This window comes from Dama dama, chromosome 19, assembly GCF_033118175.1.
Source record: "Dama dama isolate Ldn47 chromosome 19, ASM3311817v1, whole genome shotgun sequence".
Lineage (NCBI taxonomy): Eukaryota > Metazoa > Chordata > Mammalia > Artiodactyla > Cervidae > Dama > Dama dama.
In genome coordinates this window covers 66,853,745-66,997,923 of record NC_083699.1, presented here as the reverse complement: position 1 = coordinate 66,997,923, position 144,179 = coordinate 66,853,745, and the positions used below count along the sequence as shown (strand labels likewise).

At 44.1% G+C, this 144,179-nt stretch overlaps 1 protein-coding gene, 2 long non-coding RNA genes and 1 other non-coding gene across 7 annotated transcripts; 1 reads left to right on the top strand and 3 right to left on the bottom strand.

Annotated features, from left to right (window-relative positions):
• Positions 1 to 3,684: 3,684 nt before the first annotated feature.
• On the bottom strand, positions 3,685 to 14,052 carry LOC133073602 (uncharacterized). The gene is made up of 3 exons (XR_009697012.1): positions 13,955 to 14,052; positions 4,437 to 4,646; positions 3,685 to 4,344 (listed from the first exon to the last, which is right to left on the bottom strand). It is a non-coding gene; the product is annotated as an uncharacterized LOC133073602 (long non-coding RNA).
• A 16,306-nt stretch (positions 14,053 to 30,358) lies between these two features.
• LOC133073601 (uncharacterized) lies at positions 30,359 to 36,996 on the bottom strand. Its single transcript, XR_009697011.1, has 3 exons — positions 36,496 to 36,996; positions 34,493 to 34,988; positions 30,359 to 32,832 (listed from the first exon to the last, which is right to left on the bottom strand). It is a non-coding gene; the product is annotated as an uncharacterized LOC133073601 (long non-coding RNA).
• Positions 36,997 to 55,939: 18,943 nt separating this feature from the next.
• PIK3R4 (phosphoinositide-3-kinase regulatory subunit 4) lies at positions 55,940 to 140,797 on the top strand. Of its 4 annotated transcripts, none has more exons than XM_061167298.1 (20): positions 55,941 to 56,387; positions 57,361 to 58,145; positions 67,277 to 67,410; positions 68,560 to 69,142; positions 73,466 to 73,600; positions 76,316 to 76,537; positions 86,699 to 86,872; positions 95,454 to 95,599; positions 97,520 to 97,723; positions 105,225 to 105,426; positions 107,324 to 107,511; positions 108,249 to 108,459; positions 115,169 to 115,334; positions 128,755 to 128,919; positions 132,652 to 132,863; positions 134,434 to 134,565; positions 138,048 to 138,148; positions 138,731 to 138,819; positions 139,235 to 139,343; positions 140,231 to 140,797. In XM_061167298.1, the coding sequence occupies exons 2-20, from the start codon at positions 57,413 to 57,415 to the stop codon at positions 140,399 to 140,401; spliced, it is 4,077 nt and encodes a 1,358-aa protein (XP_061023281.1). In that variant the 5' UTR covers positions 55,941 to 56,387; positions 57,361 to 57,412; the 3' UTR covers positions 140,402 to 140,797. The 4 variants fall into 4 exon arrangements, with proteins under 4 accessions (XP_061023283.1, XP_061023281.1, XP_061023282.1 ...); XM_061167299.1 differs by having other exon boundaries at positions 55,941 to 56,393; XM_061167297.1 differs by having other exon boundaries at positions 55,941 to 56,486.
• On the bottom strand, positions 109,100 to 109,172 carry TRNAW-CCA (transfer RNA tryptophan (anticodon CCA)). The gene has a single exon. It is a non-coding gene; the product is annotated as a tRNA-Trp (tRNA).
• Positions 140,798 to 144,179: the final 3,382 nt, after the last annotated feature.

Here is a 144,179-nt window from a genome sequence, read left to right as displayed (position 1 = left end):
ATTCACAAAAAACAAGCCCCGGGCAGCAGACCAGATGCAGCCCTCAGACTAGAGTGTGCCAACCTCGGCTCTAGGACGAACACAGAAGGATGTAGCCTCATGCAAGCGCTCCATCCCGTGGAGGATGGACCTCCTCCAGCCAGGACAGGACAGGATAGGTCAGAACGCACATTTCACACATATGGGCATGAGAACAATGACATCTTCAGTGCTGGTGAGGATGCCAAGGGAAGTGGACTTCACTCATGGCAGGAGGGACTCGAGGAGCTTCCCTGGTGGTCCAGGGGTTGAGACTCTGCAGGGGCCATGGGTTCCATCCCTGGTGGGGGAACTAAGATCCTGCATGCTCCATGGTGTGGCCAAAAAAAGAGAATGGGCTTGAGACAGCACCTTAAGAACTTCCCGATTATGAAGCATCTGAAGTCCCCAACGTGAGCAGCTGAGTTGAGCTTGAGGAAAGGTGGCCACCCTCTGGCTGGGCTGGTTGTGAAGATGAAGGGCTGATGAATTCACTGACAAATCCCTCAATTCGCCCTGTTCTGAGATTCATCAGGGCAGAAAGGGGGCAGCCAAGCTCAGAAACTCACTCATCCAACAAGCATTTATTGAGCACTTACTGTATACAGGCACCACGCTACATCTTGGGTATCCCACGCATTCCAGGAGGTCTTCTGGGAAATCTGGACACTTCCGGTTGTGGGGAGCTCACGACCCACACAGGACATCCTGCCCCATGGCTGGACAGTGCTTTGCCTCCTCAGAAATACCTAAACCTCCCCAGTATGACTCCACACCCGCCTCGTTTTTGTTCAGGCTCTTAGTCGTGTCCAACTCTTTGTGACCCCATGGACTGCAGCACGCCAGGCCTCCCTGTCCTTCACCATCTCCTGGAGTTTGCTTAAACTCATGTTCATTGAGTCATTGATGCCATCCAACCATCTCATCCTCTGTCGTCCCCTTCTCTGCCTGCCCTCAATCTTTCCCAGCATCAGGGAACAATGAGTCAGCTCTTCCCATCACATGGTCAAACTATTGGAGTTTCAGCTTCAACATCAGTCCCTCCAATGAACACCTGGGACTGATCTTCTTTAGGATGGACTGGTTGGATCTCCTTGCAGTCCAAGGGAGTCTCAAGAGTCTTCTCCAACATCACAGTTCAAAAGCATCCTCCCACGAGTCAAATACCAACAGGCACCCCCACCACATACAGATACGAAGAGAACAGGCAAGGAACCCAGGAAACAGCAGGTAAACAAAGGATCACCGACTGATGACAGCCTTTGTCACTCCTGGTGTTTTTCAAGGCAAAATCACTTTCACATTCTATGACTTAATGGAAAGCTCATGAACTCAGGCAGAGTTGACAGTCGAGTTCTAAGGAGCCGATCCCCAGGAAGCAGAGGGCATCCTTGCTCCAAGGACATTGTCAGAGCTCTTCCCTTAAACCACAGTTTCCAAAAAAAGGCAAGGAAGAGTCTGGAGAGAGCAGAGATGAAAACCGCAGGCCTGGGAGCCGGGCAGGTCTGGGCTGGCGAGAAACCCTTTACCCTACTTAGAGCAGAACCTGGAGACGGGGCGAGTCAGAGAGCTGCAGGGGGGCAGGGTTTCCTGCTCTGAAAACCTGGGCGATGATCCAGCAACTTCACAGAGATGCCTCGATGAGCCACCCCGTCTGCCGTGACCCTGACCCTGAGGCTAGGCACTGACAGCCAGTGAGGTCTTCCCCACTGGTCTCTCACAACTGGCTAGGGCAGGCCTGGGTGGAGGGGACCCCACAGAGACCAAGCAGCCTTGGGGGCGAAGGGTTAAGATGATGGCCTGAGCTTTAATTAAAGAAAATCTCACCCTAAAAATTGAGCTAGCCCTTTCATTATGTATGCAGTTAAGTTACCTTAACTAACGTTATAAGCTGACCCAGCAAAAATATCTTCGGACTTTAAATAAAGGCCTTCTGGGGGAAACATGCCTTCCTCTGTGTCTTTGAGATGTAAATGTTCTGTCTGGTTTTCCTAATGGATGTCCTATGCTTGCAAGTTTTGTTTGTTTGTATTGTCTTGAAAAATTTTGCTTTTGCCAATACTAGTTTTGAGAGTAATCTCTCCGAATTTAGATTATATTTTCCTACTCTCTCCTATGCATCTTAGGTGGCTCAGTGGTAAAGAGTCCTCTTGCCAATGCAGGAGATGTAGGAGACACAGGTTCAATCCCTGGGTCAGGAAGATCCCCTGGAGAAGGGCATGGCAACCCACTCCAGTATTCTTGCCTGGAGACTCCCATGGACAGAGGAGCCTGAAGGGCTACAGTCCATGGGGTTGCAAGGAGTTGTACACGACTTAGCCGGCACACACTGAGGTTTAAAGAAAAAAGATGAGTCTGTTGCAAACAAAGGGAGGCAGAGGTCGAGGCCAGGAGGAAAGGGGAGGGGCCCAAATGCAGAAACCACCAGAAGCAGCCCACCCCACCCGACCCCAGGAATTCCTTCGCTGGTTCATAGGCCTCGGGGCACCCTACCCACACCTGTAGGATCTGTTTTCCAGCAGCAATCTGTCCAGGATCTCAACCACCAGTAAGTCCTAAAATCAACTGAGACGTCACAGCCAGCAAACGATAAAAACAAAATAAGAACGGAATAGAATACGATAGATTAGAATGAGTAGCCTACGTAGGGTGAGTGTATCATGTTACACTGTTTCAGCCACAAGTACATGTGCATACATGTGTATGCTATAAAAACATGGGTGCAGGCATACTCACATAGCCTCGAATTGAAAGTGTCAGCAAGGGAGTATATGTCCTGGGTAAGAAGTGCTTGCAGAAAAGTGAAAAGGTGTGAGTTGCTCAGTTGTGTCTGACTCTTTGTGACCCCATGGACTGTAGCCCACAAGGCTCCTCTGTCCTTGGAATTCTCCAAGCAAGAATGCTGGAGTGGGTAGTCATTTCCTACTCCAGGGGATCTTCCTGACCCAGGGATCGAACCTGGGTCTCCTGCATTGTAGGCAGATTCCTTACCAAGTGAACTATGAGGGAAGCCTCACCGATTGTTCAGAGAAACCTCTCTAATTACACACACACACGTATATGTGTGCATATATTTTGCTAAACTTCTCTTGGTTACAGTCAGGAAGAACTGGAAGCCTCTGGCTAAAGCATCCTGCAGGACTTTTTGGAGTCAGTGAGGAAAAACAGCTGTGGTTCCATTTCATGGCCCCCCTCATGCTCTCTGGGGAGGTGAACAGGACAGCAGAAGCAGATGGTAGAGCCAATCAACAAGTATTTCATGGGGACTTCCTGGTGGTCCAGGGCTAAGACTCCGCACTCCTAATGCAGAGGGCCCAGGTTCGATCCCTGGTCAGGGAACTAGAGCCTGCATGCCACAGCTAAGACCTGGCACAGCCCAAGAAATAAATAAATATAAATATTTTAAAAAGATAGAGCTTACGTTGTTTTTTCTTTTTTCTTTTTATTTTTTGAAATTTTTAACAGTTTTATTAAGATATGATTGACATACAACAAACTGCATATATTTAAAATGTACACTTTGTTAAGTTGAATAAGTATACACCCATAGAACCATAACCAAAATCAAATAATAAACACATCCATCACTCCCAAGAGTTTCCTCATGCCCTTTGTAATCTGTTTTTCCCACCCTTTCCCCTTCCCAACTCTCCCTTCCACAGGCAGTTCACTGATCTGGTCTCTGTCACTATAGAGAAGTTTGCATTTTCTCAATGTACACTTTTTTTATGTACAGCGAGAGTGAGGTATTCATTTATTTACCAAGGAGAGAGGTGCACAAAATTAATTCTAAAGGCAACAATGAAATTCTGCAATCAACTGAAAAAAAATGGAAAAGGCCCCTAAAGTTACCAGCCAGTGTTGCTTGCATCTTTCCCAGTTCCTTACATACAAGGTATAAGCCAAGCGTGTACCCGAGAGAGATCTGCATTTCCATGAGCTCAGTGTTCACATGCTCAGGAAGCACAGATTAGAATATTGACTTTTCGAGCTTTCAGCACCTGGAGAAGGAAATGGCAACCCACTCCAGTGCTCTTGCCTGGACAATCCCACGGATGGAGGAGCCTGGTAGGCTGCAGTCCATGGGGTTGCTAAGAGTTGGACACAACTGAGCAGCTTCACTTTCACTTTTCACTTTCCTGCATTGGAGAAGGAATGGCAACCCACTCCAGTGTTCTTGCCTGGAGAATCCCAGGGACGGGGGAGCCTGGTGGGCTGCCGTCTATGGGGTCGCACAGAGTCGGACACGACTGAAGCGATTTAGCAGCAGCAGCAGCAGCTTTCAGCACCTGGCAGGTGCTCCAACAAATCCACTGAAATATCAGCCTTGAAAATAGAATCCTGCTGTTACAGCACTTACAGCCTCAAAGAGATCCCCAAAACTGTGGGTTTGTGGAAAAAAAAGCAGTTTCACTCACCAGTCAGCCTGTTGTTACAGCAAAATATCCAAGCTCCAGAACCACAGGCAGGTGCTGCCAGCTTCGGAGGCCCCTGGTGAATTGGGGTCCTTGTGAGTGGTGCCTGGGTCTCCCTCTCAACCTCTCCATTTGTCATGCTGAGGCTTGGACTTTATGCCTTCTGTTTTCGGTGGCATTCAATTTTAAATCAGGTCACAAAGAGTGGGCATCCTTTGAAGATAATTGAAAAGAAGATCAAAATCCTACAAGGCTGCCTCTCCTTGAAGGTCAGACTAGCAACCTCCCACCCTTCACATCACTTCCCTTTCTTCCTGCACCATGGCAACGCCACCCAAGAGGGTGATGGTAACGTTTTCTGAGCTCTCGTCAGGTGACCAACTCATTCCCCTTTGCCTGGGTCCATTGAAGTCTTTAATATTGGAAGCCACCAGTATTCAGAGAACCTCAGTGCCTTTAGGAAGCGCCAGGAAAATGAGACAACTGGTCACCTTGGCTGTGTGCCGAATGTTCTAAGCACGCCCAATGTATCAGTTCATTCGACCCAGACCACCCATGGGGCAGCTCCTGCTCTCCTAGCCTCTTAACAGGTGTGGAACTGACAGGTCAGGAGGGACTGGAAGACATGATAATTATGGGATGTGATAGAACTTTTAGCTAATGCTACAGTGGCAATCACACTGTAACATAAACGTATCAGCGCTATATGTTGTACACCTCAAGCTTACACAATATGTCAATGATTGACATATCTTAAGTTTCTAATTTTTTAATCAGAGGATATTCGCTTTACAATGCTGCCTTAGTTTCTGCCATACAACCTCATGGATCAGCGATATGTATACATGTACCCCTCGCTTTTGAGCTTCCCTGGCATGCACCCCATCTCACCCGTCTAGGTGGTTGAGCTCCCTGGGTCACACGGCAGCTCCCCACTAGCCACCTATTTTCACGCGACGGTGTATAGACATCAATGCTACTCTCTCAACCTGTCCCATCTTTTCCTTCCCCCACCGTGCTCATAGGTCCATCATATATGTCTTCGTCTTCATGCGTGCCCTGAAAATAGGTTCATCAGTACCATTTTTCTGGATTCCCTATACATGCATCAATATACGATATTTGTTTTTCTCTGTCTTACTTCACACTGTAAATGAAAAATAAATAAATAAAAAGGTGTCTAGGTCACACAGGTGGTGAGCCTGGAACTTAGATTCACACCCCGAGCTCCACTGCAGGTGTGCCATCCGGCCGCCTCCAGTCCTGGCCAGCTGGGACCACAGCCCAACTGCGGAGCTCCACGTGGACAGCAAGGACCTTGGCGGAGCGCTTTCTTTAAACCATCACCATACACAGCCCTGGGCTCATAACACGACCTTGCCTCATGCCTACAATTGAAGGAATTCATTCCTTCCAGAAATGTTTTTTAAGAGCTTTCTCATATGAGGCTGGGAAAATAGTGGGGAAGGAAGGAAAAGGGGGAGGAGTGGAGGGAGGTAAAGAAATGCACAGCACGGTTGCAGGAAGCCAGTCAGACATTCCTGGTAAATGAGCTCTAGTTCGAGGGGGTCCTAGTCAGGAGTGTCCATGGAAGGAATTTAGGGAGTCTTTGAAACTGCATAGGAAAATAATGACATTCATATTTTCATTAATCTCCAACTGAAAATTAGCATTTCTTTCCATCATGAATGGATGCAACACACAGCACGGACCGATTCTGGGACCTAATCATAGATTAGAAACAGCAGATATTTTGACCTAACATTACACTTGATGTGCAAATCTCAGAATAACCTCCCACCACTCTCAAATTAGAGTGGTTATCAGAATCACTGGTAGGTCTTATTACAAAACACATTTAAATAAGAGCACATTTTTTTTAACTTGATAACTGTATTCTTCCTCCTTGTTAGTTATGTCTGACCCTTTACGACTCCATGGACCATAGCCTGCCAGGTTCCCCTTTCCATGGGATCCTCTAGACAAGAATACTGGAGTAGGTTGCCTTTCCCTTCTCCAGGGGATCTTCCCAACCCAGGGACCAAACCCGGATCTCCTGCATTGAAGGCAGATTCTTTACCAGCTGAGCCACCAGGGAAGATAAACTAATTGCTTTCCTTTGCCATCCAGAGTGTTTTATTTTATACATTTAAAAACATTATGCTAATAAGGAGCCAACAGGCTTCCTCAAAGGCGTCACAGCACCAGGAGAAGGCAGAACCCCTGCCCTAGTCAAGAGTCAAGCTCAGAGCACCGGGGACACATCCCAGGGCCTGGGACGGAGGCTGCCCCACAACCCTTGAGCCAATGAGCAGCTGAGACTCCAGGGATGCTCCCTGGGCTTCCATCAGCATTTTCGCCACCTTCACACTTTACAGGGACTAAACCAACTCCGAGCTTTTCTGCAGGGCAGAGACAGCTGGTTCTATAAATGCTTCATTCTCACTGAACAGTTTTACAGACGCTGGGCAAGCCATGGCCCCAGAACCCTGTAACTGCAGGGCTAACACATTGGAGATCTTTTCATTTTTAAAATAAAGAAACCGAAGCAAAGAAATACATGTGTTCCTGCCCAGCATTGCTCAGCCCACGTGTCCTGCAGACCTGAGCCCAGATCCTGGCTACCTCTGCCCTCTGCCCTCTGCCCTGAGCCTTCCCACTGGCCTGCGCTGTGCAAATGCTCTGTGTGGCCGCCTCCGAGCACACCTGTCTCTGTGTCGCCCTCTGTCTGAACTTGGGAGGGTGGGACACCACGTGACAAGGATCGTTAGGACAGATGCGTGCCTGTTTATTGGCCTGGGGGTCCCCATGCTTTCTCAAAGTATGGCGCTATCTCCCCATCTTCTGTCCAGGTGACCTTGAGGATGCCAGGTCAGCCAGGAAAGGACAAATACCATCAGTGAAAATGGCAAACAGGGAGGGGCCACTTCCTCCAGGATAGTCTTAAAAATGCACATAAAAGGTCAGGAAGCATTTTCATTTCCTGATGCACCGCTGCCCTTACGGTCCTCGGGCCTCTCCAGATGGATTCCCCACTAATATCTGACACCCAAGGTGAGTGGGGGTGGGAGAGGGGGCCTCCTCCCAGCTACTGCTACCAGGGAGGGCCCTGCTAGCAGCCTAGTGATGGCAAACCTCCCGGGAAGCCAGCTTCAAACACTGCATCCTCCCAGGTCTCCCTCGACAGGGAGCCCGAGAGACACTCCCCTCCCATTTCACAGATGCAGAAGCTGAGGGATTCCACTCATGTGGGGGTGGGGGAAGCCAGGCTGGGGCTTGCTCCCCTTCCCGAACTCTCGTCTTACCCTCACTGCTTGCTTCTGCCTACTAGGGGGAGAGAGCACAGGCTTCCACTTTATGGGTGGGTCTGGGTTGAAAGTGAAAGCGTTACTCGCTCAGTCGTGTCTGACCTTTTGTGACCTCATGGATGGTAGTCTGCCAGGCTCCTCTGTCCATAGGATTTCCCAGCCAAGAATCCTGGAGTGGGTTGCCATGCCCTCCTCCAAGGGATCTTCCCAACCCAGGGACTGAACCCAGGTATCCAGCACTGCAGGTGGATTTGTTTACCATCTTAGCCACCAAGGCTGAGTTTCCCTTCCTCTATGTTCTACAGTCATGACTGCACCAAAATAGAGCCTCACAGCAGTAAAAATCTGCCCTTTGCCCTCTTCTCCCCTGCCCTCTGCCCTCTGAAATCTCCCTTCAGTCTCTAGGACGTCCTTGAAGGAATCTCCCCAAAGTAGTAGTCACAGAATTGCATGGGGTGGAGCTGGAACATTTTGCTTAGGAAACCAGATCCTGTTTAAACGGCACAGTTTTGCAAGTGCTCATATTTAGCGTCCTCCAATCTCCTCGATGCTGGGGTAGGGTAGGGGGTTGGGGAGGTTGCATCAGCCTTGTACAGGAAAAGATGAGCAAGAATCCCGGAGCACGTGCTTGCGTGAGCATCGGCAGGCATGTCCTTAGCTGTATTGGATAGCATCTCTGTTTTCTTGTGGTTGGAGGTAAGGACTAAAAGTGCTGCAAGCAGTCACTCCTATGAAACAGTGGACAGCAGCTGAGGCTGGAGTAGGGGAAGTGGAGCGGGGGGCAGGGGACATTGGGAGGTGTGGGACCCAGCCCCGATGAGCTTCAGCAAGGTCAAAATTTTCCTCACACTGCTGGGCATTTCCATGGTTGAGAATACCGAAGGGTATGGGCAACTCACTGCCTGCCAAGCAAAATACAGTGGACAATGGGCACTTCCCGAATCCATGCCAGTGGCTGCAGTGCTGCCGTGGAAGGGGAGAGCTGGCAAAATGAGGTGGGAGACACCCAGGGCTTAACAAAGGAAAAACAGATGCTTCCTCCCTCGGGAAGCAGGAGCCCCAACTCCCACTCTCTCTCCCCCACCAGCATTGTCTGGCCCACGGTAAGCGTCAGAGGGCCGCTTGTTAAAGATGCAGGTTTGAATCCCTTCCCCAGAGCTCGGGAATCCAGCCCTCTAGGGGCAGGAACCTGGGGAGCTGCAGCAACAAGCACGCCCCTCTGTACACCAGAGATTCACAAACTCCAGAGTCCCCAGCGACATCATCAAAATGCATGCATCTGCCCCTTTACAGGGCTTTCCTGGTAGCTGGCACTTCCCTTATAGCTCAGTTGGTAAAGAATCTGCCTGCAATGCAGGAGACCCTAGTTTGATTCCTGGTTTGGGAAGATCCGCTGGAAAAAGGATAGGCTACCCACTCCAGTATTCTTGGGATTCCCTTGTGGATCAGCCAGTAAGGGATCTGCCTACAATGTGGGAGACCTGGGTTCAATCCCTAGGTTGGGAAGATCCCCTGGAGAAGGGAAAGTTTACCCACTCCAGTATTCTGGCCTGGAGAATTCCATGGACTGCGTAGTCCATGGGGCTGCAAAGAGTCGGACACAACTGAGTGGCTTTCACTTTGACCCCGATATATGACAGACTTATCAAAATCTCCATGCGGACTTCCGTGATGGTCCAGTGGTTGGGAATCTACCTGCCGGCACAGGGGACACAGGTTCGATTCCTGGTCAGGGAAGATTCCACATGCTGCAGGACAACTAAGCCCATGGGCTGCAACTACTGAAGCCCACTCACCCTAGAGCCCGTGCTCTGCAACGACAGGCCACTGCAATGAGAGGCCCACACACGACAACTAGAGTGTAGCCCTGCTCACTGCAACTAGAGAAAGCCCGTGCATAGCAATGAAGACCCGGCACGGCCAAAAATAAGAAATAAATAAGTATTTTTTGAAAAACCTCCAGAAACTACACCCAGATGATTCTCAGGCATCCAAAATTTGGGACCCCCATCTTAGATGAAAAAGTGCAGTTGATCAGTCATGTCCGACTCTTTGTGATGCTATCAACTGTGTGTAGCTGCCAGGCTCCCCTGTCCATGGGATTCTCCAGGCAAGAATACTGGAGTGGGTTGCCATTTCCTTCTCCAGGGAATCTTCCGGACCCAGGGATCGAACTCACGCCTCCCGCACTGAGGGCAGGCTGTTTACCGTCTGAGCCACGAGGGAATCCCTTAGATGAGTGGTTCTCAAAATGTGGTCCCCAGACAAGCAGCATCAGCACCACCTCAGAGTTTGTCAGATTCATGCAGATGCTCAGGCCCCGCCCAGACCTGCTGGATCAGAGACACCAAGGGGTGGAGTCCCGCCCTCAGGCAACTCTGAAGCAGCTAAAGTGAGCAAACCTCAGGGGAGCCCGAGCTTCCCAGGGGCATGGACGTACGTGTCCAGGTCTCACTATTCCAGAGGGAGCCTGTCTACGCCTGCCTGCTCACTGGGGACAGAGTGCAGCTCCCAGGACAGGCGTGTCTGCAGGGAAGGCTGCGGGGAGTGGAGACAGCCGCCTGCCCACTGCTGTGCCAACCTCTCCAAGGTTCTGGTTTGGTCTGTCTTGTGCCAAAATAGCCCCCCAAACCTGACCAGATCCTTATGCATTTCAACTCAGAGTCCCAGGACTCCAAAGCCCAGTGTGGCGTGTGCTTTCTCTACTAGCTTGAAGCACAGATCAAATACCCCCAGACTCACAAAGGCACCTGCAGGGCTGGTACTAATGATGGCTCTGAATGAAATAGGGAGTCCTTCGGGGTCCCCACTGAGCTGACTTGGACTTCGCATTCCTGCTGCAATTCCGCTCATCTCCTGGGGATCATGAGACACGCTGAGCCTTCCAGCCTCTGCCGCCACCCCTCCGACCCCGCACCCACCTGCCCCTCACCCTCCGAAGCTCCAGCTCCCCTCACCTAAGAACCAATCTTCTCTGGCACTTTCCATCCCGCTCTCCACTCACGGACACACGTTGCCCTCAGCATTTAGCACTTCCAGGGCTCTTGAATTTCTGTTTATTTTCCAACTGAAAATGCAGGTCTTAAAGAGCAGTTTCCCTTGAACTGCTCAGCACACAAGAAAATCATTACCAGGGTGCTCAGTGAAGATCTACTCATGACAGTAAAAGCTTTGCCACAAGAAGCAAGAATTCTTACGTCACTCCTGCTGCACGAACAATTTCTGGATTTATAGGCACAGCCTTCGGAATGAGTCAGATCAACCGGGCATTTGTCCTGAGGGCTGGGGGTGAGCTTTGGGTCCTTTACAAAGACAGGAAGGCGGCATCACCCCCTGAAAACCCTGCCCCATGGTCAACCTGGCTTGGGGTCAAAAGGCCCCCAATAAGGGTCTTTGCAGATGTCTTTAAGGGACTTCACACAAGCCTTCTGCACCTGCTCCTATTGATGAAATGGCAAGGGCTGGGGCATCAGCAGGGGTGGGTTCAAATTCCAGTCTTATTTCTTATTAATAATATTAGCGTAACTATCAACGTGGGTCGGGAAGATCCCCTGGAGAAGGGATAGACCACCCCCTCCAGTATTCTTGGGCTTCTCCGGTGGCTCAGACAGTGAAGAATCCACCTGCAATGCAGGAGACCTGGGTTCGATCCCTGGGTTGGGAAGATCCCCTGGAGGAGGGCATGGCAACCCACTCCAGTACTCTTGCCTGGAGAATCCCCATGGACAGAGGAGCCTGGCGGGCTACCCTCCATGGGGTCACAAAGAGTTGGACACAACTGAGCGACGTAGCACAATTGACCTGGCAAGAGCTGGTTCACTCTGGAAGAATCTGGCTTCATTGACCCAGTGTCCTCCCTCCCCCCACCTTCCTACACCTGCCCAGGTGGGTGTCCTGCTTTGGGAGGCATTTGAGTCTGAAGATCAAGAAACTGGAAACCGGACTTTCCTGGTGGTTCAGTGGCGAAGACTCCACACTCCCAATGTAGGGGGCCCAGGTTTGATCCCTGGTCAGGGAACTGGATCTCGCATGCTGCAACAAAGATACGGTGCAGCCAGACAAATAAATAAATATAAATTAAAAGAAAAGAAATTGGGAAGGAATTCCAAAGAAGAGCCTCAGGCATGGAAAGGCATCCAGGGAAGAAAGTGGCAGTGTCCAGGAGAAGGAGAAGTGAGCTGGGCTGCTGGGCATGATTGACTGGAGCCCTTTCATGTCTTTGCAGGCCACGGATAAAGAATGGTATTTCCTTATGTGATCTCTGATGACCAAGCTGTGCCCTCCAACACGATGAGCCTCAGGCAGAGTTATGGCTCCAACAAGGCCCCAGCGATGACTGCGAGCATTTATCACGCAATGGGAGCCAAGGGCCACACGCGGTCACCTGCGGTCATAACCACGTTCCAGGGCATCCAAGAAGCAGAGAGAGGTTAAGAAGTTGCTCCAGGTCCCTCAGCGAAGTGGGGCTGTGAACCCACATGGGTCCCAAGGGCTGTGCCCTGGGCCAGAAGAGACTTGGATCCCATGAGCCAGCCCTCTGCACGCAGGGCCTTCCCCGAGGTCTCATCTCCTTTCCCTAGAAGTGAGCGAGGTCCAGGATCAAAAGCCTATGGCCGCCCGGCATGGAAGCTGGTCCCCGAGTTGGCAACCGAGGCTCCTGTTTGCTCTGATTCTGCCCCGTGAGGAGCCAGCTGGGGTCTGAGCGGAGGCCGCGGGCACAGAGCCTCCGGGGGCCTGGTGGAGCGGGTGCAGCCTCGGGGTGGGGTGGAAACCAGATGGGGCTCTCAGCCCCGCAGGGCCCGCCGGCCAAGGGCCTGCGATTAATTAAGGCTGAGGCGAGCCCTGAATGGCCCTTTTGTGGATCAAAAGCCCTTGGCTGGAAATCCAGCTGACAGACCCAAGAACACCGGCTTCATGGTCTCTTACGAGAAAACCATTCAGACGTCGTCGAGGAGTGAAGCAAACCTTTGTTCAAGCCTTCGCGTGACCACCAGAGACTCGAATTACAAAGTGGCCGGTGCTGCCCAGTGACAACAAACATCGCCTTGCAAAGCCAAGGCTGCCCAGGTGCAGAAAGCCAGAAATAACACAGGACAGCTGATGCCAGAGCTCCGGCACCCATGCTGCCCCTGCATGACGGTTCATTTACTGAAAAAAGAAGCACACGTTCACACACACAGCCCACAATTATGGACTTGGAGACTAGACATTGCATGTACCCCCTCCACCAGGGGTATCCCCACTGAGCCTGTCTCAGTTCAGATTTTTCAATATAAAAGGCACCTGAGAACACACGTCTCTCTCGGGTTTTGCCATCAAGGCTGCAGGTTGGAATCACCAAGAGCTTTGAAGACTCCCAGGTCTGTGTCCAGGCCCCAGGTCTGGTGTAACTGACATGCAGTGAGCCTGGACAGCAGGACATATAAAACCCTCCAGGGGTCGTGGGCTGAGCGGTGCTGCTCACTGGAATATACATCCCCAGAACCTCAGAGAGCAACCTGATTAGGAATAAGGGCCTTTGCAGATGTCTTTAAGGTAAAGCTCTCTAGACGAAGTGATCCTGGATTAGGGTAGACGTTAAACCCAATGACTAGGGTCCTTTTGGAGCTTCCCAGGTGGCACTTGAGGTAAAGAATCTGCCTGCCAATGCAGGAAACATAAGAGATGCAGGTTTGATCCCTGGGTCGGGAAGATCCCCTGGAGAAGGAAGTAGCTACCCACTCCATCACCCACTCGATGGACGTGAATTTTGAGTAAACTCCAGGAGTTGGTGATGGACAGGAAGGCCTGGCGTGCTGCCATCCATGGGGTCACAAAGAGTCGGATATGACTGAGCAACTGAGCTGAACTGACCTGAACCCGCTCCAGTACTCTTGCCTGGGAAATCCCATGGACAGAGGAGCCTGGCGGGCTACAGTCCGTGGGGTCACAAAGACTCAGACATGACTGTGTGACTGAGCACACAAAGGGTCCTTATGAGAGGCAGAAAAGAAGACATACAGAGACAGGACCAGGTTTGTATGAAGACAGAGGTGGAGATCCAAGTGATGCATCCACAAGCCAAGGGATGCAAGGACTGCGGGAGACACCAGCAGCTGGGGGAGCCTCAGGGAACCAGAAGGAACCAGTCCTGCCAGCACCTTGATTTCGGCCTCCTGAACCATGAGAAGACACGTTTCTTCCCCACCAGTCTGTGGTACTTTTGTTACTCACAGTAGCCCCAGGACAGGACTCCGTGGTGACCGTCAAGTGCAGCAGAGTTTGGCTGGCAGGTCAGGACTGAAGGTGGAGCCTGGAGAGGCTGGGTGGGATGGGAGGGCGGCCAGGTCATTGGCTGATCCAGAACACTCTGCCCACATCCCCTGGACCGGTGGCCCCTAAGGCAGGCTGCGTGCCAGAATCCACTTGGTAAATTCCTGCTGTCCGACCCCCCTGGAGATTCTGAAGACATTCGTCTGTGCCGGGCTCTGTTAGGGGCACATTTTTTTTTTTTTTTTTTTTTTTTAGTTGGAGGCTAATTACTTCACAACATTTCAGTGGGTTTTGTCATACATTGATATGAATCAGCCATAGATTTACACGTATTCCCCATCCCGATCCCCCTTCCCACCTCCCTCTCCACCCGATTCCTCTGGGTCTTCCCAGTGCACCAGGCCCGAGCACTTGTCTCAAAGGCCCAGAGGTGATGCTATTTCCAGCCAGGGTCGGGAGCAGCTGCCAAAAACCCAAGGCTGGAATTTTTGAAAGCAAAGCTTGAAGGAGAGCTTTGAAAGCAAAGCTTGGCTGTGTCCACGTGGCGGACAGCAGGGATCAGGCCTTTAATCAGCACAGTTCTCACAGAGCCATTTCCCACCCTTCCTTCTCCGAATTCCCCACAGTTTTTGCTGAGTAGAGCTGCCTTTGCAGCTGGAAGGAAAGCCTCCCCCTGGGCACTTCCCCTGGTGGGAGCTGACCCCAGAAGGTGTCCAATTGTCACTTCTTCCCTTTCTGCTGTTGTTGTTTGGTTGGGTGGTTTCTGTGGGCTTTTTCCTTTGGTCTCTGAGATGCTCCGGAGGAGCAGAGCCTGCAAGCAAATCAGAAATGCCGAAAGATCAAAGCCAATCCAGTTTCCCAGGAGGTCAAGGCAGCTGGGTGCTCGGCCACCAAAGTCCCACTGGCCGAGGGGTTAACAGAAGGTCACTGCCTCGGGCTCTGGAGGCCGAAAGCCCCAGAGCCTGAGGCAGTGGTAAAGAATCTGCCTGCCAATGCAGGAAACGTAAGGGATGTAGGTTTGAGCCCTGGTTACGGAAGATCCCCTGGAGAAGGAAATGGCTACCCATTCCAGTGTTCTTACCTGGGAAATCCCATGGACAAAGGAGCCCCCGAGGGCTGTGAAGGGGGATGTGGGCCAGACCCCTCCCAGTTTCCGATGTTTTGCTGATCATCTTGGCTTGAGCAGCATCACCCCGATCTCTTCCTCCCTCCTCATTGGCTTCCTCTCCTCCGTTCAGTTCAGTCGCTCAGTTGTGTCCGACTCTTTGTGACCCCATGAACCACAGCACACCAGGCCTCCCTGTCCATCACCAACTCCCAGAGTCCACCCAGATCCATGTCCATTGAGTCAGTGATGCCATCCAGTCATCTCATCCTCTGTCATCCCTTTCTCCTCCTGCCCTCAATCCCTCCCAGCATCAGGGTCTTTTCAAATGAGTCAACTCTTCTCATCAGGTGGCCAAAGTACTGGAGTTTCAGCTTCAGCATCAGTCCTTCCAATAAACACCCAGGACTGATCTCCTTCAGGATGGACTGGTTGGATCTCCTTGCAGTCCAAGGGACTCTCAAGAGTCTTCTCCAATACCACAGTTCAAAAGCATCAATTCTTTGGCGCTCAGCTTTCTTTACAATCCAACTGTCACATCCATACATGACTACTGGAAAAACCATGGCCTTGACTAGACGGACCTTTGTTGACAAAGTAATGTCTTCGCTTTTTAATATGCTGTCTAGGTTGGTCATAACTTTCCTTCCAAGGAGCAAGTGTCTTAATTTCAAGGCTGCAGTCACCATCTGCAGTGATTTTGGAGCCCCAAAAAATAAAGTCAGCCACTGTTTCCACTGTTTCCCCATCTATTTGCCATGAAGTGATGGGACCGGATGCCATGATCTTAGTTCCCTGTGCTTGCCTGGGTCCAAATTTCCTCTTGGATTTGTTGTTGTTCAGTTGCTCAGTTGTGTCCAACTCTTTGTGACCCCATGGACTTCAGCCTACCAAGCCTCTCTCTCCTTGGGATTCTCCAGGAAAGAATACTGGAGCGGGTTGCCATGTCCTCCACCAGGGGATCTTCCTGATCCAGGGATCGAACCCTTATCTCCTGCATTGCAGGTGAAGTCCTTACCATTGAGCCACCAGAGAAGCCCTCCTACTGCATTGGGGCCACCTTGATGACCTCACTGTAACTTGATCACCTTTGTGAAAACTGTATCCACATCAAATCTCCTTTGAGATACTGGGGATTAGGATTCCAACATTTGGGAGACACAGGCACCCCTAACAGGCCCCAAGCTCACGCTCATGCCCAGACCCCACAGCCTGGCACTGGTCCTTTCAGGGTAGAGGAGACCAGGGCCCAGGAGGACTTTCGGGAGGCCTGAAGTCCCCCAGGCTCTGGCTGGCTCCTGAGCTGCGGGAATGAGCAGATTTGCTCAGGCTGGTCTCCTGGGACCCCTGACTCCTGGCTTTGGTCCCGTGCTAAGGGTGAGTGAAAGAGGGGGTACCCTGAGGTCATAATGGAGGTGACTCAGATCCTCAGCAGGTGTTGGGGGTCAAGGACACCTCCAGAAGGGGCTTCTACCTGTGGCAACTGGGAGGATGATGCTCTGTGTTTATTAAGAAAAGCCACATTATACATTAATCTAAAATTAATTTACTGGGACTTCCCTGGCAGTCCATTGGTTAAAACTGATGCTTCCCATGCAGGGGACATGGGTTTGATCCCTGGTCAGGGAACTAAGATCCCACACGCCACTGGTGTAGCCAATAAACAAATTACTTTATTGTTCAAAATGATTTTTTTTTACAAAAGGTACATTCACTTACAACAGAGACTAGATTTGGGCTCCTTTACTGAAATAAGCTGTTCTTAAGCACCCTTACCAAAAGTATCTATTTTGAGCCTTAAAAGAGGCCAGACACAAGAAAAATAAATAAAAAGTGGGTGCTCAGCTAAAGGCCACAAATGGTAATATTAAGCTCAGAGTCCGGTGCCGATTGGAGACAAAGCCAGGCCTCGGTCCTCTGGGTTCTAGAACTTTCTGTACTCAGCCCACCACTCACTGTGTCCCACCTTTTAAGGTAGTCAGTTCATGACTTGGACAACACGCTCTTCCTTAATTTGGTCCCTCACAGACCCAGCCCCTGAACGCTGACCACCTCCCACCCTGCTATACCCCCGTCTCCACTTCCACCCTGCATAGAATTGGGGGACGGGTGGGATGACTTCGGGAGAGGTAGGGCCAGCAGAGGGCAGCTCCCCTGGCTGGTTCCTGGGCCACCAGAGAGAGTTCCTGGGGTTTGGGCTGAAATTGTTCATGAATGGGCAACCAGCTAACTCCAGCTGGTTACCTGAAGGGTTCAATCTTTATTTTAATTCCTATGTCTCATAGCATTGCCAGAAAGAAAGAAAAGCCTCCTTTGTAGACTGTGACCCCCCAAAAGCAAAGCTTCTCTTGAGCTAAACAAATTCTGATTCATGGACACAAGATGGGCATCACTTATAACAGTAAAAAAAATAATCAGTGTGCTAACCCCAGGAAGTTGAACAAATACACTGAGGATAACAATTTAATTCCATACACTGACGAAGTAAGTCGTATGGAAGGAATTGTAACATAGCAAAACATTTCACCGTGGGAAGATATTCACAATACACCACTAAGCAAGAGGGAAAGTGCGTGACAAGCAGTGTGGATACCAGGCTGCCTTCCAGGATGGAAAGATTGACCCTACATCCTTGACAGCCTATCAGGGTGGCAGAAAGCAGTGTGGATGTTTTTCCTTTTATGTGATCTATTTTCTACAGTGAGCAAACATTGATACTTTCACAACAAAATAGTTCTTTTTAAACAAAGTTAAAGGGGGGAAAAAAGCTTCCATTCGTCTCACTGACCACCTTGGTTCTCCAGGGACCTCTCCGTGGAGGAGGGTGTTTAGAAACCCAACACTAGTCAAAAGACCAGCCAGTCGGAGGGGTCTGAGTTCCAAGTGCAGCCTTTGAGAGGAAACCAAAGAAAAACCATGGTCCAAGATTAGACTTTGATCTGCTCCCTGGGTGCCTGGCCCCCACGCTTCCTGAGCCTCTGACCCTTCCCACTGGAGGGGCCCTGCCGTCCTGGCCTGGAAGGCACCACACCCCCCAACTTGATGCCGATTCCCTGTGAGGCATCAGATGAAGTTTCAGCTGAAGCAGCATGTGTTCCTGGGAGAAGTGCGGAGCATTGGGTGCTGAGGCCAAAGGGAGGAGAAGCCCTCTGTATCCAAGGCTCCCACAACGGCAGCCGTGGGGTGGGGAGCAGGGAGCCGTTGGATGTTCTCAAATATGTAAAAGAAATCACAAACGGTTACAGCAGAAGCCAGTGATTCTGAAACACAGTCTGGTCAAAACCATTCTTACATCTCTGGTAGAAAACCAGATGTGTCCCTTTAACTCAAGTCTAACATGCCCGCCATACATTTTGAAGGGGTGAAGGGTGAACCCGATTTCTACATCTCTGTAGCAACTGTATGGCAATAGGAAGTTCCCTGGGGTTCCTATGGGGATAACTGAACTGGATCTGTGGTTAAAAAGGGCATATACCTGCAAAAAACTATAATTCAAAAAGATCCATGCACCCCAGTGTTCCCTGAAGCACTGTTTATGACAGCCAGGACGAGGAAGCAGCCTAAATGTCCATCAACAGACGGATGGGTAAAGAAGATGTGGTACATATATACAATGGAATATTACTCAGCCATAAAAAATGAAATAGTGCCATTTACAGACACGTGGACAGACCTGGAGACCGTCCAACAGAGTGAAGCAGATGAGAGAGAGAAAAACAAATGTCATCTATCAAGGTTGATATGTGGAATCTAGAAAAAATGGTACAGGTGAACTTATTTGCCGAGCAGAAACAGAGGCACAGACATAGGGAACAAATGTGTGGATACCAAGGGGGAGAGCGGGATGGATTGGGAGATTGGATTTGACATGTACACACTGCTGTGTGTGAAGCAGACAACTAATGAGAACCGACCGTGTAGCTAGGGAGCTCCACTCAGCGCTCTGCGGAGACCTAAATGGGGAGGAAATCCAAAAAAGGGGGGATGTATGTATTTGTAGAGTTGATCAGCTTTGCTTTACAGCAGAGAAGTAACATAACCTTGTAAAGCAGCTCTACTCCAATAAACATTAATTTTTTAAAAAAAAAGAGAAGAGCTCAACTGGAAGGAGGGCGAGGGGCCCCCATGGACTCCATGGCCCCACTTCTGCCTCCCTAGCATCCATCCTTCATGTCTGAGTCTCCTCCACCAGCCTGGCCAGACTCTCCCACACCCACGGGCCTCCACTAAGCCCTGCCTGCAACCGTGAGACCCTGGCGATGACCCAGCAGTGGCCCCAGGTGGATAGCGTTTTTCACAGTTTTCCGCAATCTGTGCCCATACAGCCAACTCCAGCCCCCAGTGAGATGGGACGGCCAACAGGTACAGCTTCTCCCCAGCTGACCTGCCGCTGTGACAATGGATGAAATGCCCGCCTGAGTAGTAACCCCAAGCAAAGACCCAGGAGTTGTCAATGGAGGAAGAAAGTACCTAAGAGACACCTCTCCTTGCTCCCTTCTTATTTCCCATCCATCGGAGCCCGTGGGCAGAAACCAGCCAATACACTCTTAGGAAACACCTGTCTCCCCAGGTGAGGCAGGGCCTGTCCAGGTGAAGGGGAAGGGCGACCCATTCTGGAAGGAGCTGAGAACAACAGAAGTGGCAGGTTGCAGGGGCTTCCTGGACTGTCTAGTGGTCAAGACTCTGCACTTCCAGTGCAGAGGGTTCGTGTTCAAGCCCTAGCCGGGAGCTAAGATCATGCATGCAAGAAAGAAAAAAAGGAAGACGAAATGGCAGGTTGAGAGTGCTGAATTAAATTGAATAAGAAAAGTCACACATCATTCAAAGGCACAAACAAGGCACAGGGCGCTTAAGTAGACTTTCCTTGGCTTCTTTTTAACACCAGTGGCCCGTGGGCAGGTTTCCAACCGTGGACCCTGGCTCTTGGTTTGGCAGAAGGTCGTCTTCAGACACAACCACCAAGGCAAGCCCTGCGCCCAAGGAGCCCAGGATGACGACTCATTTCCTCCTTCCATTCTTAAAAAGCCTTCCCAGAATCTGTGCTGAGCACCATTCTTATTTTAGACGCCTGGTTAGCTGAAGGCACAAGTCGTATTTCTATAAGCAGTTTGGGGTTTTTTGTTTTTTTTTTTTTATTCTTGAATGGAATTGTTTTGCTTGTTTCTTTCACTTCCTCTTTGGGGATACCAGGGAACATGAGTTCCGCTTTTCCTGGTATTCAAAGTACGTCAGTTCTAGTCTGATTAAATGAAAAGTGGAGAATAAGAGGGTGGCTGCATTGTCTGACAAAACGCATCTGCTGTGAGGTTTGGAAACTTGCGGTTTGTCACTGTTTCCTTTTGTTTTCCATTTTCCCAAAGGGCCCTCGGAATGTGAGTGGGTCTCTGCCGGGATATAAGCACCTGGTGATGCATGGCTTCGGTGGCAGGATGGGGGTCCCAGGGCCTGTCTGCCCGCCAAGTCCCACCCCCCGCCCCACCGAATTCGCTACGGCAAAGTTGTACTGAACAGCAGACTCTGGGAGAGCTCAGCTCAACCATCAGCCTCCGAGGTTTCTCTGCCCCTTTGAGACCTTGGATGTGCTGAAAGCTTTGCTGCAACAAATGAGTTGTGCGCTTGAAGAGAAAGGATCCTGATCTATTCGTTTATAACATCTCAGCACGATTGCAAAATGAACAGTGGGCCTTCCCTGGTGGTCCAGTGGTTAAAAATCCACCTGCCAACCCAGGGGACTTGGGTTTGATCCCTGGTCAGGGAACTAAGATCCCACATGCCCTGGGGCAACTAAGCCTGAGCAGCACAGCTGGAGAGACGGCCCCAGGTTGCAAGGAAAGATCCCGCCTGCCACAACTAGGACTCAACACAGCCAAATAAAGAAATATCAAAAAAGTAGAGCAGCTAAAACATTCCACCCCCAAACTCCACGTCATCCAATGTGAATGGCACCACGGATTTCTTCCCTAGCCCAGGCCAGAGAAACAAAAGAGCTTGGAAGGGCTGGGCACACAGGCCCAGGGTGACGCAGATAGAACATAATGTCACAGGGAGGTTCAGCAGATGAGATTCGTAAACTCCAGCATCACTTTACACAGAGCCTGACAGAGTCCTTGGGGGCGTCAATGACCTTTTCTTTGAAGAATGAGGCCACATTCTAAACCTCCTTCACCGAGTCCTCATGAGCTTAAAAAAATGAGTGTTAGTCGCTCACTCAGGTGAGACTCTTTGTGACCCTGTGGACTGTAACATACCAGGCTCCTCTGGCCACAGGATTCTCCAGGCAAGAACAATGGAGTGGGTTGCCATTCCCTTCTCCAGGGGATCTTCCCAACCCAGGGATCAAACCTGGGTCTCCTCCTGCATTGCAGGCAGATTCTTTACCATCTGAGCCTCCAGGGAATCCCCCACATGAGCTTAAAATATCAATAATGTCATTTTTAAAAATAAGTCCCCTTTGAACATTTTTCCAAGCCCCCCTCCCCCTGGAAGAGGCTGTTTCGTGTCGACCCCTGCCTGCTGCCCACGTTCAGAGACTTGGAGCTGCCATGTGAGCCACGGAGCTGCTCCGACAGGCGATTTTCTTCTATGTATTCTCTGGGTATTTGTGCTGCTTGCTCAGTCGTGTCTGGCTCTTTGCGACCCCAGGGACTGTAGCCCGCCAGGCTCCTCTGTCCATGGGATTCTCCAGGCAAGAACACTGGAGTGGGTCGCCATGCCCTCCTCCCGGGGATCTTCCCAACCCAGGGATCAAACCCCCATCTCTTGCATCTCCGGCAATGGCAGGCCTATTTACCACGGCACCACCTGGGAAGCCCACCTAAGAAAGTTCAGCAAAGCTGGTAGAATAGGAGCTCAGGACTCAAGAGCCCCTTGTGCTCTGCGGCTGAGGGAGGTTCCGGAAAGCACACGCACCGAGGTGGGGCGTGAAGATTCGGGAGATGACAGACACGGCAGGCCCAGCTCTTACCTTCCTGTGTGACCGTGGGTAATTCCTTCGTTTCCTCTGAGGAAGGGAGGTGACTCTTCCCAGCCTGAGTCAGGACTCAGTAACATCGAGGTGTGCCCAGCACTGCATACTAACATTAAGCATGTGCTGTGAGAAGTCACTGAGTCATGTTCGACTCTTTGTGACCCCGTGGACTGTAGCCTACCAGGCTCCTCTGTCCACGGGCTTCTTCAGGCAAGAATACTGGAGTGGGCTGGCATGCCCTTCTCCAGGGGATCTTCCCCACCCAGGGATGCAACCCAGGTCTCTTATGTCTCCTGTATTGGCAGGCAGGTTCTTTACCGCTTGAGCCACTTGGAAAGCCCGCCTGCCCAGGAAAGCCCGTCAAGGGGCCGGGTCCTCCCCAGGCCTGGTCAGCACGAGAGACCCCAGAGCATCCCCAGGGCAAGCTTGCGATTGCAGGGGCGGTTGGGGGGCATCCTGCTGTCCTGACAGAGCCACCCCCAGAGCTCTCATTGGCCAGCTGGGAGAGGACGGTCCTGGGTTTTGAGCCGGTGCCAGAAAAGCCGCTGCCTTTTCCAAGAAGTGGAGCCACATACAAACGCCCTCAGAGGGAACGTGTTTCTTGATCCTTCAGAATCTCTCTGCACAGAGGCTGCCAACAAAAACGCTTCCCATCGCATTACAGTATGAATTTCAGAAGTGAAGCGGGGAGGGGGGTTGGGGTGGGAGAGGCTAATTTCATGCACAGGACCACCAGCGAGGGAACGGCAGCAGAAAAATGAGTTCAGAGACACGCGGTGAAAAGCGCCCGTGGGGATACTATGACATCGGATATTAGATTGCAAAGGATTCGAAGCTCAGACAAACACCATGAGCTACCATCAGCCAAGAAAAGTGTGGTTTGCGTGATGGAAACAGGCATGCTCACATTAATGCTTGCCAACGGTCCTTGTGATGATGTCTCCCAGAGGAAGAACCTCGAGAGTAGGTTCTTCACTGCTGCCACAGGTGAGAGGATGCTCCTTCAAGTGACTGACTTGAAGTCTTTGGGCTCCTCGCCAGGCTCCCAGCAGGGGGCCCAGAGGGGCCCAGCAGCAAAGCCCACCCACGTTTACTTTGGTTGGAAATAGAAGCATTGGGGGAAAAATTAAAAGAATATGCACATCAGTTCAGTTCAGTTCAGTCCCTTAGTTGTCTCCAACTCTTTGCGACCCCATGGACCGCAGTGCACCAGGCCTCCCAGTCCATCACCAACTCCTGGAGCTTACTCAAACTCAAGTCCATCGAGTCGGTGATTCCATTCAACCATCTCATCCTCTGTCGTCCCCTTTTCCTCTTGCCCTCAATCTTTCCCAGCATCAGGGTCTTTTCAAATGAGTCAGCTCTTCTCATCAGGGGCCAAAGTACTGGAGTTTCAGCTTCAACATCAGTCCTTCCAATGAACACCCAGGACTGATCTCCTTTAGGATGGACTGGTTGGATCTCCTTGCAGTCCAAGGGACTCTCAAGAGTCTTCTCCAACACCACAGTTCAAAAGCAGCAATTCTTCAGTGCTCAGATTTCTTTATAGTCCAACTCTCACATCCATACATGACCACTGGAAAAACCATAGCTCTGACTAGACAGACATATACATATATATGTGTTCTTGGGGCTTCCCCCGGGGCTCAGCAGTAAAGAATCTGCCTGCAATGCAGGAGCTGCAGGTTCGATCCCTGGGTCAGGACGATCCTGGAGGAGGGCATGGCAACCCACTCCAGTATTCCTGATGGGAGAATCCCATGGACAGAGGAGCCTGGCGGACTACAGTCCACAGGGTCACAAAGAGTCAGACGCGACTGATGTGACTGAGCACGCATGCACACACACGTATGTGCTTATATGTACATGTCTGTGTATTTATGTTTCATTTTATGTACTTATTTTATATAACAAACACATTCTTCTTTTAATCACAGGAAGACAGTACATCAGAACAGTTTTCCGAGCTTTCTGAGACGTTCTTCCAGGGTCATAACCCTTAAATTTGGCTCAAATGAAAATTTCCAATTCTTTCTTTAAAAAAAAAAAAAAGAACGAATGAAAGGGGACTTCCTTGGTGGTCCAATGGGTAAGAATCCACCTTGCCATGCAGAAGACACAGGTTCGATCCCTTGTTGGGAAGCTAAGATCCTACATGCCACACAAGCCTCAACTAAAGAGTCCGTTCATCGCAACGAAGGATCCCACATGATGCAACAAAGATCCGATGCATCCAAATAATAGATAGATACATATATTTTAAAGACAGTACCTCTTTTCCTGCTATATGGAGCAAACTCTACTGAAATGATTCAAGTGGCCCAAAGGAAGGAAGGAGAACGTGCTAGAAATTTCTGGAACAGCATTCTGCTCAATGCGAATGAGCTCATTAGGCAAGACAGGAAATGCACAGAGGTGTAATGAAGGGGACAAATCCCCCCTCCCCCAACACTCAAGCTGCTTTTCACCAGCATCCGTGTCCTTCCAGACTCGTTCATTGAATAAATCTATTTCAAATGCTGTATACACTTTTTCATGTAACCTTCTATGACACCATATTCCCTATTATTGCCAGCCCTTGGCAGGCATCATTTTCAAGGCTATGTAACATTTCATCAAGGGATGTATCTAGTAGACATGTATCCATTCCCCTACTTTCAAGCATTTTTTTGAATAGTCTCCTAATAATAATCACATAGCTATAAAAATCTCTGAGAAAAAAAAAATCTCAATGCTTCTCAAGCCTAGAGGCTTGTCTGATTTGTTTTCATATTCTTTTTTTTTTTTTTAAGAGTTGCAAGTTTAAGTTTTATTGGGGGCAAAATGAGGACTGCAGCCTGGGAGACAGCACCTCAGATAGCTCTGAGAGACTGCACCCTGTTTTCATATTCTTATCAGGAATGGGGGAAAGTGAAAGGAGATCAATACATGAATAAAGGGATGGATGGACGGTTGGATGGATAGGTGGGTAAAGGGATGGATGGTTGGATGGATAGATAAATAGATGAATGGGTAAATGGATGGATGGATGGATGGATAGATGGATAAACGGATGGATGGGCAGAAATTTTTACTCTTAGGCTTCTTTAGACTCATAATTGTCAAACAAATCATCATCTCTTCCAAAGGCTAGGGGTCACTTGCTATTTCTGATATGACAGCCAGACCTCCTGGGTATTTCTTTGGGGACACAGCCTCCCCATGCTGTTTCTTGATGGTGAACTCTCTTCTGGTTCCTAGAAAATCTGGAATAAATGATCCCACCACATAAGCCGTGTGTTCCTCCAGCTGACAAACACCCGTTGTTTGTACTTGCTCAGACCGAGTACCAAGTGGTTAAATTGAGATGAAAACCGAGCTGGTCCCTGAACAACTGGGCAGCACCTGGACAGCAGGTCAAGGCTAGCTTGAAAGTGCTCTTTTGGAGGAGGGTGGACCATGCTCACTCTGGCGGCTAGGGAACTGAGCTAGGGTCCCAAGGAGGGGTGTCACAGAACTGCCCTTTGGATGGTGCTGATGTGTGTGGATGGCAGTGCTGGGTGTGGAGGCTCATGAGGGCGTCGGGACATGGTGGAAGCCGGCTGTAGAGACCAGGGGTGTCCAGAACACACCAGGCGCCCTGACAGGTGGAGTCAGAAGACGGGCAGTGGGATTCCGCCGAGTTTTGGAGCATGCTTAGGCACTCTGGGGCCGCTCCCACGCTCCCCGTGGAGGCCTTGGGCTGTGAAAGGGAGGTGCTTAAAAGTCAGGTCGAAACTTGGCCCCTGACACGACCATGCCCCCCCCCCAAAAAAGAAGACCCGCCATCGCAGGTCAGCTGGTCCCGTGTCTGCAGCAGTAAGACGCGGCAGGACCTGGCTCCCTAACCGGCCTCCGTCTTGGTAAACATTGGGGCGATTGGCCTCGCCCTGGTTTCTGCCTCGCTCCCCGCTCCCCTCCCTGTGGCCTTCCTGCCTCTTTAGGCCCCTGTGTACGTGTTCCTCTGCCGGGATCTTTCAGCTCAAAAGTTCACCAAGTAAGTGTGTTTCTCCATCGAGGCCAGGAAGTCTGACGCCTCTAAAAGTCAAATGTGCTTCTTCCAAAGATGACCTTAGGCAAGAAACAATGTGTTCTTTTTCCTGCGGTTTTAACAAGATATTGGGGAAGTGAGAGAAACAGGCAGGCCAGAAGTGGAAGTAAACTTTGTGGGGGCTCAGACAAGCCTTACCAGGCTCCAGTTGAAGCAAGAAACATGAGTGTGCAGTTTCCCTTTCTTGCCCAAGGGGCCTGGGCCTGCCTGCCTGCGGGCTGGACACCCTTCAGTCTGGAAAGACATGTCCCCGATGGCGTCCAGGTTGACACAGGACCTGCGTCACAAAGTCCCGAAACCCTCATTCCAAAAGCAAAAGCATCCTCTGATTCTGCCAGCCTGTCCCCTCCCTCCGAGTAACAAAGTGTCAAACATGCAAAAATCGCGGGTGTGATTCCTTGAACAAGCGGCTGCAGGCCAGTGTCAGCATTTCAAAGTGCTGATGAAAGAGGCTTCATTCAAAGACAGGAGACAGACAGAGCCCACGCTCCCCCCATCCCGTGCTCTGCGCAGGGCCTCCCCTCCCCCCTCCACCATTAACCAGCTTTCCTGTAATTACACGGATCCCCTTCGCATCTGGTTTCCATCAGTAGCAGAAGTGCCAGCTCTCTTACACTAGGGCCCGCCGGTCATTACGCCTGGGAGCAGGTCTGTCAGTGACACCCAGCAATCTCCGCCTGTGATGGCAGCGGCCGTGGCTGACCGCTTAGGGGACGCCCCACCCCCACTCCCCACGTACCTGGGGTGAAAAACCTCACAGAGAACCATCTGGAGACTTTCTCCACACACCTAAGCCAGGGCTGGGGAATTTGTCTCTGACATTAAGCTGCCGCTGAATCTCCCACACATCTATTTGATGAGTGAACACGATCCTTGGTACAAAACCGGGCTCCATCTGAAACCTGCAAGGGAGTTCAAAAGAAACAGGGATGGCAGACTGGGGTTTCAGCTCAATCGTACGTATGAAGAGAGAGCCTCGCGGGGACGCGGCACAGAGCAGAGCGTGGATTCTAACTTGTAATCCACCGTTCGGTGTGCAGATTCTCAAAAGTCAGATTCTAGCCTGCACAATTGCATGACCTAGGGTAGGTCTCAGAAATCAGGCAAATCCCCGTGCGTGGGGTGGCGGGGGCTGGCGAGCACCAGAGTTATTGACTAGAGGCCATCATGGCCCATGACGTCCCCAAATTAGCCTTGGGTTTTCCGGCAGCAAAGCCCTGCTTAATTATTCCTGGTGTGAGCTGACCCAGCATGACACAGGGAGGTATTGTATGTCAGGGACCCCGAGGAAAAGGACAGGTCAAAAGTCATCCCGAGAGGAAATCTGGCCCCCGCACCCGAGGCCTCCCATCCCTGTCTCCAGGAAACTGACATCAAACAAATCAGATATTAGTGCTGTGAACCCTGAGAGGGATGCAAGATCTGAACTCACTCAGCAACACCAGCAAACACTTGGAGTCATTTACTCCTCCGTCGTCTAAAGGCATTCCCAGAAGACAGTGAGTGAGACAAGCAACCACGACGCAGGATCTTGGTGGGCATTTAAGGTCGTTTTTACTCGATGTTGGCGCCTTTACCCCCTCCAAAGACACTCACTATAGCAACAGATGGTTTTGCCTTTAGCTGTTCAATAAAGAAAAAGGCTGCTTTAAAAATTTTTGTAAAAATCTCTCTTAAATCCTTTAAATCTCTTTCAGGCTTCATCTCAATTATCTCAGGGGGCAAAAAAAGTCTCAATTGCATTAACCAGGTCTTTTACAAAAGATGAATTGGCTGTCGCAAAGTTTCTAAGTGACACTCCAAATCACAAAATAGTAATCCCAGCCAGAGCAAATGATGGCTTTCTGAAAAAGCCTTATGTCCCCAGAAGCCTCAGGGAATTTGTGTTGCATTATTTCATTTCACAGAGGGGAGAGCAATAGCCTTCTACTGCCCAGAAAGAGCTATTTTCCTTGGTAAACTTAAGACAGACGCACCTGATGAAGAGGGGCTTCCCAGGTGGCACCAGTGTTAAAGAATTTGCCTGCCAATTCAGGGGAGGTAAGAGACACCAGTTCTATCCCTAGGTCAGGGAAGTTCTGGAGAAGGGCATAACAACCCTCTCCAGTATTCTCGTCTGGATAATCCCATGGATAGAGGAGCCTGGCAAACTACAGTCTGTAGGGTCACAAAGATTCGGACATGACTGAAGTGACTTAACACACACCTGATGAAGAGGTCATCCAACCCTGCAGGAAGCATCCTCTGATGAATTCATCAGAACAAAATGCTGCTTTCCCAGAAGACTTAGAATTCTTCCACATGCCTACAGCATCCGCCAGGTCTTCACTCATTCATTTTTTCATTCATTCTTGCATCCAGCATCCACCAAGTCTTCACTCATTCATTCTTTTCTCTTGCATCTAGCAATATTTATTGGGGCTGATTCTGGGCCAGGAACTGTACCAAGTGCTAAGTATATTCAATACAGGAGAGAACAAGGCAAGGTCCCGCTTCTATGGGCTATCATTCTCATGACAGGGACAAAATAATACATAAATATACACATAATAATGCCTCGGATAGTGAAGAAAAATAACACCACGGGAGTAGACAGAGAACTATGGGCCAGGAGCCAAGGGATTTTTAGGAGGTGATGTTTGAGCCAAGATCTGAGTGATGAGGGGGAAGAAGCCAAAACAAATATCCAAGAACTTTCTATGCAGAGGGAACAGAAGTTCTGACTTGGGAATAAGCTTGTTCCCAAGTCAGGGACCAGCCAGTCCAGAAGGCTGGAGTGACCTCACATCTGCTAGGATGGCAGTCATTAATGAGACAAGGGAAGATGGATACTAGTGAGCATGTGGGGAAGAGGGAACCCTTGTGGCTGTTGGTGGGACTATGAATTGGTCCAACTACAGTGGAAAACAACATGGCAGTTTCTTGAAAAATTAAAAATACAGTGATCATATGATCCGGCTATCCCACTTCTGGGTATTTATCTAGAGGGAAACCAAATCACTGCCTCAAAAAGATATTATCATCCTGTGTTCAGTGCAGCATCATTTATACTAGCCAAGAGATGGATACAACCTGAGCATCCCTTGGTGGATAAACGAATACATGGAATTCTGCTCAATGTTATGTGGCAGCCTGGGTGTGGGGGGAGTTTGGGAGAGAATGGGTACATGAATGTGTATGACTGAGTCCCTTCGCTATTCACCTGAAACTATGACAATATTGTTTGTTAATCGACTATACCCCCAAAACAAAGTAAGTTTTTTTTTTAAAAAGAATATGTGAGATACATACATACATACCCACACACACACACACACACACACACACACACTAGAATATTATTCAGACATAAAAAAGAAGGAAATCTTGCCCTTTGTAACATCATGGATGGGTGGGCCTTGAGGACATTATGCTAAATGAAATAAACCAGAGAGACAAATACTGTATGAATTCATTTATATGCAGAATCTTAAAAAAAAAATCTCATGGATATAGCAAACAGGTCTGTGGTGGCCAGAGGTACAGGGTGGGTGAAATGGGCGAAGAGGGTCAAAGGGCACACATTTCCAGTTGTAAGATGAATAAGTTGTGGGATGTAACATACAGCAAGGTGACTGTAGTTAACCAATACTGCTTTATATATTTGAAAGTTTCTAAGAGAAGAAATCTTAAAAGTTATCATCACAAGAGGAAGAAATGTGTAACCACACGAGGTGGTGAATGTTAACTAAACTTATGGTGGTGATTATTAAGCAATATATACATACATCAGATTATTATGCTGTATGCCTTGGATGAATACAATGCTGCATGTCAACTATAACTCAATGAAACTGGAGGACAAAAGGCTAGAGTGTTGGTTTCTGCTCTACAACAACACAAATCAGCCATAATTATACATATCTCCCCTCCCTGTTGAGCCACCCTCCCCTCCCACCCCTCACAGATCTTCACAGACTGTCAGGCTGGGCTCCCTGTATTATATAGCAGCTTCCCACCAGCCATCTATTTTACACGTAATAGTGTATGCATGTCAATGCTACTGTCTCCATTTATCCCACTTCTCCTTCCCCCACTGTGTCCAGAAGTCTATTCTCCACATCTGCGTCTCCTTTGCGTCCCTGCCACACTATAAAGCAATTTTCCTTCAATTAAAAAAAATAAAGGAACCAGTGAGTTGCAACATGTATAATCAGCCACACACAAAGAAGTAACTGACCTTGATTTAATTTACCTATTTTTATTGTAACAAATTGGTGTCATGATAATCAAATGTGAAACACACCAAAAAAAAGGCTTGCTGTTGTTCAGTCACTAAGTTGTGTCCAACTCTTTGCGACCCCACAGACTGCACCCCGCCAGGCTTCCCTGTCCTTCACCATCTCCCGGAGCTTGCTCAAACCCATGTCCATCGTGGCAGTGATGCCATCCAACCATTTCATCCTCTGTCACTCCCCTCTCCTCTTGCTCTCAATCTTTCCCAGCATCAGGGTCGTTTCCAGTGAGTCAGCTTTTCACATCAGGTGGGCAAAGTACTGGGGCTTCAGCTTCAGCATCAGTCCTTCCAATGAGTATTCAGGACTGATTTCCTTTAGGATGGACTGGTTGGATCTCCTTGCAGTCCAAGGGACTCTCGAGTGTTTTCTCCAACACCACAGTTTGAAATCCTCAGTTTTGTGGTGTAAGCAAGGTGCCGGTGTTAAGAGATGAAACTGAACAGATGGACCGGGTCATATAACGTGTGTTGGCTGTTGTAGGAAATGTGGATTTGATTCTTCTGAGGTTTCCCTTTGTCTTTGGTGGCCAACACTTTCACTCTGATGCACTGAGATGTGGTTGTCTTCATCTTTATCTTGCTTAGGGCTCAGAGTCCTTATGGAACATGTGATCTGATAGCTATTTTGGAACTTCTTCCTGCCGTTATCTCTTCAAATGTTATTCTGCCTCATTTTCTCCCCTCTCTCCTGCTGGGACTTCAGATCCATGCATGTTTGACCTTTCTCTGCATCCTTCTGTCTCTGACTCTTTTCTGCTTTCTTCCCTTTGCGCTTCCTTCTACCTGTTTTTTCTTGTTCCAGTTCATTAATTTTCTCCTCCGCTGTGTCAAACCTGTGAATGGAAACTTAGGGTCTTGAAACTTCCCTGGTGGTCTAGTGGTCAGGCTCTGTGCTTCTACTGAAGGGTTTGGTCACTGCTTAGGGAACTGAGATTACATATGCCTCCTGATGCAGCCAAAAATCTTAAAAAAGAAAGAAAACTTAGATTTTCCATTTGCAAGACTTTCTTTCGATTCTCCCTTATAGTTTCTATTTCTCCACCAAAATGCTCATTTCGTATTCATTTCCTTGAAGATATCAAGCATAGTTTTTTTCAAGCCCACTAATTTGGATTTCTGGTAGGTATGTTTCCTTTACTTCTCAATTCTCTTTCTCGCTGTTTTTTTTTTTTTAGTACCATTGTTTTGTCTCCTTGTACACAGGTTGTTTTGATTTGATGCCAGACATTGTGTGTCGAAAACATAGAGATCTTGGAGGATGTTTTCTTGGTCAAGAGAGAAATTGCATCTACTTACAGGAGGCAGCTGTGTGTATAAGCTCCTTGACCCAAACTGGAATTGAAACAATTCAAAGCTGGACTTCAGTTACTGAAGTGAATCTTTCACCCCTTACTCCTAGACAGGAGTTCTGTGTGGTTTTTCCAGACCAAATGCTCTGGTGTCCAAAGCTTTCAGCTCCTCATGAGCCCCAAATACCCACGTCCTTCTATCCACACTGTCTATCAACAGCTCTGTCAGCTTCTTATTCTCTTGACTTCTTTCTTCTTCTGGGGAAAAAAAAAAAGGACACCTGGGGAAAAGGGGTCACAAATGCTGGCTCACTTTTCTGTATTTTATTCCTCTCCCAGATCTTGGTCCTAAAATTTTTCACTGCTCTGTTAACTCTCCAAGGCCTTCAAATATTTGTCCTGTTGTCTTCATTTCTAGCTGTTCTCAGGAGAAGGGTTGCATTTTACTTCATGTGTGTGATAGATTGCATGCAAAAATAACCTAGATTCTCCACTCCTCCCTCCATACACACACACAGTTTATAAATTTTAAGCATGCTCTGCTTTAGTCATACATTATGTACATTAGAAAATGAACACTGTGTATATTTTTAAATAGAAGGATAGGAAATGAGAAAATATAGATAAAAGATTTAATGGCTTCCTCTCCTCCCCACTCTGGGGATCACTGGTCTAGGAGTATTTGAGGGATGGGGCGTTAACTATTACGGGTCAGGTGCGTGAGGGCGAAGTTGGTGAGAAGCGGCTGGATTCTTCATGTGTTTTGAAGGCAGAATTGAAAAGTCTTGCTGATGAATTGTACACGGAATGTACAGAAAAGAGAGGGGTCTTGAACAAATCCGGTTTTCGGTTCAAGCAGCTGGATAAATACAGTTGCTATTGACCGAGGTGGGGAGGCCCAGGCTGGGGCGGGTGGGAAGGTGGTGGGTAGGGGGTGAAGAAGAGTCTGCTGTGTACTGTGGACATGCACTTTCCCCCGGAGAATCTCTCCGTCTGAAGGTGAGCTCGAGAAAGCTGTGGGAGGTGGCCCACCCCGTCTCTAGAGTGTGCTTCTCCCAGAGCCTCTCACCTTTCGAGACAGACCTCATTGTGTCTGTGGGATGTGTATCTTTCTAAATAAATCCACTTCTTACCTATTTAAAAGAAAAGAAAAGAGTTGTTCAGACTTAAATTCCAACTTTTCTGAAAATCCTCCTTGGACTCTTCCCACCGCTTCCAAACTGTGCTGTGAAAAGCTTCAGGACCTCTGGGCCAACATTTCACAATCTGGGTTCTTCAGAATACCAGTTCTACAAGGAGTTGATACATATTGTGTGGTGACGGAGGAGGAGGAGGAGGAGGATCCTAATGACCAAGTGCGGGAAATGGTGCACTAACTGAACAGCAGGAAAATGTTGCTTACACAGGTTGTTTCACTGCAGGACTTCTCAGAGCCTTTATTATGCTAACTGGAACTATAATGATGAGACTTCAGTTTTTAAAAATAGTCTATTTTCAATTACATAATATGAAAAAGGGAGAAGAAATGTGTGTGTATTATATATGTACATAAGTAATGTACACATGTATGTATTGATTTATACATACATGAAATATACATACATATATTTATGTGAGGGCTTCCCTGATGGCTTAGTGGTAAAGAATCTGCCTGCCAATGCAGGAGACACAGGTTTCATCCCTGGGTCAGGAAGATCCCCTGGAGAAGGAAATGGCAACCCACTCCAGTATTTTTGCCTGGGAAATCCCATGGACAGAGGAGCCTGATGGGCTACAGTCTAGGGGCTTGCGAAAGAGTCAGACACGACTGAGCGACTAAACAACCGTAATAATACCTGTGCTGTGCTTGCTTAGTTGCTCAGTCATGTCCGACTCTCTGCAACCCCTGGGACTGTAGCCTGCCAGGCTCCTCTGTTCATAGCGATTCTCCAGGCAAGAATACTAGAGTGGGTTGCCATGCCCTTTTCCAGAGGATGCTCCCAATAGGGGGATCAAACTCAGGTCTCCCACATTGCAGGCAGATTCGTTACCATCCGAGTCACAAGGGAAGCCCAAGAATACTGGAGTGGGTAGCCTATCCCTTCTCCAGGGGATCTTCCCAACCCAGAAATCAAACTGGGGCCTTCTGTATTGCAGGCAGATTCTTTACCAACTGAGCTACCAGAGAAGCCCCAATAATACTTACATATATGTGTATATATATATATATATATATATAAAATAAGTATAAAATATACATACATAAAATATCATTGGAAGGAATGAGTAAGTTTGATTGCCTATGGAGATGACATCTGGGTGACTGGAGGATTCATGTCAAGGGAAGAGTCATCTGTGGCTTATTAACTTTGAGTCACGTGAATATATTCAGTTCAGTTCAGTGCAGTGCTTAGTCATGTCCAACTCTTTGCAACCCCATGAACCACAGTCCACCCAAACTCATGTCCATTGAGTTGGTGATGCCATCCTACCATCTCATCCTCTGTTGTCTCCTTCTTCTCCTGCCCTCAATCTTTCCCAGCATCAGGGTCTTTTCCAGTGAGTCAGCTCTTTGAATCAGGTGGCCAAAGTATTGGAGTTTCAGCTTTAACATCAGTCCTTCCAATGAACACCCAGGGTACCTACTCAATTGTTTTAATAAAATTGTTGAGAAGTAAACTTTTTAAAAGCACGTGCTCTCTCATTCTGCATTTCTTCCTTATCTCTACTCACTACTCTGGGAGCAGGAGCCGCGTCCTACAGCTTTCCATCTGTGGCTGAACCTGGCCCAGCCCTGAACACAAACATCCTTACCTCGATTTGCTTGCCAAGCGTCCAGTATTTGTTAGGAGGTGGCATTTCCTGGGGCAGCCAGGTGGCAGTGGAGAACGGCAGAGGCTAGAGTGGATCCATCGTAGAAGGCAGTAGCGCCCCACTCCAGTACTCTTGCCTGGAAAATCTCGTGGACAGAGGAGCCTGGTGGGCTGCAGTCCGTGGAGTGGCTAAGAGTTGGACACGACTAAGTGACTTCACTTTCACTTTTCAATTTCATGCATTGGAAAAGGAAATGGCAACGCACTCCAGTGTTCTTGCCTGGAGAATCCCAGGGGTGGGGGAGCCTGGTGGGCTGCCGTCTACGGGGTTGCACAGAGTCGGACACGACTGAAGTGACTTAGCAGCAGCAGCAGCAGGGTGGATCCATTAGGGTGACAAAGGGGCTGTGTTCCTCAGCACTCGGGTCTGCCGTGGGCAAGGGTTTCCAGCACCAGGCGGACATCAGCCCCGTGTGTGCAGCACCTGGATCATTTTTCTTCCAGGAAAGAAAATTTAAACGACACCCATGGAATTACGTGCTGTGTTAGCTTCAGAGTGCTAGATGCTGTCAAATGGGATCACGGTAATACCCCAGTCTGCGCTTGCTTTGAAAGTTAACGGGAGCGATTGAACGAGATAACATAAATTACAATCTCCTCGTCGACAGTTAAGACACTATAGGGGCAACTCAGGAACGCCATTCCCAGTGGGAATGGGGGTGGGGGGGTGGGGATGGGGGGCCCAGGGTAAGAATATAAATGGAGGCCTACAAACCACAACAACTAAATATTTTAAAGCGATAAATCAAGTGGAAAAAGGGTTCACTTGAGTCCTAGCTTCCACCTTTTTGCCCGTTTATACAGTTCATGGAGTTCTCACAGCGGGTATACTGGGGCAGGTTGCCATTCCCTCCTCCAGTGGACCACGTTTTGTCAGAACTCTCCACCGTGACCCGTCCATCCGGGGTGGCCCTGCACGGCATGGCTCATCGTTTCATTGAGTTACGCAAGCCCCTTCGCCACGACAAGGCTGTGACCCCCCGAAAGGGGTGGTGACGGACAGGGAAGGTGTCCATCTTCTGGGAGACGGTGCAGGAAAGGAAGCCTAGCCAGCTGCAGTCCATGGGGTCATGAAGAGTCGGACACAACTCGGGACTGAACAACAACACAACTTGATAGGCAGACCTTACGTGCGGTGCTAAGTCGCTTCAGTCATGTCCGACTCTTTGTGACCCTAAGGACTGTGGCCCGCCAGGCTCCTCTGTCCATGGGATTCTCCAGGCAAGAAAACTGGAGTGGGTTGCCATGCCCTCCTCCAGGGGATCTTCCCAAGCCAGGGATCAAACCCGCATCTCTTTAGGTCTCCTGCGGGCTCTTTACCACGAGTGCCACCTGGAAAGCCCAGACAGACCTTATAACAAACCTGGAAGGCTGCACTTGAATCTGCAGGGCTCCCTGTCCTGGAAGTTCTGGAATCCCATGGTGGGGCAGGGAGGAGCTGGACCCTGCCCACCCCCCAGGGCGACCCCCTCATTCTCCCCTCCTCTCATCCCCCAACCAGCTCCATCTGCTCCTAAGAAATCTCACGGGCACTGTGGTTGCCCCTCATTTGTCTTACAAACAGCCATTCCACAGCCTCCTCCCTGGGCCTAAAGGGGACAACACCCTGCCACCTGTTCACCCTTGGCGGGGGTGGTAGACAGACCTTGGGGAGAAGCAGACTTGGGATCCCAGGGGTGGGAATTCCAGGGTCCCCAGCATGTGGAGCAGGATCTGGGGCAGGGGGGTATCATGGGCTCAGCCCCACAGACTCCTGGCCCCATGGGGAAACCAAGGTGGGCGCTTCTCGTCTGGACCTGGGGATAGGGCAGATGGTGACCTGAATGAAGCTCAGTGATCGTCACTCATTAAAAATCATAACACCAGCAAGTGCTTCCTGCTGAGGGCTCCCTACCTGCCAAGGAATCTATGTGCTACACACAAATTGAGTGTCAAATGGCTTACCTGTCTGCGTTTCAGCAAGCCTGTCCCTTGGGAAGCCCGCTCTCACTGAGGAGGAGGATTTTCTAAGTTCAGATTATCAAGACGCTTCTCTTGTTGTGACCACGCCACAGTGAAGAGATTATGAAGTTGAAAGTGTCGTTCAGGGAACTCCCTGGTGGTCCAGAGGTTGAGACTCAGGGCTTTCACTGCAGTAAGCCCAGGTTCAACCCCTGGCGAAGGAACTAAGATCTTGAAAGCCGCCAAGGTGCGGCTGAAAATAAATAAGTTAAAAAAAAAAAAAAAAAAGATAGTCTCAGAAACTCAGCTCCTGCCTCATGTAATCAAGAGGTCGGGGACAGGAGGAAAAAGAGCAGGAGGAAGTGAGAAATCTGACCTCTTGGGGACTGAAAATCTGACCTTGATGGTTGGGACTCAGAGCCTTTAGAAAAATCCAGAAAGATATCTGGAAGGCTTAGAATACCCAAGGCACAGAGGAAGGATGTCTTCAAGCCCCTGTGGAGAACGCCAACCCTCAGCTCAAATCAGAACCTAGATGACACTGAGAAATGTACCCCCCCACACCCCACCCCCGCACCGGTCCCTGAACAGCATCCAGGGGACCAAGTCCCCGAGTGAGGGGTCAAGGATTGGCTGATCCTGCGGGTGAGCAGGAAGGAACCTGGGGAGCAGCCGAGGTATTCAGAAAACTTTTCCTCCTCGGTAAGATCATATGAAGAGACACACTTGTCTGCCTCTAAAACAGGCTGAGTGTTGACGTGATGGCTGGAGCAGCAGCGCCATCTTTTGACCAGAGGAGGACAAAGCTAAGAAGCGTCAGTCCAAAGAGGGAAGGAATGCTGGTCTTTGATGACACCCCTGAGCCACTCAACTCCAGAAGTGCTGCCTCCGGGCTTTACAACACAGTTGTTTTCATATTTAAGCCATTTTTCACTAGGATTCTCCAGGGCTCACAGCCCAAAACTTCCTGATGACAATACAGCCTTTCCTGCTCATACAGGGAAAGTTTGTTTTTTTTTTTCCCTTTTTTCCCTCCCTGCAAAGGGAGTTAACATCTTCAATATTCCTGGAGAAAGGAAAAGGAAGGCACGCAGATCACCAGCAACCCCCAATGTATGTTGTGGGAAGAAATTGTCTAAGCTGAGACTGAGCCTGTGAGAGAAAAACACCTGAAAGTATTTAATGGAACAAAGGCCATCTGGTTAAACAGCAGTTTTGACAGAGCCACCCAGAATGAGAGGTGAGGAAAAGAGGAAGATGAAGTGCACTGCGGCGTGGGAGACGTCATGCTTCCCTCAGATCCTTGGCCCCTAGAGGCCAAGAGAGGCTGAGCAAGCCCAGACTCTCATCAACACACACGGTGACACGCATAAGGGGAGATGGTTAAAACAAGTCCGAGTGCAAACATGGACTGACTACTCATGCTAGGGCTGTTCCCAAGTGCTTATAAACTTATTTTAAAAAGGAATCAAACTCCACAGTCTTTGGTTGTTGATGTAAAACAAGTCACTCTCCAGTGGGTTCTGCTTCTATCTTTGCCACGAAGACGGCAGGAATCTTGGGTGTGGTGAGGAACTGCAGTGTTCAAGCTGAATATTTCTCTTACAATCCCCCAGTTATAAATTCTATGTGGACTCAGAAGTCATTACTTTAGAAAATATCCATGATTGATACAGAGGCCGAAAATAGAGCCTGGGCGGTACCTGGCAAGCGGATGGCACTCAAGGAAAAAGTCGTGTCTCCTGCAGTTTACAGCTCGTGTTACCAGGGACCAACGACGTGCCTAGAGGCAGGGAAAGTGAAAGTGAGTCGCTCAGTCGTGTCCCACTCTTTGCGACCCCATGGACAGCAGTGGGCCAGGCTCCTCTGTCCGTGGAATTCTCCAGGCAAGAATACTGGAGTGGGTAGCCATTCCTTTCTGCAAGGGATCTTCCTAACCCAGGGGTCAAACCCAGGCCTCCCGCATTGCAGCCGGATTCTTTATCAGCTGAGCCACCAGAGAAGCCCAGGGGCACAGAGTGCCTGTGAAATTTAAAAATAAGTAAATAAATGAAGCTAGTACATGAATACTGTCCACTGATATTGTCCTGATATTATCCTTCTCAGCTATTCAAGGAAGACAAACATAGTGGGGGCAGAAACAGCAAAGCTATCTTATCATGTTGCTGTTCAGTAGCTCAGTCTTGTTTGACTCTTTGTGACCCCGTGGACTGCAGCACACCAGGCTTCCCTGTCCTTCATTATCTCCCGGAGTTTGCTCAAACTCATGTCCATTGAGTTTAAGATGCCATCCCACCATCTCCTCCTCTGCTGCCTCCTTCTCCTCCTGCCTTCAATCTTTCCCAGCATCAGGGTCTTTTCCAACGAGTCGGCTCTTTGCATCAAGTGGCCAAAGGATTGGCGCTTCAGATTGAGCATCAGTCCTTTCACTGAATATTCAGAGTTGACTTCCTTCAGGATTGACTGGTTTGATTCCCTGTAGTCCAGGAGATTCTCAAGAGTCTTCTACAGCACCACAGTTCGAAGGCATCAATTCTTTGGTACTCAGCCTTCTTTATCTCGGGCCTCTCAATTTTTTTTAAAGGAAATCCATTAAAACATTTATTTATTTATTGACTGAATCAGGTCTTAGTTGTGGCACACAGGCTTCTCCCTAGTTTCAGAATAAAGGCTTAGCTGCCTTGGGGCAGGTGGGCTCTAAGTTCCCCAACCAGGGATTGAACTCGAGTACCTTGCGTTGAAGCTGGATTCTGAGCCACTGGACCACGATGGAAGCTTCCAGGTCTCTAACACTATTCCTATAATACATTTTGCACTTGCCAGCCATTCAAGAAAGCCTGAAAAGGGAAGGGGAAATAGGAACAGCCTTGGATAAAACTTCAGCCTCCAAGTCGAGAGGCTAGTCCATATGCTTATATTTTGTGTGGGTTGAAATCTTTTTTCTTTGGGTTCGATGGATAATTATAGCACCCAAAGTTTTCCCAAAAACGTCAGACAAGTTTACCACAGCAATTAAGCTGTCTGCCATCTGCAAGAGACTTGGCTTAAGGTTTACTGAAGTTAAATATATTTTGAAAAAGAAAAAGAATTAAGTCTTTCAGTGTCTCGCGTATCTGTCAGACTCAGCTGCGTGAGGCCTTAGCGATTCTCAAGAGCCAGTGGTTCTCTCTGAAGAGATGGTTTAGTGTTGGCACGCTGAAATTTCAGAACCCAAGAAACACTCTGAAAATGAGTTATGCCTTAAGAAACAACTTCGTCTGGTCTTGGGATTGGCAAAGTTAAAACTTTACTAGGAAATTCAGCCAAGCCATTGAGATCAACACTCTTTATCATCTTCTCAAATGGCATGTTGTTTTCAGAAAACCAGACTTTGTGATATTAGCTGAATCTCACATTCCCTCCCTACTGTTTCTTTAAAGTAAACAAGTGTCTAAAATGATGACAGTAAAACCTGCGGTTTAACATTCTGAGCATCTGTAAAGACTTATGTTCTCTCAGCAAAAGTTCCTGGCTGAACCAAAACGTGCATGAGAAAGGGTTGGGGAGAGGTTGTTTACATTTCCACAGCACATGTGCCTGGGAATATTATGAGTATTTTCAGTTGCCCATCTTTAACCCAGATATTGAGAAAAGAAGCATATTCCAGAAAGCAAATAAAGCATGCTGCTGCTGCTAAGTTGCTTCAGTCGTGTCCAACTCTGTACGACCTCATAGATGGCAGCCCACAAAGCTCCCCCATCCCTGGGATTCTCCAGGCAAGAACACTGGAGTGGGTTGCCATTTCCTTCTCCAATGCATGAAAGTGAAAAGTGAAAGTGAAGTCGTTCGGTCGTGTCCGACTCTTAGCGACCCCATAGACTGCAGCCTACCAGGCTCCTCCGTCCATGAGATTTTCCAGGCAAGAGTACTGGGGTTGCCATTGCCTGCTATGAAATAAAGCATAGTTGAATTTTATCCGCTGAGCAAATGACGTAGGGTTGGGGGTCCCATGAGTCTTCCTCATTTGTCTCCAGGAATAAATGACAGGAGGTTTTTCTCATCTTTAAGAAGTCATGTGCTGGCAAACCGTCTTTATGTATTTACCTTTGACTGCTCCGCGTCTGTTTTGCTGTGTGTAGCCTTTCTCTAGCTTTGGTGAGCAGGGGCACATTTCACTGTGGTGCACTGGCTTCTCACTGCTGGTGGCTTCTCTTGTTGTGGAGCGTGGGCTCCACGCACCAGAGCTTCGGGAGTTTTGGCTCTCAGGCTCCAGAGCCCGGGCTCAGTAGTTGGGGTGCACGGGCTTAATTGCCCTTCAGCACGTGGGAGCTTCAGGGATCGAACCCACGTCCCCTGCACTGGCAGGCGGATTCTTACCCACTGCGCCACCAGGGAAACCCATAAACCATTTCTTTGAGAGGAAACTCAAAATCCTGATTTGCAGCCTTTGCCACTTTCCATGGTGTAAATATTCCCACCATGGCCGATGTCAAGGCATCAGAAGTTTAATAACCAGATCCCCTAAATTCTTGGATATTTATTGGTTGTTTCTCAGAAGAGGGCTTCCCCGCCGCTCAGTGCTAAGGAACCCGCCTGCCAAGCAGGAGATGAGGGTTTTGTCCTTGGGTCTCAGGAGAAGGCAGAAGCCAGCTTCAGCCCACTGCCTCGAAGATAATTTGTATTACTGTTGATGCCATGTATCACTCATCTCAAATATGTAGCTAACCTCACAGGGCACTGGTAAAACCCCAATAGGAAAGATAGAATTTGTAAACAGTTTCTGCAGTTAAGAACCTTACCATGCAATGAGAAAGAAAAGACACGCAATAAAGGGCTTGGAAAACGCAGCTGATAGTGCCCTCTTTTCAGGCTACATAGTTTGAAATGGTCTCTCCCCTTCTGGATACAATTTATAAAGACAGTCATGGTGGAACTTCCTTGGCGGTCCAGTGGCTAAGACTCCAAGCTCCCAATGCAGAGGGCCGGGGTTCAATCCTGGGTCAGGGAACTAGAACCCACTTGTCCCAACTAAGGGTTCACATGGCACAATTAAAGATCCTGCATGCTGCAACTAAGATGTGACACAGGCAAATAAACAAATAATGAAAAGAATCTTGGGGCTTCCCAGGGGGTGCAAGTGGGAAAGAATCTCTCTGCCAAAGCAGGAAACGCAGGTTTGCTCCTTGGGTCGGGAAGATTCCCCTGGAGAAGGAAATGGCTACTCACTCCAGTATTCTTGCCTGGAGAATTCCATGGACAGAGGAGCCTGGCGGGCTACAGTTCATGGGGTCACAAGAGTTTGACACGACAGGGCATGCATACACTAGACGCTAGAGAAAGACTCGCTTAGGACCAGGGAATCCAGTCTACGGAAGGACACAGCGCTGTTCAAGCAGCCTGAGTGGGAAGCAAGTCAACAATGAGAGCTGCTGCTGGAGGTCCAAGGTCACCTTGGACATATTCCTGCAGGCACAGGGATGCGTCCGCCGGGAATGACTCGGAACAAACTTATCCCACTCCTGGGGACATTGTACGGTAAATATTCTATCCATTGAGCTGCAATCTACCCATTGGAAGCATTGCTCATTCAAAGATCACAGAACATGATTCTGAGGAGGACAATGGTTTCTTCTCTGGGGGTCGTTAAGGGTTGTCACAGATCCAAGAAGTTTCCAGAACAAGTAATGCATTCCTCTCTCTGCCTTGGTCCAGCCACAGCCCACCAGCCACCTGCGTCCCAAGCCCCGCACTTGCCCTGGGGCCCAGACCATGAGATCAGAGGCTCCTGACACTGGCGTCCCTCTCATCGATAACTCTCACTTGGCAGATAGAGAATGCAACCCACAAACTTGTTAAAAAACGCCGCAGGAGGGAAAAAGCCGCCTCTAAGGACCGTTGGTGAAGGCCTTTATTGAGTGGTCGCTCTCGGGCAGAACTCCCGGGGGCGGGTGAGTGAGGAGACAAAGGGAGTCTGCGAGGTATGAGGGGTGGGGAGGGGTTTTATAGCCAGGGCCGGCATTTAAGCCAGGTCTTTTCATATAAGGAAGAAAGCGCGGGCTACAGCGGCGGTTAGTGTCCGAGGGCTCTGTGTTGGTACATGATTGGACCAGGCTGCAGGGGGTCGGTTCCCGGAAGTTTAGCCAGCCTCCGGAATTTGCCTTGTGGCACTTTTCCAGGGCATGTCTCAACATACCCGACCTTTCAAAACTGATCTGCAGACCTCAGAATAAGACCTGGGGACCTCTCAGGTGGCGTTTCCAGACAGAGGCGCCCCTGGTGGGGGTGATCATGCGGGTGTGGGATGCGCCTCTGGGTTGACAGTGAACTTAGGATGTACCAGGCCAGCTTAGCTAGCGCAGTGCTCATCTCCACAGGCCCCCCAGCCCTCCCTCGGGGGAGCTGACCCCTGGCAGCCAAGCTCACCTCTGGTGACCCCTCCAAACGCCAGGCCTCAGGGCCCCCTGGTGGGGCTCACCCTGGCCAGTACCCCCATGCTGTGTGAGGTCGTGTCTCCACTGTAAGTGTGCAGAGAGGGTCTTGTCCTCTCAGAGATGACCTCAGGCTACAGCTTGAGGAGCCCCGGGCCATTTCAGACAACAGGGAGGGCGAGTGGAAATGGAAACCTCGCGGGGAAGGCACTGAACGGTCCACAATAACACAGTGGGAAGAGACACAGAAAACTAGACGGTTTCTACACTCCACTGTTGCAGCCACGTGTTCCGGGAAACAAACTCACTCAGCAGGACAATGCAGATAGTGGAGTGCAGTTTATTCTACCGGCGGGCCCAAGGCAGAGTCTCCTCTTAGCCAAGGACCGGAACCAGTTTTTATGAAAACTTTATATACCCTAAGTGTACGTGCCCAAACCCACCTCCCCAAATTCCCTGAAACTAGTCTGAACAAAGGAAAAGAAAGATACAATCAAAGTTAACCCGTGATTCATATGCCTTAAGCCCGGGTAGTTAACAGCGGACAATTATCACTAGGCCTGTGGTCATACCCCAATAAGCATAATAGAATTTATGATTCTATTCGGTTACACAGACAATTAGGGTATTCTTTTGGGGGATGGAGAGTCTAGGTAGGAGCCCTGGGGCTCTTCCTTTCGGGGGCCTGGTTTTCCAATTGGTATGTCGTTTCCATACATACTGGGCATAGAGCTCAAAGTCCACAGTCCAGCCCAAGATAGAGTCCTGCTTTCAAGACGGAGCCTGTTCTGTCTATTTCCTCCTTCACTACAAGTGCTTCTAGGGGGGAGTAAGCCTGCAGCACACGTTGCCCCCAAACAGAGTTTCTCTCCTCTGGATCTGGGCGTCTGGAGACGGTCCCCTTGGTGACTTGCCTGGGATGACGGGGGAGCAGGGATGAGCGCCATCCGCTCCCCCGGACCCTGGCTCAGGCTGATGCCCTATCGGACCATCCATGTCCTAGCCCCCCTCCCCAGCCCACCAGGAGGGCTGCCTTCCAGCCCCGCGCAAGGCAGGAGAGCTGTCGGAACATTGAAGGCAGCCTTCCACCAGCTTCGCCTGGACTGTCTCCAGCCGGAATGCACTGTCCGTGTCCCCAGAGAGGGTGACAGTGCTTCTCGGGCAAGAGGCTGGAGGCTCCAGCTCAGAACTCTGGAACCTCAGCCCCTTAGTCTCGAGACTCCAGTGAGAGGGTAACAGGCAGGAACGCCAGGGGTCTCCAAACATAGGAAATAGGCTGCAAGTGTCAGATATACTGTATCTTTCTCTTAAGCAGCAGGAGGAAACAAACTACTGTTATATTTTTCCCCTTCACTATACAAATTTAAAAAGAGATTTCTCTTAAATTCTGTGTTGCCATAATGACACCTGGTTTCACCTGAACTTAACTTTTCTCAAACCTTGAGCTAACCAATGCACTTTTCTTATAGAAATGTTTGTCTTAAGCTATGTTAGTGTGCTATGCATTTACCCTAGACTCTATCTTCAAGTCTGTTCTGCCTAAAGGCTCAGATTTAGGCTCAGAACCTACTTGACAAACCAGTATGTTATAGTCATACATTGTTCTCCTAATCCATGTTAATAAAACTATATATTTGTATGGAAAATCTACCCTTCTTCAAGATTCATGTCAATCATTTTATGGCCTGGGATGACTCACCTGGTGCCCTTCTCTGAGTTTTGAGACATTTCCTTTCTTTAATTAGCAGACTGCTGGTAGCGCCCGGCTGCAACGGACCGCTCAGAAGCGTGGCCTGAGCAGCTACCCCTCGCCCAAGGTCAGGGGCAGCAATGGAGGGCGCCAGGCTGCGACAGCGCAGGAGCGGCGGAGAGGAGCCACCCCAGGCCCAAGGTTAGGGGCAGGGCCGAGAGGAGCAACCCCTACCCCCTGCCCCCCGCCCCCGCCCGTCCAAGGAGCAGCACGTGCGCGGTTGACGGAGGGCCGAGAGGAGCTACTCCACATTCAAAGTCAGGAGGGGCAGCCGTGAGGACATACCCCTCGTCTAAGGTAAGGAGCAGTGGCTGCGCTTTGCTGGAGCAGCCGTGAAGAGATACCCCAAGTCCAAGGTAAGAGAAATCCAAGTAAGACGGTAGGTGTTGCGAGAGGGCATCAGAGGGCAGACACACTAAAACCATAATCACAGAAAACTAGCCAATCTGATCACATGGACCACAGTCCTGTCTAACTCAATGAAACTAAGCCATGCCGTGTGGGGCCACCCAGGACGGCCGGGTCATGGTGGAGAGGTCGGACAGAATGTGGTCCACCGGAGAAGGGAATGGCAAACCACTTCAGTATTCTTGCCTTGAGAACTCCATGAGCAGTATGAGAAGGCAAAATGATAGGATACTGAAAGAGGAACTCCCCAGGTTGGTAGGTGCCCAGTATGCTACTGGAGATCAGTGGAGAAATAACTCCAGAAAGAATGAAGGGATGGAGCCAAAGCAAAAATAATACCCAGTTGTGTATGGGACTGGTGATAGAAGCAAGGTTCAATGCTGTAAAGAGCAATATTGCATAGGAACCTGGAATGTTAGGTCCATGAATCAAGGCAAATTGGAAGTGGTCAAACAGGAGATGGCAAGAGTGAATGTCGACATTCTAGGAATCAGCGAACTAAAATGAAGTGCAATGGGTGAATTTAACTCAGATGACCATTATATCTACTATTGTGGGCAGGAATCCCTTAGAAAAAATGGAATAGCCATCATGGTCAACAAAAGAGTCTGAAATGCAGTACTTGGATGCAATCTCAAAAATGACAGAATGATCTCTGTTCATTTCCAAGGCAAACCATTCAATATCACATTAATCCAAGCCTATGCCCCAACCAGTAATGCTGAAGAAGCTGAAATTGAATGGTTCTATGAAGAACTACAAGACCTTTTAGAACTAACACCCCAAAAAAGATGTCCTTTTCATTATTGGGGACTGGAATGCAAAAGTAGGAAGTCAAGAAACACCTGGAGTAACAGGCAAATTTGGCCTTGGAGTACAGAATGAAGCAGGGCAAAGGCTAATGGAGTTTTGCCAAGAGAACGCACTGGTCATAGCAAACACCCTCTTCCAACAACACAAGAGAAGACTCTACACATGGACATCACCAGATGGTCAACACTGAAATCAGATTGATAAAATTCTTTGCAGCCAAAGATGGAGAGGCTCTATATAGTCAGCAAAAACAAGACCAGGAGCTGACTGTGGCTCAGATCATGAACTCCTTATTGCCAAATTCAGACTTAATTGAACAAAGTAGGGAAAACCACTAGACCATTCAGGTATAACCTAAATCAAATCCCTTATGACTATACAGTGGAAGTGAGAAATAGATTTAAGGGACTAGATCTGATAGAGTGCCTGATGAACTATGGACGGAGGTTCGTGACATTGTACAGGAGACAGGAATCAAGACCATCCCCATGGAAAAGAAATGCAGAAAGGCAAAATGGTTGTCTGAGGAGGCCTGACAAATAGCTGTGAAAAGAAGGGAAGCAAAAAGCAAAGGAGAAAAGGAAAGATATACCTATCTGAATGCAGAGTTCCAAAGAATAGCCAGGAGAGATAAGAAAGCCTTCCTCAGTGATCAATAAAAAGAAATACAGGAAAACAATAGAATGGGAAAGACTAGCGATCTCTTCAAGAAAATTAGAGATACCAAGGTAATATTTCATGCAAAGATGGGCTCAATAAAGGACAGAAATGGTAGGGACTTAAAAAAAGCAGAAGATATTAAGAAGAGGTGGCAAGAATACAAAGAAGAACTGTACAAAAAAGATCGTCATGACTCAGAAAATCACAATGGTGTGATCACTCACCTAGAGCCAGACATCCTGGAATGTGAAGTAAAGTGGGCCTTAGGAAGCATCACTACAAACAAAGCTAGTGGAGGTGATGGAATTCCAGTTGAGCTCTTGTAAATCCTGAAAGATGATGCTGTGAAAGTGCTGCACTCAATATGCCAGCAAATTTGGAAAACTCAGCAGTGGCCACAGGAGTGGAAAAGGTCAGTTTTCATTACAACCCCAAAGAATGCTCAAACTACTGCACAATTGCACTCATCTCACATACTAGTGAAGTAATGCTTAAAATTCTCCAAGCCAGGCTTCAGCAATATGTGAACCGTGAACTTCCAGATGTTCAAGTTGGTTTTAGAAAAGGCAGAGGAATCAGAGATCAAATTGCCAACATCTGCTGGATCTTGAAAAAGCAAGAGAATTCCAGAAAAACATCTATTTCTGCTTTATTGACTATGTCAAAACCTTTGACTGTGTGGATCACAATAAACTGTGGAAAATTCTGAAAGAGATGGGAATACCAGACCATCTGACCGGCCTTTTGAGAAACCTGTATGCAGGTCAGGAAGCAACAGTTAGAACTGGACATGAAACAACAGACTGGTTCCAAATAGGGAAAGGAGTATGTCAAAGCTATACATTGTCACCGTGCTTATTTAACTTATATGCAGAGTACATCATGAGAAACGCTGGGCTGGAAGCACAAGCTGGAATCAAGATTGCTGGGAGAAATATCAATTGCTGGGGTCCAGCCCTGGCAGGATCCAGGGGTACCCTCAGGATGAACGGCGTCAGAGAGGGAGAGAGAGAGGGAAAGAAAGAGAGAGAGAGGCAGAGACCAAACTGGGGGTGTGCAGCAGGGTCTGGCAATGATTTATTTTTTACCGTAGCTTTTATACCCTAAGTTGGTACATTTCTAAGGGGAAGATAGTTTAACATTACATCAGCTTGTCCTTCACGAAACCAGGGTGTTTTCTGCATACTTCTGTGTTTATGAGGGTCTTGTACATTATCTTCTGGCCTTGGGGCCCATTGACATTTTATGCAGGTCAGGTGAATGTAAACATATTTTCTGTTTCTGTGGTGATCTTAACAGAAAAGTTACAGTCTCATAGGGCAACAGTACAGCATGTCACAACATAGTAGAAGTATAACCTTGTTAACATAAAAGTCAATTCTTTTGCAGAAGTTGTCACTTGAATTTATCTAAGAGGTTTATGTCACACAGACTCTGCGGCTTCGGTGAAGCAGCCCTTGCCTAGCACTCCTGGCTAGTAATTAACAACCGTCTCATTGGTACCACACTAGGGCTAAGCTCTTATTTTTCTAAATCTATAACTATATTAACAATGGTTTCCACTGCACAACCTTAGCACATTAAAAGCAAAAACACAGCAAGCAAATGTTAACCCAATAGCCACTTTTAGAATAATTTTTCTTGTGTTTTCTAATAGGGCTTCCTAACTCCCCAAAGGGCTCTATGTCTATTAGGGCCTTTATATGATCAGGTTCTTTATGCTGTTTTATGATTAAGGTATTATGAGCAGTCATGCATATTAGTACCAAGGGAATAGACGCATTTGCTAAACAAACTAGAATGCCAACAAAGGAATTTAAATTGAAACACTCCTTTCATCCTGGATAATCTCATAAAATACCACCACCCGGGAAACTTACTGATTAAAGTTCTAAATTGATTCTTATTTGGAAAGAGATCGGGGAAGGCCTTCTGCCTGTGTCACAGAAATTAGGGAGTAGTCTATTGAAGCAAGCATCAGAAAGACAGATATCATCTTTAAGGTGAGCATCGGGGGCAGCTTTTCAGAATCCCTGAAAACCTGATCCGCCTTGCCTGTCAGGTTTTCTCCCTCATGACCTTGTCATGGGTGGGATCTCGTGTGCCAGCTCCCGGCAATCAATAACCTCAGATATGCATATGACACCACCCTTATGGCAGAAAGTGAAGAGGAATTAAAAAGCCTCTTGATGAAAGTGAAAGAGGAGAGTGAAAAAGTTGGCTTAAAGCTCAACATTCAGAAAACTAAGATCATGGCATCTGATCCCATCACTTCATGGGAAATAGATGGGGAGACAGTGGAAACAGTGTCAGACTTTATTTTTTTGGGCTCCAAAATCACTACAGGTGATTTGCAATCACAGATGGTGATTGCAACCATGAAATTAAAAGACACTTACTCCTTGGAAGGAAAGTTATGGCCAACCTAGATAGCATATTAAAAAACAGAGACATTACTTTGACAACAAAGGTCATCTAATCAAGGCTATGGTTTTTCCAGTGGTCATGTATGGATGTGAAGAAAGCTGAGCACCAAAGAATTGATGCTTTTGAACTGTGGTGTTGGAGAAGACTCTTGAGAGTCCCTTGGACTGCAAGGAGATCCAACCAGTCCATCCTAAAGGAAATCAGTCCTGGGTGTTCATTGGAAGGACTGATGCTGAAGCTGAAACTCCAATACTTTGGCCACCTCATGCAAAGAGTTGACCCATTGGAAAAGACCCTGATGCTGGGAGGGATTGGGGGCAGGAGGAGAAGGGGATGACAGAGGATGTGATGGTTGGATGGCATCACCGACTTGATAGACGTGGGTTTGGATAGACTCCATGAGTTGGTGATGGACAGGGAGGCCTGGCGTGCTGTGATTAATGGGTTGCAAAGAGTCAGACATGACTGAGCAACTGAACTGAACTGAACTGACTGAGAAGCTATATAACATCTGGCTGAAGACTAGCAGGTGGGCACTCTTTCTGCCCCCCTCTGATGTCTATGTCAGAAGCTTTCTCTATCTCTTTTATACTTTAATAAACAAAAGTGCTGAGCAATCAAGCCTTGTCTCTGGCCCCGGATTGAATTCTTCTCCTCTGGAGACCAAGAATCCCGGTGTTTTTTGTGGTTCAGCAGCAACCTTTCACCAGCATGGGGGCTGCTGTGGACTCGCTGAGCACGGCACGGCTGCATGTGGACCTCTGGTTCCCTCACCCTCATCAGCCAGCCTCAGGGTCTTTCCCACCCCGTTTCCTTGGCCGCCCAGGCCAAAGGCAAATGCCAGGGGCCCTGCCACCACTAGCCACGGGTCAGGTCTCATTAGACCCTCTTCCAAACATCACCCCTTCTTCCAAATGGCTCCTCCCAGTTTTCAGGGAAACTGAGGCTTCAAGGCCCCCATGCACCCCGAGCCCAATCATGCCTTTGTTGCATTCAATTTTTAAATTAAAAACAATTTTTAATGGATAGTGGTTAAGATGGTTAGTTTCTTTTTTATTTTTTAAGAATATACTTTTTATTTTCTTATTTTGTTTATTTGGCTGTGCCGAGACTTAGTTGTGGCATTTAATATCAAGTTCCCCAGCCGGGGATCAAACCTGGGCCCCCTGCATTGAGACCATGAAGTCTTAGCCACTGGACTACCAGGAAAGTGCCTCAGTGGTTAATTTCATGTGTTAAGTTGGCTGGGCCACCGTGCCCAGATTTTTGGTCAAACAGAGTTGTGGTAGCTGTGAAGGTTTTGATTTTTTCTTTTTTTTAATTGAGGTACAGTGGATTTACAATGTTATATTAGCTTTTGGTGTATAGAAAAATGATTCAGTTATATTGTTGTTCAATCACTCAATCGTGTCTGACTCTTTGTGACTCCATGGTCTGCAGCACAACAGGCTTCCCTGTCCATCACCATCTCCTGGAGCTTGCTTAAACTCATGTCCATTGAGTTGGTGATGCCATACAACCATCCTATCCTGTGTTGTCCCCTTCTCCTCCTTCCCTCGATCTTTCCCAGCATCAGGGCCTTTTCTAATGAGTCGGCTCTTCACATCAGGTGGCCAAAGTATTAAAACTTCAGCTTCAGCATCAGTCATTCCCATGAATATTCAGAATTGATTTCCTTTAGGATTGATTCATTTATACATATACATATATGTATTATTTTTCAGTTCCTTTTCCATTATAGTTTATTACAAGATACTGAATATACAGTCAGTCCTTGTTGTTTATCTATTTTATATATAGTAGTTCATATCTGCTAATCTCAAGCTCCTAATTTATCCCTCCCTTTCTGCTTTGGTAACCATAAATTTGTTTTCTATGTCTGTGAGTCTGTTTCTGCTTTGTAAGTAAGTTCATTCATGTCATATTTTAGATTCTATATATAAGTGATATATGGTATTTGTCTTTGTCTTACTTGTGAAGGTATTTCTGGTAGCCACATTTTGAAAAGTTAAAAAAGATTAAATTAATTTTAATACAATATACAAGATTTTTATTTAATCCATTATTTCTAAAATATGACTTCAAATATAATATATAAAATATTATATATACAAATATATAAATGTATAAATAATATAAGAAATACTAAATAAAGGTATCCATGAGACTTAAAATTTTGTTTTTTGGTATTGGGCTCTTTAAATGCTGTGTGTGTTTCATGCTTAGAGCACATCTCAATATGGAATAGTCACATTACAAGTCAAGTCACATTTCAAGTGTAGCAAATGGGTTTAGTGACTACTGTATTGGACAGTGAGGTCTAAGGGCTGGATTAGATTCAGGTTAAATATTCTTGGTGAGAATGCTTTGTTGGTTGATACTGTGTGCTATTAGTGATGTCAAGTTTGAACACATGGATAAAAGATTTACTATCAGAGTTTTCCACTGTGAAAGATTCATTCCCCCCTTTCTTTCTAATGTAAAAAGTAACCTGCAGGTATTCTTTGGGCACCATAAGTCTATCTTGCTGCCCCAGAGCCTTTCAACAAATGGTTTTAGAATCCATTGATGCTCTTTGTGGGAACCAATTATTATAATTCAGGTTACAAATTTAGTTATGACCAACCTAGACAGCATATTAAAAAGCAGAGACATTACTTTGCCAACAAAGGTCCGTCTAGTCAAGGCTATATGGTTTTTGCAGTAGTCATGTATGGATGTGAGAGTTGGACTATAAAGAAAGCTGAGAGCCAAAGAATTGATGGTTTTGAACTGTGGTGTTGGAGAAGGCTCTTGAAAGTCCCTTGGACTGCAAGGAGATCCAACCAGTCCATCCTAAAGGAAATCAGTCCTGAATACTCATTGGAAGGACTGATGTTGAGGCTGAAGCTCCAGTACTTTGGTCACCTCATGAGAAGAGCCGACTCATTGGAAAAGACCCTGATGCTGGGAAAGATTGAAGGCAGGAGGAAGAGGGGATGACAGAGGATGAGATGGTTGGATGGCATCACCAACTAGACGGACATGACTTTGAGCAAGCTCTGGGGGTTGGTGATGGACGGGGAAGCCTGGCTTGCTGCAGTCCATGGGGTCGCAGAGTCGGACATGACTAAGCGACTGAACTGAACTGATTCCTTTTACATTAGCCGGCAACAGTCTACAAAAAGAGAAAAGACTTAATATTTAAAAAAAAAATATTTATTTATTTGACTGCTTCAGGTCTTAGCTGTGGCCCGTGGGATCTTCCTTGTGGCCCTTGGTTTCTAGAGTGTGAAGGCTGAATAGCTGTGGCGTGTGGGTTTATTATCCCCACAGCATGTGGGATCCACACCGGGAATCAGACCTGCATCCTCTGCATTGGAAGGTAGATTCCTAATCCCAGGACCACCAGTGAAGTACCAAAAAGTTTCACTATTAACGGCAAGGTGTCAGTTTCATTGGTGATTCTCTTTACTCCTTTCCCTTAGGAGGCAGGGCTCGCAGAGTCCATGTGGACACCTCCTGGAAGGTTGCACTGGGGAGGCACAAGCAGCTTGGGCAAGGTACGAACAAGAAGAGGTCAGGAAAGTACGTGTGTGTGAAGGGAAACGGCAGCATTTCACTGGCTTTGTACATGGCTATTTGCTTCTGCTCATGTACACGTCCTGTGCAGGTGTTGCCATTTAACAGGGGTCTTTCTGCAGGTGGTAACTCAGGGACACAGGCTTCTACAATTTTATGACTCTGGCATTACCCAAGGCCTTGAAGTTCATCTAGGCTGAAGGAAAGAGAGAGTGCAGAAGATCCTTCTTCTCTTAACTGTTTTGACCTAGAAGTGAAACATAATTTCTACTTGTACTTCTCACTGCTGCTGCTGCTGCTAAGTCGCTTCAGTTGTGTCCAAATCTGTGCGACCCCATAGACAGCAGCCCACCAGGCTCCCCCGTCCCTGGGATTCTCCAGGCAAGAACACTGGAGTGGGTTGCCATTCCTTCTCCAATGCATGAAAGTGAAAAGTGAAAGTGAAGTTACTCAGTCGTGTCCGACTCTTCGAGACCCCATGGAGGACAGCCTACCAGGGTCCTCCGTTCATGGGATTTTCCAGGTAAGAGTATCGGAAGGGGTTGCCATTGTACTTCTCACAATGCTACTCAAATGGCCCCACTTACACACAAGAGATGGGGTGGGGCTGGAAAGTATAGTTTCTAGAGTATAGCCACTGCAGATGGTGATTGCAGCCATGTAATTAAAAGACGCTTACTCCCTGGAAAGAAAGTTATGACCCACCTAGACAACATATTAAAAAGCAGAGACGTTACTTTGTCCACAAAGGTCCGTCTAGTCAAGGCTATGGTTTTTCCAGTGGTCATGTATGGATATACGAATTGGACTACAAAGAAGGCTGAGCGCCGAAGAATTGATGCTTTTGAACTGTGGTGTTGGAGAAGACTCGAGAGTCCCTTGGACTGCAAGGAGATCCAACCATTCCGTCCTAAAATCAGTCCTGGGTGTTCATTGGAAGGACCGATGTTGAAGCTAAACTCCAATACTTTGGTCACCTGATGTGAAGAGCTGACTCATTTGAAAAGACCCTGATGCTGGGAAAGATTGAGGGCTGGAGGAGAAGGGAACGACAGAGGATGAGATAGTTGGATGGCATTACCGACTCAATGAACATGAGTTTGAGTAAACTCTGGGAGTTGGTGATGGATAGGGAGGCCTGGCGTGCTGAGGTCCATGGGGTCACAAAGAGCTGGACATGACTGAGTGACGGAACTGAATTTCCTTAAACATAGGGTTACCGTGTGACTCCACACTCCTAGGTGTTTACTCAAGAGAAGCGAAAACATATGAGCACAAAAAGCCTTATGCACAAATGTTCATAGCAGCATTATTTGTAAGAACCAAAAAAGCAGAAACAACCCAGATGTTTATCAGTTCATGTGATATATTCATACAGTAGAATATTGAGTAGTAAAAGGAAATGAAATACAACTCCAACAGGGATAATCCTCAGAAACCTGTGAAGTAAAAGAATTCAGTCACAAAGACCCACATGCTGTATACCATTGATAGGAAATGTCCAGAATAGGCAAGAAACAGAAAGTATTAATAGATTAGCAGTTGCTTAGGACTGGGAAGGGGAGGAGCAATGGGCAGAATGGGGAGTGACTGCTAATAGTTACATGGTTTCATTTTGGGGGTCAGGAAAATGTTCTAAAGTTAGATTATAGGGATGATTGCACAGCTCTGAAAATATACAAAAAACCCAGTGATTTGTGTATTTTAATTAGGTTAAATTTATAGTCTGTAAATTATATGTCTATAAAGCTCTCAAAAAATTCAACTTAGGATGTATTAACTTTCCTAAATAAGCCTGTGAATTCTCTTAAAGGACTCTGCTCTGGTGTACTTGGGTGAAGGCCATTTGAACAGGCTCTGTGGGATGTCACAAAGCCTCAGAGTTTAGGGACTGTGTAGAAGACCTAGATGGGGCATAAGACCTAGATGGGGAATAAGTGAGTGAAAGTCACTCAGTCGTGCCCAACTCTGCGACTCCATGGACTATACAGTCCATGGAATTCTCCAGGCCAGAATACTGGAGTGGGTAGCTGTTCCCTTCTCCAAGGGGTCTTCCCAACCCAGGGATTGAACCCAGGCTCCCACATTGCAGGTGAATTCTTTACCAGCTGAGCCATAAGGGAAGCCCAAAACATATACCCAAATTAAATACTCCCATGTAACACCAATTTGCCAAAAATATACTTGTAGTTTTTGCTCCTCTAAAAGGATATTTTACTCAGGCTATGTATGGCTCTTGTCCACCAAGAATGAGAGAAAACAATATCATATGAACAACATGCATAAATAAAATCTCATCAAAATACACTTTAAGGACCCCCAACACCACAATTGGGTTCAGTTAGCCATTTGTCCCTTTGATGGTCTCAAAGCACGAGTAGCATAACTGCTCTTACCTAATTGCAGATTATCCCATACTAGAAAACAGAGCCCCTGTTTCATATATAGATATATCCCCATTTTCAAGGGCCAGCAGGTAATAAGCATACAAATATTTGTTATCTAATAATATAACCAGGATGGTAATTATAATCATTTCCACAAAATAATTACAAGGAAAACAGCATATATATATATATATATATATGGTCTGGAAGTCAACAGGTGAAGACTAACCTATCAAATTATTGTTGCTGTTTGCTATTTTAGTCGCTTAGTCCTATCTGACTTCAGCCCACCAGGCTCCTCTGCCTACGGACTTTCCCAGGAAAGAACACTGGAGTGGGCTTGCCATTTCCTTCTCCAGGGGAATCTCCCTGACCGAGAGATGGAACCTACATCTCCTGCATTGGCAAGTGGATTCTTTACCACTGGGCCACCAGGAAAGCCCAACCTACCGAATACATAAATTTAAAAATACAAAGAATACAAACACAAGGGCAACTGCTTCTCGATTATAATTTGGATAATAATCTAAGGAGTTATATCAATTAAATAACAGTGTGTTTTAATAAATCCCCAAACTATTAATCTCAAAAATATACAATTAATCTCAAAAATATACAATAAATCCCCAAACTGTGGCATAACACGTGAGCTTAGTCGCTCAGTGGTGTCTAACTCTTTGCGACCCCATGGACTACACAGTCCGTGGAATTCTCCAGGTCAGAATCCTGGAGTTACCCACAGGCCACCAGGCTCCTCTCTGTCCATGGGATTCTCCAGGCAAGAATCCTGGAGTGGGTGGCTGTTCCCTTTTCCAGGGGATCTTCCCAACCCAGGGAAGGAACCCAGGTCTCCCGCACCGCAGGTGGCTTCCTTACCAGCTGAGGCACCAGGGACATCCTCCTGTTTCCTTCCTCCAAGATCCTGGAACCAGGCCACGCCCCTCCCTGGTTTCCTAGCAACCAGCCCCGCCCCCGCGCTCCTCCTCCTCCAGCCTCGCTCCGACGTCACTTCCTCTCCGCCCCAGGAAGTGGGGTCCGAGCCGGGGGCTTCTCCCGGGAGCTCGGCCCGCGAGGCGTCGCCGGGCCGCCGAGGGAGGAGCGGCGTTTCCCCGGGCCTTGGAAGCCGGCCCGTCCTCCGGGCTCCGTCTCCCGCTGGTGCGGGGAGGCCCTGGCGGAGTCACAGGACCTTGACGGTTCAGGCCCGCGCGAGAGGACGGCGAGGCCCGGGAGCGCGTGGCCTCTGAGGCGACGGGGCTGGCGGGCCCGCTCCTCGGGCGCTGGGCTCTCGTCAGCCGCGGCCCCGAGAGCTCCCCGCGCGGGCCGCTGGGGTCCCGGACGCCTTCCGCGGCTCCCCCGCCCTCCCTCTGAGGGGGCTTCGCCCGGCTGTTGGGTCCTTTTGCCGCCCAGACCCCGACGGGACCAGCCGTGAGCTCCTCGTCAGGCAGCGAGCGGTCGGCTTGTGACACTTCCCATTGCCCCGGGGTAAAGGTTTGCCTGTGTGCACATCCGTGCGTGCTTGTGTGCCTTGATTTCCTGCAAGATCTGAGCTAGGAGAACCTTGGGCTGTAATTGACAAGGAAGGTATTTTGATTTCCTGCAAGATCCGAACTAGGAGAACCTTGGGCTGTGTTTTGGCAAATAGGGTGTATTGATTTACTTTTCCTTAGCATCTCTGCCAGGGGTTCTTCCCTGTTGTTGTTGTTGTAAACCAAACAACTCTTCTGCCTTCAGTTAGCTGAGTGGGAAGGCGCGCTGGAGTTAAGGCTGGATGGGTCCAGGATATGGTGATGGTTTGGGTTTTTTTTTATGTCACTCAGTCTTGTGCGACTCTGCGATCCTGTGGACTGTGTAGCCTACCAGGCTCCTCTGTCCATGGTATTTTCCAAGCAAGAGTACTGGAGTGGGTTGCCATTTCCTTCTCCAGGGGATCTTCCCCGCCCAGGGATTGAACCTAGGTCTCTTGCCTTGCGGGCAGATTCTTTACCATCTGAGCCACCGGGGAAGCCAAGCCTAACCTGTTTGTATTTGGCGATTCTTAGTTAGATTTAAGATGTGCTTGGGTTTCCTATTCAAGACTACAGACTCTTCTTGGATGAATAACTGTGTCATATAGCACTTTGGTGACTCTTTCAGCCCCAAGCACAACACTTAGTAAACACTTAGTAAAGACTCATTGAATTTTAAGTATCAGTATCAGAAAATACACTTTCTGATATTTCAACTTAATATTGATGGGGTCTGTTTTCCTGTAAGCTCCTGGAAAGGACGACAAAATAACAAGATCTTTTAAGATAAATATGTCTGAAATTTAGAGGCTGCCAAGAAGTTAAGTACAGTCCTGTGGGGTGGAAGAGGAATATGATACATTTACCTTGTAGAAGGATGCCACATAAAAAATGATGTTTCATTGGTTCTTTTTTTTTTCTCTTTTCCTTTTTTTCTTTCTTTTTTTCAGAAAATTAAGTGTTGTACCCTAACTTGCTGTCTCGGAGGTGCTTGCTGCCATCATGGGAAACCAGCTCGCTGGCATTGCTCCCTCCCAGATCCTTTCTGTGGAGAGTTATTTCTCAGACATCCATGACTTTGAATATGATAAGAGTCTGGGGAGTACTCGGTTCTTTAAAGTTGCCCGAGCGAAACACCGAGAAGGCTTGGTGGTTGTGAAGGTCTTTGCAATTCAGGATCCCACGTTGCCTCTCACCAGCTATAAACAAGAGCTGGAGGAACTGAAAATCAGGCTTCATTCTGCCCAGAACTGCCTGCCTTTCCAGAAAGCTGCCGAAAAAGCTTCTGAGAAGGCAGCCATGCTCTTCCGGCAGTACGTGCGAGACAACCTCTACGACCGCATCAGCACCCGTCCCTTCTTAAATAACATCGAGAAGCGCTGGATCGCTTTCCAGATCCTCACAGCTGTGGACCAAGCGCACAAATCTGGCGTCCGTCATGGGGACATCAAGACGGAGAATGTGATGGTCACCAGTTGGAATTGGGTTCTTCTAACGGATTTTGCCAGTTTCAAGCCCACTTACCTTCCAGAGGACAACCCAGCAGATTTCAATTATTTTTTTGACACTTCACGGAGGAGAACTTGTTACATTGCTCCCGAACGTTTTGTCGATGGTGGATTGTTTGCCACAGAGTTAGAATATATGAGAGATCCTTCAACTCCACTTGTAGACTTAAACAGCAATCAGAGAACAAGAGGAGAATTGAAGCGAGCAATGGATATCTTTTCAGCAGGTATTTGAGTTGGTGAACTTTGCTAAGGCGGGGATGTGCATTTATTTTTTATTGAATTTATTGAATACATTTACTTATAATTTATATTATAATTATAATTTATATTATAATTATAATTTATTGAATTTATTGAATACAGAAAATTAACTTTTTGGTAAATCCACGTACTCTTCAGACGGATGCATTATTTCATTGGATATGTTTTAAGTACCTAGAAAATGCAGAGTGGTCCACTTATTCAGATGTTTAAGGAATCTTTGAATTCTTCTGTATGGGTCAGGCACTGTCTTAAGTGAGAGACATGAATAAGTTTCTCTTTTCGAGGTGCTTACACTTTAAATGGAGAGATTGATATGATATTGAAAAGTGATTTCAGTGCACTGTCATTTGCTGTGGTAGTGATAAGCTTAGGGTACTGTTACAGGAACGTATGAATACTTAAATGAGTCTCTGGTGGTGATGGGTAGAGAGGCAGAATCAGGAAAGGCATCTTTATTGGAAGGGTGATATTTAAGCTGAGACCTGTAAGGTAATTACTGCTCAGATGCTGAGTTGTGGTCGACTCTTTGCGACCCCAGGGACTGTAGCCTGCCAGGCTTCTCTGTCCATGGGTTTCCTGGGTAAGAAATACTGGAGTAGGGTGCCACTTCCTCTTCCAGGGGATCTTCCTGACCCAGGAATCAAACCCGGAACTCCTGCATTGCATTTACCACTGGGCCACCGTTGGACCCAAAGGTGCTTTGAGCGTGCATGCATGCTAAAGGTTGTGTTGGTGGAGTGGGTTATCATGTCGTCCTCCCAGGGGCTCTTCCCAACCAGGGATCGAACCCAGGTCTCCCACATTGCAGGCAGATTCTTTACTGTCTGAGCCACCAGGGAAGCCCAAGAATACTGGAGTGAGTTTCCATGCCCTTCTCCAGGGGATCTTCCTGACCCAGGAATCGAACTGGGGTCTCCTGCATTACAGGCAGATTCTTGACCAGCTGAGCTACCAGGGAAGCCCAAAGGTACCATACATTCTCCTTATCATCTCAGAAGGTTAGAAGTGTGTCTGCAAAACATGAAGAGAGTCAGATCTAGTCTGTTCAACAACACTCCTCTTCCCCTGGCTTGGGAAATCGGGTTGGGGGGGTGATGCTGGTCGCTGAGCTAGGAGACACACGAGGAGGAACAGATTGGGGCTGGGAAAATGCTGAGGTCTGTATTAGATGCTGAGTTGAAGGTGTCAGGGGATATCCAGGAGAAGATGTGCGACAGGCAGTTGTTTACAAAGGTATGGTGCATAGAAATTTGGGACAGAGATAGAGATTTGATAGTTACTAGGAAATATTTACTGTAGCCAAGGGAATGCATTTGTAGTCAGAGAGAGTTTGTGAAGTGATTCTTCAGTGCTCTTGGCTCCCCTTAGAGACTCTGATGAAACCAGTCACGTCCTTCCTTGGAAAAAAGTACCATGCATTCATACTACTATTTACATACACAGACCACGTGAAACTTGGTCAGGCTTCTAGGCTATGTATGAATTTCTGGGAGGAGAAGTGGCCTGAGGGTGGTATCCAGGGGAATACCATATGAACTCAGTGCCATTTTTTGAAAGTTTTGCAAAGATTGGCTTTAATTTTTTTTTCTCACCTGTAGGTTTCCTACAAAGATAGTATAAACTGAGTTGTATTTTAGGTTTTTAGGAAAAGTGACAATGAAGTGTATTTCATCTAGGCAGATGAATGATTTTGTTGCCCAGGGTTGTTCCTCTCTTGGTGTTAAGCCCACTAATCTGCGTGCCAGGGAAATACTCAGGGATGGTGTTTCTGATGAGACGGCATGGATTCCGGGTTGTGAATATTAGAAATGTCATGCACCAAAGTCCCAGCTTGATCTAAATTTTTCTTGAGCCAGTTTTACATATTAAGCTTACTGTTCTGTAAGTAGGACTCCTCCAGCTTAGAGATGGGATCACTTTTTAGCTATGCTGCTGCTGCTGCGTCACTTCAGTCATGTCTAACTCTGTGCGACCCTGTAGACGGTAGCCCATCAGGCTCCCTGGTCCCTGGGATTCTCCAGGCAAGAACCCTGAAGTGGGTTGCCATTTCCTTCTCCAATGTGTGAAAGTGAAAGTGAAATCGCTCAGTCCTGTCTGACTCTTCGTGACCCCATGGACTGCAGCCTACCAGGCTCCTCCATCCATGGGATTTTCCAGGCAAGAGTACTGGAGTGGGGTGCCATTGCCTTCTCCGACTTTTTAGCTATAGGGGATCATTTATAACTTTTTTAGTTATGATTGACATATAACATTAGTTTTAGGTGTACAGCATTTTGATTTGTTGTTTGTATATATTGGGAAATGATCACCACATCTGCTGCTATGCATGCGTAGTTACAAAATTTTTTTTTTCTTGCAGATGAGAACTTTTGAAGTCTACTCTGTTAGCCACTCTAGTCACTTTGCTGTGCATCTCCATGACATAGTTGTCTTATAACTAGAAGTTTGTTATAGTTTTTAAATTTCAGGGATTGATGAAGAATTTATATTTATCCTTTCTGTGTGCTTTATAGTTTTGTAAAGTTTAATACAATTCTCACTCCACATTTGTTTTTCCAGACTGTAGAGCTATACGTTATTTTGGTTGAAGACAGGCCCTTTTCATTTCTTTGAAAGAGGTGGGTGGGTTCCCCTCCAGTGGCTCCTAAGATGTGATTTAGGGTCTTTGAGTTCGAATGTTACTTTTTTGCATCTTGATGCATATCCATTGTTCCTGCTGCTGGTTTGGGAGAAGTGTGTATATTCTGTCTCTGGTCACACGTATGGGCAGAGCCTTTTTTGCTGGAGATCTTTGATTCATTCACTCGACAAGTATCTGAGTGCCTGTTATGTGTGTTGTATATGTATGTTACTGTTGTGTAGATGTTGGAAGTGCAGCTGTGAACAAGACTGAGAGTTTCTGCACTCATGGAACTTGCATTCCAAGTGTGGGCGGGGAGAGAGGATACAAAGATAAAGGAGTAAGAAAGTTAGTTTGGTTAGTGACAGGCACTGTGATGAAGCGCTGTGACTGGTAAGTGGATGGCAAGGGCCGGCGGATGCAATGAAGGCCTCCCCAGAAGGTGACATTTAGCAGAGATCTGAGTAGTAAAGAAGGGCTTGGTGATGGTAAAGGCAACTTGCACAAAATACCACCCAGTAGTACCTCTTCCAGAACACCATTTTAAAAGTTTCGAGGAAAATAAAAAAAAATCCTATTTTTACCTTTATATTAGTTTGCTAGGGGTAATATGACAAAAATACTCCAGACTGGGTAGCTTAAAAATTTTATTTTCCCCAGTTCTGGAAAGTTCCCTTAGAGCCTGGAAGTCCAGGACTGAGGTGCCAGCAGGGTTGATTTTTCCTGAGGACTCCATCCTTGAGTAGTTGCAGGTGGACGTCCCCTGGTGGTCCTTCCTCTCGTAAGGACTCTAGTATGTGTGCCCTGAGGTAAGCACATGGACACCAGTCAAACGGATTAGGGTCCCACCTTCATGACCTCATTTAACCTTCACTACCTCTTTAAAGGGCTTCCCTGGCGGCTCAGGCAGTAAAGAATCTGCCTGCCAATGCAGGAGACACAGGTTTGATCCTGGGTCAGGACTATCCCTGGGAGAAGGAAATGGCAGTCCACTTCAGTATTCTTGCCCATGGATGGAGGAGCCTGGTGGGCCACAGTCCATGGGTTCGCAAAGAGTAAAGGCCCTTCTTCAAATGGTCACATTCTAAGGTACTAGGTGTTAGGGCTTCAACTCAGGAATTTAGGCGGGTGGTGAGGGACATAGTTCATTCGGTAAACAACCTCCATTTAGTTGTAAATAGTTTTCTTTCTAACTTTTTCTAGTATTTAAAAATAATTTCAAATTAAAAAACTTGCAGAAATAAAAAAAATACATAAAACACCCATAAATCCTTTACTCAGATTCACCTGTTGTTAATGTTTTTCCAGTTGCTTTATTGCTCCCCGGCTGTCATCACCCCTCCACTCACCACGGCCCCTTTCCCCAAGTACTTTAGTGTGTATTTCCTAAATCCCAGGTATCCTCTTACATAATTCTTATGTAGCTGTGTGTTGTAATTACCACCTGCAGTGAATTTAACATTGATACAATAATCTACACTTTTTATCCTCATTTTGTATCTGATCCGGTAATGTCTTTTACAGCCTTTTTCCTGCTGCAGGACAGGAGCCAGTCTAGGATCAGGTATTGCATTTAGTTGTCTCTTCAGCTTCATTTAATCTGAAGCATTTTCATAGCCTTTCTTTGTCATTACAACATTGGCATTTTTTGAAGAATCTCTCTCCCCTTAAATTTTTAAAGATTATTTTTATGCTCTCTATCTAGAATAATAGACTCACAATAATTTGTAAGCATAACAAAGATCCCTTTGTCCAGCTTCCCCCAGTAGTGACATTTTACATGACTGTAGTACCGTATCGGAATCAGGAGTTGACACTGGTGCATTACTGTTGACTAAACTTAGATCATCTTCAGTTTTCATCAGCTTTTACCTGCAATGTGTGTGTGAGCTCAAGCTCACCTCCTTCCCTTTCAGTAGAATGGTTCTCATTTTGGATGTATCTGCTTTGTGATTATTGTTGTTGTTCAGTCACTAAGTTGTGTCCAACTCTTCGCGACCCCATGGACTGCAGCACACCAGGCTTCCCTGTCCTTCACCGTCTCCCGGAGTCTGCTGAAACTCATGTCCATTGTGTCAATGATGCCATCCAACCGTCTCATCTTCTGCTGCCCCCTTCTCCTGTTTTCTTCAATCTTTCCAGAAACAGGGTCTTTGCCAGTGATTTGGCTCTTCCCATCAGGTGGCTGAAGTATTGGAGCTTCAGCTTCAGCATCAGTCCTTCCAGTGAATATTCAGGGTTGGTTTTTCCTTTAGAATTGACTAGTTTGATCTTCTTACTGTGCAAGGGACAGCACCACAGTTCAAAAGCATCAGTTCTTCAGTGCTCAGCCTTTTTTATGGTCCAACTCTGACATCCTTATATGGCTACTGGAAAAACCATAGCTTTAACTATACGCACCTTTGTTGGCAAAGTGATATTTGCTTTTTTGTATGTTGTCTAGGTTTGTCGTAGCTTTTCTTCCAAGGAGCAAACATCTTTTAATTTCGTGACTGCAGTCACTGTCCACAGTGATTTTGGAGCCCAAGTAAAGAAAATCTGTCACTGGTTCCACTTTCTCCCCACCTGTTTGCCATGAGTTGTTGGGATTGGGTGCCGTGATCTTAGCTTTTTGAGTGTTGAGTTTTTAAGACAGTTTTTTTTTCACTCTCTTTTTTCACCCTCATGAAGAGGCTCTTTAGTTCCTCTTCACTTTCTGCCATTAGAATTGTATCATCTGCATATCTGAGGTTGTTGATATTTCTCCTAGCAATCTTGATTCCACCTTGTAGTTCATTCAGCCCAGCACTTCGCATGATGTACTTTGCATAGAAATTAAATACTTTTTGACAATATACAACCTTGATGTACTCCTTTCCCAATTTTGAACCAGTCTGCTGTTTCATGTCTGATTCTAACTGTTTTTTCTTGACTTGCGTACAGGTTTCTCAGGACACAGGTAAGGTGGTCTGGTATCTCTTGAAGAATTTTTCGGCAGTTTGTTGTGATCCACACAGTCAAAGGCTTTTGCGTAGTCAGTGGAACAGATGTTTTTCTGAAATTTCCTTGCTTTCTCTGTGATTCATTGGATGTTGGTAATTTGATCTCTGGTTCCTCTGCCTTTTCTAAATCTAGCTTGTACATCTGGAAATTCTTGGCTCATGTACTGCTGAAGCCTAAGTTGAAGGATTTTGAGCATTACCTTGCTGGCATGTGAAATGAATGCAATTGTTTGGTAGTTTGAACATTCTTTGGCAATGCCCTTCTGTGGGATTGGAATGAAAACTGACCTTTTCCAGTCCTGTGGCCACTGCTGAGTTTTCCAAATTTGTTGGCATATTGAGTGCAGCACTTTTAACAGCATCATCCCTTTGGGTTTGAAATAGCTCAGCTGGAATTTCCTTCCTGAGGTCCACTTGACTTCACAGTTCAGGATATCTGACTCTAGATGAGTGATCACACCATCGTAAGTTATCTGGGCCATTAAGACCTTTTTTGTATAGTTCTGTGTATTCTTGCCACCTCTTCTTAATCTCTTTTGCTTCTGTTAGGTTCCTACTGTTTCTGTCCTTTATTGTACCTGTCCTTGCATGACATATTTCCTTGGTATCTCCAGTTTTCTTGAAGAGGTCTCTGGTCTTTCCCATTCTGTTGTTTTCCTCTGTTTGCACTGTTCATATAAGAAGGCTTGTGATTAGATTCAGGTTATTCATTCTCAGGGCCTCTGTGTAGGTGATGATGTCTTTATACTATGGTATCTGGAGCAAATGGTATGTATTGGTGATGTTTATTTTGATCATGTGGTCAAATTCTTGCCCAATTTCTCCTATCTGTAGTTACTTTTTATTTTTGTTTTTAATCCCTTGCAGTTAATAAGCAACCTGTGGGAAGAAACTTTTAACCCCATGCTAGTATCCTGCCAGTCCTCACGATTTCCTCTTTGATTTGGCATCTGTTAATCATTCTTGCCTTATTTGATCTTTACTGTGATGGTTGCAAAATGATGATCTTCCAATTCCAGCACCTTCCACCGTAGGCCTTCAGCATTCTGTGTGCTCAAGTATCCTCTCTTTCCCCTAATTTGTTTATTATTATTGGTATGGACTTTTCTGGAGAAGGAAATGGCACCCCACTCCAGTACGCTTGTTGGAAAACCCTGTGGATGGAGGAGCCTGGGGTCACAGTCCACGGGGTCACAAAGAGTCGGGCACGACCGAGCGGCTTCACTACTACTGCTGTGGGCTCCTCAGTTCCTGCCTGCAGTTTGCTGATATTCTGTGGAGGATTTTTATATTAGGGATATTAATGTGTAGTTTTCTTTAATTATGATGCTTTTGTCTAGTGTGCTACTAGGGTAAGATTGGCCTCATAGAATAAGTTGGAAAGTGTTCCTTCTCCTCTGTGTTTTGTTAGGATTTGTCAAGAATGGCTGTTAATTATTTTAATGTTTGGCAGAATTCACTTGTTTAGTTGGCTTAGGTTTTTCTTTGTGGGAGGTTTTTAATTACTAATTGCATCACTTTACAAGGTCTATTCAGATTTTCTTTTAAGTCACCTTTGGTAATCTTTATCTTTTTAGGAATCTGTGCATTTGATTTAGTTTGTCTAATTTTTGGCAGGCATACATTTGTTTAAATTATTCCCCTGAAATTGTTTTTATTTCTGTGAGGTTGGTAGTGATGTCCCCTTTTTCCTATCTGATTTTAGTAGTTTGAGTCATGTCAGTAAATGTTTGTCAGTTATGTTGAGCTTTTCAATGCACGAGCTTTTGGTTTTGTTAATGGTCTCTAGTGTATTTTATACTCTATTGCATAAATTTTCCCCCCAATTTCTGGTTTTCCTTTCCTTCTTTTTCCTTTGGTTTCAGTTTGTTTCTCAAGGTTAAGATTAGGTTATTGTTTTGAGCTTCTCTTTTACAAGATAGGTGTTTATAGTTTACATTTTCTCCAACTGCTGCTTTAGTTGCATCCCATACATTTTTGTATATTGCTTTCATTTTCATTTATCTCAAAGTATTTTGTAAGTTTTCTGTGGTCATTGGTTATTTATGAATGTGTTGTTTAATTCTACATATTTGTGAATTTTTCAAATTTTTCTTCTGTTACTGATTTATTCCATTCCATTGTGGTTTGAAGGACATAATTTCTATGATTTCAGTCCTTTAAAACTCACTGAAGCTTGTTTTATGGTCTAGCATATGGTTTCATCTGGAGAGTGTGCCAAATGTACTTGAGAAGAATTTTGTATTCTGTTAGATGGAGTGAGTGTTCTTTGATATCCATTAGATCTAGTTTATAGTATTGTTCAGTTCTTCTGTTTGCTCTTTGCTTTGGTGTTCTTAATAACTTTTTATTTTTTTTTATTATAAAACTTGATACTATATGGATAGAAATTAAGAAATTTATTGAATGTTTATTATATATCAAGAACTGTCTTAGTTGCTAGAGATCTTTTAGTGAACAAAATAGACAAAAATCCCTGTGGAGTTTGCATTCTAGTGGGTATATGGATAGTAAAGAAATAAATGCATAAAATATAAAATGTGGCATTGGTGCTGTGGGGAAAAACAGCAGGGAAAGGGGATTGTGCTAGGTGTTGAGAGTGGGGTAGTTGTGTTAGGGGTCTTGCAGTTTTAAACTGGGCAGTCAAGAAATGCCATATTGCTAAGATGACATTTGATTCAAGATCTGAAAGAGGTTTAGGTATAAGCAATGAAGATTCTCGATGGAGTTGGCATCCCAGGCAGAGGGACCGGCACTTGCAAGGCTGTGACTCAGGTTGTTCAGCAGTCTCCTTAAAGCTTGTTAAATGTGTGTCGTGATGATTCAGTGAAACGGCTTTGTCTTTTTGGGAATGTAGGTACATTTCTTGTTGGAAGATTATGTAAGTGCACAACGAAGGGTATCTCTTTTTTCCCCCTTTAATCTTACAACCACACTTCTTAGCACTTCCCATTTTATAATTGTGTGTGTTCGCTGGTTTACTTTCTCTCTTCTAGAATAAGAGCTTCATGAGGGCAGGGATTTTATCTGTTTCATGCACTGTTAAAGTCTAGTGGTAGGCACCTGATAACTTTTTGTTTAATGGTTAGTAAATGAGTTGTCAGGTACAACTTCTCAGTAGTTTCTTATGAGCTTAATGTGTATAAAATCGTAATAAAAACACTGTCTTATGACTTTCAATCTATCCTTGTCTCTCCTAATACGTGTGTGTATATAAAGTATGTGTAGTACATTTGTTTTAAATTATTGAACAAGGAAGTAATTTAATTTTTCTAAGAAGGAGAAGAATTAAGTAGACCTTTTTTGACTTCATACTTCTGGAAACTGATGATTGGGCAGTAGTCATTTTTTCTGCCTTGCTTGATTGTAGTTGTATGTTACATTAAAGAAGTTTTGTACCTTGAGTTTCATGAATTCTCCGAGTTCTTGATTTGTATTGATGATCTCTTGCATTTCATTTTTAATGGAATTATTCCCTGTTGTTTTCCAGGTTGTGTGATAGCTGAGCTTTTTACAGAAGGCGTGCCTCTGTTTGATCTCTCTCAACTTTTGGCCTATAGAAATGGGCAGTTTTTCCCTGAACAGGTGCTAAGTAAAATCGAAGATCGCAGTATCAGAGAATTGGTAACTATGCTGCAAATATTTACCATAATGTTTTAAATAGAATTATATTCTTCCTTTTATTTAGTTCTCTGGAACATTCTGAATTTGTGACAAGCAATAGAGCCCCATAGACTAATATAAGCCTTCTATCGTTTTTAGTTTGTTAAGCAGAAATATCTAATTTTTCCCCCTTCTTAGACACAGAGCTCATTTGACTGTGTATTATAAACACATACGCATACACACACATCTTTCCATTAAAATCCTAACTCTGCTTTGGACAGATTTGGAAGGAAATAAGGAGGTGCTTGGGCATTAGGTTGTCCAGATAGAGCTTGCTGGTAGGTAATGAAGAGGATAAATATCTAAAATGAGGAGACAGGAGAATCAGCTTGAGTGTAATGCAGCAATAGCAGGGCATTTCATATAGAAGCAGCTAGCTTTGTAGACCTCCCTTGACTCTGAGGGCAGGTCTGGCAGGGGGGCTGTTGAATCACCCGTTAGTATAGCAGATCAGATGTGAAGGATACTGGGAGATCACGTCAGCAGTATATCCACACTGCTGTTTGAGGGGATTTTTTTTTTTTTTACAGCATTTACTACAGTAACTGATGCATCTGATGATGAGTCTGAGCCATTGAAAGGTTATATGGTGTCTTTAAAACATTCTTTAGTAAGGTAGGGAAACATGCATTTTGATTTCTCTTAAAAGTGGCAAATATTAAAAAGTAAGATGCTCCAGAGGAAGCCAGTTTAGCTCACGTCCAGTGAACAGTACACTGGATTTAGGAGCTGGCATACCTGTCTGTCCTCGGTGTGGCACTCATTATCATGTTCTGTTGGCTAAGTAACTTTATGAATTTGGGCCTACCTTTTCTTAGCTGTAAAAGGAATGAATTTGACTACTTTTTAAGACTTGATCCTCTTTATGTGTCTGGACCATCTAGAGTACGTTACTCTGTGATTTCCTCTTGCTTTATAGGGTGATAGTAGAGTCACATTTTACTCAGTAGTCAGGTTCTGAAAGTAGTTTGAAAGGTGAAGATTGGAAAGAGTCAGTATTACCTCAGAATCCCTTTAAGTCATGTGTAAGTTGCTGTTGTAGCTTTGATCTGATTTAATTTGCTTTTCTTAAATATGTGTTTTACTCCCATTCTCCCCTTGGTGTAGGTAACTCAGATGATTCACCGTGAACCAGATAAGCGTTTAGAGGCAGAAGATTACTTAAAGCAGCAACGTGGCCATGCCTTTCCTGAAATATTCTACACTTTTCTTCAGCCCTATATGGCCCAGTTTGCCAAAGAAACATTTCTTTCAGCAGATGAGCGTATTCTGGTTATAAGGAAGGATTTGGACAACATTATTCACAATCTCTGTGGACACGATCTGCTGGAGAAAGTGGATGGAGAACCCAAGGAGAATGGGCTGGTTATCTTGGTGTCAGTTATAACGTCCTGCCTGCAGACCCTGAAATACTGCGACTCCAAGCTTGCCGCTTTGGAACTTATTCTCCATTTGGCCCCAAGATTAAGTGTAGAAATTCTTTTGGATCGTATTACTCCTTATCTTTTGCATTTCAGCAATGACTCTGTTCCCAGAGTGAGGGCCCAAGCCTTGAGGACGTTGACTAAAGTTCTTGCTCTTGTGAAGGAGGTTCCTCGCAACGATGTCAACATTTACCCAGAGTACATCCTGCCAGGCATAGCCCACTTGGCCCAGGATGATGCCACAATTGTCAGGCTAGCCTACGCTGGTAAGAGCTTATTGTCACAGTAAATGACCACTGACATCCTGAAGTTAGTAACTGACCGTAATACCTCTTGTTTCTCTGATATTTCTGGAAATTCGAAAGATAACCTTGAACTTTGGTCCTTGAATTATTTGTGTACATCTTGGTAATATTTATAGCTGATCTGTTCATGAAACTCAAGCTTTGTGTGTACTCTCATTATTTGAAATGATCAGTTATTAAGTGAAAAATATATAGCACAGAATTCTATGACTTTATTGGAAATATTATATTTAATGTGGAGTAAGATGTTTGCAACTATGTGCTTCTGATCTAGTGTCTTTGGGCCTTTCTAAAGTTTCTCTGAACAGATATGTTTGCTTGAATATTAGTATTAGGGTATTACAGTCTATTGCTGTTGAAAAAGGTTAATTTTGCTGGGTAGTTTGGTGTTGAAAGGATCTAGCCTGTTAGGTTACCGAATTTGAAGGTTCTTTCAGCTTCCCTGGTGGCTCAGACGGTAAAGCGTCTGCCTACAATGTGGGAGACCCGGGTTCAATCCCTGGGTTGGGAAGATCTCCTGGAGAAGGAAATGGCAACCCATTCCAGTATTCTTGCCTGGAAAATCCAATGGATGGAGGAACCCAGTAGGCCACAGTCCGTGGGGTCACAAAGAGTCAGACATGACAGAGCGACTTCACTCACTCAGTTACTATGATGCTTAGGAAGTGTGACTTCTTTGTGGTGAAGTGGGTGTGTTACATTAACACATCTACCTGTTTTTATAAATAATTCTCACTCATAAAATCAAGTGATACAGATTTGTATTTTTAGCTCCCTAAATTAATTTTGAATGCTTATTTCTGCATGGAAAATGTCTTGAAATATTCACATAATTCCATGATTTATTTCTAAGATATAATCTGATGGAAATCAGGAATTCTGAAGTCTTTGTAAATAGTATGTGACATATGTGTGGTGATGATAATGTCTCTTTTTTTGAAAGATTATTATTAGTTTATTATTTATTATTATTATTAGTTTATTATTTTATGATTTACTTGTTATTTTCATAGAATGTGAGAAATGATCTTTGGACTCTGTCTTTATAGCTACACACATCCACATAGTGATTGGTGCTTGTTGGCTTTTTAAAAAATATTTATCCATCTGCCTATTTATGGTTTCTGATTTCCATAGCTGTATAGGTGTAAATTTTAGGCTTAGGAATTTCAGAATTTCTTTTAAGACATATCCAGGTTTATTATTTGGAACAAAGCATGTTTATAATTCACTTGGTAAAGAGAAATACAGTTGACCCTTGAACAACATAGGGCTTAGGGATACTGACCCTCCACACGGTTGAAAATCCTCTTATAATTTATAGTTGGCCCTCTGCCCATGGTTCTGCATCTGTGGATTTCAGCCAGCCATGGATTGTGTGATGCTGTAATTTAATTTAATGTTGAGTTATTTATTAACATTATTTAGTAATATAAATATAAAATATTTAATATTATTTAATATTAATATTTCAGTTTATTATTGAGAAAAATTCAGATGTTCAAGGATCAACTTAATTGTACTGAATAAAATTAAATTAAAGAAAAGCCTATGGTTTTTAAAAACAGGCTGTGTTTTTTAGACTATTATGAGCTACTTTTGGCTGAGTGTGTCTTAGTCTTTTCTCAGTTGTAGTGAATAGGTAAGATTCTGATGTGTAGGTATTATATTAATATATCATATTTACATTCATTTACTAGCAGTCATAGCATAAAAACAGTAGCGACTGTTTATTGAAAAATCTGCTTTGTGTAAGGGCATGTACTGCTCATGGTTGCAAGGGTTAATTGTATAAGATACAGCGATTCTGAAATAGGTTCTGGATTCTTTATTTTTTTTTAATTAATTTAACTGAAGAATAATTCCTTTACAATATTGTGATGGCCTCTGCCATACATCAACATGTATCAGCCACAGGTATATGTGCGTCTGCCCCATCCTGAACCTCCCTCCCACCTTCCTCCCCACCTCATCCCTCTGGGTTGTCCCACAGCACCCGCTTTGGGTGTCCTGCTTCATGCATTGGACTTGCACTTGTCATCTATTTCCCATTTGGTAGTGCATGTGTTTCAGTGCTGTTCTCTCTAATCATCCCACCCTTGCCTTTTCCCGCTGAGTCAGAAGTCTGTTCTTTCCGTCTGTGCCTCCTTTGCTGCCCTGCATGTAGGACCTTTGGTACCGTCTTTCTAAATTCCATATATGTCTGCGTTAATATACAGTGTTTGTCTTTCTCCCTCTGACTTACTTCACTCTGTGTAATAGGCTCCAGGTTCTAGGTTCTGGCTTCTAAGATTTTAAGGTCTGTCTAGCTGTTGAAGCTGACACCCCAGTCTTGAGCAGTAGGTATTAGAGTGTCTTCATTTCCCAGCTGAGGAGCTGGGGAGGGGAGAGGCTGAGGGATACCACCAGAGTGTACCAGGCCTGGTTCTTTCTCAGTTCTCAGAGCTGCGGGTGTGGACCTTGACTTTGAGGCACTCTGCTTTTATCTGTCTGCTGGTCTCAGGGTGAGAGGCCGTGGTGACCCAGGGTCAGTGCCAGGACCTTGCAGTGCCCTGTGCCACACGGCTATGGTGAGCCGTGGCGTAAGCATGAGGAGGCTGTGTTTCTACATAGAGTCAGAAGTCTCTTTGAACTTGTATGGCTAAGTGTCATTAAACCACACGTGTCAATAATGATAAATGTTTAAAAATCAATTAAAATTTTCTTTTTTATAGTGTTTTTAAACTCAAGAGATGCTGCTATAGATTTGTATCTTGTGTAAAGTGAACTGACAAGTGTGCTGTAGTTTATGAGCATAAATGGGGAGATAAGTAATAGATCTATTCAGACTTGAGAGGTGCCCAGGAAAAGAAGAGACTTTTCCTAATAAAGATACTTTCATTAAAGTGGGAGTATTCATCTGGAATCATCAGAGAATGGTATAGAATTCGCCTGTCTTTAGGGTGAGTAGGTGCTGCAAGGTATCAATAACTTGTTTGCTTAGAGGTACATTTTTGTCCTATTCAGAAAAGTGTTGAACCTAGCAAGCCTAGGGGGTGGGACTCCATGATGAAGGGAATCGCTGTATTTGATAGACTAAAAAATATCAATTATGGTGGGATGCATCTCTATTTCAGAGATGTTAAAAAGTGAAGAAAAAGTGACTCTTAGAATAAATAGGAGGTAGTTCATGTTCAGTGCCACTGACTGCTGAGAAGAGAAAGTATGTCTCTGAGGGTGTGGTCACATATAAAGCATGGAAGTGAGAGGGGAAGGATAGAGGCAGGAATACATAAAGATGGGAGGAGGAGGAAGGTGGAAGCCCAGAGCAGGTAGAGTCAGCAGCAGGTGTGGCAGCAGCACTATGGAGCAGATGTTCTCACAGCGGCGAGGAGAGGGGAATAGTCTTAGAGGATCAGCGAGAAAGGGGAGGAGGCGGGCCACTGCAGGGGCATGACAGACAGCGTCCCGCTGGTTCAGCAGGAACCCTGGGGTCACTGTAAAGCAGTCCCTTAAGGGTTGATGCGCGTGGGTAGTGGGCCTCTGAGGTAGTCCTAACTCAGTTATGTGTGAGGAAACTGAGACTCAGATTGGCTGAGCAGTCAGCTGTAAGTGTCGGGGTCGAGGTCTGAGCCAGGCTCTGGGTGATCCTAAAGGTCGGCTTTTTAATTTAATGTGAAATGTGTTTCTCTGGTAGCCTGCTGTGTGTCTCTTACTCAGCATAATGCTGTTGAAGAGATAAGTCTTTGTGGAAGAATTAAGCTTTTTTTTTGCTTCAAATGATTTGAGGGCTATATTTTGGTTATTTGGTATTTTTTCCAGTTTTACTGAGATGTAATTGACATACATTACTATATAGTTTTAAGATGTACAGGATAATGGCCTGATTTATATATATTGTAAAGTGATTACTGTAGTAACTTTAGTTAGCACCCATCGTCTCACAAAGATATAATAAAAAGCAATGAAAAAAAATGTTTTTCCTTGTAATGAGAACTCTTAGGATTTACTCCAATAACTTTCATATATACCATATAGCAATGTTAACTGTAGTTATCATGTTATACATTTCTGTATTTTTAAAAGAAGTTTTGTTTTATTATTAAAACTGGTAGTTTGGGTATAGTTGTAGATTATGAGATCAGTCACTAAAAGTCAGATTAGGTTAAGTGCTAAATTGGAAAGTCCTGCTTTTCTTTAGTTTTATGATTTATTATTTATATGTATTAAGATTTAGGGAAGATAAGTTATAAGCATTATACAAATTTATGATTATAATTATTATAAATTTTCTCCCTTTTATAGAAAACATAGCTCTGCTGGCAGAAACAGCTTTGAGATTCCTGGAATTAGTACAGTTGAAAAATCTCAATATGGAAAATGACCCAAATAGTGAAGAAATAGATGAAGTTACACACCCCAATGGAAATTATGACACAGGTAGTATGATTTTTCTCTTCTGAATTTTCTGTTAATTTATAACGAATTGCTGTTACTTAGAATGTGAACTTGCAGCAAACTCTCTTTTATAATTCTAATGTAAAATGAAAGAATACCAGATGTATAGAGGAAAGGATTCCTATTGTTTGACTGTTCTCTTCTACTCGTTCTTTTGCATTGTTATCTAGCCAGAAAATGACCAACCTGTCACCACAGATTCTCACCTCAGTAGTTTTTCAGCCAGAATTGATTTGTGTCAACAGCAAAGCTAGCTGAATTATACAATAATTATAGGATAAAGGAAAAAGCATTGACAACACCATAGCTAAGGAATCTAAGCCTTTCCTACTTATATGAGTATATTCTGACATATACTCAGTCATAAACTATTTATTTCATACTACCTATGATTCTTGTATCAAAACCCATACCTTTTATCATAAAGGAACAATGTAATGGGGAAGTCTGTAAGGTCTGTCCCTGGCTCACGTTTCTCTACATCCATACAGCTTTTTAACAGGCTTTTAGTTAATGTTTATTGTGTTAAATATTTGTAAGTCAAATAATATACTAAAATGTTTTCTAAGATATTTCTAGTTCAGAAAAACTAAAGAAATCTACTTTTCAGATGGGGCAACAGTGGAAACAGTGGCAGACTTTATTTTTTCGGGCTCCAAAATCACTGCAGTTGGTGATTGCAGTCATGAAATTAAAAGACGCTTATTCCTTGGAAGGAAAGTTATGACCAACCTAGACAGTATTAAAAAGCAGAGATATTACTTTGTCAACAAAGGTCTGTCTAGTCATGGCTATGGTTTTTCCAATAGTCATGTATAGATGTGAGAGTTGGACTATAAAGAAAGCTGAGCGCCGAAGAATTGATGCTTTTGAACTGTAGTGTTGGAGAAGACGCTTGAGAGTCCCTTGGACTGCAAGGAGATCCAACCAGTCCATCCTAAAGGAGATCAGTCCTGGGTGTTCATTGGAAGGACTGATGTTGAAGCTGAAATCCAATACCTTGGCCACCTGATGCGAAGAGCTGACTCATTGGAAAAGACCCTGATGACGGGAAAGACTGAGGGCAGGAGGAGAAGGGGATGACAGAGGATAAGATGGTTGGATGGCATCACCGACTCGATGGATATGAGTTTGAGTAAACTCCAGGAGTTGGTGATGGACAGGGAGGCCTGGTGTGCTTCGGTCCACAGGGTTGCAAAGAGTTGGACACGACTGAGCAACTGAACTGAAGATGGCTATAGTGTCTCATTTACTTGTTAAATGGATCATTTTATGCAACAAATATTATTTGGAATTGAAGACACTGGAATAATTTTAAACTTATGAAATAATGTATCAGAAAGGAAATTCTCAGAATTACTTGGAAAATAATACTGTTGTACATCCTATAAGCATGTAATTGGACTGTTTATTTTTTAAAAAATATTTATTTGGCTGCATTGGGCCTTAGTTAGGGCACTTGGAATTTTCATTGTGTCATTGGGACCTTTCATGCTGGTGCACGGGCACTCTAGTTGTTGAGCATGGGCTTAGTTGCTCCAGGGCATGTAGGATTTTAGTTCCCTGACTAGGGTTCAAACCCACGCCCCCTGCATTGCAAGGTGAATTCTTAACCCCTGGACCACCAGGAGGGAGAAGGCAGTGGCACCCCACTCCAGTACTCTTGCCTGGAGAATCCCAGGGATGGGGGAGCCTGGTAGGCTACAGTCCATCGGGTCGCTTAGAGTCGGACACGACTGAGCGACTTCACTTTCATGCATTGGAGAAGGAAATGGCAACCCACTCCAGTGTTCTTGCCTAGAGAATCCCAGGGACGGGGGAGCCTGGTGGGCTGCTGTCTATGGGGTCACACAGAGTCGGACACGACTGAAGCAACTTAGCAGCAGCAGCAGGACCACCAGCAAAAGTCCTTGGACGTTTTAAGTAATGAAGTTAGGCAATAAAACTTTTGGGGAGTTAATCTAAAGTTTTTCTTAACGTGAATATAGAATTGTGTCTTTCAGACCACCTTCTCGCTTGACAGTGGCTGCACCAGAAGTGGGCTCTGCCTTCATTCATTTAGTCAGTATAACTGTTAAATGAGCTTTGCATAAGGCAGTTTATGTGCTTGCTGTGAACATTTAGGGATATGGTGGTAAGTGAGACAGAAGAGATCCCTGCTCTCTTGAGACTGTTTTAGTAAGGGGAAGACAACCAACTACCTAAATAAATGAATGAAAAAGGTAGGGTGGGTAGGAGATAAGATCAGAGAAGGAGGTGGTGGCCAGATCATGTGAAGTCTTGTCAGGACTTGCAGTATGTTTTCTGGCTTTCTAAACTGTAATTAACCAACACCTGTACCATCAGATTATATCCTGACCAGTCTTAAGTGGTTTTACTTCCCTAGGTCAATCTTATTGGACAGTATCTTTCTCTGGTGCTTCCCCATAGTTTTTTTCTTGGAGCCTCATAAATAGAGCTAGTAAATAGTGAGATAGTAACCATGCTTGTAGCATCTGCTTATTACTATGTTTTTCAATCTATGTTTCATTTTTCCAGCTATCCTTCAAAGCTTTGAGTAGTGGAAAAACTTAGTGATTGTAGGTTTTCCGTGGTGGCTTCTGTAATCATTCTGTTTCCTCCAAGGATTGAGAAAGACTGGGTCTATATGTTTGGAGGAAAGAAAATTGATCACATTTTTCTTTTTTCTTTTTTTAGAGCTCCAAGCCTTACATGAAATGGTCCAGCAGAAAGTTGTCACTTTGCTAAGTGACCCTGAAAATATCGTGAAACAAACCTTAATGGAAAATGGGATAACACGGTTGTGTGTATTCTTTGGACGTCAGAAAGCCAATGATGTTTTGTTATCACACATGATCACTTTCCTGAATGATAAAAATGATTGGCATCTGCGTGGAGCTTTTTTTGATAGTATAGTTGGTATGTTTTTGTTTGTTTTTAAATTTATCTTTAAGATTTGGATTATCTTCTCAAACAGATAACTTCCATGCAGTCTGAAAGGTGATAGTACTACCAGAATTCATTAATAAGGAAATGAATTCCTGGTATTTCTGTCCTTCATGCTTCTGGGTGATGGAAATATCCTAGCTGATCAAGAGATTGATACGTGCATATAAAGGGATACCATGTAGTCATTAAAAAGTATGTTTTGAAGGAATATTTAATGACCTGGGAAAGTACCATGAAATATTACTAAAGTGACTGAACTCAGTTGAGTATAGGTAATAATAATAACAAATGATATATTAAAAAGGCTGAATATACTAAGTTGTAAGCAGTGATTATCTCTGGGGCTGGGATTACAGGTAATTGGGTTTTTTTTTTTTTTTTTCCTTTTTTCCATATTTGTCAAATTTTCTATAGTAAACATGCATCACTTTTGCAATCAGAAAATAACAAAGTATAGTTATGATTGAAAATCAGTCTAATTAGGAAGCTTAGAGGCTTTGCTTTTTGTAAAACCAAAAATTTTTGAAGAATTGGTCGACTTTTTTCCCACTATTTTTTTAAAATGTTTGAATTCTTAATTTTCAGATTTATCTAAAGAAGAGAAATAATCTTGTATTTTATCTGCATATGATTCCTGTTGCATTTAGATTCAAAATTAGAAAGAAATCAACTTATTTTGAGTAGATTAAGTCATATTCTACACTAAGAGTTACTATTTTTCATTTTGGAGTAGTAACTGATCATTTTCCACCTGATTGTACTGACCTTTTCAATTTTAGGTTTGTTATTTATGAAATATTATATGCTAAAGCCATATTATTACAATTACCCACTAACTCTTTATATATCATTTTATACATGATTGTAAAACTTGTCTATTAACTCAAAAAGCTTAAACACTCTTCTGCACACTGGGAAGCTTTGCAGGTATCCAGACTTTCTCATGTAGTAGCAGAAGCTGTGGGATTTATAGATTTTGATTTTCAGTAATCTGGGAAAGTAACTGATAAAAGGTTTGCTGTTGGATGTTTTTCCTGTAAAATAAAAATAGGAAAGAAACTCATTTAGCAATAGTATTCCTATTTCTGCTAATATTACTGTATAATGTTGTAGAAAAAAGGATACTTCCTACTTTTCAAAAGTCTTGAAATTACTGTTCTTGCTTGTTATAACTGGAGATTACTGTACCTCCTCTCTTCAGACCTTTCTAGTTTGTTTTTAACTTTTGCATTAGCTTATTGATTTATCTCAGCCTTCCGTCTTGGACTCCATCTAACTCAACTCCCGAACACAGTATGCTTTGCTTCTCACCTCTTTCTGTCTTGCTGTCTCCTTTAAGTAATCTTATTTTTATTTCTTTTCTTTGGAAAAGGTAATTCTTGAAACTTCATCTATTGGTCAATTCATGTAGATGTAAAAAAAACCGGATTTGTTGATTTATTTATTTTATTTTTGGGCTTTCTGTTTTTTATATGTTGGACAGTCTTTGTTGCTGCACTCGGGCTTCTTTAGTTGCAGCGAGCGAGGACTGCTCTTGTCGTGGAGCGTGGGCTTCTCATTGCTGGCTGCTCTTGTTGTGGAGCGTGGGCTTCTCATTGCCGTGGCTGCTCTTGTCGTGGAGCATGGGTTTCTCATTGCTGACTGCTCTTGTCGTGGAGCGCAAGCTCTGGGTGCATGGCTTCCGCAGTTGCAGCACACAGGCTCAGGAGTTGCGACTTCCAGGCGTTAGGGCGCGAGCTCAGTAGTGTGGTGCACGGGCTTAGCTGTTGCAGAGCATGTGGAATCTTCCCCTACCAGGGGTGGAACCCATGTCCCTTGTGCTTACTGCAAGGTGGAGTCTTACCCTCTGGACCACCAGGGAAGCCCCCATGTGTATTTTGAAGCACGGCCTTTATGTTCTTTTTTCTTTTGTTTTCATTTATTTATATTAGTTGGAGGCTAATTACTTTACAATATTGTCGTGGTTTTTGCCATACACTGATATGAATCAGCCATGGATTTACATGTGTTCCCCATCCTGAACCCCCCTCCCACCTCCCTCCCCATCCCATCTCTCTGGGTCATTGTAGTTATGGATCATCTTTTTTTACTTTTAAAGTAATTTTCATTTATTTTTTGTGTATAAAAGTTAATACATACTTGCTATAGAAAAATTGGACTTCCCATGTGGTACTAGTTGCAAGGAAGCTGCCTGCCAATGCAGGAGACATAAGAGATATGGATTTGATCCCTCAGTCACGATCCTGGAGGAGGGCCTGGCAACCCACTCCAGTATTCATGCCTGGAGAATCCCCATGGACAGAAGAGCCTGGCGGGCTACAGTCCACAGGGTTGCAAAGAGTCCGACACAACTTAGCACAGATGTAGAAAAATTGGAAGATCTAAAAACCTTAAAACAACTCCCCTCCAGTTCTCCAGCCCATGTACAGCCTCCGTTAAGGTTTTGTTTTTTCCCTTCCTCTGAGTCATCCTTGCCTCCTCTTTCCACCCATCATCCCATTCTGCCATATATGCTGTGAGGCATATGTTATGTACTGGCTAAGAGCGGCACTGTTTTTTTATTTTTTTAATTGAAGGGTAATTGCTTTACAGAATTTTGTTGTTTTCTGCTGAACATCAACATGAATCAGCCATAGGTATACATATGTCCCCTCCCTTTTGAACCTCCCTCCCGTCTCCCTCCTCATCCACCCCTCTAGGTTGACACAGAGCCCCTGTTTGAGTCCCCTGCATCATACAGCGAATTCCCATTGGCTGTCTATTTACATGTGGTAATGAAAGTTTGTTACTCTCCATACATCTCACTCTCTCCCCCCACTCCCCTACCCCATGTCTACAAGTCTGTTTTCTATGTCTGTTTCTCCATTGCTGCCCTACAAACAAATTGATCGATACCGTCTTTCTAGATTCCATATATATGCGTTAGTAAATTATATTTATCTTTCTCTTTTTGACTTACTTCACTCTGTATAATAGGCTCTAGTTTCATCCACCTCATTAGAACTGACTCAATAGCATTCCTTTTTATGGCTTAGTAATATTCCATTATCCCCCTTCCCCACCCACACCCCACAGCTGCTTTATCCATTCACCTGTTGATGGACATCTAGGTTGCTTCCATGTTCTAGCTATTGTAAATAGTGCTGCAATGAACACTGGGGTACATGTGTCTTTTTTCAATTTTGTTTTCCTCAGGGTATATGCCTAGGAGTGAGATTGCATCATATGGCGGAGCCTGGTGGGCTGCCATCTATGGGGTCGCATAGAGTCGGACACGACTGAAGTGACTTAGCAGCAGCTTAGCAGCATGGTGGTTTTATTTCTAGTTTTTCTAAGAAATCTCCACACCGTCTTCCATAGTGGCTATATCCTTTTACATTCCCACCAACAGTGCAAGAGCGTTCCCTTTTCTCCACACCCTCTGCAGCATTTATTGTTTGTAGACTTCTTGATGATGGCCATTCTGACCAGTGAGGTGATATCTTATTGTAGTTTTGATTTGAATTTCTCTAGTAATCACTTAGTCGTGTCTGACTCTTTGTGACCCCGTGGACTGTAGCCCACCAGGCCCCTCAGTCTGTGGAATTCTCTACGCAAGAATACTGGAGTAGGTTGCCATTCCCTCCTCCAGGAGGTTTTCCAGTCTAGGGATCAAACCTGGATCTTCTGCCTTACATGCAGATTCCTTACCATCTGAGCTACCAGGGGAAATAATAAGTGTGAGCGTCTGTTCATGTGTTGGCTGGCCATCTGTATGTCTTCTTTGGAGAAATCTCTGTTTAGATCTTTTCCCACTTTTTGATTGGGTTGTTTGTTTTTCTGGTTTTGACTTGTATGAGCCGCTTATATGTTTTGGAAATTAATTCTTTGTCAGTTGTTTCATTTGCTATTATTTTCTCCCACTCTGAGCATTGTCTTTTCACCTTGCTTATAGCTTCCTTTGTTGTGCAAAAGCTCTTAAGTTTATTTAGGTCCCACTTGTTTATTTTTGTTTTTGTTTCCATTACTCTAGGAGGTGGGTCATAGAAGGATCTTGCTTTGAGTTGGTTGCTCTTGAACACTTGCGTCGAGTTTGTAAGAGCAGCCATTCTTGACACTAGATTGCTAGGTTCAAGTCCTGGCTTTGTCACCTACTGGTTGTGGTTCTAGGGGAAATCATTTAATCTTCTGTACGCCTTTGTTTCCCTGCCTGTAAAATGAGGATAATAATATTAACTAACCCACTAGTTGTTTTGAAGATAAAATGAATTAACATGTGTAATAATGCCTAGCCCCTAAGAGCTCTGTATTATATTACTTTTCAGTCTTGTTATTTTTTACACCTTTATCTAGTAACATGTATATTCTGAATGTTCAGAATGTTCAGAATGTTCTTATGTTATTAAAAATTCTTTGAAACCATAATTTAACAAGTAGAAATATTATAGTTTTACCAAAATTTAATGAACTGTTCTTTTGAATATTTAAATTGTTTTTACTTTGGTCAACATATATGATACACATCTTTTCAGTTTAGTTGCTCAGTTGTGTCTGACTCTGCAACCCCATGGACTGCAGCATGCCAGGCCTCCCTGTCCATCATCAACTCCCAGAGTTTACCCAAATTCATGTCCATTGAGTCGGTGATGCCATCCAACCATCTCATCCTCTGTTGTCTGCTTCTCCTACTGCCTTCAATTATACACATAACCATTTAATATTTTCTGATTATTTTCTCAGGTTGGGAGTCAGAAATTTTAATTACTGAGTTCAATAATATGAGTATATTTTTAGAAATTGGCACATTTTGTAAGCTTTTCAAAGAGCTAATATCATTGTCTACTCTGGTGGGCATTGTTCAATAGTACTGCACAGCCTTCCAGTATGGAATAGGCTTCAGTTAGTCCTCGTTGGTAGCTTAAAGTGATGACTTGTTTTGATGTATATTTATTTGCTTATCATTGAAGGTGCAAAAAATTACTCATGTTGATTACTCGTTCATATTTCTTTGAAATAAAATAAAATAAAAATTCTGTGAATTTTTAATTTATTATTTTGGCTCCCATTTTTGGATGGTGTTATGCTTTTCTTATAATTTTTTTTGAGCCTTTTATATATACATTAAAAACAACATTTTATCACTTCTATGGCAAATAACCTTTTCTCAGATAACTTGACTATTATTTTTTAATGTCATTTAAAATAATTTTAGTGTTGTCAACTTATTTGATCTTTTCCTTCTTGATTTTTTTTTTTTTTTTTTTTTTTACTTTTGCACTTAAACCTTTTTCCATTCCAAAATTAGGTTAATTATACATTGGGTGCATGTCTTTTTTTTTGTATTAAAGCTTTATTTTTTTAATAGAAGTAAGAATCTGGCTTGCAATGCAGGAGACCTGGATTCGATCTCTGGGTTGGGAAGATCCCCTGGAGGAGGGTATGGCGACCCACTCTAGTATTCTTACCTGGAGAATCCCATGGACAGAGGAGCCTGGCGGGCTGCAGTCCATGGGGTTGCAGAGAGTTGGACGTGACTGAGTGACTAAGCACAACATAGCATGAACTGCTTAATTAGTCTTTATTTGGGGCTGTGGTATGAGGTGAAATCTCAGTTTTTCTCAGGAATGTAACCAATTTTCCCAACACTATTTACTAAACATTTCATTTATTTTCCATTTATTTGTGAAGCTTCTGCTATCATCAATTGCATGCATATATCTTTTAGGGTCACTTTTCTAGGTATCCTATTCCATTGATTTTTTTTTAAATTCAGTTCTCTACTCAATATTATACTCTTTATAGTTATATTTTAATTATTATATATTTATAAGCAACTTTAGTATCTGGTAGAATAAGCTCCCCAAATGTCAGTCTTCTTTTCCAAAATATTTTGGGCTATTATAGTTTGTTACACATTTTAGTTTGTAAAGTTTCTAAATATAATTCACTGGAATTTTAGACAGTGTTTTTTCTTTTACTACAGAAAACAATTCTAAAATTCTTTGTCCATTATAAGGGAAATATTTTTGCAAATTACTCAAAATATAAGAAATAATGTATGAAAGGCAGTAGTTGCACTTTCCAGAGGCGCTTACTCTGGTGTGTGGTTCTGGTTTGATATCTTGAGGTGACTATTGCTATCTTATATAGTATTTTCATATTATTCTTTTTAGGAGTATCAACTTTATACTTTATCTCTCAACTTTTTTCCACGCCAGATGAAGAGTTAACTCACTCATATCATAATCTGGTCCTTCTTGTCTTCTCTGTTTTGAGTTGTTGATCAGTATGTTCACGTGGTTGTTTTTGGTTTGTTGTTTTTATAACTTCAAATAATTCAGTTCTTTCTTAATTGGTCTTCTGATTTGGACTGCAAAGAATTTTGTGTTTCCCTTCTTCCCTTCCTTCATTCCTTTTTTATCATTTTCTTTCTTTCTGCTTCTTCTGTTTGTTGATACTTCAACTAACAATTGCGTTTTTATAGTTGATAATATTTAAATTCTGTAATCATAATGAAGTCTCTTCTGCTTGTATAGACTGATTCTGAAAATTCAAAATAATTTACATGAGTGTTTAAATTTTATTGACTTTAGAACCAAGTAGTGGACTGTATTTATAATTGCTCACCACAGTTCTTTTTTTTTTTTTTTCCATTTATTTTTATTAGTTGGAGGCTAATTACTTTACAGTATTGTAGTGGTTTTTGCCATACATTGACATGAATCAGCCATGGATTTACATGTGTTCCGCATCGCGATCCCCCCTCCCGCCCCCCATTCCATCCCTCTGGCTCTTCCCAGTGCACCAGCCCTGAGCACTTGTCTCATGCATGCAACCTGGGCTGGTGATCTGTTTCACCCTTGATAGTATACTTGTTTCAGTGCTATTCTCTCAGAACATCCCACCCTCGCCTTCTCCCACAGAGTTCAAAAGTCTGTTCTGTATTTCTGTGTCTCTTTTTCTGTTTCGCATATAGGGTTATCATTACCATCTTTTTAAATTCCATATATATGTGTTAGTATACTGTATTGGTGTTTATCTTTCTGGCTTACTTCAGTCTGTATAATGGGCTCCAGTTTCATCCATCTCATTAGAACTGATTCAAATGAATTCTTTTTAATGGCTGAGTGATATTCCATTGTGTGTATGTACCACAGCTTCCTCATCCATTTGTCTACTGATGGGCATCTAGGTTGCTTCCATGTCCTGGCTATTATAAATAGTGCTGCGATGAACATTGGGGTGCATGTGTCTCTTTCAGATCTAGTTTCCTCGGTGTGTATGCCCAGGAGTGGGATTGTTGGGTCATATGGCAGTTCTATTTCCAGTTTTTTAAGGAATCTCCACACTGTTCTCCATAGTGGCTGTACTAGTTCACATTCCCACAACAGTGTAAGAGGGTTCCCTTTTCTCCGCACCCTTTCCAGCATTTATTGCTTGTAGACTTTTGGATAGCAGCCATTCTGACTGGTGTGTAATGGTACCTCATTGTGGTTTTGATTTGCGTTTCTCTGATAATGAGTGATGCTGAGCATCTTTTCATGTGTTTGTTAGCCATCGGGATGTCTTTGGAGAAATGTCTGTTTAGTTCTTTGGCCCACTTTTTGATTGGGTCATTTATTTTTCTGGAATTGAGCTGTAGGAGTTGCTTGTATATTTTTGAGATTAATCCTTTGTTTCTTCGTTTGCTATTATTTTCTCCCACTCTGAGCATTGTCTTTTCACCTTGCTTATAGCTTCCTTTGTTGTGCAAAAGCTTTTAAGTTTCATTAGGTCTCATTTGTTTATTTTTGCTTTAATTTCCAATATTCTGGGAGGTGGGTCATAGAGGATCCTGCTGTGATTTATGTCAGACAGTGTTTTGCCTATGTTCTCCTCTAGGAGTTTTATAGTTTCTGGTCTTACATTTAGATCTTTAATCCATTTTGAGTTTATTTTTGTGTATGGTGTTAGAAAGTGTTCTAGTTTCATTCCTTTACAAGTGGTTGACCAGTTTTCCCAGCACCACTTGTTAAAGAGGTTGTCTTTTTTTCCATTGTATATTCTTGCCTCCTTTGTCGAGGATAAGGTGTCCATAGGTATGTGGATTTATCTCTGGGCTTTCTATTTTGTTCCATCAATCTATATTTCTGTCTTTGTGCCAGTACCATACTGTCTTGATGACTGTGGCTTTGTAGTAGAGCCTGAAATCAGGCAGGTTGATTCCTCCAGTTCCATTCTTCTTTCTCAAGATTACTTTGGCTATTTGAGGTTTTTTGTATTTCCATACAAATTGTGAAATTATTTGTTCTAGTTCTGTATACACCACATTAACAAATTGAAAGATAAAATCCATATGATTATCTCAATAGATGCAGAAAAAGCCTTTGACAAAATTCAGCATGCATTTATGATAAAAACTTTCCAGAAAGCAGGCATAGAAGGAACATACCTCAACATAATAAAAGCTATATACAACAAACCCATAGCAAACATTATCCTCAATGGTGAAAAATTGAAAGCATTTCCCCTAAAATCAGGAACAAGACAAGGGTGCCCACTCTCACCACTACTACTCAACATAGTTTTGGAAGTGTTGACCACAGCAATCAGAGCAGTAAAAGAAATAAAAGGAATCCAGATGGGAAAAGAAGAAGTGAAACTCTCACTGTCTGCAGATGACATGATCCTCTACATAGAAAACCCTAAAGACTCTACCATAAAATTACTAGAGCTAATCAATGAATATAGTAAAGTTGCAGGATATAAAATTAACACACAGAAATCCCTTGCATTCCTATACCTGAACAATGAGAAAGCAGAAAGAGAAATTAAGGAAACGTACCATTCACCATTGCAACAAAAAGAATAAAATACTTAGGAGTATATCTACCTAGAGAAACAAAAGACCTATACATAGAAAACTATAAAACACTGATGAAAGAAATCAAAGAGGACACAAATAGATGGAGAAATATACCGTGTTCATGGATCGGAAGAATCAATATTGTGAAAATGAGTATACTACCCAAAACAATCTATAGATTCAATGCAATCCCTATCAAGTCACCACAGTTCTGATGCCATGACTCTTATCACTTGATGAGACTGTCTATAGCATCAAGGTCAATGGATTCTTTTTTCTATCCTCTGCAAACAACAAAATACACAGTACATTTTAATTTATCTCATTTTTACACTATGACTTTCTTGAACAGTTTTTTTTTTTTTTTTTTTTTTTTTTGTCCTGGAGTTTGAGTTTTTTGTTTTCCTTTTAGAGAGAAAATATACTTTCTTCACTCTGTCTATAATATCTAGCTTCTTTCTTACTAGTTTTATCTATTGCTTATAATCTCTTCCATTTTTCTTCTTAATAACATTTTTGAAGTTTATTGACTTTTAGTTTTAATTTGGGCTGATTGATTTCTATGTCTTTACTAGCTATTATCCTTTTCCCCCCTTGAATTCTTGGTTTATATCTACCATTTTGTCTTTCTACATTTTCCTCATTTTGTTGGAAAATATCCTCAAGAAACTTTCTTAGAAATGTTTGCATGGGAGTTAACCACATATAGTTCTTGCATGTCTCACGATGACTCATTTTTGTATTCTTATTTTATTGACAGTTTGGGTATAAAATATCTTCAGTAATCTTGAAGATCTTGCCCTGTTGTGTTCTAGCCTGCATGGGTACTGAAGATCATCTGATGCCAGTCTGATTCCACTTCCTTTTTAGGGGATCTGTATTTTTCTTTCTGTAAGCTTATAGGATCTTTTTCCCCTTGCTGTTGCAGAATTTCTTGGTGATTGGCATTGGTGTGGGTCTTTTTTATTTATTGTGCTGGGTAGGAAATGCAGTGTCTCTCCCTGGGTTATTGCTTAACATTTTTGGCTTTTGATTCGTTTTTTTCCCTGGTGGCTCAATGTTAAGGAATCTGCCTACAATGTAGGAGACCCAGGTTCGATCCCTGGTCAGGAAGATCCCTTAGAGAAGGAAATGGCAACCCACTCCAATATTCTTGCCTGGAGAATTCCAGGATAGGGGAGCCTGACAGGCTACAGTCCATGGGGTTGCAAAGAGTTGAGGACATGACTGAGCAACTAACACTTTCACTAATAACATTTGTAGTTTCAGGTATAAAAAAGTCATGTATGGTTGCTTCTCTTTTTCAGGTGTCGCTGCCTATGTTGGCTGGCAAAGCTCCTCAATTCTCAAACCCCTGCTGCAACAAGGTCTTAGTGATGCTGAGGAATTTGTTATTGTGAAAGCTCTCAATGCCCTTACCTGTATGTGTCAATTAGGGCTGCTGCAAAAACCCCATGTCTATGAGTTTGCCAGTGATATTGGTAAGTTTTTGCTTCTTAAAATTAGGATGGGAAAATTAGGGAGTGGTAAGAGAAATGTGGGCTTCCCTGGGAGCTGACGTGGTAAGGAATCTGCCTGCAGTGCAGGAGACCTGAGTTCCATCACTGGGTTGGAAAGATCCCCTGGGAAAGGGCATGGCTACAACTGATGATAGCACTGTGAGATTTCTAGACAATCTCGAGTCAGATTTTCAGCTCTTTTGTCTCTTTTGTGTGTGTGTGCACGTGTGTGCACACCCTCGTGCATGCTTATGCCTGCATGCGTGTTGTGTGTGACACTAGGCCACTCACAGGAGCCTTGGTTCTCCAGCCCAGGCTGGGAAATACATCTTTGTTTTAATCTGTAGTTAAGTCTTGGTGATCCTTGAAAGATGAAGATTTTTTTATTTTTAACACAATGTAGATAAAATCTTCAACCACTCTGAAGAGTTAGCTTATGTTTTTGGACGCTTGATGGCTAGGTATGTTGAGACTGTGTGTGAAAGACTGTCTGTGACGTCTGTCATTGCGCTGATTGCCAGTGAGACACCTGTAGTGCTGCCATCACTGCTGTTAGCAGTTCTGTCAACCAGTGAAGGGGTAATTCCTTGGCCTTTATAATAGTCACCTGTGTTCATCAGTTAAAATTCAGAGTAAGAACAAATAGATATATGTGACCCTTTGTAAAAGTAAAAATACTAGAAGCTTTTAGTTTCCTCATCGCTTCATTTTAAGGAAGTAACCAATGTAAGATTGTAAGTTGACTTTGTACTGAGAAGACATGAAATCTTAGACAATTTTAGATAAAATATTTTATTACTGCTTAATACTTTGCCAAAAAAATGTATAAAAACTCAAAAATTAATTAGATTTGATTGATAAGTTTCTCTTGAGGCAATCCTCAGAGAAAAAAGACAAAGGAATTATTAGTTTGTTTATTGAAATTAGATGGTTAGATAGTAGAGGTATAAAATTTCTGAAAGTTTTTATGCATGAATATAGCTTTTTAAAAGAAAATATTTGTGGAAACTTGAGTATATGTACACTTCTTATTTTGTACTCTAATATCTATAATCATTCTTTTAGTCTGTAATCCTAATTTGAACTTTTTTGATGATTATGTTAAAAAGAATGACAAATTTAATAGTGAAGTTTTGAGTATTGGCAATGTAATCATATTAAAAATGTCTGCTACACTGAAATACTTTTAATTTTTTTGTGTAAGCTACAAAGTACTAAACCTTGAGGGAATCATCTCTCTTTTTTCCTCAATTTTTAAAGAGCTAATAGCTTGGGAAGCAAAAATTATTAATACAATAAAAGATGTTAGAATGTTTTTTGACTTTCTTGTCGTATGTAGTATAAGGCAGATGTAGAAAGCACCCCTTTTCATAAGTATATTAAAGAGAAAACGTATCATCCTAACACATATCTTGCTGCCTGCAATATTTTCCTGCTCATTTCTCACATCAGTGTTTTTTTTTTTTTTCCTTCTCCTGTGAAAGTGGCATTACTTTTTAAGGGTCAAATTTCCCTTGCTTTTGACTTTGATAGTCTTTATTCTAATGAAAATCCTCTGTATATAAATATGTACTTGTATATTATAATTTCACATAATGTATTCCTTCTGTTGCTTATCTGGAAATTATTTTCGAGATTTGATATAGCATATAAGTAGCATTTTATTTATCTGCAAAATGGATGTCCGTCAGTTTTCAAGCTAAAATTATCATAAAAGACAGTTTTTTACCTCTCATCAAAATCTACAGAGATTTTTCTGAGTCCTGCTGTTTCTAGTCGGGGTCTTCAAGTATCTTAAGTTTAATGTAAAAATAATTATCTTGAGGTATAGAATAAATCCAGTGTGGTACATTGGATTTGGAGCTTTTTGGATGTGGAACTCCCTTGGAACTAGAACTGAATTTAATACTACCTATGGGGATGAAGACGAGCCTTGCTGAGAAAAATCAAGCAAATAATCATTTGTTGGCATTTTGAACTATTTAAAAGAAAAATGTTTTTAATAACTTAGAAACACCTACTTAAAGAACAAATGATAAGCCGTATGCATGTCTCTGTTGTTCTTTCTTTAAACTATGTGTGGTTAGTCTGTTCTAGCAATTCTTAATGGGAACTGTGTTGGTGGTGGTGATTATCATGATTGATATTACTCAGTCCTCCCACTTTGACATTATGAAAACTCACCTTTCCCTCTTGTCGTCGTCGTTCAGTCACCAAGTCATGTCTGAGTCTTTGCGACCCCGTGGACTGTAGCCCACTGGGTTCCTCCGTCCATGAGATTTCCCAGGCAAGAATATTGGAGCCAACTGCCATTTGCTCCTCCAGGGATCTCCCTGACTCAGGGATCAAACCCGCATCTCCTTCCCCGGCAGGTGGGCTCTTCCCTGCTGAGCCACCTGGGAAGCCGCTACCTTCCTTCCGCTTGTCCCCAGAAAACTGGGGATGTATTGGATGTTTTACAGAAAATCTTGATTGTTTTCTTGTATTTGGCATCTTTGAGGTTCTTTGTATCCGTTAGCTGCTTACCAACACAATAATGCTGTACATTAATCAACCACGAAATCTCAGGAAGTGCTTCAGTCAGGTTCTCATCATGCATCTAGACGCGAGCTCTGTGGGCGGTTCTGCTTTAGGCCTTGCATCTCCGAGACTGTCTGTGGGGACTGGGATGTATCTATCTCCTCCTGGGGCCACATCGGAGGGGCAGCAGCTGCCCAGGTGACATCCTGGGTGGTGGCACAAGCCTCCCTATGCTGCGCATTTGGAGCCTCTGTCTGTGTTACATCTGCAGGTGTTCCATTGGCTAGAGCAGGTGCTGTGACAGCTGAGGGGCGGGCAGAGACGGACCAGTTGTGCAGGTGAGCGCCAGGTAAGGGTGGGATTGTAACACAGGTAACACAGAGGACTGGAACCATTGATTCAGCCTTGTCTCCTGTCTAACTTCTGCCAAGTTGTCTTGAGTTGAGTTACCTTTTGGAGGTTTTTCAGTGTTTTTCCAGCCCTCATTTTCTCTGTTGTTAGAGGGAAACTCCAGCCCTTCCGTTGCTGACTGTCTCAGAAGCTGCAGGGTGTTGATGGAATAACCAGAATCACCTCTAAGAATTGGAAATGGGAGAACTTTGGAGACAGATACCTTGAACAATTTTTTTCTCTTGCCCTATTTGTGTAAACAATCATCTCTTATTTTTTAAATTTATTTTTATGGAAGTAGCCCTGGTTTGTAGCATCATCCAGGTTTCACGTGTGCAGCATTAGATCTCTGCTTCTGTGCCCACTGCGGTGTGCTCACCCCCAAAAACTGAGTTTCTCTCCTCCATCATTCAGTTGATCCCCTTTCCCCGTCTTACCCTTCTCCCTGCCCCTCCCCGTCTGGTAACTGTCACTGTGTCCTCTGTATTTATATGCTGTTTTTGTTTGGCTCAGTTCATTCATTATTTTTTGTTTGTTTTTTGTGCACCACACATAAGTGAAATCATATGGTATTTTGCTTTCTCTGTCTGACATATTTAACTTAACTTAATACACTCAAGGTCCATCCATGTTGTCTCACAGGGCAAGATTTTGCTTTTTTTATGGCTGAGTAGCATTCCATCGCATCTTTATACCACTTCTTTATCCATTGATGGGCACTTAGGTTGTTCCCTATCTTGGTTATTGTAAATAAAGCTATAATGAACATAGGGGTGCATATATCTTTTTGAATTAGTGTTTTATTTTTTGGATAAATCACTTACGTGTGGCACACCAAATAGCCAGAAATAGCTGGATCTTATGGTAGTTCTGTTAACTTTTTGAGGAATCTCCACAGTGTTTTCCATAGTGACTCCTCCAGTTTCCATTTCTGCAGTGTAAAAAAGGTTTCCTTTTCTACACATGCTTTCCAGCGCTTGGTGTTTCTCACCTTTTTGATAACAGCCATGCTAAGAGTGTGAGATGATAGCTCATTATAGTTTTGATTTGCATTTCCCTTATAATCAGTGGTGGTGAAAATCTTTACATGTGTCTACCAGCCAACTGCATGTCTTCTTTGGAATAATTCAGCTCCTCTGCCCATTTATTGTGCAGGTTGTTGTTTTTTGGCTGTTGAGTTGTCTGAGTTCTTTGTATATATCGACATTAACCCCTTATCGGCTCCATGACTTGCAGATAGCTTCTCCCACTTGGTAGGTTGCCTGTTTTGCTGAGGATTTCTTTTCTGTGCAGAAGCTTTCTCATTTGGTGTTGCCCATTTGTTTATTTTTGTTCTTCTTGTCTGAGGAGACGTATCTAAAGACTTTTGCTAAAACTGATGTCAGACAGCATGCTGTTTATGTTTTCTTGTAGTAGTTGTATGCTTTCAGGCCTTGCATTCAGGCTTTTAATCCACTTTGAGTTGATTTCTGTGTACGATGAGAGAGAGTGGAGGTAGTTGTTCCATTTTTCCAACGCTATTTAAGAGACTGCCCTTTCTCCATTGTAGATTGTGTGCTCTTGTTCACAAGTGTGGGTTTATTTCTCTCTGGGTGATGACCTATCCACTTATGTAAGTGGGGTGTTAAAGTCCCCTAGTTACTCTCTTGCTGTCAGTTTCTTCCATTAGGTCTGTTAATGATTGTTTTGTATGTTTTGGTGCTCCTGAATTAAGTGTGTGTGTGTATATATATGTATATACAAATCACTATTATGTCTTCCTGATGAATTGTCCGGTTTATCATTATATACTGTTTATCTTTGTGTTTTGTTACCTTTTTTTGGCTTGAAGCGTGTTTTACTTGATGTGAGTATGACTACATTCCTTCTGTTAGGCTGTAATTTGGAGTTTTCTGTCCCTTCACTTTGAGCCTATGTTTGTCCTCAGAGCCGAGGTAAGTGTCCTGGAGGCCGCATATGTAGTTGGGTCTTATTTTTTTCTTTTAACCTTTTATTTTGTATCAGATTGTAGCTGATTAAAAACGTTGTGATAGTCTCAGGTGAACAGCAAAGGGCCTGAGCCATGCATATGCGTGTATCCATTCTCCCCTAAACTCCCCTCCCATCCAGGCTGCCACATAACACTGACAGAGTTTCATGTGCTATACAGTAGTTCCTTGTTTGTTATCCACTTTCAGTGTAGCAGTGTGTACATATCCACCCCAAACTCCCTGCCTGTGCCTTCCACCATCCTCCCCCTAGGGCAACCATAGTTTCATTCTCTAAGTCTGTGAGGCTCTTTCTGCTTTGCCAGTCAGTTAATTTGAAACATTTATTTTTAGGTCCCACATATGAGGGATGTCATGGGCTTCCTTGGTGGCCCCTATGGTAAAGAATCTGCCTCTAATGCAGGAGACCCGGCTTTGATCCCTGGGTGGGGAAGATCTGCTAGAAAAGGGGATGGCCACCCAGTCCAGGATTCTGGCCTGAAGAATCCCACAGACAGAGGAGCCCCACGGACTACAGTCCATGTGGTTACCATGAGGTTTATATAAAACATCTCATAGGTACATGTGTCTTTTTCAATTCTGGTTTCCTCAGGGTATATGCCTAGGAGTGGGATTGCTGGGTCATATTTTTTTAAGGAATCTCCATACTGTTTTCCATAGTGGTTGTATCAATTTACATTCCCACCAGCAGGGTTCCCTTTTCTCCACACCCTCTGCAGTATTTTTTTTTTGTAGACTTTTTGATGATGGCCATTCTAACCAGTGTGAGGTGATATCTTACTGTAGTTTTGATTTGTAGTTTCCTCTTCCTTTATTTGGACTTCTGTGTTTCTAAGTTTGTTCCTTCATTTGTGTAATATTTGTCTGCCTTTTCATGATTATTTTTTAAGCTTATTGTGTTTGAGGTCTCCTTTTCCCAGGCTTCAAGGTTGAATTCTTTCTTCCTTTTGTTTTCTGCCCCCCCTAAGGTTGGTCTAGTGGTTAGTGTAAGCTTCATATAGGGTGAGATTTGTGCTGAGTTTTTGTTTGTTTGTTTGTTTTTCCTCTGATGGGCAAGGCTGAGTGAGGTGGTAATCCTGTCTGCTGATGATTGGGTTTGTATTTTTGTTTTGTTTGCTGTTTAGGCGTCCTGCACAGGGTTCTACTGGTGGTTGGGTGATGCCTGGTCTTATATTCAAGTGGTCTCCTTTGTGTGAGTTCTCACTATCTGATACTCAGGGTTAGTTCTTTGGTAGTCTAGGGTCTTGGAGTCAGTGCTTCCACTCCAAAGGCTCCAGGCTGGATCTTGCCAGTCCCAGACCAAGGGGCTCCTGTCGTGTTCTCATTCTAGAGGCATGGGGTCCCTGATTGTTTAAAGGTGCTCCTGAGACACTGAAACCTCCTCCCAGCGATGATGGTGGTCAGTGTTTTTCTGGTGAATCGGGAGAAAGACTTCCTGTTTTCCTCTGGGGAAGCCTGCCTGCTCGCACACCTTGGCGGGCTCCTCGCGGTCGCAGAGGCTGAACCCCACTTGGTGCTCCGGAAGACCTCAGAAGATGCCTTCTGACCCTTTGGGTGGGATGGTCACTGAAGGGGGTGGTCTTTCTCAGGTGCTGGTGCCATTCTGCTTTGTCAGAAGCGTCCTTGCTCGCTGACAAAGAGCCACGAGTGCAAACTTCTTTTTTTTTTTTTTTTTTTTGCATTGTATTCTTTGGTAAACTGTTCCTCCTGTTCATTCATTTCATTTCTGAGCTCATTGGACTGCCTCTGTGAGTTTTCCTGTGGCTCTTTGCGTTTCCTCATGATGGCTGTCTGGAATTGTCTGTTAGATCCCGGTATTCAGTGACTTTAGTTTCTGGAAAAATTTCATTTCCTTTTTGTAGCACACTGTTCCTGCTCTTCTTCAAGGTGCTTGATGAGTGTTTCTCTTCCTGTGCCTTGGAAATAGTGAACACTTCTTGATTCCGATTCACCAGGCTGGAAGTGAGTCGTTTTTCTCTGTTGTCCGTTAGGTGGCACTGTAGCCTAACTTGTAAAGTTCACTTGTCTCTACTGCCTCTGGTTGTATTTAGGAGCCCGAGGGTTGCACCGTCTGCTGCCTCTCTTAGAGGTGTAGCCTGTGACCTCACGATTACTGCCCGCGCCCCGGGGGTGGTGTGCCGTGTGCTCCTCTCTTGCTAGCGTCCCTGCTGGGGCATCGGGATAGCGGGCCCTTGGTCACGTGCAGCATCTCCTGAGTCCCAGGCGCCACTCTCACAGGATGAGGGGGAGGGTGGGCAAGAGCTGGGGTCGCGGGGCCGTCTCTGACGGGTCTGGTGTTGTAAGGTCTGAGGGCTTTGCTGCCATGGCTGGAGGTGTGGGGGCTGGAGTTGTGGGTGCGTCTGTGACTGGGGGGATGGGGTCCCGGGCCCGCTGCCACTCGGTCACCAGAGGCTTGTCGGTGTGATGTCCGGTCACCGGAGGCTGTCGGTGCTGCCGCAGGGAGGCCAGGGCTGCGTGATCCGCTGTCTCTGGGGCCCCGGCTCAGCTGCCATGGGCGGAGGGCAGACTGCAGTCACCACTGTGTATTCCCTGCTCCCACCTTCCCCGTTTGCTCCGGTCCCCCCATCTCTAGAGGTCTAGGTAAGTGGAATTCTGCACCTGGTCGTGTTGGACAGAGGCACCTTTGTTGAGTTTTCGGTGTTGTACTGATTGTAGAGTAAAGGGGAGAGACGAAGGTAGCATCTCATTCCACCGTAGTATCGACATCCTGGTGACAGAATTCTTACTGCTCTGTTAGCCTGAGTTTCTTATGACGTCAGTATTCCCTCAATGCTGATGTCTTTGTATCCTCAGAACTAAGTTTTTTGTTGTTTTTGTTTGTTTGTTTTTTGCTTTTAGAAGTTTGAATTTTATTCTAAATCCAGTTAGTTTAGCTGTTTGAATTTTATCCTAAATCTTCAGTTAGTTGAAATCGTTGACTTTAGGTGTTGTACAGAAAATAGTTAAAAGATGTGAAAAGATACTCATTTAATTTTGTGATTTAATTTTATATCTTAACTCTTTAACAATGGGCAGCGTATGTTTTTTACCTTTCAGCCTCAATTCATATTGCCTTGTGAATGAATTCGTGAGTATTGTATTTGATACGATCAGATCTTTGCATTTAAATGAATGTCAGTCAGGTGAAATCATTCCATTAACCCAAGCCATGACTTGGAGGAGAACCATCTTCGTGGTGTCCTTGCCCTCTATGTGGTAGATGCTGCGTTCTTGGACTCCGTGAGGTGGATTATATGGGGGGTAACAGTTCGCCGTGTACTGTTGGGGCTCACATCTCTGTCCACTAGTTTTTAACTCAGTCTCTTAAATGAGTGTGTGTCCCCTCATCTTCAGCCCTGACTGAAAATATAACAATTTAAATCCCGAGGAAAGAGGTAACTGTTTTTACTTTCTTACGGCATTGCTCATATTTATGGTCGGTAATGTTATAACGTCAGTATGTCCACCTGGTTTCAGTGTATGTCCCAGGACAATCAGAGGCAACCTGATGGTAACATTTGCTATAATCCCTTTATCAGTAGTGTTATAAGGTAAGAATTTGTTTATCTTAATAGTGGGAATCTCTTCATGAACATGGTATCTTGATAGTGTGAAACTCTTTATGAACATGGTTTAATCCATGCCTTTTTTTTTTTCCCTCTTAGCCCCCTTTCTGTGTCATCCCAACCTATGGATACGCTATGGCGCTGTGGGATTTATCACTGTGGTAGCTCACCAAATAAGCACAGCTGATGTCTACTGCAAACTGATGCCTTACCTTGACCCATATATTACTCAACCAATAATACAGGTATGCATGTTCCAGCTTGAAATCAAACCTCCCTTCCAACTGGGCCCCTTTAAGAAAAAGGTTTGGAGAGTCCTATTTTTATTTAAACTTGTAAAGATTTAAATTGGACTATAGAATTTTCATATTTCTTTCAAGGTAGTTAATGTTAATGAACAGACGCTCTGGAAGGTGAGAGAAGTCCAGGGAGCTGTTATGTTGTCCATCATGTGCTGTGCAGTGCAGCCCTCAGTGGTTCACCTGTTCTTTTGTGCGGTGTCTGAGGTGTCTGCCGTTACGGGAAGTGTAGTAGAAATATATATTGATGGACCTGCTTTTGTTATAAAGCATAGCTGATTTCAGCCCAGGTCCACATTTATAATAAATTGGAAGCAATTTCAAAAGTTGGTTTTCAGAGCACTCACTGGTTCTGGTTTCTTTTCTTTTTTTTTCTTTAAACCTAATGCCCACTGACTCTTCTTGCTCCCCCGCCCCTCCCCCACCCCTTCCCAAGCAGTGTAGCACTTGTTGATAAACTTTGGGTCTTTGGTTTGTGCAAAGCAATTATTTATCCACCTTGTCAGTGTTTATATCCTTCATTTTGTTGGACAGTCAACTATCAAAATATTGATAGGTATTTAAATTGAATGGACTGTTGAGAGGATTCTAGCTGGTAAAACAGCCTAAAATACCTGTTTTTCTTTTGCAATTTTCTATTCCTCTCTAGCTTTCTCCTACTTTTATAAGCCCAGTGTGCCTTCCCTATGATTGGAGAAAATGGCCTTGGATATCCTCTGCAAATAAGTAGCTGTGACTGTCTTCAGTCTTTAGTTTACATAATAGATTAATCCAACTTGGAGGATCATCATTCTTTCATAGAGTTTGTAAATTAAAATTTTCATCCCAAGAACAATTTATATATCTGTGAAAGATGGATAATATTGCTAAAAATACATCCTCCTTTTTTGAAGTTTATTAAGGCTTTCTTAGAAACAGGTCTAGTGATCCCTACTGCTTTGACTGCTTATTCTATTATGAGCCATAGAAGTTTGCCTATTAAACTATTAATGAAAGAAAGAAGTGTTTCTGGGATTGAAAAATTGCATACATTTGTAGTAACTTTTAGTTGTGTTTTACTAAAATAAATCTGATATTTACATGGTTTGTTAGAAATCTGCACCATTCTCCTTGTTTCTCAGAAATTGTCATTAGTGTTACCTTTTGCTTTTATCATTGTTTTATATCTTGAAAGGCCATGTTTAGGAGTTGAGAGACTGCTTATCTATATGTTTCACAATTCTTACTTTTCTGCAGTTTCGATTAGACAAAAGATACCTTTTTATGCTGGTTTCTATTGGCCAGCTCACCAGGTAATTAAATGTATCTAAAAAAGTCCTCTTGGTTACTGTTTAACTAACCCCTTTTATTATAAACGCATTGACAAGGAGAATATTCTTCGGGATTAAGAAAGAAAAGATTTTAAGAACTCTGGAGAGAGTAATGTTTTTTAGAAGTGGTTGAAGCTGTTGGGGAAAGCTGATGATTGAAGGGTAGCCCTGTGGCTGTTGAGCATCTTCCCTGGATTAGTACCTTTTGGCTGTTAGACCTGTGAACTGCAGATACTTCGTAGATCTGGAAAGTCATCTGACGTTTTGAGATCTAGAAAACGGGCTCTGAACTTTTCTAGTCTGGACACTGGTAATATTCAAGTATGATAGACACAAATGTATACTCAGATGCTAACAATGAATGAAGAAATACCTTCACTCTAAAGGTCACTGTGTTCTTTTTTCTTCTAAGCAAAAGTTGCAGATGTTGATGTCTCCCATTTTCTTAGAAAATGAATACCTATGTTAACTTTACACAGGTTATATGTATTGAATTTGAAAACAGCTGTACTGTATATTATATCTTTGGCTGATTCTTTTTGTTTTTCTAATATAGATTGAAAGAAAACTTGTTCTACTCAGTGTTTTAAAAGAGCCAGTAAGTCGTTCTATATTTGATTATGCTTTGAGGTCTAAAGATATTACTAGCTTGTTCAGACATCTTCACATGCGTCAGAAGAAGCGAAAGGGGTCTCTTCCTGACTGCCCTCCACCTGAGGATCCTGCCATAGCACAGCTTCTGAAGAAACTGCTCTCACAGGTAATATCACCTTTCCAAAATCTTATATTTAAATGCAGATTTTATAAAAACCTGGAGGCATACATCTAGTGTGTAAGAATATTTTTGATTAAGTTGTAGCATAGCAAATGAATAAAAAATCTGGCAGATATGCATTTGCTTTGATATCTAAGGCATGCTGTGATGATGATAAGGCACTGGGTTGAGTTAAATAAGGAATCATGGGAGACCTAGTAAGTGTGTTTATGGTTACTGGCTATGTAAACAAGGGAAAAAGTAGATACAACCTTAGATTTAAGTAATATTCTTGATTGTATTTCATATTTCATCAAAAATATAAAGAAAGAAAAAAATTACAGAATACAAACACAATAAAGAAAAATCTTGGTTTAATTCAGCTCAAATTTAGAGTCTTCACTACATGCAAACAGCTAAAATGCTGGGACTTATAATGTGTCTTAGATTGAATAAACCAGTAGTTTACTGCTATATCTTGGAAATCTCATTAGAACTAGGAATCCTTGTTATTATGCTTGGCATTATTTAAATCTAGATTCAGCATCCTGTTTTAGAGGGGATGTGTGGATCCTAGAGAAGACAAAGTAGGAATGTAACTGGTTAGAAATAAAGGTTACAGTTTCTGAAAAGATGTTCCGCGAGCCTTAAAGTGAATACTTGGGGTCGCCTTTAATACTTGGGGTCGTCTTTAAGTCTGTGGGACATGATGGTTAAGAGCATGAGTATCAGTCATTATCTTGTCTAAGAGAAAAGAAGATGAGGAAACACCTCTGCTGCGGAGAGAGAATCAGTCAGCTCTGGGAGATAAATCCCTTCTCACAGTGATGCCTGTCACTGAACATCTGGTATCATCTGATGCCCAGATGTTGGTTTGAGTGATTGAATGCTGCAGTAGGCTTCCATGGGTTGCCGGTGAATAACCATCTCTTGGTTCTTTGAGGTCTAACTATCTGGAGACTTGAGCTGCCTCTGAACGTCCCTTCTAAGCCAGCGGTTCTGTTTCCTGTGTTTCAGAGAACTTTAATTTGGTGTGACTTGAATTGCCAGAGAGCTTGTTTCTTTGAGTTTTCTTTTAACCTTGGCTTGTACATTAGATATATTTTCCAGTTTGTGGAAAATTGAATATTGAATCACATTTTCCAATTCTTTCTCCTGAACAAGTAATTCTTATCAAAAAGATTTCAGCTTGCAATAAAAACCACCCCAATTTAGATGTTTCTTGGAGCTCAAATAGTATGATTCCTTTGTATTTTCTCTCTTCCCTGCAAATCCTGTATATTAAGTTGAACTGTTCTATACGGAAGTTTTCTCTTCCGTGTGAGTCATTAGTTATTTTGTGGAGCCACCTTAGCTCCTGACACTTGCTTTTCACCTTGCCGTGGGTGTCAGTTTCCCACTGCCACGGGTAAAGTTTCCCACTGCGAGGGAAGGGGCAGCGTCAGTAGCCCTTCTGTGTCCTGCTGCTCTTCTTCCCAGCCCCAGGGCCCTGCTGCTCCCCCGGTGCCAGACCCCGTCACTGGGGTCCTGATGAAAGCACTGCACTCTCACTGACTTGTATTCCTGAGCCTCAGTGCTTGAGGTCCTCACTCGTCTCTCCTTTCTGTGAGTGGAAGCAGGGAGCACGGAATCCCCTGTCCTGTGCTGTTTCTGTGAATAATCTTAGGAGACTAGTCACAGGTAGTCTCAGGAGACTCCTCAGGGGCAAGGATGCTCTGCTTCAAGGGCTACCTGCTGCTGCTGGAAGGGACAGCAGGCTGGAGTCTTTGAGGCCCTCAGCGGTAGCAGCACAACACTGGCTTCCACGGTTTGAGAACACCCAGTGAGTCTACTTTCTGTGTTGTGTGCCTGTCCTTGAAATAAGCTTGACGAGTAGGTATTGGCATCATTTTATTAGATAAGGAAACTGTGACTCAGAGTAGTTAAGCTCCTGTGCACACAGTTAGTGAACATTACGTTTCAGAGCTAGTGTTGGACCCTAAACCTGTCTTCACTCTACACACGACCCCCCCCCCCCACTACAAAGTGCCATCTTGCCTCTCAAAATGCCCAGAGGATAGGGAGCCAAAGCTGAGAGGCTTGCTGGGGTTTTATGTGGACTGAAGAAGAGGCCCCGGAGCAGCTCATCTCTTCCAGCCCTTTGCAAGCCTTTTCTCTGCTTTTCCTTTTTGGTCCCTGTGCTACTGCATTTGTTGGGAAGTGGCTAGAAGTACTAGAAGTACTAGAAGTTGGGAAGTGGCTAGAAGTACTAGAAGTGGCCTGGAGCCAGAGGAGGTTTTGAAGGTGGGAGTTGAGTCCTTGTCCTAATGTCAGGAATACAGAGGGGAGACATATGTTTTTAGCCACTGCAGAATTTACCCTCCTACAGCATTTCTTTTTTTTTTTTTCTTTTGCTTGGGGTTCTTCAGTGCTCTTTTCTGTAGGACCTCTTGAGGACACTTGAGATATGGGGTGAGTGAAATAGGCCTTTCCAGAGCAGCCTAGTGTTGTTTCTCTGACAGAGCACCAGATAATAGACTTAAAGTACACTTCTGGAACATTACCTCTGTGGGAGTTGAAATCTGCCTGTACTCCAGATTTTCAATAGGCTTTCCCATCTGGAGGTAACACATGTCAGGATTATTTTAGATTGATCTCATCTATGAGAGAGCTCCCTGTTTTTTTCATATTCATTTAAACAGATACTAGTACAGATACTTTAATTTACATTTTAAACTTTTACATATTTTTAATTAGAAAGATTTTGACTTGGTAGTATAGATGCATGGTATAAAATTGAAAAGCTCTATAAGAAGATATACATAAAATGTAAGTTTTCATCTAATCTCTGACTCCTGGCCATCCATTTTTCTTTCTCTGTTGATCGTGAATTTTATACTGTTTGGTGCTGAATCCCTTTACACTACACAGTTGGCCCTCTGTATCCACACATTCCACATCCATGAATTCAACCAACCGTGGGTCGAAAATACAGAAAAAAAAAAAAAAATTCCACAAAGTTCCAAAATGCAAAGCTTGAATTTGCCTCATACTGGTAACTATTTGCATATTATTTACACTGTATTTACAACTTTTTACATAATATTTACATTATTTTAGGTATTCTAAGATTTTTTGAGTCTGGCTTATTTTACTCAGCAGAATGTCTTCAAGCTTCATCCATGTTTTAGCATGTGTCAGAATTTCCTTCCTTCTTAAAGCTTAATAATATTCTATGTATATTCCAAAAAAAAAAAAATAAAGTATATAGGAAGATGTTTGTAGGTTCCCTGTAAATACTGTGCTGCCATTTTATCTAGGAGATCAAGCATCTGTGGATTTTGTTATGTGTGGGGGTCTTGAGGATGGCTGTATAGTGTTGAATTTTTTCTACAGTTAAAAGTTATTTGGAGTTGGTTTGATGATTTTAAGCCTTGGTTTCGAGCTTTGTTAGGAGAGATCCAGAGCAACCTTTATTTAGCTCGACTCCTAGGGACTTGTTGAGGACATGATGCTCTGTGTGATAAGCGGTCTCTCACTTCTGCCTGGTAGGAGCAGAGTGAGTGATCCCCAGCCCTGTGTCAGCTCTGGGGTTGTTTGGCTCCTGGGTGTTGGTGTTCATACGCATGTAGCTCAGCACTCGGAGGGAGACTGGCGGTGCCCTGACCACAGCTCTTGCTTGGCGTGGGATCTCTCTTCTTCAGGGCTCTGCCCCATGCTTGGCCATTTGGCTTCCTGGAACTCTGATTTGTCTCTTGAACATGGCTCTGATGAACTCTATTTGAGTCCCCCCACCATCGCCCTCCTCACGCCATGGCTGGGAAACTCTCCAAAGAGTAAGCTGGGACAGTCATAGGACTCATTTTTATCTGGGGGAATCATTGCCCTATGCTTCCTGTTTTCCAGTGTCTGAAAAGTGTCATCTCATATTTTTTGTCTGGTTTCAAAGTTGTTTTAAGTGGGAGGGTAAATCTTGTCCCTGGTATACATCATGGCTGGAAGCAGAAGTCTGAGGGGTGTTAATGGACTACACTTTTGCTGTAAACAGTCAAATGGGAAAGACAAGATCTCTTCGAGAAAATAAGAGATACCAAGGGAACCGTTCATGCAAAGATGGTCACAATAGAAGAAATGGTATGGATCTAACAGAAGCAGAAGACTCTAAGAAGAGGTGGCAAGAATATACAGAAGAACAGTACAAAAGAGATCTTCATGACCCAGACAACCAGGATGGTTTGATCACTGACCTGAAGCCATACATCCTGGAGTGCCATGTTAAGTGGGCCTTAGGATGCATCACTACGAACAAATGCACTCAATATGCCAGCAGATTTGGAAAACTCAGCAGGGGCTGCAGGACTGAAAAAGGTCAGTTTTCATTCCAATCCCAAAGAAGGGCAATGCCAAGGAATGTTCAAATTACCGCACAATTGCACTCATCTCAGACGCTAGTAAAGTAATGCTCAAAATTCTCCAAGCCAGGCTTCAACAGTACATGAACCGTGAACTTACAGGTGTTCAAGTTGGATTTAGGAAAGGCAGAAGAACCAGAGATCAAATTACCAACCTCCAATGGATCATTGAAAAAGCAAGAGAATTCCAGAAAAACATCTACTTCAGCTTCATTGATTATGCCAAAGCCTTTGAGTGTGTGGATCACAACAAGCTGTGGAAAATTCTTCAAGAGATGGGAATAACAGACCACCTTACCTGCCTCCTGAGAAATCTGTATGCAGGTCAAGAAGCAACAGTTAGAACTGGACATGGAATAATGGACTGGTTCCAAATTGGGAAAGGACTACGTCAAGACTGTATATTGTCACCCGGCTTATTTAACTTTTATGCAGAGTGCATCATGTGAAATGCCGGGCTGGATGAAGCACAAGCTGGAGTCAAGATTGCCAGGAGAAACGTCAATAGCCTCAGATAGCAGATGACACCATCCTTATGGCAGAAAGTGAAGAAGAACTAAAGAGCCTCTTGATGAAAGTGAAAGAGGAAAGTGAAAAAGCTGGCTTAAAGCTCAACATTCAGAAAACTAAGATCATGGCATCCAGTCCCATCACTTCATGGCAAATACATGGGGAAATGATGAAAACAGTGAGAGGCTTGATTTTCTTGGGCTCCAGAATCACTGCAGATGGTGACTGCAACCATGAAATTAAAGGACGCTTGCTCCTTGGAAGAAAAATTATGACCAACCTAGACAGCCTATTAAAAAGCAGAAACATTACTTTACCAACAAAAGTCCGACTCATCAAAGCTATGGTTTTTCCAGTAGTCATGTATGGATGTGTGAGTTGGACTATAAAGAAAGCTGAGTGCCAAAGAATTGATGCTTTTGAACTGTGGTGTTGGAGAAGACTCTTGAGAGTCCCTTGGATTTCAAGGAGATCCAACCAGTCCATCCTGAAGGAAATCAGTCCTGAATATTCATTGGAAGGACTGATGCTAAAGCTGAAACTCCAATACTTTGGCCACCTGATGTGAAGAACTGACTCATTTGAAAAGACCCTGATGCTGGGAAAGATTGAAGGCGAGAGGAGAAGGAGACAACAGAGGATGAGATGGTTGGATGGCATCACCGACGTGATGGACATGAGTTTGAGTAGGCTTCAGGAGTTGGTGATGGACAGGGAGGCCTGGCGTTCATGGGGTTGCAAAGAGTCGGACATGACTGAGTGACTGAACTGAGCTGATTGTCCTTGTCAGGGTTTTTTTCTTTTTTGTCTGATGGTGCATTTCTAACATTTTTTTTATTGAGATATAGTTCATAGACAGTAAAATTCAGTGGTTTTTAGTGTATTCACAAGGTTGTGAAACCATCACCACTGTCTAATAATTCTAGAACATCTTCTAGAATTTGTGAAGTTGCTCAGTCGTGTCTAACTCTTTGGGACCCCATGAACTGTATGTAGCCTGCCAATCTCCTCTCTCCATGGAATTCTCCAGGCAAGAATCCTAGAGTGGGTTGCCATTCCCTTCTCCAGGGGATATTCCTGACCCAGGGATCGAGCCCAGGTCTCCCGCCTGCACTGCAGTCTGACACTTTGCCGTCTGAGCCCCCAGGGACGCCCCTGGAACATTTCCATCAGCCTGAGAAGAACATCCTTCTCCATTCGAAGTCATTCCCTACTTTCCTCTCCCCTGGCAGCTACTCAGTCAGCTGTGGGTTTGCCTGTCTTGGATATCTCGTGTAAATGGGACCATATGGCATGTAACTTTTGTGACTGGCTGCTTTTGCTCAGTGGGATATGTTTGCAGCTCCTCCATGGTCGGGCAGTCTCTCCACTCAGCCTTCGTTCTGGCCTTCCCTTGTGTGGACTGAAGCAGAGCTGTCCTTTCCTGTGAGCTGAAATGTAGGCTAAAAAAAGAGTAGAACTATTAGCTGTGTCATTGTCCAAGCAGATTTTAGGAGCCGTGTAAATAAATGAATTTCAGGTCAATATTGGAAAAAATTTGTCAAGGATCTTGTACAAGGGGTATACTTTAATGTTATTTTATTTCATTATTCCTTAGCTTTTTGACTTTGTAGAGTTGATTTTCCTCTTGTGCCAGTGGATTGTGACTATTCCCTAAAGCTTCAGTTTCAGAGGGATTTTAGGTTGAGGCCTTAGGGAATTGTCATTTTATTAATTTTTTCATTTGCATAATAAAAACATTCTATAGGAGTTGGTGAAGGTTGGAAAGTTAAGAAAATGCAGAACTGCTCCAAGTACCAGAATGTTTACTTTGCACATTGAATTCATTATTTAAATTAATTAGTATTCATTAGCTGTCAGTTTGAAGTGTTTTGTCTTTATGGATTAACTTACTAAAATTTTATGATAGTCTTTTAAGATGGGTGCTAGTAATTATCCTCATAGGTAAACAGAGGTCCAGAGAAAGTGGGTGGCTTGCCCAAGGCCATACAGATTGTAAGTAATGTGGCTGGAATTTGAACTGAAGCAGCCTGACTTGGGATGCTGCCTGACTTAGGAACCTAAGGATCCTACCTTAGGATGCTGGCACGTGTGTTGCCTCCATTTGCCTGTCAGTCCATGAGGCGTGCATTCAGAATGCTTTATGTCTCACAGAATGCCTTCACAGCGGTGTCCCAGCACGTCTAGGGGCAAAGTTCACATACATGCACTTTCTTCTGCTTCATATTGTATTTGCAGAATTTTTTAGATACTAGATGTTTATTTATTCAAAGTTATATATTTAAAGATCTACCGGGCACTGTATTAAGTTCTTTGGAGGTTTCAAAGGTGAATTATATTTGAATGCTGCCTTTTAGAAAGAATGTTAAGGTATAAATCACAATACAAAGTAGAAAATGCCCAATAGAGGGAGAGTGTCCTTGGAGATCAGAGTAATGTTGTTCTGTATTTATAATTTCTTTTTCTCTTGCCTTTGCTTGCTTCATTTTACCATTCTGACTCTTAAATTTTAAATTGAGTGGTTTGACCCTTCAGTTGTTAGTCATTTTGAGGCCTGTTATTACTTGCAGAAATAACCTAGGACATATGGTTTTATTTGTTTTTAGGGAATGACAGAGGAAGAGGAAGACAAGCTTTTGGCTCTGAAAGACTTCATGATGAAATCTAACAAAGCAAAGGCCAATATAGTGGATCAGAGTCATCTCCATGATAGTAGTCAGAAAGGTGTAATTGATTTGGCAGCCTTAGGTATAACTGGAAGACAAGTTGATCTTGTTAAAACCAAACAGGAACCAGATGACAAGCGAGGTTAGTATATTTTTCTGTGTGTGTGTTAGCTTGTTATTATTAGTTATTTCATAAGTTTTTAGTAGTAAAACTAAGAAGTCACATTTCTCAGATATATAACTTTCAAATACAGTGAGTGAATGACTCCATTTATATTTAATAGCAAGAAGATTTGGGGGAGGAAAGGTGGAGAAGTGGACTTACAGTTAAGAAATTAAGCAATTTTCCAAATTCATGGATTCGCATGTGTGGAGTCAGAATTCAATCCAAAGTCTGACTCCAGAGCCTGCTTGGCTCTGTGGAAGTATATGATTGAAGGCAGAATTCTATTTTTTAATCCTTTAAGCAACAACCCAACGTCAATAGTCTATGTAAAATGAGGGTAAAGTTTCCTAGCCCGTTACTAGTGGGTAACTGCCAGTGAATTGAATAGTCTTGCAAAGGAGAGATGCATTCACGATTTGAAAGTGAAAGTGTTAGTCGTACCCTGGTGTCTGACTCTGTGATCCCATGGATTGTAGCCCACCAGGCTACTTGGAATTTTCATGATTTTAAGTCTTGAGATTTAAAACTATTGGCTCTTGTGACATTGGCATTGATTGTGTGAGGGTTTTAAGATCTCATGCATTCTTCATTTTAACCTTTTTTGGAGATACACTCACTTCCAGTGCCTTTTAAAATCCTTGTATTCATTCCAGTATCAGGCTTTCCCAGGGGCTGGGTGGTAAAGAACCCACCTGCTATGTGGGAGACACAGGTTTGATCCCTGGCTTGGGAAGATCCCCTGGAGAAGGAAATGGCAGCCCACTTAAGTGTTTTTGCCTGGAAAATCCCATGGACAGAGGAGCCTGGTGGGCTACAGTCCATGGGGTTCCAAAGAGTCAGAGACGATTTAGCAACATAACAACAACATTCTAGTATCAGATTTTGAGGGCAGTTGATGAATTACATTAAAAAAAGAAAAGACCTCTAACTGTTAAACGTGGAATAAAGTATTTGCAGCTTAACTCTGAATGGTTACAGCTGCAGCCCCCAGCCTTTCTGGCACCTGTGACCGACAGTTTTTTCGCAGATGCGGGATGAGGTTGGTTTCCCTTCCGCTGGTTACTCAGCCATGCGCTGTGCAGCCTGGTTCCTCACAGGCCACGCCCAGGGGTGGGCACCCCTGACTCAGAGCCGTAAAATCAAAGCACTCATGCAGTTCATAAGGAAAACCACAAGCTCCCTAGAGAAAAACAGTGAAGGATTGGAACATACAAGTGATAGGATAGAAATACACATTTAAAAGGTGAATAATGAAGTGAATGCTAATAGACACGGGATGCCATTCTCTGCCTTTGTGATTAGTGAAGACTAATGACGCGTGTGTCAGCATTTTCACTAAATTCACTGTTTTTGAGCTTATAAATTGAACATATTATTAATATGATTATTTTTTTACTATTTGACTTACATTTTCAGTTCTGGAAATTTCTCATAGAAACGCTGACAGACGTGTGAAGGAATATGCATAAGGATGCAAATGACTTTTTATTTCTTCTTTTTTTCACCCCATGTAACTGATTCTGGATATAGAGAGGTCATATTTATCAGTGTAGTCAGTGACATTTGAAAAAGTTATATTTTTGTTGGTTCTTCAGGTAAAGTGTTTCCTTGAAATTGAGCTAGCCTTGGACAACTAGGAAGCAGTTAGGTCTAATTATTAACACTGTTGAAAGTGCCTCTGTCTATCTGCCCTAGAGATGAAATGAGAACTAGCGAGTTTAGATGTGAATATAAATAAACTGGCCCTCATGAAGAGCACATAGCGCATGAAGTCCACGCTGCCCCCCTTCCTCCGCCCCACGCACACAGAGAGTAATAAAAGCCGTACTTGCCGTAGGGGCTTCCTTCAGATTATTCTGATCTTTTTTCATAGCTAGAAAACATGTCAAACAAGACTCAAATGTCAATGAAGAGTGGAAAAGCATGTTTGGCTCGCTGGAACCACCGAGCATCCAGCAGGCCCTGCCTAAAGGGAGTGATCAGGAGGTGATGCCAGCTGGGAAGCCACCGCGTTCCGAGTCCTCCGCTGGGATCTGCGTCCCTTTGTCGGCTTCTCCGCAGGTACTGTCATCCCGGCAGTAGTGCGCTTTTTGTTTGGGGATCTCATTCTACTGTTTTGGGTGTTTAAAGGCTGTGTATTGTACTGGAAAAATCAATACAGTGACGTGTCTTTTAGGAAGGACATTTTTCTTTCCAGGAGAGGTTTATCTTCACAGCCAAAGGGAAATCTAGTATTGAAAGCACCGAATAAGGTGGTCTGAAACTGTGGGGTGAAGACGTCGTTATGAACTATGGTTCTAGTCATAGGCTGCAGTGAACCTTTAAAATCTTCTTTTATTCTTCATTTAATATAGCATAGTTATATCTATAAGATAGCAAAAGTACTTCTGGGAAGAAAAGTCCCAAGTTTGCTCTGTGTGAGAAATGTCATCATGACTTGGATATGTTTGAAGGAAGTTTTTAATTTGAGGTAACTCTTCCCTAGCCAGTTACGTTTTAATTGAATCAACTGATGAATTAAAATTCTCTTTCTTTTTTTCACTTAAATTAATGAAGAGTTTTGTTTAATGTTATTGCTACACTAATAAATTTTTTAAAAATAGAGACTTGGAATTAGTGGTTAAACTTTATTTTAATTAGGTTTTCACTGAAAAATATGTCCCTGTATTTAGATGGATTTAAAAATTGGTACATTAATAAGAACAAAAGTCTGGTGTAATAAATAGACCATGGGTACATTTTAATCATCAAACATAACTTTGCTTATGACACAGATACTTCTTCTTTTGGTTTTGCAGGTTCCAGAAGTGACAAATGTCCAAAATAGAAAACCGACAATACAGGTTTTAAGTAGTACAATTTTACCGTCCACGTACCAGATCCGGATCACAACGTGTAAAACTGAGCTTCAGCAGCTCATACAACAGAAACGGGAGCAGTGCAATGCCGAGAGAATAGCCAAGCAGATGATGGAAAACGCCGAGTGGGAGAGTAAACCCCCACCACCTGGTACGTGTGCTATTGACGGGCGGCCGTATTCCAGCCGGATGCCAGGGCCTGGGATCCAGTGGAAGAAACTAGTACAGTTACTAGGCAAAGGAAGTGACCACAAGGCTGGCACTTTGAAAGCAGGATACCTGATGTCCTTCCCAGGTGGTCCAGTGGCTAAGACTTCATGCTTCCAGTGCAGGGGACCCAGGTTTGATCCCTGGTCGGGGAACTAGATCCTGCATACTGCAACTAAGACCTGGAGCAGCCTAAATACATACATACATATATATACACACATACGTATATACATGCATACATATATACATACACACATACACGTATATACATGCATACCTACATACACACATGCATATATACAGGCACACACACACATACATACACACATGGACATGCATATACACACATACATATATACACACCTACAGATGTATACACATACATACAGGCATATATACATGCACATACACACACATACATATGTGCATACGTATATATACACATAAGTAAGTAAGTAAAGTCGCTCAGTCGTGTCCAACTCTTTGCGACCCCATGGACTGTAGCCTGCCAGGCTCCTCTGTCCATGGGGTTTTCCAGGCAAGAGTACTGGAGTGGGTTGCCATTTCCTTCTCCAGGGGATCTTCCCGACCCAGGGATCGAACCTGGGTCTCCAGTATTGGAGACAGACGCTTTACCGTCTGAGCCATCAGGGAAGCCCCGCATGTATACATATACACACATACATATATACAGACATACACGTATACACACACACACACACACACACACACACACATGTATACACACATACATATACAGACATACCTATATACAGACATACATGCATGCATACATATATATACACATACACACATGTGTATACACATATGTGTGCATGCATGTGTGCATACACATGTATACATATATGTGCATGCATGTGTGCATACACATATACATATGTGTATATATACACACATGCATATATATATATACACAAGGGAAAGCACCCAGGAGGAGCCATGAGTGAGAAGTCCCAAGTCAGTATTTGTGGACTTTGGATCTCCTTGGCTCTGGCAGTGCCTTTTAGGCTAGTAATCTACTGTTTATCTTGTCTATGGCCCATGGTCCCCATTTACAGTGCTGGGTTTTACCTGCCTGCTTAGCGTCGTGCCACTTTCTCACTAAATGTCAGGCTTCGTTGAGTAAACTCTGGCTTTCAATTTCTGAAGGGTTTAATAACTATGAATTTTCTTTAAAAATCAGGTGAAAACATTTGGAAAATGATAAGTGCTTTAAAGAGAAAACAAAATCACCTATAACCATCATTCAGCAATCATCAACATTAATATTTTTGGGAAAACACTTCTGTATTCTGAGAAAATGTAAAGAAACTTGAGACATAGTTCAGATGGGAATTGTGACTGAACTGTGTTAACAGACATGCCCAGTGTTATGTGGTGGAGCTCGTCTCTGATACTGGATTGGCAGATTTTTAAAAACATTTTTAATGAGTTTCTATATAGATTTTAATAATAAATATGTAACTTGAAAACTGAGAAGAAATATACGCTTATGGGTCAGTCAGTTCAGTTGCTCAGTTGTGCTGCCTGGACTGCAGCACACCAGGCCTCCCTGTCCATCACCAATTCCTGGAGTTTACTCAAACTCACGTCCATTGAGTTGGTGACGCCATCCAACCATCTCATCTTCTGTCATCCCCTTCTCCTCCCGTCCTCAATCTTTGCTAGCATCAGGGTATTTTCAAATGAGTCAGTTATTCACATCAGGTGGCCACAGTATTGGGTAGAGGTTGAAAAACCACATGAGTTCCCACAGGCTTCCATTGTGAATGTAGGAAAAATGCCAGTGGAGAGCCATGACTGAAATATTTCAGAAATATTACTAAGTGGTATCTTTAGTTACATAAATGTTTTTTGTTTAAAGAAAATAAACACCCTGGAATGTTTAAGTTGTTTCTATAATACAGTTCAATATGATTTATCAGCCCTGCTTTAAAGACAAAAAATGTTGATCACACACTGTCTATTTTATTATAGAATCTGTCTTTACAAGTGGCATTTTATACTTAAGTGAAGCTATATGTTTTATTCAGTAATCCCAGAAAAGGTGTCAGATTTTATGGTTCACGAAAGGTACAATGACTGTTGGACTTTTACTTTTTTCTTTCCACACTTGAGTGGTTTTGTGAAATTGATTTTCTCTTGGGGGAAATGTTCAACCTAGCCTGCTCTATTACCTAGACTTCATGGCAGAGTGTTTTTGAGTATTCTCAAATCCAGCATATCCTCCTTGGAAATCACATTCAGCTGTTCTTTCCACACATGTGACCTAGAGATGCAAGGGGAATGGTATTTTTCTGTTGAATGTTCCAGGTTTGGCAATGGGCTTGGTTTCAAGTTTGTTTCTTGGTAAAAGAAATAAGTTGATTTTAAGGTGACATTGTTACTTAGCAGGCATAGATCCTTCAGCATAGCTTTTTAAGAGAATAATTTATTTTTAATTGGAGGATAATTGCTTTACATTACTGTATTGACTTCTGGGTGCAAAAAGATATGCCACTGAAAGATGAACTCCCCAGGTTGGTAGGTGCCCAGTATACTATGGGAGAAGAGTGGAGAAATAATTCCAGAAGGAATTAAGAAGATAAGCCAATGCAGAAACAGCTCCCAGTTGTGGATGTGACTGGCGCTGTAAAGAACAACATTGCAGAGGAACCTGGAATGTTAGGTCCATGAGTCAGGGTAAATTGGAAGTGGTCAAACAGGTGATGACAAGAGTGAACATCAACATTCTAGGAATCAGCGAACTAAGATGGACTGGAATGGGTGAATTTAACTCAGATGACCATTGTATCTACTACTGTGGGCAAGAACACCTTAGATGATGAAATGGAGTAGCCCTCAGAGTCAATATGCTACTGGAGATCATTGGAGAAATAACTCCAGAAAGAATGAAGGGATGGAGCTAAAGCAAAAACAGCACCCAGCTGTGGATGTGACTGGTGATGGAAGCAAGGTCCGATGTTGTAAAAAGCAATATTGCATAGGAACCTGAAATGTTAGGTCCATGAATCAAGGCAAATTGGAAGTGGTCAAACAGGAGATGGCAAGAGTGAACATCAACATTCTAGGAATCAGTGAACTAAGATGGACTGGAATGGGTGAATTTAACTCAGATGACCATTATATCTACTACTGTGGGCAGGAATTGCTTAGAAGAAATGGAGTAGCCATCATGGTCACAAAAAGAGTCCAAAATGCAGAACTTGGATCCAGTCTCAAAAATGACAGAATGATCTCTGTTCGTTTCCAAGGCACACCATTCAATATCACGGTAATTCAAGCCTATGCCCCAACCAGTAATGCTGGAGAAGCTGAAGTTGAATGGTTCTATGTAGACTTACAAGACCTTCATTCATTATAGGGAACTGGAATGCAAAAGTAGGAAGTCAAGAAACACCTGGAATAACAGGCAAATTTGGCCTGGGAGTACAGAATGAAGCAGGGCAAAGGCTAATAGAGTTTTGCCAAGAGAACACACTGGTCATAGTAAACACCCTCTCCCAACAACACAAGAGAAGACTCTACACATGGACATCACCAGATGGCCAACACCAAAATCAGATTGATTATGTTCTTTGCAGCTAAAGATGGAGAAGCTCTATACAGTCAGCAAAAACAAGACCGGGAGCTGAGTGTGGCTCAGATCATGAACTCCTTATTGCCAAATTGAGACTTAAATTGAAGAAAGTAGGGAAAACCACTGGACCATTCAGGTATGACCTAAATCAAATCCCTTATGATTATACACTGGAAGTGAGAAATAGATTTAAGGGACTAGATCTGATAGACAAAGTGCCTGATAAACTATGGACGGAGGTTCATAGCATTGTACAGGAGACAGGAATCAAGACCATCTCCAAGCAAAAGAAATGCAAAAAGGCAAAATGGCTGTCTGAGGGAGGCCTTACTGTGAAAAGAAGAGAAGCGAAAAGCAAAGGAGAAAAGGAAAGATATTCCCATCTGAATGCAGAGTTCCGAAGAATAGCAAGGAGAGATAAGAAAGTCTTCCTCAGCGATCAATGCAAAGACATAGAGGAAAAAATAGAATGGGAGAGACTAGAGATCTCCTCAAGAAAAGTAGAGGTACCAAGGGAACATTTCAGGCAAAGGTGGGCTCAATAAAGGACAGAAATGGTATGGACCTAACAGAAGCAGAAGATATTAAGAAGAGGTAGCAAGAATACACAGAAGAACTGTACAAAAAATAATCACAATGGTGTGATCACTCACCTAGAGCCAGATATCCTGGAATGTGAAGTCAAGTGGGCCTTAGGAAGCATCACTACAAAGCTAGTGGAGGTGATGGAATTCCAGTTGAGCTATTTCAAATCCTGAAAGATGATGCTGTGAAAGTGCTGCACTCAACATGCCAGCAAATTTGGAAAACTCAGCAGTGGCCACAGGACTGGAAAAGGTCAGTTTTCATTCCAATCCCAAAGAAAGGAAATGCCAAAGAATGTTTAAACTACCGCACAACTGCACTCATCTCACACGCTAGCAAAGTAATGCTCAAAATTCTCCAAGCCAGGCTTCAGCAATACGTGAACTGTGAACTTCCAGATATTCAAGCTGGTTTAGAAAAGGCAGAGGAACCAAAGATCAAATTGCCAACATCCGTTGGATCATCGAAAAAGCAAGAGTTCCAGAAAAGCATCTATTTCTGCTTTATTGACTATGCCAAAACCTTCAACTGTGTGGATTGCAATAAACTGGAAAATTCTGAAAGAGTTGGGAATACCAGATCTCCTGACCTGCTTCTTGAGAAACTGTATGCAGGTCAAGAAGCAACAGTTAGAACTGGACATGGAATAACAGACTGGTTCCAAATAGGAAAAGGAGTACATCAAAACTGTATATTACCACCTTGCTTATTTAACTTATATGCAGAGTACATCATGAGAAACGCTGGACTGGAGGAAGCACAAGCTGGAATCAAGATTGCCAGAAGAAATATCAGTAAACCTCAGGTATGCAGATGACACCACCCTTATGGCAGAAAGTGAAGAAGAACTAAAGATCCTCTTGATAAAAGTGAAAGAGGAGAGTGAAAAAGTTGGCTTAAAGCTCAACATTCAGAAAACTAAGATCATGGCATCCAGTCCCATCACTTCGTGACAAATACATGGGGAAACTGTGGAAACAGTGACATACTTTATTTTCTCGGGCTCCAGAATCACTGCAGATGGTGACTGTGGCCATGAAATTTAAAAACGCTTGCTCCTTGGAAGAATAGCTATGCCCAACGTAGATAGCATATTAAAAAGTAGGGACATTACTTTGCCAACAGAGGTCCATCTAGTTAAAGCTATGGTTTTTCCAGTAGTCATGCATGGATGTGAGAGTTGACCATAATGAAGGCTGAACGCTGAAGAATTGATGCTTTTGAACTGTGGTGTTGGAGAAGACTCTTGAGAGTCCCTTGGACTGCAAGGAGATCCAACCAGTCCATCCTAAAGGAAATCAGTCCTGGGTGTTCATTGGAAGAACTGATGCTGATACTAAAGCTGAAGCTGCTATACTTTGGCCACCTGATGGGAAGAGCCGACTCATTAGAAAAGACCTTGATGCTGGGAAAGATTGAAGGCAGGAAGAGAAGGGACAAGAGAGAATGAGATGTTTGGATGCATCTCTGACTCAATGTACATGAGTTTTTGCAAGCTCTAGGAGTTGGTGATGGTCAGGAAGCCTGGCATGCTGCAGTCCATGGGGTCACAAAAGAGTTGGACACGACTGAGCAACTGAACATCATATGTATGTCCCCTCCCTTCTGAACCTCCCTCCCAGCTTCCACCCCATCCCACCCTCTAGGTTTTATTTTAAAATTGATTAATATTAAATATTATGCCACATATAAAGACGGATGCTGGATATTGTAAATGATACAGGATGGATAAAACATAGTCTCTGGCCTCAGGGACTTTGTTATTTATTAGAGGACATTAATTATTCATGAAAAGACTATACATGAACAAAGTGTATAGATGTCATAATGTACTAGAAAATCCTTGGACGTTCTGAGCCTAATTTATAATCCTGTTTATACCAGTCTGTTGATGTTATAGGATAAATGATTGCAGGTAGAGAAGAAATCCACATTTGGGTTTTACTGTGGGCCTGGGGCAGTGTTAGACTCTATATATCATTTACCCACACAGTCATTGTGTAGGTTGAGTAATTTACCCCAATTTTATGTTTGAGGAAATTGAAACCACAGAATTTAAATAAGTACCCCAAGGTCACACTGTGGTGTGATAGGTCTGGGTCTTTGAGGCTTTTGGAGTGGGCTGTCTCCCTAGTGCCCTGTTTCTCTACATCAAGGTAGTCATTACCTCTTGCTGTTGAGCAAGTAGTCGGGGTTTTTCCTGGTAGCAGGTGAGTGGTGTGCCCTCTCAGATGCTGGAGAAGGCCATAGAGCAGTCTTTCTAAGGCTGTTTGAAAGGATGTCTTCCTCCAGAGGCAACAGTATCTGATGTGGTCCAGTAGGCCACTCAGTATTGACTAGCTGTTGGGACCCTTTGTTCAGTTCTTGTGAACTGTTCTGTTGGCTGTTGATGCTTGTAGTTGGGCATAAAGGGAAGATTGCATTTGTAAACTGAAACTTAGGACACACTCTTGGTTTTCCTTAGGGTGGCGACCTAAGGGGCTACTCGTGGCACATCTTCACGAGCACAAGTCTGCTGTGAATCGGATCAGAGTCTCTGACGAGCATTCACTGTTTGCCACGTGTTCCAACGATGGCACAGTGAAAGTCTGGAACAGTCAGAAGATGGAGGGGAAGACCACCACCACCAGGTAGGCTGCACATGGGTGGGGAGCCCACCCACCCACCCAGTCAGCGTGTTTACCGAGCGCTCACGCCGTGACAGGTGCTGCTTTAGGTTCCAGGGATACAGTGGTGATAAACAGACACAAGTACATGTTCTGGGAAGCTTTACATCATGGGCGATGACAGATAATAAACAGGGTGTAAGTAAGTAAAACAGGTCGTGTTTGGGGATGGTAAGATAAGTTATGGAAAAAGTGATAGCAAAAAAAGAGGGATAGAGAATGAGTAGATGGGGTAGACTAGAGTTTAAAGAAATTGGCTAGAGACTTCTTCACGGAGAAGGTATCATTTAAGGAGGCCCCTGACAAAGATGAGAGAAAATGCCACGTGGACGTCCTGGGAAAGCGCCTTCTTGGCAGAGGAAACGTGGGCCTCAGAGGTTATGAGGCAGAGGAACGTTTGGCATGTTTGGGGAAGAGCAGGAAGGTCTATGTGAGGGGGAAGGAGGTCAGGGGGCCCGAGTTCACAGGGCCTTGCAGGCTGTGGTGAGGGGCGTAGACTCTGAGTGAGGTGGGGGCCTTCGGACGGTTCCGCGTGGTGGAGAGACATGATCTGAGTCAAACTTCAGCAGAATTACTCTGGCTCTTGCGTTGAGAATAGACTGAGGAGGTGCAGGGTAGAAAGATGAGGAGACTTCTTCTGTAACTGAGTGAGATGGGGGACGCAGTGGGAAATGATCACGTTCTGGATCTGTCTCGATGCTGGAGTCAACAGGATTTGCTGAAGGGGTTACATGGAGTGTGAGCAACAGAGAAAATAGGAAAGGATTAGAGTGCCCAGTCAAGAGAGACGTAATTATTACTTGAGATCTTGAAGACTCTTCAAATATGCATGATGAAGTTATGATAAGTGGGGGGAGTATTTTAGATTTGTACAACTTTATAGTTGTGTCCCCACTTGATATTCATATTTGTTGTGTGCCTAATTTGGTCTGGATCTGAAAAGAAAGCTATTAGAAATCAAAATTGAATCTTCGTACGTGAAAAGATGTGGGGAATCTTTGGTGCTTTTCTCGTTTTCAGTTCATTGACTGTGCTGCTTTTCAGTCACTTAAGTCGTGTCCAGTCCTTTGTGACCCCGTGGGCTGCAGCACATAGGCTCTTCTGTCCCCACTGTCTCCTGGAGTTTGCTCGGTTTATGACCATTGAGTCACTGATGTCTAATCCACATTTGACCAGTAACTGGTCAAATTGGTCAAATTGACCATTTGACCAGTAACCACAATGGTCAACAAAATATCTTTGATAAACTAAAATAGTTCATAAATTTACTCCTTACCCACCTGATAGGATTTTGTTCTGTTAAAGTGCTCTAATTTTTGCAGCATGCTTAGTTATTTGTCAATATTTAAATGAAATTTTCAAACCTTGAGAGAGGTTTTCCAGTGAACACACATATGCTTGCTGCAAGACTCTAAATAGTTAATAATTTTACTTTATTTGTTGCGTCATATAATTATCCATCTTCCTATCAATTCATCTTTTAAAAATGTATTTCAAAGTGAGTTGCAGATATCAGGACATTTCTCCTAAAAATTTCAGGGTGTGTATTGCTGACATTTATTTATAGTTCTCCTTTTGTTCCTGGGCATAAAATTTGTATGCTGTGAAGCACACGTATCTTAACCATTCCATAAGATCCAACAAATACACATACTTGTGCAACTTAAAAACCACTCTCAAGATATGGAACACAACTACAATGTTCCCTCATGTTCCTTTGCATAAAATGCCTGCCTCCTCCCTGCCTACAGGCATTCCTTTGATTTTCCCTACCATTATTATCATTTTGATTAATGTTTTAAAAACCTCCTCTGAAAACTGTTTTCCAAATGGTTCTTTGTTATTATCATCATTAGTTGTATTCATTATTGCTTTTATTAGGAGGGTAAGTTTAATTGATTTGCATAAACCTCTCAAGCAAAAACTTGGAATCATCCGTTAACTTTGAAAACCTCTCTTGTTGATTCCAGATGATTTTTGTCACAGAGCCATGCCTCCTGTGTCCCAGTGTCATATTTTAGGCAGTGGTAAACCAGAAAATGTGGCAGTTGAGCTGACAGTAACTGTAGTCTTTGGAACGAACGTTTGTATGAGGTTTGGGAGAATGGGTGGCCTCTGGACACAGCTGTTCTCTTGTCTGTAAGAGCTGACTATAGGCCTTAGCTTGGAGGTGCTTCATTCCAGGTTCAGGGAGAGAAAGAGGGCGAGGGAATAAGTGTTGCCCTCATTGTACGCCTTTGTGAACTGATGAGGGAGAAGGAGGCCTTTGAAGCAGTGCAGTGTTTTCTTGGGCAGTCTCACTAGTCCGTTCTGACTGCCGAGGCTTTCCCCCATGCGGTATGTTGGCTAACTGCCCTGTTGCACCTCTGACTTTTCCTTGAATTGGATCGGTGATTTAGGCCATCTGGATCTTGGCTCTGCTGTTTGCTTCTTTCCTATTTGAGTTAAACTTTTAGTTTTTCCCGTGGGGACTAATTCTTGAAAAATTGCTGGGTTTTTTTGCTTTTTTAACTTTTACATAGATTTTTAAAGTTTAATCCTCTGTAGTATTCTAAGCTGTATTTTCCATAATGCTTTTTGTGCTCCCCCATTTTTGGCTTATTTAGCTTCTTGATTTTAGGAAACCTTGATATATTTGGTACTTGCCAAATTTGATGGTGAAACATCTAAGTAGAGTTTTATTCCAATGAAGAGTTGTGCAAGAAAGTTATCAGTGTTAGGATTACATAGTTTAGAGTCTGAGATAGTATTAAAAGTTGAAGTTTCTGAGTTGTATGGCTACCCTGAAGTAAAGGGTTAACCTGAGGCCTGAACTTTACAAAATTGAATTTTGGGGATAAAAAGAGAGCAGTCAGAAAAGAAGAGAGAAGAAACCGTTTAAGTTATGTCATACTGCAACAGAAGGGAGGGTTTAAGAAAGAGATTTATCAGCAGCTCTCAAATGCAGTAAAGGTGCCAAGTGGCATGAAAGCCTGGTAAAACAATTGGATGTTCTCACATAGTGACCTTTGGTGAGTATGGTTAATGCATCCATCACCCCTGGAAGGCTTTTGGACATTATATATCACAAGCCTTTATGATGTACATATTCTAAGGAGAAAAAAGAATAAATTCAAATATTTAGTTTTGAGGCTGTTTAGATTGGCTTTTTTTTTTTTCCTAACATTTTTATTTATTTTTAATCAAAGGATAAGTGCTTTACAGTGTTGTTTTGCTTTTTGCCAAACATCATGAATCAGCCATGGTACATATACGGCTCCCTCTTGAATCTCGCTCCCACCTTTCACCCCATCCCATTCCTGTAGGTTGTCACAGAGCCCCAGTGTGAGTTCCCTGAGTCATACCTCAAACTCCGGCTGGCTCTCTGTTTACACATGGTCGTGCATATGTTTCCATGCCACTCTCTCCATTCGTCCCACCCAGTCCTTCCCTCGCCGTGTCCACCCGTCTCTTCTCTGATCTGCGTCTCTACTGCTGCCGTGCAGACAGGTTCGTCAGTACCATCTTTCCAGATTCCATATATATGTGATAGTATATGATACTTGTTTTTCTTTCTGAATTACTTCCCTCTGTATAATAGGCTCTGCGTTCATCCACCTCATTAGAACTGACTCAGATGCATTCCTTTTTATGGTTGAGTGACATTCCATTGTGTATGCATATACCAAAGCTAGCTTTATCCGTTCATCTGTTGGTGGACATCTAGGTTGTGTCCATGGCCTAGCTGTTGTATTTAGTGCTGCAGTGAACATTGGGGTACATGTGTCTTTTTCAATTATGGGTTTCTCAGGGCATGTGCCCAGTAGTTGGATTGTCGGCTCATATGGTAGTTTTATTCCTGGTATTTTAAGGAATCTCCACACTGTTCTCCATAGTGGCTGTACCCGTTCACATTCCCACCAACAAAGGAAGAGGGTCCCCTTTCCTCCATACAATTTCCATCATTTATTGTTTGTAGATTTTTTTATGACAGCCATTCTGACCTGTGTGAGGTGATATCTCATTGTAGTTTTAATTTGCATTTCTCTGATAATGAGCAGTGTTGATCATCGTTTTATGTGTTTATTAGCCATCTGTTTGTATTCTTTGGAAAAATGTCTGTTTAGGTCTTTTTCCCACTTTTTGATTGGTTGTTTTTTTTTACAGTATTGAGTTGCATGAACGGCTTGTGTATTTTGGAAATTAATCCTTTGTTAGTTGTTTCATTTCCTTATTGTTTTCTCCCATTTTGAGGGTTATCTTTTCTGGCTTTCTTTTTAATTGTAAAAATCTGGGAGTGAACTAAAGATTCAGCAGTAGGAGTGAAAATGGATGAATAAGTGATTATTATGGAAATAAAGTGATTGCTGTAGAAATACATTTTTTTGATATGGAATATATTGATATAGTGTGTGGAAAATACAGGTTTGAGAAGTCGGTTTAAGAACTCATGTAGGATTTCTGGTTTTAGAATGACAGAGAAAGGTTTGTAAAAATTTTTTCCTCCTTAAAAACAGTGAACACACTGGCTAAAGCTGTCAAAATCAGCTTTTTCAGAATTCTAGAAATTAAAGTCCTTCATCAATCTGAAAATTGTTGTTTGCAAATAACTGCTGACTCTCAGAACAGTGAGCCATGTATGTGATCCCTGATTTCATCCCCCACTACTTCCAAGCTGTACAGTGGCTTGGAAAACTTACAGTCCCACAGCTACAGTAACTGTGACAACCAACAGCTTAGTAGCCAGTGGAGGGGTCATAATGGCTTTGGAACTCCTCCAATGCCCCGTTTCCAGAGAATTATCATTATTTGACCAGCTTGCTGTAAACCTCCATGATCAGGGCCTGTCCTGTCTTTATTTGACCTGTTACTTTGTTCTTTGAGGAAAAACTCTACCCATGGAGCATTTGTTGAAATTGTTGGTGGGATTTATTTAACATTGCAGCCACCTGAGGTGGCAGTCCCAGTTATAGCTAAGAAGAGGCTGACGAAAAACTTTAAAGCAAGTGTGCGATATCAGTGGGGGCTTTTGAAAAGTTTGGATGTATGCATGGGTATCTTTAAGACCACATGCATTTGCAGGGTTGTGTGTAAGCCCAAGAAAGAACTCAGGAGGCTGCAAGTTCTTACCTCTGGCCGACCTTGAGTCTCTGTGCGAGCAGGAGGTGAAGGATGCGGCCGAGCTGTAAACTGCTGTGTTGAAGGTGTGCCCCAGCAAGCATAGAGCCTCACAGAGGCTGGACCCACATCCGCTCATGAGATATAAGGAAATGCCATTGTCGTTTAGTCAGCAAGTCGTATCTGACTTTTGCAACCCCAGGGACTGTAGCCCGCCAGGCTCCTCTGTCCATGGAATTTCCCAGTCAAGAATACTGGAGTGGATTGCCATTTCCTTCTCCAGGGCATCTTCCCAACGTAGGAATTGAACCCATGTCTTCTGCATTGGCACGCAGATTCTTTAATGACACCAGGAAATGTCATTAGCTGTTCACTAATCTAACTGAAGAGAGAGTTCAGTGGCCACACCTGAGAAATAAAGACTGTAGAATTGGTGTAGGCAAGTCACTGAACAAGCAGTGACAACATTGGTATCTTATTTCCGGAGTCAGTACTTACTAATTAAAATATCTAGTTTTGAACAAAAGTTAAAAGTGAGGCAAAGAAATAGGAAAGCATGTCCTATATACAGGAAGAAATGCAGGTAATAGAAACAGTACCTCACTAATCCCAGACATTGGACTTTCTAGACAATGACTTTAAATTAGTGATTAAAAATATGTTCAGAAAATTAGAAGAAATCATGGCTAAAGGATTAAAAGGAAATTATGAGAAAAATGTCTCATCAAATAGACAATGTCAGTAAAGGGATAGAAATGATAAACAGAAATCCTGGAGTTGAAAAGCATAATAACAGAAATGAAGAGTTCATGGCTGAACATCAGATTTCAACTGGCAAGAGAAAAAACCAGGGTCTTGAAAATAGTTCAGTTGACATCCATTCAGAGGTATGAAAACTTAACGAGAATAAAGAAAACTAAACAGAGCCTCAGAGGCCTGTGGACCACCGTCAGGTGTACCAGCATACACATGATAGTCCCAGAAGTCAAAGAGAGAGAAAAAGGAACAAAAAGAATATTTGAAGAAATATTGCTTGAACTACCCCCGCCCCCAGATTTGGTGAAAAACATTAATCTGTACATTAAGGAGCTCAGCTAACTCCAAATAGGATAAAGATCAAAGAGAGCCATACTAGAGACATGATAAGCAAATTGTTGAAAGACACAAAAAATCTTGGAGCAACAGAGGAAAGAGACGCATCTTGTACGAGGGACTTTCAGTAAGGTTAATAGCTGACATTTAATCAGAAAGGATGGAGCCTGGAAGTCAGTGAGATGATACATTCAGAGTCTTGGAAGAAAAAGACTGACAGTAATTCTATGTCTAGCCGAACTGTCTTTCAGAAACAAAGGAGAAATTAAGATATTCCAAGGTAAATAAAAACAGAGAATTTATTGCCAACAGATTTTCCCTAAAAGAAATACTGAAAGGAGTCTATCGTGTTGACAGGAAAGGACATGAGACTAACTTGAACCACATGAAGAAATAAAGAGCATTGAGTAAAGGTATCAATAGATACATGAGTGCACATAAGACAGTACAAGTTAGTTTTTTTCTGTAACTTTTTTTACCTGCTGTCTGATTTAAAAGAAGACTATGTAAAGAAATAATTATAAAACTGCGTTGACAGGCTTATAATGCATGAAGGTGTAATTTGTGTGACAGTAATAGTGCAGACAAGGGAGGAGGGAGCAGATATATTGGAGCAAAATGGGTGCTCATCTGATTGTTTTTAGATGTTGATTGTATTTTCCAGGGAAACCACTAAAAGAAACCCTTAAAAACATTTAGTAAAATTCAATGCAGGTTAGGAAGCAACAGTTAGAACTGGACATAGAACAACAGACTGGTTCCAAATAGGAAAAGGAGTACGTCAAGGCTGTATATTGTCACCTTGCTTATTTAACTTCTATGCAGAGTACATCATGAGAAACGCTGGGCTGGAAGAAGCACAAGCTGGAATCAAGATTGCTGGGAGAAATATCAATAAACCTCAGGTATGCAGATGACACCACCCTAAGGCGGAAACTGAAGAAGAACCAAAAATCCTCTTGATGAAAGTGAAAGAGGAGAGTGGAAAAGTTGGCTTAAAGCTCAGCATTCAGAAACTAAGATCATGGCATCTGGTCCCATCAATTCATGGGAAATAGATGGGGAAACAGTGGAAACAGTGGCTGACTTTATTTTTCTGGGCTCCAAAATCACTGCAGATGGTGATTGCAGCCATGAAATTAAAAGACACTTGCTCCTTGGAAGGAAAGTTATGACCAACCTAGACAGCATATTAAAAAGCAGAGACATTACTTTGCCAACAAAGGTCCATCTAGTCAAGGCTATGGTTTTTCCAGTAGTCATGTATGGATGTGAGAGTTGGACTATAAAGAAAGCTGAGCGCCAAAGAATTGGTGCTTTTGAACTGTGGTGTTGGAGAAGACTCTTGAGAGTCCCTTGGACTGCAAGGAGATCCAACCAGTCCATCCTGAAGGAGATCAGTCCTGGGTGTTCATTGGAAGGACTGATGTTGAAGCCGAAACTCCAATACTTTGGCCACCTGATGCGTAAAGCTCACTCATTTGAAAAGACCCTGATGCTGGGAAAGATTGAAGGCAGGAGGAGAAGGGTACAACAGAAGATGAGATGGTTGGATGGCGTCACCGACTCGATGGACATGAGTTTGGGTGGGCTTTGGGAGTTGGTGATGGACAGGGAGGCCTGGCGTGCTGTGGTTCATGGGGTCGCAGAGTCAGACACGACTGAACGACTGAACTGAAAACTCAAAAATGTGTAGTAAGGGAAATTAGGGATTAAAATGGTGTACTGGAGAACATCTTTATAACACAAGGCAACAGTGGTGGACTAGAACAACAACCAAAAAAAAAAAAACAACAACAACAACCCTAAACCCATGTAAGACATAGAAACATATTGCAAAATGTCAAATGTAAGTCCTACCTTATTGGTAATCACATTAAATATAGTCAGAAAGCAGAGCTGGTAGAAAGTAAGACAAAATATGATATAACTGTGTGTTGCCCACGAGAGACAACAGTTTAAATTCAGAGATGTGTGAGAGTAAAAGGACTGAAAACAATACACCATGCAGACAGTTTCTAAAAGAGAGTCGGAGTGGCTATGCTTGTCTCAGACAAAATTTTAACACAAAAATTGATACTAGAGATAGACAAGGATATTTTATAATGACAAAAGGGTCAGCCCATCAGGAAAAAATAGCAATTACAAACACGCTGCTAACAGCAGAGCCCCTGGATGGAGGAAAAACTGACAAAATTGAAAGGGAAAGTAGTTCAACAGTAATAGATGGAGACTTTAATGCTCTTCTCCTATAGAGGAGTTGAACACACTGCAGACCTACAAGGCCTAACTATAGAACTCTACCCAACTGCAGCAGAATATCTAGGACAGAAGCCAAGCTTCAGTGAATTTAAAGGCACTGAGCTATATCAACATATATGTTCTTTAACCACAGTGAAATGAAACTCGACATCAGTAACAGAAATTTGGGGAATTCACAGGTTTGTAGAGGTTAAGCAACACATGGCAAAATGACCAGTGGTTCCAAAGGAAATTAGAGAAATATTTTGAGATGATTGAAAATGAAAACACAACAAACCAAAACTTAAGGGTGCAGTTAAAGAAAGGAGTATTCAAGAAGAAATTTATACCTGCATGCAGCTGTATTTAAAAAGAAGAAAAATCATAAATCAGTAACTTAGCTTTAACCTTAAATCTAGAAAAAGAAGAGCAAAGTAAACCCAAAGCAAGTAGACAGAAGGAAATCATAAAAGACCAAAGAAGAAACAAATGAAATAGGGAATAGAAAGTAAAGGAGAAAAACCAGCAAAAGCAGAAGTCAGTTCTTTGGGATGATCAGAATTGGCAAACCTTTTCTACAGTAACCAATTTAAAAAGGGAGAGTTACTAAAGTTAAAATTAGGAAGGAGGGGATGTTACTGTTGAGTCCATCGCTATGGAGCACAGAGGAATACTATGAGCAATTGTATGCCGACAAATGAAATAACCTAGGTGAAATGGATATATTAGATTCTTAGAGAGATACAAACCTATCAGAGGTAATCAAGAAGAAATAGAAAACAAGTTAGTAATTAAAAGAAAAACTTCCCACAAAGAGAAGTCCAGGCTGAGATGGGTTCATGGTGCATTCTAACAATACTTAATGAATTAACGCCCATCCTTCAAAAACTTTTTCAAAAAAATAGATGAGGGAACATTTCCTAACTCATTCTATAAAGACAGTGTTACCCTGATACCACTACCAGGCAAAATATATCACCAGAAAACAGCAGACCAAGGTGCATAGGTAATATGGGCTTTAAAATCCTCAACAAAATACTAGTAACCTAAATTCAGCATGTTAAAAGGATAATATACTATGACCAAGTGCAGTTTATCCCAAGAATGCAAGCCCTTTCCAACACTTGAAAATCAATCAGTGAATATATCACACTAATAGAATAAAAGATGAAGACCACAGATGGTCAGATGGTCTCAAAAGATTCTTAGAAAGAGTTTGTTAAAATCTAACACTGTTTTGTGATTAAAAGCAACTCAAGTAGTTACAGTTGAGTACTGATAATGACGGCTATGAAAAGCCCATTAACATCATAGTTAAAGACCAAACACTTTTCCCTGAGGTGAGCCATGTAAGAATGTCCACTCTCACTGCTTTCATGGTTCCTAGTAGGGTCAGTTAGATAAGGAAAAGAAATATAAAGCATCCAGATTGGAAAGGAAGAAGTAAAACTGTATTAGCAGACAGTAAGCAATAAAAAGAAAAGCCTATTAGAACTAACAAATGAGTTCAACAAAAAGTTGTAGAACATAAGATCGTATTGTGTTTATATGTGTAAAAGTCAGTTGGATTTCTGTGTGCTAACAGTGAACTATGGGCTTCCCTCATAGCTCAGTTGGTAAATCACCTGCCTGCAATGCAGGAGACCCGGGTTCAATCCCTGGGTCGGGAAGATCCCCTGGAGAAGGAAATGGAAACCCACTCCAATATTCTTGCCTGGAGAATCCCATGGACAGAGGAGCCTGGTGGGCTACAGTCCACAGAATCGCAAGAGTCTGACACCACTTAGCTGCTAAACCACCACCAACAACAACGAACAATCCAAAGATGAACTAAAGAAAGCAATTCTATATACAAGAGCATCAGAAACAATAAAATAGTGAAGAATAAACTTAACAGAAAAGTACAAGACTTGAATACTGAAAGCTACAAACATCACCGAAAGAAATGATATTTAAAAATATTTGTAGAAGACCTCCGTAGAAACACATCTCATGTTCATTCAATGGAAAACTTTTGCTGTTTGTTAATATAGCTGACATCCCCGAATTGATCCTCAGATTTTCCCTATGAAATTTCCAGCTGCCCTTTTCTACAGAAATTGACATTCTGATCCTAAAATTCATGAAGAAATGCGAAGGACTTAAATAGCCAAGACCGTCTTAAGGAAAGAACTGAGTTGGAGAAATCACAACTTCCAGATTTGCCAGAAAGCTACAGCAGTCAAGACACTGTGTTACTGGCATAGGGATAAATGTGTTAATCAGTGGGCTAGAACTGACATGCAGGGGTATGTTTATGGTCACTGCTTTCTGACACAGGTGCGGGACAGCTGAGTGTGGGAAAGAATAGCCTGAACAGATGGTGTAGAGGTTACTGGGCAATTGCATGCAGAAGAATGCATTTGCAGAGAATTTTTCAAAATGGATCATAGACCTGAATGTAAGAGCTAAACTGTAAAACTTGTAGAAGAAAACATAGGCATGTAATTCTTCATGACCTTGAATTTAGGCAGCTCAGATGGTAAAGAATCCACCTGCAATGCAGGAGACCTTGGTTTGATTCCTGGGTCGGGAAGATCCGCTGGAGAAGGGATAGACTACTCACTCCAGTATTCTTGGGCTTCCCTGCTGGCTCAGCTGGTAAAGAATCCGCCTGAAATGAGGAAGACCTGGGTTTGATCCCTGGGTTAGGAAGATCCCCTGGAGACAGGAAAGGCTACCCACTCCAGTATTCTGGCCTGGAGAATTCCATGGACTGTATAGTCCACGGGGTCACTAAGAGTCAGACATGACTGAGCAACTTTCACTTCTGAAATATGCCACCAGAAAACACAGTGACAAAAAATAGATGTGATCTCACCAAAATTATAAACATTCGTGCTTCAAGGGACACTGTCAAGAAAGTGAAAGGACAATCCACAGAATGAGATAAATGTTTTTAAATCATATGTTTAAATACTCTGAATATATAAAGAACTCTTTTAACTCAACAATAAAAAAACAAATAATTAAAAAGCAGAGGATTCAGATAGAGTTGGCCCTTCCTTCATACCTGTGGGTTCTGCAGATTCAGTCAACCATGGATAGAATATTTTCTGTTGATATGGAACCCTTGTATATAGAGGGCCTAGAGGGACTAGTGCATTCACTGATTTTGGAATCTGCTGGGGGTCCTGGAACCAGTCCCCCAAGAATATGAAGGGGTAACCAGTAGGTATACAAAAAAGATACTCTGCATCTTTAGGGAAATACAGATCAAAACCACAGTGAGATACCATTTCACACCCACTAGAATGACTATAATCAAAAAGATGAGAACAAGTGCTGAAGACAATGTGGAGAAATTAGCACCTTTGTACTTTGCTGGTATGAGTGTAGAATGATGCAGCAAGTTTGGAAAAAGATTTGACAGTTTCTCAAATGCTAATCATAGAGTTATCTATTACTCTGCAGTTTTACTCCTAGGTATAAACCTAAGAGAGCTGAAAACATTTGTTCACATGAAAATCTATAAATGAGTGTTCATAGTAGCATTATTCATAATACCCAAAAAATGGAAACCATAATGTCTATCAGCTATTGAATGGATAAGCAAATACAGTATATCCATATAGTGGAATATTATTTAGCCATAGAAGGGATAAAATGCCAGGGCATGCTACAAAAGTCACAGAGTTGTACACTTTAGAATGTTATATTTTATGGCATATGAATTGTATTTCAGCAAAGCTGCTATTAAGAAGAAGTGAATTGGAGAGGCATGACTAATATATAAAATATTCCGTATTTACTTATAAATCAAATGTGAATATATTGTATTGTGAATAGAAGTCTTTGGAAGTCTATATAATAATGTCTGTAGTGTTCCTCTGTGGGTTTCCCAGGTACCTCAGTGGTGAATCCGCTTAACAATGCAGGAGACAAGCGTTTTGATCCGTGGGTCTGGAAGACCCCCTGGAGAAGGAAACGGCAACCCATTCCAGTATTCTTGTCTTGGAAATCCCCTGGGCAGAGCAGCCTCGGGGGCTGCAGTCCACGGGGTTTCAGAGGCTCAGACGCAACTTAGCAACAATGAAAGTGTTCCTCTCTGGGTGGTAGAGTTGTTTTTACTTTTCTTTTGTCTTAATAGTTTTTGTATATTTAAGATGTATTAACTTGTATAATAAAGTTATAGAAGATAGCGGTGAATAAATTTTGGTGCTTTGGGGCTTGTGACCTTTAAGGAGTGGCCCCATAGAAGGCTGAGTATGTGACCCTTGTGGAGGGTGATGAAGGAGGAGCTCTGCAGTGAGGGAGGCAGGCACCGCTCGTCATATTCAGGAGGTTCAGTGGTAAATTTAAAGGAGGAGGATAGACAGAATCAGAGGTCAATGTGTGTGTGGGAGAGACTGAATACTATAGTGATACTGTGCGTTAATGAATGTTTCATGATTTATATGTTAATTGAGCTACACCATGTCCTAGTTAGAAGCGTTGGGCAGTAAGTGGGTAAACTGAGATGCAGTGCAGGTTAAATGGCTTGACTCAAATCATACTGGTGGTCAGTTAGTGGAACTTGGCCCTCAGATTCCAAAGCCAGTGCTGTCCTGCTATGGCAGGCAGCACCTGCGGGATTATAGAATAACTGCAGGGGTAAGAGGAGGGCTTCAGGAATTGCAGGAAGGAAGCAAGCTGGGTCAGGGCCACCGTGTGGGAGTTCCAGCTGGAAAGGAGGATGGACAGTCTTTCTGTGATCAGAGAGAAGCGTGTGAAGATGGCCACTGAAAAATATCAGAAGGAAAGGTGGTTTTGTACCAGTGCTTCTGAGGGGAATTATTTCTGTTACACGACCAAGGAGTGAAACGGACCTCCGGATATCATTTTTTGTTTGTTAATAGTCATGTAGCTGTTTAAGGTCAGCAATAATAATACTCTGTGGCTTTTCAGAAATACAGTTCTGCTTTTCTCTGTGCAGGTCTATCCTCACGTATAGCCGAATCGGAGGCCGTGTCAAGACACTCACATTCTGCCAGGGTTCCCACTACTTAGCCATAGCGTCTGATAATGGTGCTGTCCAGCTTCTTGCGATTGAGGCCTCTAAGCTGCCCAAGTCTCCCAAGATTCATCCTCTGCAAAGCAGGTATCTGTCTGTCATTTGTGTTTTTTAAACTGCATTTGGTGTCCTGGGATAATGAAACCCTCCTTCTGTAATACAGTTTGGATCAGCTGAGGGCCTGTGACAATGTACTTCTTTTTTTAAGCACATGAAATGAATAAAATTGGGTTTCCAACTCAAATCTATCACATACAGTTTGAGGAAACTATTTCTGCCAATTTGTCCAAAGGTTAGAAGGGCAGCTTTGAACTTGTGGCCCATCCCAGTCTGGAATCTGAATAACCTAATTATCAGTTACATCTTCTGTCTCAGCTCTGGCTGCTGGTTTCGAAAATGTGAGTGTTCTTCATTAAAGAAAACTCAAAAGTGTGGTCAGCATTTTGTCACTTGGCAGTAAAGCCTCTGAAGTTGCTGGGAATGGAGCAGAGCCTTCAGTCAGATGGTTTGCTTATCATTTTAAAAACAAGAGCCTGGCTGGCTTTATCTAAGAATTTCCTCCACTTTTTACAGATTGTGGTTGCTTGTAGATTAAACCCATGCAAGGTAAGATATTTAAAGGTCAAACAGAACAATTTTTCAGCTGACTAGTATGTGCTGCACACAGAAAATTCAAGAAATGAGTAAGATGTGTTTGTTATACTCTCTAAGAAACGAGCCTAGTGGGAGAGACAGACCAGAGAACTGATGACTTCAGTGCATTATGCCGGCATGCCCTGTGACCAGGATGGGGGCCAGCTTCCGGCTGGATCGGGGAGACGGCCTGGAGGGGTGACACCCGGTGTGGCCACAGCAGGTGGTGGCGAGGGGCGGGGCAGGCCCAGCGCGGACCCTCAGGGAGGAAGCAGAGTCAGCAGGCGCCTCCACAGTTCCAGTGGATCACAGCTCACCGCCATTGGGCAGCTGAGGAAGAGCCGGGGACGATTGGGTCACCTAGGACTCTATTATTTGTTTGTATTGTTTTGTTCTTTGTTTTGCTTTTACCAATTAAGATATGTTATTTTTTTTTTTAACACATTCACTAAAGAGACTTGGGCAGCTTCTGTCCAGGACCCATTATGATCACCTTGAACTAAGAAGTCCTTTTGGCAGACAGTGGCTACAGAGCAGCCTTCACACGGCGTTCTGTGTAAATCACCAGAGGGCTCTTGGCGGAGTGCGTGGCATGAGGACCTGGCAGCAGAGTCTAGGTTTCGTGCAGGAGAGCCTCTGCGCTGACAGCACTTCTCATTGCGAATGCTAGTTTTTACTGTCTACCCTGAGCAACACTTACAGCTTCCCTCATAGCTCAGTCGGTAAAGAACCTGCCTGCAATGCAGGAGACCCCAGTTCAATTCCTGGGTCGGGAAGATCTACTGGAGAAGGTATAGGCTACCCACTCCAGTATTCTTGGGCCTCCCTTGTGGCTCAGCTGGTAAAGAGTCCACATACAGTGCGGGAGACCTGGATTCAATCCTTGGGTTGGGAAGATTCCCCTGGAGAAGGAAAGGCTACCCCATTCCAGTATTCTGGCCTGGAGAATCACATGGTCAGTCCATGGGATCACAAAGAGTCAAGACACGACTGAGCAACTTTCACTGAGCAACACTGACTCTGGATTGGCAGGTTGCTCCAGGAGGCTTAGCTTTGCCTGATGGCGGGTACTCCCAGGAAGTCCTGCACGGGCCCTGCATTCAGTCCACTCATGTTACCTTGACTCTGTGAATCCTTTTCACTGCTTATTTGGCATTTGGACTTTTCATCATCACTTTATGGAATATTGTCAGTGTTAGAATGTTTATAAATACAATTGTTTGCCTAAAACAGGAATTAGCAAGCTACAGCCAGCAGTATGGCCCATAAATTAAGAATGATTTTTGCATTTTCAAAGGGTTGTTTTAAAAAAAAGAATATGCAGTAGAGATGTATGTGACTTATAAATCATAACACATTTACTACCTGGCTCTTACAGACACAATGTTTGCTGACCCTTGATAAAGCTAAAATAGTAGTGTGTGCAGAGGCTTGATACATACTGATCAAGAAAGCTGGCCAGTATGTCTATGGTATTATTTTTAGTTTAAAAATACCTCAGCTTGAAAAAAAAAAAAACAAAACAGGTATATCAAGGAATGGAATAGTACTTAAAAAGGAATCACTAATTTTATTTACTTCACTTTATTATCAGTAATAAAAGGGAATGAATGATTGGTTAATGCAGTAACAGCAATGAATCTTAAATCCTTCTTTCTAATAAAAGAAGTCAGCATGAGGGGAAGGTGAGTGAAGGATACATGGGAGTCTGTGCACTACTTTTGCAGCTCTTCTGTAGTTCTGAAGTAATTTTTAAAAAAATGCTCATCTATCCTTGTATTAGATAGGCCACAGAGTTTTTATTTCTTGACCATGGTTAGAAGGTAGATTGATCTGCAGTGGAGGCAGGTGCTGTGTGTTTAGTGATGGATGTAGATTGATCTGCGGTGAAGACGGGTGCTGTGTGTTTAGTGATGGATGTAGATTGATCTGCGGTGAAGACGGGTGCTGTGTGTTTAGTGATGGATGTAGATTGATCTGCGGTGAAGACGGGTGCTGTGTGTCTAGTGATGGATGTAGATCGATCTGCGGTGGAGGTGGGTGTGGTGTGTGTAGTGATGGATGTAGATTGATCCACGGTGGAGGCGGGTGCTATGTGTCTAATGATGGATGTAGATCGATCTGCGGTGGAGGCGGGTGCTGTGTGTCTAGTGATGGATGTAGATCGATCTGCGGTGGAGGTGGGTGCGGTGTGTGTAGTGATGGATGTAGATTGATCCACGGTGGAGGAGGGTGCTATGTGTTTAGTGATGGATGTAGATTGATCCACGGTGGAGGAGGGTGCTGTGTGTTTAGTGATGGATGTAGATCGATCTGCAGTGGAGGTGGGTGCTGTGTGTTTAGTGATGGATGTAGATTGATCGGTGGAGGCGGGTGCTGTGTGTTTAGTGATGGATGTAGATCGATCTGCGGTGGAGGTGGGTGCTGTGTGTTTAGTGATGGATATAGATTGATCTGTGGTGGAGGCGGGTGCTGTGTGTTTAGTGATGGATGTAGATCGATCTGCGGTGGAGGTGGGTGCTGTGTGTTTAGTGATGGATATAGATTGATCTGTGGTGGAGGTGGGTGCTGTGTGTTTAGTGATGGATGTAGATTGATCGGTGGAGGTGGGTGCTGTGTGTTTAGTGATGGATGTAGATTGATCGGTGGAGGTGGGTGCTGTGTGTTTAGTGATGGATGTAGATTGATCTGTGGTGGAGGTGGGTGCTGTGTGTTTAGTGATGGATATAGATTGATCGGTGGAGGTGGGTGCTGTGTGTTTAGTGATGGATGTAGATTGATCTGTGGTGGAGGTGGTGCTGTGTGTTTAGTGATGGATGTAGATTGATCTGTGGTGGAGGTGGGTGCTGTGTGTTTAGTGATGGATGTAGATTGATCGGTGGAGGTGGGTGCTGTGTGTTTAGTGATGGATGTAGATTGATCTGCAGTGATGGCGAGTGCTGTGTATTTAGTGATGGATATAGATTGATCTGTGGTGGAGGTGGTGCTGTGTGTTTAGTGATGGATGTAGATCGATCTGCGGTGGAGGCGGGTGCTGTGTGTTTAGTGAGTGATGGATATAGATTGATCTGCAGTGGAGGCAAGTGCTGTGTGTTTAGTGATGGATGTAGATTGATCTGCGGTGGAGGGCGGGTGCTGTGTCTTTAGTGATGGACGAGTCTTTGCCTCTTGGCATGTGTCTCCTAGAGTCCTAGACCAGAAGGAGGACGGCTGCGTGGTGGACCTGCATCACTTCAGCTCCGGGGCTCAGTCTGTGCTGGCCTACGCCACTGTGAACGGTGCTCTGGTGGGCTGGGACCTCCGCTCCTCCAGCAACGCCTGGACGCTGAGGCACGATCTCAAGGCAGGCCTCATCACTTCCTTTGCCGTGGACATCCACCAGTGCTGGCTCTGCATCGGTAGGGAGCTGCCTTTCAGGTCCTTGACTGGGTCTGGATGCTGCTGTCAGTCGTGCCTCTTAAGAAAGCTCTTTTCCTTTGTCTTCATTGGTAATTTTCCCCCTTGTCCTTTTTTTTTTTTTTTACCCCCCATAATTATTATAATACTTGCATTTCAATTTTTTCATTAAAAAACAAATTTAAAAGAGTGAGGTCAATATCCAGTGTATATAACAATTTACTCTCTCTGTTTTTAAACGAGGTTCTACTCTGCAGTGGTCTGATTTGCTGGCGTTTTTTTAACTCTGCCAGGGAAGCAACAGGCTGGGTTTATGGGATGCGAGCGTTTGAATTTGAGCACGCTCAGTTTTAAATCCCAGTAACCACAGGCAAGCTGCTTCACCCTTCTGGTCTTACTATCCTCATCTTCACATGGGCCCATTCTCTCCAAGGGCGGCTTTGAGGATTTAATGAGGTGAAAGCGTCTAGCACAGGAGGAGAGCTGAACAGTGGCTGCTTGCCTTGTGACCCCTTCCCACCGCCTTTCCTTGCTTGCTGAAACATACCCTGTGATCTTGCTGCTGCTTTCCTGTTTTATTTTCACTGCCCCCCCTCCCCCTGCCAGGCTTTGAACCTGTCCCTTTGGAAGGTACTAGAGCTTACTCATTGCCACTTGACACACTCTTTCAGAAGACTTAGACTCTGCTCCGCATGAATGTTAGTTTCTATTCAATAGATTCCCTGTCTTGCATTTGTGACGTTCATTATCAGCCCTTTATTTTATATGGTTTGTGTGAAATACATTATTTTTTGCCTAAGCTGCCCTGGCACAGGAAGATGTAGTGCCAGGCCGAGGAAAGTAGCTGTCACACACGCCACAGGTTAGCAAGTTGCCCCGGTGGCCCTCACGCAGCCCCACCAGCTCTGAGGGGCCTGCAGAGGGGCTGGGAGACAGAGCGGCCCGCCGCCCCTTTGGTCATTTCCCAGCCCCATCTCCACTGGACCTGGAGACCAGTCTCGGCGTTAGAGTGCACACTGTTCTTTGGGATGGGTGGCGTTCTCTCTGTGGGGTCTCAGATGTCGTGGGCAAACGTGCAGGCAGTCTCTCCAGGGTCTGCTGTGCCCGGACAGCCATGCCTGTCTGCAGAAGGCTCAGAGAAAAGGGCCTGTGGCCGAGATTGTGCTCTGAGGATGGCTGCGGAGCTGCTGCTGCTTGGGGCTGATTGAGATTACCGAGCGCCGGTAAACCCCCTCTGCTTGCTTAAGGCAGTCTGGGTCTTTTGCTTTATCAGATGGTTTTATGTCTTCTCTAGGCCTTCTGGTTTCTTTTCGTGGGTGCCTTTGGCAGTTAGTAAGTGTCAGTCATTGATGAGTTATTCATGCTTGTTTCACACTTGCTGGGTTTGTAATAGCACTGTGCTAGCACTCTGTACCTTTGGGCTAAGGTGCTGTTTGGAACTGAGGGGTGGGTGGGCAGCTTCCCAAAAGCAAAGCCTCTTTTCTAAGCGGCCAGCTGGGTTGAGCCTCACCTTGGCGGGGCTCGCTGCCGATGTGGAGCCTGCAGCGGTCACGTCTGCGCTTCTCCCCGCAGGCACGAGCAGCGGCGCCATGGCGTGCTGGGACATGCGCTTCCAGCTGCCCATCTCCAGTCACTGCCACCCGGCGCGGGCCCGCGTCCGGCGTCTCTCCATGCACCCGCTCTACCAGTCCTGGGTGATTGCAGGTAGGAGGCGGGCGGGCCGGGCAGAGGGCCCTGCTGCCCACATTCATCATCTTAGGAGTTTTATTTTACCTGTGAGCCAATGCTGGTTTCTGTGGTCAGCTCTGATTCTGTGGAAGTTCCTGCCATGTACATCTCATGGTCATTTCTCATTTATTGCGTTTCACGAAGTCTCATCAGTCACACCACTGTCCATTCCTGTCCACCACTGTTTCCTTCCCATTGTCTTCTTTCTCCTGTGTTCCCTGTTTTTTTGCTAAAGTTGCCATCATCTTCCTGAAAATCTGAGCTGGAAACCTTGGGTCATCCCTCTCAGTGGCCATTTCTGTTGCATTTCTTACAAGCTTCCCTCCCCTTCTCTTATTGGGTGTTCAGATTTCCTTGTATAGATTCTTAGGCAAGACAGTTGGGCAACTCTTTGAAACTCATTTTTCTCAACTGTAAAATGTGGTTAAAAATATTTGTCTAGTGGAGTTGTAAGAATGTGAGATAACACATGTGATGCATATGGTCTGGTACACAGTGAGTGCTTCATAAGCAGTGGCGCTTACTGTTCTGTGTTTCCTCCTGGTCTCTCCCCTGCAGGCCCCCTGCTCCCTCCTCCCCACACATCGGCTCCATTCTCCCTGCCCCCTCCTCCCCATGCATCCCCTCCAGGCCCCCTGCCCCCTCTTCTCCACACGGCCCCTCCCTGCCCCCTCCTCTCCACGCATCCCCTCCAGGCCCCCTACCCCCTCTTCTCCACACGGCCCCTCCCTGCCCCCTCCTCTCCACGCGTCCCCTCCAGGCCCCCTGCCCCCTCTTCTCCATGTGGCCCCTCCCTGCCCATGTGTCCGTCTCTAGCCCGCCTGCTGTCACGATCACTCACGCTGCCGCCTCCCGTGGCCATCATGCACCCTGCGTCTTACAGGACTTGTCGCTCACTTGGTTGATCACTTCCTCTCTCTGAAACACTTTCCTCCTCTGATTTTGAGGTCATCACTCTTTTGGTTCTTTTTTTTTTTTTTTCTCTTGGTTCTTTTATTGATTGATTTGTTGTTTGTTTCTCCTCTTCCTACTCTTAATCTGTGGCCAGCCCGAGGGCTCAGTCTTGGTCCTTCTGCACTGGCTCCCTGTGTGAGCACATCCAGTCCCAAACAAAACAGTACCAAATTTATTCAGGTTTTTATATCTACCTATTTAAAATCTTCCCTAAAAGCTGTGGTACATGCAATGGAATACTACTCAGCTGTAAAAAGGAACACATTTGTCAGTTCTAATGAGGTGGATGAACCTGGAGCCTATTATACAGGGTGAAGTAAGTCAGAAAGACAAAGACCAATACTGTCTGTTAACGCATGTATATGGAATTTAGAAAAGCGGTACCGATGATCCTAGATGCAGGGCAGCAGGGGAGACAGACGGAAAGGACAGACTTTGGACTCAGGAGAAGGCGGGGCTGGGATGATTGGAGAGAATACCGTTGAAACATGTACATTACCATGTGTGAAACAGATGGCAGAGCAACAAAGCCAGTGCTCTGGGACAACCCAGAGGGATGGGGTGGGCAGGGAAGTGAGCGGGGGTTCAGGATGGGGGACACATATATGCTGTTTGGCAGAGGCCATCACAATATTGTGGAGTAATTATCCTCCAGTTAAAACAAATTAATTAAAAAATTAAGGACAGTTAAGGACAGAAGTGCTCTGTCACTTGCAAAGAGAAAATTACTCCGTAATACTGATCTTTGAAGATTTGCTTCAGCACCTCAGCTTCCCTGTGTGGTGAGAAGGGCATAGGTTTTTAAAGACATGGAAACTGATGCAAAGGAAAGCAGTTAGTAAACTGCTATCTGGATATCTGCTCATTTTGTTGGTCTTCTACTTTTCAAGTTCATCTTGGCTCATTATTTTTTGAAGGGTAACAACTTAGTCAGCAAAGATTGTTCAACATTATCACCTAAGATTATATCACTCCTGTTAAATCTTAACATCATTTTTAATAATAAAAGTCTAATAATTAGAAAATAAAATCTTCCCTAAGATGTCTGATAGCCCGCTGAAACTTGACCTGCCGAAGCTGGAACCTTGGTTTCCTCTCCACCCGCCCCCCACCCACCGCCACCTCCCCTGGGACAAGCTCGCTCCGCCCAAAGTGTCCCTGGAAGCCGTTTCAGCTTGAAGCTCCGGAGGAGCCCTGACATTGTCCTTGGTTTTGTTTCTCTTTCTCATCCCACTTCTCACTTCCAGTTCAGCAGCCACTTGTATATGTCCTGTCTTAAAGTGTGTCCAAAGTGTGTCCAGAAGTGACCACCATTTACTGTCTCCACCACTGTCCCCTAGCCCAGATGACATCATCTCTTGTTCCTATTAGTGAATCCCTCCTCTTAGGCTGGTTCTTCCTTCTGCTCGATACCTGCCACTGCCTCTCACGTAACAGCCAGGCTCACCACTGTGGCCCAGAGGTTCTGTGGGGTCTATTCCCGCTTCCTCACCCACCCTCTTGGCCAGTCAGGGTTCCAGCAGGAAACAGATGGCGTGCCCCAAGTAGGATCATTTGAGGAGCACTTACTGTCAGAGGGACTGTTTTCAAAGGTGTGGGTGTGAGCAGCATACAGCACGGCGCAGTAAAACCGGGTTCCGACCACAGGGCTTTCTGACCTTCCCCTTGAGCTCGGGCAGATTCCTGCTTGAGGGCCTCTGCGTTTTGCTGGGATTGTTGTCACCAGTAGGGTGTGAGTTCTGTGAAAAGGAATTTTCTTTTTTTTTTTGTATTATTTGTCCTCCTTTCCTCAAGATCCAGGACAGGGACTGGCTCACAGTAAACAGAGTCGGTTCAGTAAACATTAATGAAGAAGTGAAGACTGGGCTATTGTCACTCCTCAAAACGCTGCTCAAAAGTACTTCTGAGAAGTCCCCTCTCAGGCGTGCAGGGACCGTTCCCAGCGTCTCCCTCTGCCCTTGCTTGCGCTCGTCTCATCTCAGACGTGCCCCAGTCCGACCACGACCCTTGGACACGGCTGGGTGTGCTCGGCTCCTTCCGTCCTGCCTGCCCCCGTGACCCGGTGCCCCCATGTCTGTCCCAGGACAGTGCTCCCCGAAGTGGCCTCGCTCATCCAGTCACCCCCGGGTATGACCTTTCCTTCCCGAGTGCACCTGGGCTTTTGCATTCTGTCTTCTGTGCTCACTGTCTTACACTTTGTATTTTTTTCTTTCCTGCTAGACTGTAGGTTTCTTGAGGGCAGAATCTGTTTGTGCTCTGCTTTCCACCCGACACACCTCTACACTCAGCTGGACGGCAGTAAAATACTGCCCAGTAGGTTGTCAGAACATTTCCTTTTTGCCCTTCAGCTTGGAGGCAGGGTGACAGCGTGGCTTAAAGTGTCCGTGAGCATTTCCCACAGGGTGGGGAGCAAATGGAAATGTGTGCAGGCTCACTTCCTCTGCCAGGACGTGGACTCGCTGCGCGGAGCCCTCGTCCAAGTAACGCTGGCCTGTCTCCCGCAGCTGTCCAGGGCAACAACGAGGTGTCCATGTGGGACATGGAGACGGGTGACCGAAGGCTTACACTCTGGGCCAGCAGTGCGCCCCCGCTGTCCGAGCTACAGGTGAGGCCAGTGTCCTCTCCCACACCCCCAGCTGCTCAGGCGGCTTTGCCAGCCACGATCCTTGGTGGGTTTGGGGGTTGTCCTGTAAGCTTGGGTTTTAGTAAGTGCAGAATTGCTACCCTGTGCTTTACAGTTCCCCAAGTTTACCTGTGTCTGCTTCTGTGGGTGTTCTGGCTGCCAGCCCCATAAGGTCTGTGACGTTTCTTTGGAAACCCAGTAGAATCTGGGTTAATTAGAGAAGGAAAGATTAAAGTTTAGGTCATTCAAAAAATGGAACGTGACCCTGTCATACATAACTTTTTAAAGGTGCTTTGTTGGGGCAGAGGGTAGGAAAGGTTTTTCTCTCCTTTACTTGGGATCCTTCTCATTCCAAATGGAAAGTTTTAGGAAGCTGAGGAGGCTTTGCTTCTTCATTCAGGGTGATGCAGAACAAATGTATCTTAAATTCCCAAAGAAAGATCTAAGACATACGGGATCTGTCTCTGGTCTCTCCAGTTAACTGCAGATAGCTGACTTATCTCTAGAAGTGCCTGCATCCTGTCTAGGCGACATTTGACTCTCCGTTTCTTTACTTCCTTTCAGCCTTCCTCTCACAGTGTCCACGGGCTCTACTGCAGTCCTGCAGATGGGAACCCCATCCTGCTGACAGCGGGCTCAGACATGAGAGTAAGGTACAGTGAAGTCCCATCCTGCTGACAGCGGGCTCAGACGTGAGAGTAAGGTACAGTGAAGTCCCATCCTGCTGACAGCGGGCTCAGACATGAGAGTAAGGTACAGTGAAGTCCCATCCTGCTGACAGCGTGCTCAGACATGAGAGTAAGGTACAGTGCAGACACTTCCCATTCAGCACTTGAGAGGAGAATGGTAACTTAACAGTGGTTACCACAAGGGGGTGTTTGTTATAGATACCAGCAGTGGTATGATGTTTGCAGTCATCCACATCTTTCAGGGACAGCTGTTAATACTTCATTTGTAACTGATTTTAGGCTCTTCTAGAAAAACCTCTTTTCCGAACGCAGAAGAGGACACACCAGCATTGATGAGTGTCAGTCAGTGATCAGTCGTACCTTCTCTCCTCCTCCCCAGGTTTTGGGACTTGGCCTACCCAGAGAGGTCGTACATCGTTGCAGGGAGCACGAGTTCTCCGTCTGTGTCCTACTACAGGAAAATCATTGAAGGCACCGAAGTCGTCCAGGTATGAGCAATCTTTGTTTTCCTTTCAACTTTTGTAGGAACAAAAATGGCTGACATAAATATCATGTTTATTTATGCTGACATAAATACCATAAATGGCTTTAGCCAAGAGTGGCAATATTTCTTTGAATTTAAAAAGTATTTTATTTTCTCTTGACTTTTCTGTATTTTTTTTTTCCTCTTTTTTTTTTTTTTTTTTCTTTTCTCTATTTTTAAAACTGAGTTTACTAAGGTAGAATAAACATAGAAAGTGCATGTATAAGTACATGGGGCAAAGTAAGCACTTGCAACACTTGCTGGGTCCTACTTCATGCCTTTATTATCTTCCTTCTGCAAATGAGAAAGTTAAGCACATCGAGGTTGAGTAGTTGGTCTCAGGTCCGCCGGCTGGTAAGCAGCAGTGTGGGGACTCACACCTGGCCAGCGGGGCTCAGGAGCTGGGGTTCCTGGTCGGGCAGAGGCCGCAAAGGAGCTGGTGTTCCTGCGAGTGCGGGGCAGGCGGCGCTCCGTCACGAGTGGCAGTGAGCTTCGGGAGGGCTGGAGCCTCAGGCACATACGTGTGTCCAAGCCCTGGTCGTCGCTGCCTCCCAGTTCTTTCCCTTTGTTCTTTGAAGCTGATGGAGGTCACACGCACAGGTTATCAGCCTGTCTGTAAGTTTCCATGTTTGTAAGTGGCTGCGTGGAGTCCAGTGACTGGACACCTAGACCGTCTCTTTGGCTGTGCTGTGACACCCTTGCTCAGTGCCTCTGAAAGCCTCTGTGACTCCTGTGAACCAGAGCCGGCCTAAACAAAGAGCAGCGCTCCTTAGAAGCCGGGGTGCAGACAGACAGTAGGATGTGCTCCCGCCTCTGACTGTGGCCTTCTCCTTGCTTTTAACCACCACACAGGAGATTCAGAACAAGCAGAAGGTGGGGCCGAGTGACGACGGCCCGCGGAGGGGCCCGGAGTCCCTGCCTGTGGGCCACCACGACATCATCACAGACGTCGCCACCTTCCAGACCACACAGGGCTTCATCGTGACTGCCTCTAGGGACGGCATTGTTAAGGTGTGGAAGTGAAGCCTGGGAGGTGCGAGTAGTTTGTAAAAACTCATAAACACACTGTGAGTCGAGGAAAAGTGCTTTTAGAGAACAGAGTGCAGATTCCTTTGCTTAGTTTTCGGAATCACGTCTATTTCATGATTAAACAGGTCCCGTGCAAGGTTGTTAAGGAGCTTGCTGGCGTCCCTGTGTGTATCTTAGCTGGAATTACTAGACAGTAGTATCTGGCACTTTCTTATTGTATATATCACAGAGGTAAGGAATTTAAAATGACTTACATGATCTCAATTTATTTTGTATTAAAAAAAGACAGTTGAAAGTTGGTTGTAAGCTATTATAATATAAGTGCTGGGGTTTTTTTGCTATTAAAAATGCTATTCAAAACAGCCAATAAACTGTATTCAAGCATTTTAATGGTGTGTGTTTGTGTTTGTTGGTGTTTTTAACAGTAAACTTTGGCAGAAGAGTAGCCTTCAGCAGTGTGTGGACCCAGTGTGACAGGCGCTCAGTAACACAGCCAGGCCTGTGTCCAGAGTTTTGGACTCTGAGTGGCATGCATCCTGCTCCGGCCCACCCTTCCTCCCTTGTTTTAGAGCTGGCCTTCTTGGATGTCTAACCCTGGAGGCTTGATCTCCTGTTGTCAGCTCCAGAGAAACATGTCTCTTCTTGATCATCATGACTGTTTTTTTTATAGTTTCTCCTATAAATTGTGGAACTTGGCCCATCAACTTGCTTTTATCCAGTGTATATTATTTATTAAATGCATGAAGAGAAAAAAATAAAAAGATGAAGCTGTTAAAAACATGCCAAAATTTATATTTTCAAAAGACCAAAATTTGGTCTTCCCCGCTAAAATGACCCCTTTAGATTTATCGATTATTGTCTGCACAGGAACTTCTCCATCCATATTTCACTGTCCATCCACTTGCCAAAGGGCTTATGGTGTTCAAAAATATTTTGATTTGAAATTAGTTAACATGAGTCTGTAAAATCAAGAAGTTGAACAGATAATCTGAGTCCAGGAAAATACTTGTTTAAGAAATATGCCAAAAAGTTAACTTTCTGTAATTACGTACCTGACTTAGTACCGTACACGACAGTTGCAGGGCACGGGATTCAGCACACTTGGTGTTTAGACCAGGAAACGGTAAAGCGGTCAGGCATTCCCGTCAGCCAGGACTGGGCCGGGCGTCCGTGGATCGCCGAAACTTGCATGTTTCACATGGGCGCCGTCAACGTTGCTGACCCTCTGTTTCCCTTAAGCTCTGCCGAGACCACATGGGTAGAGTTTCTAGCTACTGAGTCAGATTTGGAGTCTGAAGAGGTTGGGGGCAGCTTTTGAGACATCAACTTAAAAAGGGGCCTCAAGCCTGGAGCCGTTAGACAAGCCACAGAGGGACGGACTTGGAGATCCTGAGGGGAGAGATGGTGCCGCCGCCCGTTTCTCCCGGACTTCTCCCCGTTCACTCTTTCGCTTAAAGAACACGCCCCCCTCCACCGCTTCAAAAAAGGCCATTTGGCTGAATCGTTTCTGAGTGTTACTGTCTGCTGCCGCAGTAAGTCTGCATCTCTTTTGGACTTCCATAGTTTTTTTCTTTTTTTTTTTTTTAAACACATTTGACTCATACTGAGTGCAGAGATAATAGAAGAAATTGTCCTTTATACTTTATAGTCAGTTAATTTGATTTTCTATATCAAGAGCATCACTGCTTATTTTGTGTGATTCTTGGTTTAAATAGGGTTTTGTTTCTGGAAATAGAACTGCCATATGACCCAGCAATCCCACTCCTGGGCATACACACCAAGGAAACTAGATCTGAAAGAGACACGTGCACCCCAATGTTCATTGCAGCACTGTTTATAATAGCCAGGACATGGAAGCAACCTAGATGCCCATCAGCAGACGAATGGATAAGGAAGCTATGGTACATATACGCCATGGAATATTACTCAGCCATTAAAAAGAATTCATTTGAATCAATTCTAATGAGATGGATGAAACTGGAGCCCATTATACAGAGTGAAGTAAGCCAGAAAGATAAAGAACATTACAGCATACTAATGCATATATATGGAATTTAGAAAGATGGTAACGATAACCCTATATGCAAAACAGAAAAAGAGACACAGATGTACAGAACAGACTTTCGGACTCTGTGGGAGAAGGAGAGGGTGGGATGTTCTGAGAGAATAGCATTGAAACATGTATATGATCTAGGGTGAAACAGATCACCAGCCCAGGCTGGATGCATGAGACAAGTGCTCGGGCCTGGTGCACTGGGAAGACCCAGAGGGATCCGATGGAGAGGGAGGCGGGAGGGGGGATTGGGATGGGGAACACATGTAAATCTATGGCTGATTCATGTCAATGTATGGCAAAAACCACTACAATATTGTAAAGTAATTAGCCTCCAACTAATAAATGAAAAAAAAAAAGGGTTTTGTTTAATTTACAATTTGTGGTACTTGCCCTTTTAAGAGAAAAATAAATCACAGAAACATGCTAATATTAGGGATTAATAATTTTTAAAGGAACTTAATATTTACATTATGCTTTCAGACCCCTCACTAACGATTAAAAATATGCCACAAAATGCTAAAATAATCTCAAATCACCAATGGGATACTTGTTTGGCGTACTTATCAATACAGAGAGGATGGACAGATAATATTTTAATAGTATTTCCAACAATAAACAACAAGGAATTTTTGCTTAATCCAAAGTTAACCAGGAAAATCCCTTTTATTCAAATACTTCTTAAATATCGCGCATCAATTTCCAGTACTTGAATTTTTCCTGAGCCCCTAAGCACCATTTAGGATACACAAAGAAGGCCAATGTGCTTTATTCTTCTCTGTTACCTGAGTGTGGATACAACGGTTTAACTCCTTGCTCTGGAGACACTGGGAGCCACTGCTATGGAGTTGCCTGGGGAAGGATGGCAGAAGTGATCTGGAGAAAACACTACAGATGGCTCTCTTGCCCAGGTTTTGTGAGCAGAGGTGTAGGGAGGAGAGTCTGGATCCCTGCCGGACTTGGTGTCCATAGCCGTGTGCCTCCCCCACCCCTGCAGGGCCTCCCCAGAGACCATGGCCGTCTACGCGGCCAGGCTCCTGCGACCAGCTGTGGAGCAGGCTCTTAGAACTTGACATTACGTCTAAATCGAGTATTGCTCCTTCAGTGTTTATTTAGCTGATTAAAAATTCGGTATGTGCTCTGGATGGGAGTGAGCAGAAAGAGCCACCAGAGGTGCACTTTGAAGAACTTGCCTGCTGTCACTCACAATGACCTTTTTGCATTTCCCCGCCCCCCCATAAGAGTTTGTAGATGAGGACAAGGACACCTTTGTCTTTTTCAAGCTCAGTGAGCACTGAAGCCCTTTTCAGATCTCTGCCTGTTCTCTCTGGTGCTGCTCACTATTAACAAAAGAGCCACCTGACAGGTGATGCAGAGCTTCCACCCACGACGTGCTCTGTCTGTACCGTTCTTGCCTAAGCATACATAGGTTACTTAAGAGAATAATAACTGACAGTAATGGGAAAGAAGAAGAGTCCTATCAAAATGGGCTGGCACAAGGTCTACTTAATTGATGTTCTTAGCAAATATGAGTTTTCCAGAGAGTTTAAAGAGGATTTGGAGCTAGGGAAGTTAACCTCTGTTTCTGTCCAAGCCAACAGCTACACAAGGTGGAGGAAAGCTTCCAGCACAAGCCCATCGGAGATCCAGTCAGTCCCAGCACACAGAGGTGGGTTGAAATGGAATCGTTGTAGAAGGTCAGATTGTCAAAGTTAGGCA

Coding starts and splice junctions, on each gene's coding strand:
- PIK3R4 (XM_061167298.1), top strand. CDS start 57,413: ATGGGAAACCAGCTCGCTGGCATTGCTCCCTCCCAGATCCTTTCTGTG. Junction 69,143..73,465: donor TGTCAGGCTAGCCTACGCTG/GTAAGAGCTTAT, acceptor TCCCTTTTATAG/AAAACATAGCTCTGCTGGCA. Junction 97,724..105,224: donor TGAAGAAACTGCTCTCACAG/GTAATATCACCT, acceptor ATTTGTTTTTAG/GGAATGACAGAGGAAGAGGA.